Source organism: Tachypleus tridentatus, chromosome 1 (genome assembly GCF_004210375.1).
Source record: "Tachypleus tridentatus isolate NWPU-2018 chromosome 1, ASM421037v1, whole genome shotgun sequence".
Taxonomy (NCBI): Eukaryota; Metazoa; Arthropoda; class Merostomata; order Xiphosura; family Limulidae; genus Tachypleus; species Tachypleus tridentatus.
The window spans coordinates 160,720,319-160,834,796 of NC_134825.1; the positions used below are offsets into that span (position 1 = coordinate 160,720,319).

General features: G+C 35.5%; 1 protein-coding gene across 5 annotated transcripts; it reads left to right on the forward strand.

Moving 5' to 3' along the window:
• The first annotated feature begins 20,920 nt into the window (after positions 1 to 20,920).
• LOC143229109 (uncharacterized) lies at positions 20,921 to 109,229 on the forward strand. Of its 5 annotated transcripts, none has more exons than XM_076460966.1 (12): positions 20,921 to 21,552; positions 27,303 to 27,391; positions 99,008 to 99,187; positions 99,595 to 99,873; positions 101,017 to 101,068; positions 102,731 to 102,985; positions 103,901 to 103,961; positions 104,923 to 105,053; positions 105,335 to 105,504; positions 106,036 to 106,249; positions 106,698 to 107,667; positions 108,517 to 109,229. In XM_076460966.1, the coding sequence occupies exons 3-12, from the start codon at positions 99,122 to 99,124 to the stop codon at positions 108,623 to 108,625; spliced, it is 2,307 nt and encodes a 768-aa protein (XP_076317081.1). In that variant the 5' UTR covers positions 20,921 to 21,552; positions 27,303 to 27,391; positions 99,008 to 99,121; the 3' UTR covers positions 108,626 to 109,229. The 5 variants fall into 5 exon arrangements, with proteins under 5 accessions (XP_076317081.1, XP_076317072.1, XP_076317109.1 ...); XM_076460975.1 differs by lacking the exons at positions 20,921 to 21,552; positions 27,303 to 27,391 and adding exons at positions 80,450 to 80,561; positions 80,992 to 81,028; XM_076460957.1 differs by lacking the exon at positions 27,303 to 27,391.
• The last annotated feature ends 5,249 nt before the right edge of the window (positions 109,230 to 114,478 follow it).

A 114,478-nucleotide genomic window follows, 5' to 3' on the forward strand; every position in this document is an offset into this window, starting at 1 on the left:
TGTTTGAAGTAAGAGTTTGTAGTGTTCTTTCACTGTTTAAATGAAATAGTGAAATACTGAAATGAGTTATTCTTGTCAGATTTCCTCTCCCCCACCCCCAGTGGCACAGCGGTATACCTGAGGAATTATAACGCTTGAAAACGGGTTTCGATACCCGTGGTGAGCAGAGCACAGGTAGCTCATTGCGTAGCCTTGCACTTAACTATAAACAAACTAACACTCCTCGCCATCGCAGTGGGTCAGCGATAAATTCACTGATTTACAACACTAAAATTCGAGGCTTGATTCTCTCTGATGCACATAACGCAGGTAGCCAACTATGTACTTTTGCGTTAGAACAAACAAATAGAAAAACAAAACCGGATAATCTGTTTTTACTGGGAGGGGCTGAACAACCATGTCTGTAGTTTAAAGTTACAAAATGTTTACCACAGCGATATTCATACGTCAAATGACCTCTAACCTAGTCCAGTGTTGAATTACTTGCTACAATGTTCCTTACGTTTAATACGAAAGTTTGTTATTTATTCTTTACGTGACTCATAATTACATCGAGGAATTACTTTGTTTTGATAAGAAATGGAGTGTTCCTGTACACTTTCAAATTGTATAAAACTAATAGTTCTTATCTCGATTCTTATCATAACGTACGGATAAAATTACTCTAAATGTCCTTCATATTATGACGTAAGATTTGGCTTTTTTTTTCTTCCTTAAATAACAATTCTAAGTATATGTTTATGGCACAAATCAATACATCACATTCATTGTGATCTTAACATCATATTTCCATAACCTCTGTCTTTGTACGGGTGTCAATTTTTCTAATCACGTGGAAAACAAAGCATATATAGTACTTTTAAATTACATACAACGTGCATATTTCCCGCTATTTGGAAAAAAAATTGCTCATTTCTTTCTGCGTAGCGTTTCGTCATTCTTTACAAAATAATGTATGAAAAAATGTAAGAAGCAAAATAGCTTGGTAGTAGTAAGTGTTGTGATCGAACACCAATTGCGTTACAACTAAAAAGCGCCTTTTACTAAGCCTTTAGAGTTTCATAAGTTAGGGTTATGAATGTGTTTGATTTAACAGTACAATGAATTCTTTTATACTCAGCTAAATGCTTGAGATTTGAAGTAATTCATACTGTAATAACAGAGGTATGGATAACAATAAAAACTGTAATAACAGAGGTATGGATAACAATAAAAGTTATGTATTCTTCCCGTATACAATCCCGTATACGAGATTCCAAATGCCTTACCTGTAGAAGCAGTCACAAGCTGGAGGGTCAGGTCCTTATAGCAACTGGCCCTCCAAAGTTGTACAAACACGACCAAACATCAATCAAATCGATTAGAGTCACTCGTTAGATTATTGATGATTTAGGATCATTTATGTTATAAAAGAACCAAGAGTTAGAATAACAGTTTATTAAAGAACATAATATTGTAGCAGATCCATAAATCACAGCGCCACACCATACAATACTTTTTTGTTTTACGAACCAACAATCATGCTACTATAATGTACTTCATGTGATAACACGAATATGTTACAATAAAAATGTTTTAAGCTTTACGCTGAAACAGTTACAATGTAGTAAAACATACACATTTACAATAACTAATTTCATATGCTTAAAGAGTTGCGTACTACGGTAACTATTTCATTCAGTAATGCATGTTACAAGCTACAACTGTCTTTTTTATATTGTGGAAGAGCAGCCGAACTACAATAATGTTGTAATGTACTTCATGTCGTAACAGTGTTACAAGCTTAAACGGTAATTTTCATGCATTTAAAAAGCGACAGTTATAATAATGTATTTTATGTAGTAACAACTGTTTGTTTGTTTTTGGAGGGCTATCTGCGCTAGCCGTCCCTAACCCTAATTTAGCAATGTAAGACTACAGGGAAAGCAGCTAGTCATCACCACCCACCGCCAACTCCTGGGCTAGGCTTTTATCAACGAATAGTGGGATTGATCGTAACATTATAACACCCCCACGGCTGAAAGGGTAAGCATGTTTCGTGTAACGGGGATTCGAACACGCGACCCTCAGATTACGAGTCGAGCCTGCTAACCACCTGACCATGATGGGCCTATGTGGTACCAAAGCCCCAAGTTACAAAATTAACGTTCGTGTGTTAAAAACAACAAAACTTCAAGTTATAATAACACAGCAAAGATGAATAAATTGGTTTACAAACTTTAATTATAAAAAAAAACAAAACGAAAATGAATTACTTATGATAATTGTGGTTGAACCATACTACAAGTTATCACGACAAATATACATGTTGTTGTTTTTTTCAGATTTCGAGTCCTCGTTACACATGCAATGCATCATGACTGATATGTTTGTAATACCTGATTTCCGTACTACAGAATATTAAAAAAAATCACAAGCTGATCGAAAAAAAACATAATGATTTTTTCTCCCTTTCCTTAACATTGCACAATGTTTAATATGCCGCACATTAATTATCTGTTTGTTTGCCTTTCACAAAAATGTGCCAGTCCATGCTATGTATGACCATATTTAATCTACACGTGTGAACACAGAGTTCTCGGTCGAGAGCACAGCAATTTTAAGTTAATTATTCTCAAACGTACGTTCGCGCTATCGAGGAACGCTGAAGTCACGTGATAAAATAATATTTTCTGCTTGGTAGGTTACACACCACGAAAGTTAGGCGCTGAATGGGTCACAGTTAGAAATCTTGTTTCCTTCTTTCACGGGTGGTAAATAATGTCTCCTCCTAAGCCTTCAGGCATACGTAAACGTCAATATGTTAGAATAGAAAATTAGAGCCACTTACTGTTGTTAAGTAGAAAGAAGTGCATTATTCTTTGAAATCCACAGTGAATGGTATAAAGATTGTAACGCGGTTCGTAATTTCATGGTTTAATACACTTGAAACGAAAAATTAAGAGCAAATGCGAGTTTATGAATTGCACATTCTTTTAAAGCAGAAATTACAAGACTAGAATACTTGAGAAAACATGGGACGTAACAAATACATTATTTAGATTTTGTATTATATGAGTCTCATTTATAGGTATGCAAGTTATGAATTGCTTGTATATTATAGCATAAAGGGACGAAACAAACATTAAAACCTGTGGTTCAGTCCTTATGACGGACACAGCACGATGATCAGCTCTGAGTTTAAAGACAAACATCTGGACTCTTTCAACACTGTGTGAACCTTCCTTATAATGATGTTTGTTGGACACTTTAGTTCCACATCATTTTCAACTGTGTCGTTAGCGATGCTGCTTAATTACACATTTTGTATTATTTACTGTCTACAAGATGTAAGTTTCCACATTACGTCATGGACTTAGCTTGATGGCTTAACCTACCTGAAAGGTCAGGAAACGATTTGAATAGTATGAAACGCCAGTTAAGTTATATTAACTTGTTAATGTAAATTTTTGATCAGAGCAAGCTATCTACTTAGACGGAAAATACAAATCGAGCCAGTATAGAGTGTTGCTAATTAAATATGTCAAGCCAGTAAAGAGTGTTGCTAATTAAATATGCTGTCCTTACGTTCTTATTTATAATGCTTAGAAATGTCTTATCTGATGTGTATCGGGCCCGGCATGGCCAAGCATGTTAAGGCATACGACTCGTAATCTGAGGGTCGCGGGTTCACATCCCCGTCGCGCCAAACATGCTCGCCCTTTCAGCCGTGGGGGCGTTATAACGTGATGATCAATCCCGCTATTCGTTTGTAAAAGATTAGCCCAAGAGTTGGCGGTTGGTAGTGGCGACTAGCTGCCTTCCCTCTGGTCTTTCACTGTTGAAATTAGGGACGGCTAGCACATATAGCCCTCGAGTAGCTTTGCGCGAAATTCAAAAACAAACAAACAGATGCGTATCCTTGCTGGTAACGATATTTTCGGCCATAAACACTTTAATATGTTACGTGGTTAGGCCAAATTAGGAGATTTATGTTAATCCTAAATTCGCATACTAATTTACCAATGCAAAAATAGTTTCTATAATAAAAGAATGCTGATAAAACATTAAAAATAAAACTAGATAATTAAACATTTAAACTGATTTTGTAAACAAAAGTAACATTAAAGATATAATATGGCTTACTTACGAAAAGCACATGCTCTGCTTGTTAATTTCAAGTGCTGTTGTGCACATAATGTTTGTTGATTATTGAGTCAGTTAGTTCAGTGCTATAAATTTTGAGTTTTTAGCGAAATCACAGAAATACTAGAAGTGTCGCATGTACAAAACTTTGGGCATGTTAATGGAATTTCGATTGTAAGACGTTATTTGTTTTCAGAATTGGGCCTATACTTGTAGAATTTATTGTAAAAGAAGTAAAACACTTTCGTTGTTCTTAAGTGGACTGACTATAGACTTTGCGGTCTTTCTTACTGCCGTACAATGCAAGAGAATCCGCCCAATAAAAGAAATCGTAACAACAAAAGTACGGCCGTTCAATCTGACCAAGAAACTGAAACCTGTTAATGAATATATAGCCTGACTGACATTGGATACTTAACGAAATGTTTATTTAGATACATAACTAAATAAACGCAATATGGCTCGTATACGAGTCAATAATAATAAGGTACGTGCTTTGTTACCAAGTTAAGAAACATATGATAGTCCTGGACTTAAAGGAAGAAGTCTAGTGGAAAAATAGATTAAAAAAAAAGTTCTAATTATAATATTTGTAGAATTTTCTGAAATAAATGTGAAATAAAAACTTTGATGTTGAGAAAAATGTGTGTGTATGTATACATATACACGAATGCACCAAGAAAAACACGTACAAGTAAAAACAAATACTTAAGAAAACAAATATTCGTCAACATATACAAAAGAGTAACAATACCAGGTAATACTTTTTATGAAGCATATGACGTGCGACGTAATGGAGTCACTTTAGTTGTATGTTTCCCACGGTGCTCACCTGTTTTTGTAACAAGGATTCATAAATTTGTTACCGTAGTTACGAGAAGTCACGCGTCAAAGAGGAATGAAAAAAACCATCACAACAACTTCTACTTAGAAAAGTGTATTATTAAGTGCATTTTCTTCATGGGAGCTTTGGAGCGTGTAAGTCCATAGGAATTAGAAGGCGCTCTAAAGTTACAACGAATTTAATATATTATGCAATGTAACACGAATTTTGTTCCTGGATAGTATGTGTTATTTCTTAGTTGCTTATGTTGTAAAAGTACAGAAAATGGCCATTATTCCCTTCAAACTTTGCTTTTGTGACCTGGATAATGAAATTAATAAATTAACCTATTTTCTATATAAAATTGGGCAAATTTGCACATTTTCATTTACATAAGGTCTGAATAAAACAGCATATGAATCAAGATTTACATGTATTTGTGCTAAAGGTATACACAAATGTTTAGAAATAAGTAGTTTTTCGAGATTTGCGACTGTAATGTAAATCGCTTTCACGTATCAGCCCCCAAATATAGTCTCCCATCATGTTTACGTTTTACGCTTCTTGGTAGCGGCGTTCAAAGTCTAGTATATCCTGATGGAAGCGCTAGCCTTGCTCCTCTGAGTATGTTCCCATGTTCTCCTTAAATTTATCAAGATGAGCGTCAAGGATATGGACTTTCAGGGACATCCTGCAGCCCATTTTGCCGTAGTTCTTTACCAGAGCCTCAACCAGTTACACATAATTGTCGGCCTTATGATTGCCCAAGAAGCCCCGAGCCACTGAAACAAATATACCTCAAACTTTTTTTCCTTCCTTCTAAGCTTCTTGGGGAATTCTGTGCACTCCAGGATCTTCTTTATTTGTGGTCCAACGAAGACATCGGCTTTGACCTTTGCCTCAGACAGCTTAGGGAAGAAGTCTAGAAGGTACTTGAAGGCTGCAGACTCCTTATCAAGAACTGTGACAAATTGTCTCATGAGACCCAGTTTTATGTGCAATGGTGGGAACAACACCTTCTGGAGGTCCACTAGTGGCTCACACTTGACATTTTACCTCCCCACAAAGAACTCGGTCCGTTGTGGCCAGTGCTTCCTGTTGTAGTGCGCTGCTGTGTCCCTGCTGTCCCAAAGGCAAAGATAACAGGGAAACTTGGTAAAGCCACCTTGGAGACTCATCAGGAATACCACCAGAAAGTTCTTGAAAATTCTCGTAAGTTCGAGAAAATTCTCTGTCAGCTACTCAGCATTTAATCTACCTGGAATGTTCTGGGAAATGGGTAAATTTGAAAATTTTATTACCCAGGTCACAAAAGCAAAGTTTGAAGAGAAAAATAGGTCTTTTTTCCATTTACTTTTAGGCATAAGCAATTAGAAAATAACACTTTCTGCCCAAGAACAAGAAAAAGTGATTTTTTTTTTACATAGTGTTATCAGCTTGTGGCTGGAGTTACTGTTGCACAGTTTTAATGTTTTTGATATTTTATCAGTGTGTTGGCTGGAGTCACTGTTGTACACTTCTAACGTCTTTGGTATTTTATCAGTGTGTTGACTGGAGTTATTGTTGTAGAGTTCTAATGTTTTTAGTATATTATTAGTGAAGTAACTAAAGTCATTTCCATATTCATCTAGAGTTAGTGGTACACCAGATTTCTGAGGCGACTGAAGCTACTTCCTTAATCATCTAGAGTTAGCGGTACACCAGAAACTAATACGGAAGGTCTTTATATTCCTTTACTTTTGCAGCTTTGCATCGTCATGTATATGACAAGTGTTCCTGGAGCGATGATGTTGCTTAATAATCTCTTATTATTATTAGCTCAACATCCCATTGTAATGATTCAAATTCTTAATCCTGTTCCAAGCAATAGCTGGTTTCTACAGTCCACTCAAAGTAAGTAAAATGTAATTACGAGTTTTTTATTAGGTACAATAAATAGGGACTTTTTCTGTTAGACATCACTCAGTGTAATTATTATTCAAACATTTCACCTATAAAAGCACACTGGGTCAGGCGTGACCTAATGGTTAGAATTTCGTATTTATCAGCTCCAGGTGTATTTTACATGAGCGATATTTAATACTTTTGTTAGATTTAAAGTCATGTTGGCGGCGGGTGCTGTTGACTGGCTGAATTTCATCTAATGAATAATAACTCAAAATTAGGGACGGTTACAGCTGAATCCTAGGGACCTCTGACCTGGTCATTTAGTACGTGAATTACATACAGCACTGATTAGATCGAAAACACATTTTTTTTATCATAGTATGCCATTCATACTAAAGAAACTAAGTTAAAGTTATTCAGTATTACTGCAGAATTTACGTTCGAGTGTTTGAAGTTATGTCTCAGCGGTTTATAAAGTATACATAATGTTTTAAAATATATTAGGGTTACCAAACTGCTTAATGAACTTCCGCGTTGTATTTCAGATATATACATTTATTATAATCATAAAATTTTCAAGCCATAAACCAAAACACATCAACATGAAATAAAATACGTTGCATATTTTTTAAAAAGGATCTTAATATACCAACAACAACACAATTTGTAATAACGGCTATTACCAATACTTATTACAAATAATAATTTATATACAAAAGTTTTACACGCGTGCAAACACAATTAAGCTTTCTAGCTGGTCTGGATCTGAATATTTTATCGACGGTTCACTATGAGCGAACGAATTTCCTGTTGATATCGGAAGAGTTCACTTAACGGCTAGCTAGCTAGCTCTCTATTCTTGACCAGTCTGACGTCGTTTACAAGCTGAATTTTCTCCAACGAAAATATCTAATGTTGTCGTAGAAATATTAATGTTCAAAGTTAATTCAATGAAGTGAAATGATTTGTAATGTTGAAAATATATGAATGTTCCTGGTCAAGTATCTGTAGTTTTCTTATCAATAAGCGTTAATCATAGTTATAACTTCCGAGGTTTATAGTATATTAACTGTAGCAAACCAATAATATAAAGCTGTCTATAGGTGCATCGGTTTACAAACGTTAAGGCGAGGTTCCAGAAATTTCAGTTGACCCAACAAAACTCTAGAGTTTTCGTAAAACATATATTATTGATCGTTACACTTGAGAATCTTCTACAAATTTAGGGAATAGGCGGGATTTCGCAATACACATTTAACAGTACAAGTTACATGCATTTCTAAATATATATTTTAACTTACACAAACAAACGTCGATATTAAAACAAATATATAATAGTAAATCCGTTACAAGAGGTAATAAAGCTACGAATGGAATATTGAATTTTAAGAAACGTACAATAATAGAACCCTAATGTTTTGTTTTGCTGTTTTCTTTCGGAATTGGCCCATCAGAAACTAACTAGTTGGATCCTAACAAACCTCTTCTTAGAATCTTAATTATTATACACGTAGAGTTTACTAAGACTAAACATACAATTACAAGTAAAAATAATAAGTTACATGTATGATATCTGACTTGATATTCCAGACTGCGGTACATCCAACTGTCTGTCTGTAAATGTACAATAGTTAGATGTTACAATTTTCATTTCGTTTAGAATCTAAATATCACTAGAGCCAGAATTCTAGTAAACATTATGATTTTTTCTTTTAAAGAAAACTGCGAAATCTTCACTTAGGAACAAAATGTCTAGGCATTCACTATGATACGTTATTAAACCACTTTTCGAATCAAGACATAAAACCATTGTTGATTAATTACACTGAATAACGTAAATGGTTGTCGGTGTGGAATGTGTTAGTTTTTGTCGAGCACTAATATCGAATGGGGTCGAGCGTGACCTAGTGGTTAGTGTGCTGAGCTGTAGATCTCAATTTCCGTTGTTATCATTGAAGTACTACAAAAATAATAAAAATCGCGCTGAGACCGCAGGTTCGTGATAAGTGTGGTATTCCAATCGCACTGGTTACTCTGAAAACTGCAGGCGGTGGGTAGTATTGACTACCTGCCTTCTCTTTCTGGCCTATCAGTTCTAATCTAAAGACGGCTGGTGCAGACAGTCCTCTCGTGATCTCGCGTGAACGTTAAAAATCAATTTCACATACTCCAGCAATCATGCTCTAACGAGGTTCAGAAATAATCTAATAAAGCAGCTACAATTTCATGAACTGCATAAAGATTGTACCCCAGATATTACCTCACCATAAAACCAGTAGTCCTTGGAATGTACTGTAATAACCAAGGTGTTGGCTCCTGCATTCATATACGTCAACACCTACTTTTCACATTAACAACGTGGTAGGCTGTGTGTGGGGGAATAACGAGAGATAATTTAAGTGTCTAAGAAACTTAAAGGGTTTTATATTTGTATATAATGGCTAAGTTTTAATATAAGAGAATAATCTATTTAAGGCAATAATCATTATAAATCTGATCTGAAAATATTCATTCGGGTACTAATCCTTTCAGATTTGCGTAACCAATAACTGAAAGATATTCAAAGGCCACGTCTTCTAAAGCGTAAATGACTAGTTGTGTTTTTAGGGTCAAATTGACCGTCGTAGTTATGGTATCAAATACGATTTTAAAATCTGCTAGAACAGACGCAGTAACTGGACAAGAAGTGGACAAACGTTAACTGTGGTGAAGTGCAGAAATTATATTGGATCAACTGAGTAAGGTTTAGTTTAACTGAGTACCAACTTATGCTGCTATAAAACGAGTAAAAATATCAACTTATTTCCTCATCATATGCATGAACGACACTTTCAGGTGTTTGAACACTTTTTAAATTATGAAATCGAAAATGAATTTAGCTTAGGAAAAATGCATATTTAATTAGATACTGGCAGCACTGCTAGATAGATGTCTGTTTTGGTATAAGAACACCTAGTGGTTTTACAGCATTTTACTTACCGTTTCAAAGCTCGTTTTCATGTCTCTCAGATATTCGCCGTTCCTAATTTCAAAGTTGAATAAAACTCATGAATTTCACTAGTTTTAGGCCTAGTGTTACAAGATACTAACTATTGTTATAACTATTGTTTCCAGAACAGACTCTGAAAATTACAACAAATTGTATATGTTGATTACAGATTATTGTGGCATGAATGGAAAGTGTTACTGGAACTGCTGGCTCTCAGGTTATGGTTATACCCATTATAGCTTTAAACATTATTTTAAGTACGCAGTCTTCTGTTGAACAATTTAATTTACGTTTTCATATTATGAATTCTGTTTATTCTGTGTAACATTAGTGTTTTATATTTATTGTTGATAATCAAGCCATGACCTGAGTGGATAAACTATCTTTCTCTCAGCTAATAATCTGAATGCTTCAGTTTTTGTCTTTCCTTACAGAAACAACACATGGAATGATATAAGCCCTAAGTGTGGTAATATTACTTATTCCAAATGAGCATAACATTAAACGTACACATATTGTGTATCATCCTGACTAAAAGTCTACTATACTTGTCATGACACAGTAGTATTAGGCCTATCAAGTTTTTCAACACAATATATTTTTTTTATTTAGTCTCTTGAATAATTTCAAGAACGAAAACAATGAATAAAAACAGTATTCCAAACATACTATAATTGTCATACCCTTTGCTAACGGTGCGTTTCTCTCAATCCAGAGCTATTCAGGCCGGCTGGAATACAATAAACACTGGTTATTTATACAAGTCGTTTGATATTACAGCAATTGTTATCGTGTGTACGCCTTCTACAAGCTGGCAAAGAATGTTGACAATTATTCTTAAGACAATAGTGTTAGGCCTAATAAATTTTTAAACTCTACGTTCTTTATCTAGTCTTTTATGGATTTTCAATACCTGTAAGAGTTTATAACAAAAGTTTGTTAATTTGATATTGAAATAAATGTATTATTCAGGGGATCCTCTTAACAGTTTCCAAATAACTATGTTGGAACTTTGTCACAGAAACACAATATTATGAGAGCGATATATAGTAGACCCCACTATTGAAAGATTACTTGATGGCTTTGAAAATGGTTCCCTTTATTGTTAATACTATCAAAGCGGCTTTTTAAAACATAAATGGTAAAACAAAAATACCAGTAGAAATCTATTTTCTGAAAAGAATAAACCACCGAAAAAAAAAAAAAAGCAATTATTGAAACACACATTCAAACACTTGATTCCAGTTATTCAATAACACATAAAGAAAGCTAAAACATACATTCAAATACTTGATTCCAGTTATTCAATAACACATAAAGAAAGCTGAAACACACATTCAAATACTTGATTCCAGTTATTCAATAACACATAAAGAAAGCTGAAATACACATTCAAATACTTGATTCCAGTTATTCAATAACACATATAGAAAGCTAAAACACACATTTAAATACTTGATTCCAGTTATTGAATAACACATAAAGAAAGCTGAAACACACATTCAAATACTTGATTCCAGTTATTCAATAACACATATAGAAAGCTAAAACACACATTTAAATACTTGATTCCAGTTATTCAATAACACATAAAGAAAGCTGAAACACACATTCAAATACTTGATTCCAGTTATTCAATAACACATATAGAAAGCTAAAACACACATTTAAATACTTGATTCCAGTTATTGAATAACACATAAAGAAAGCTGAAACACACATTTAAATACTTGATTCCAGTTATTGAATAACACATAAAGAAAGCTGAAACACACATTTAAATACTTGATTCCAGTTATTGAATAACACATAAAGAAAGCTGAAACACACATTCAAATACTTGATTCCAGTTATACAATAACACATATAGAAAGCTAAAACACACAGACTCAGTGGCATTCGGCCTGGCATGGCCAAGCGCGTTAAGGCGTGCGACTCGTAATCTGAGGGTCGCGGGTTCGCATCCGCGTCGCGCCAAACATGCTCGCCCTCCCAGCCATGGGGGCGTTATAAGGTGACGGTCAATCCCACTATTCGTTGGTGAAAGAGTAGCCCAAGAGTTGGTGGTGGGTAATGATGACTAACTGCCTTCCCTCTAGTCTTACACTGCTAAATTAGGGACGACTAGCACAGATAGCCCTCGAGTAGTTTTGCGTGAAATTCAAAACAAACAAACAGTGGCTTGATTCCCGTTAGCCATTCAATCGCATATATAGGACATCCACTCGCTGACTTAGCGGCAAGTCCTGGAACTTATAACCCACAAAATCGGGTTTCGGTACCCACAGTGGGCAGACCACAGACAACCCATTGTGTAGCTGTTTGTAAAACATACATTACTCTTAAGTTTATTCAAGAATAATATTTCTGTTTAAAAAAAACCTTCCCAATAAAAGAAAAAATCAGTTGGACTCCGAAACATTACATTCTGTTACATTCAGAATTTCAATGATAAAGAAACTGAATGGGTCATATATATATAAACCAAGTTAACTTATTAGATGAGTGAACACGTATATGAGATTTAGTCGTTTAAGTTATAAAATATCATACTTTACCTAAAGGAAATTGTAGGTGAATCAGAAGTGTATCAACCCATAAATAAGGAAAATTCATTCAGTTTGTTTGTTGTTTTTGGATTTCGCGCAAAGCTACATGAGGGCTATCTGCGCTAGCTGTCCCTAATTTAGCAATGTAAAACTAGAGGGTTTGATTTATTTTGTTTTTGAATTTCGCGCAGAGCTACGCGAGGGCTATCAGCGCTAGCCGTCCCTAATTTTGCAGTGTAAGAATTGAGGGAAGATATCTAGTTATCACCGCCCACCGCCAACTCTTTTACCGACGAATAGTAGGATTGACCGTCACATTATAACGCCTCCACGACTGAAAGGGCGAGAATTTTTGTGTGACAGAAATTCGAACCTGCGAACCTCAGATGATGACTCGAGTGCCTTAACTTCCTGGCCATGCCGGGCCAAGACTAGAGGGAAGGCAGTTAGTCATTACCGCCCTCTGCCAACTCTTGGGCTATTTTTTATAACAAAGAAGAGTGGTATTGACTGTCACATTATAACTTCACCACGGCTGACATAGAGAGCATATTTGGTGTGACGGAGATTGGAACCAACGAATTCACCGAGAATATTCTAAATTACTCAGTTGTATAACACATCAACAGTCAGTGGTCTTTAGTGAACATTCTGTCTCAGTTGTATAACACATCAGCAGTCAGTGGTCTTTAGTGAACATTCTGTCTCAGTTGTATAACACATCAGCAGTCAGTGGTCTTTAGTGAACATTCTGTCTCAGTTGTATAACACATCAGCAGTCAGTGGTCTTTAGTGAACATTCTGTCTCAGTTGTATAACACATCAGCAGTCAGTGGTCTTTAGTGAACATTCTGTCTCAGTTGTATAACACATCAGCAGTCAGTGGTCTTTAGTGAACATTCTGTCTCAGTTGTATAACACATCAGTAGTCAGTGGTCTTTAGTGAACATTCTGTCTGTCATGACGGCATCACTTTTCACTCAAGCTTTGGTTTTCTTCGCATAATTTGAGGAGGGGGGGTAACAGTTGACTCTTGTTGTTGTTGTTGAGTGCTACGTTGTTGGCATAGTATCCGCAAGTTAGAAGTTATGTGGCTAAAACGATATCACCAAAAGAGAAGTCTGAAACATATTTGTAAACCTTGAGATAAATATGACTTTCCCGAATGAAAGTTGTTTTAAACGAATCGATAAGAAATGAAAATATAGATATTGCAGATGGCGCTTATAACGCCGTTGTACAAAATAACGATGCGGTAGACGTTTATTCTAACTCTCCACGGCCCGGCATGGCCAGGTGGTTAAGGCACTCGACTCGTAATACGAGGGTCGCGGGTTCGAATCCCCGCCGCACCAAACATGCTCTTCCTTTCAGTCGTAGGGGCGTTATAATGTGACGGTCAGTCCCACTATTCAATAGTAAAAGAGCAACTCAAGAGTTGGCGGTGAGTGATGATGACTAGCTGCCTTCCCTCTAGTCTTACACTGCTAAATTAGGGACGGCTAGCGCAGATAGCCCTCGAGTAGTTTTGCGCGAAATTAAAAACAAACACTCTAACTCTTTGTTAAGGGGCTTTCCAAGCTCAGGTAATCTATAAAGCTTATAATACTAACATGTAGAATTCAATTCCCATGGTAGACACGGTTAGTAGGGTTTATTGTGCAGCTTTGCTCTAAAACAAACAAGAAATCTTGTTTCTGATAGGTCTTAAACTTGTGAAATGTTCAACAGGTTGAATACAAAATTTTGATGATGATGCAGAAGCTAATGTTTCAATGGTCATGAGTTCAAATAGCTACATGTTATGCACTGGGAAACGAGTAGAACAAAAGTGACACACGCGAAGCAGATTTTGTTCACGGAACAGGAGTTATAAATTTAAATGTATATACCAGGATTTGCTATTTTTGTAAAATGAGTTTCAAAAAAAATAAAATAAAAGAGAGATGAAATAAATAATTATTTATTTAAAATAATAAAACCACTGGAAACGTATAAACTAGAAAGGCTTACAAGGACATTTTTAAGAACAGATTTGGACACAGTAGTAAAAGACATCTGCTAGCAACAATGTTTTTATCAAGAGAAGAAATGTTTGTTTGTTTTTGAATTTCGCGCAAAGCTACACGAGGGCTGTCTGCGCCAGCTGTCTCTAATTTAGCAGTGTAAGACTAGAGGGAAGGCAGTGTTATAACCACCTATCGCAAATTTTAGGCTAATCCTTTTTCAACGAATAGTGGGATTGACCGTAACATTATAACGCCTCCAAAGCTGAAAGGCAGGGCATGTTTGGTGTGACGGGGATTCGAAACCGTAACCCTCAGTTTGCAAATCGAGTGCCTTATCCACCTGGCGAACTGACATTAAAGATCGACCATCTTCATAAGTATGATTAAACAAATATAATTTTCCTAAGTAATTACAAATAGAGATGAAAATGAATTACTTCATGAGTTGGTTACTCTCGCTGTTGACGACATTTTCGGTCGTAAACTCAACAATACCTTATGAGGCTCAGTCAACTTGGAAGATTTAGTTTAGTTCTAAATAGAAGTTATAAGTTAACAATGCAAATAAATCTTTATAATGAAAATTAATAATGAACTATGAATTAAAATAAAATGAATGTAATTAAATTTGATATAGTGACTTGTATAACCAGCATTATAAATAATGAGAGAAATAATAAATAACTTATCATAACTTATTTAAGGATCTTGCAAATACCAGTTTTTGTCTTTAACCATTGTCGTTAATGTCTATTTCTTCAGAAACTTGTTCTATGTCTAACACCGCACTTTACAAGACAAACTCAGAACGACACGCCTACTATATAATGTTCTAACTGTATCAGTTAATAATTTTAGTAATAGACGTATTTATGATTTACTATTTGAAAAGAAAAACCTTATTTTATATCAACTTTACAAATCAGTATTGAATTGTTCTTTATTAGCTAAATTATTATGCAACAGTAAAAACAGTGCCGGAAATATGATATATTAGTTTAAAAATAAACCATTGTTAAAAAGTTTCTCTTGTTGGGCGAGTTTCTTTCAGATATGCGTGGTAAAAAGAATGCACAATTCAGTCCACTTAATTATAATATAGGGTTTTATTTCTTCTAATACAAAAACACGTTATACAATTTGTACAAGTTTCACGTAATTACAAATGAGCCTAATTTTATAAATACATGAAGTTTGAATAGAAATTCCGCATACTTACGATGCTTTTAACGGCTAGTAAATAATTCATTGGAAACAAACTCAGCGTTCATGAAACTTAAGTAAAGAATGAGCCGAATAATAAACTCGTTAACGCAGTTATCAGTCAACTACTGTAACAAATTAATTAACCACTCAACATTAATGAGGTTTTTCAAGTCCCGTTTTATTTAACATATTGTAACCTAAATTAATTTAAATGTGCGAACAATGTTATGGTATTGTTAAATGTGCGAACAATGTTATGATATTGTTAAATGTGCAAACAATGTTATGGTATTGTTAAATGTGCGAACAATGTTATGGTATTGTTAAATATGCGAACAATGTTATGGTATTGTTAAATGTGCGAACAATGTTATGGTATTGTTAAATATGCGAACAATGTTATGGCATTTTTAAATGTGCGAACAATGTTATAGTATTTTCCTTAATATATTATTCGGTGTTACACAGCGGATCAATTGTTTAATGATTATATTACGGATTTATTTAGTTTCCAATAGTAAAATTGAAAACTGGATATGTAACTGGTTTAGAACTTATAATTTTATCACCTTACAAAATGACTCCTTGGATAACTTAGATGAGATCTAATAACTTCTGATTAAGGTACGTTATATAATCTCGTTTCACGTCGTTCAAATTTGTTTTGAAGCCTATCAGAAAATTGTCGTTGTTATGACACTCGTTTATCATGCGACGTCCCCCGCTGGAATAGCGGTACGTCTACGGATTTACAATTCTAAAATCTGGGGTTCGATTCTCCTCGGTGGACTCAGCAGATAGCGCGATGTGGCTTTGCTATAAGAAACAAACACAAACTCATCATGTGACGTAATTAAATAACGTAAACATTTAAATTAAGACAGTCACAGTCTAACACAGTATAACACTTCTTTCATCGATTGATTCGAGTTATCGGTGTTTCCTTTTCTTAAAATAAAACAAATCTATTTTTATAGATGGTTCTCAATTCTACTATGAAAACAAAAACAAAATAACGTTTTAAAGAAAGTATCGCCTTAGCGAGAAACGAACTAATCATCAGAGCACGATTCGTGTCTTATGTTGATTACATTTAGAAAATTATAGCACCTGTCAGAAACGAAATAAAAACTAAACAACTTTGACTTGTCCAACTCCGTATTAATACAGTACATTTTTGCCTTATATAACCAAAGTTGGCCATTGTTCAATATTTTAGATCACATATATGGTTTTGTTTGCTAAAGACACTACTAGCAAGTAAAGTGGTTATTTTATTATGTTAAACATGCAATTATTGTTTTAATGATTCACAGTTATCCTATAAAACCACTACTGAAATATGAATGTGTGATATTGAAATCGTGAGTAAATATTTCAAACATTGATAACGGTGAGGAAACACAACTTGTTATCTTTAAACAGTGTGTTTCTATGGATAAACAGCGTTTATATTACAGCCAACGTCTGTGTTTTATAAGAGGATCGATTCGTTTACTGTGAATTATTTATTAGTCGAGTTTAATTAGTAGCTGGACGAAACTAGCGTAACCTTTTAAATATACGCCTCACTCAAGCAGTAGCGTTTTGATCAACGGTAAAAGTAGTTCATCCTTTAAAAACCAGGAGGCGTTAGCCAATATGAACATGGTGTCTAACAGCTTAAGTATTCTTGAGATTAAATTACAACAAAGCATTGGAAATAACTTACGCACATAAAATCAAATTAATATGAGCTGTATAGCCAACATGTCGGGGTATATGGATACGTTGTGTAATTTAATAGTTCGAAACCAAACCAATAAGAATCGGGCGTAGCTAATTGGCTAGTCAGCCCTGACTGTGAATCAGAGGGTTTCTGGTTTGAACACGTCACTACTAAAACGCGCTCCACACTTTGGGGCCACGGGCATACTGTAAGAGTAAAGGTCAAATTCCATTACTGGTCAAAGTAACTGAAGAGTTGGTAGCTACTGCTGTGGCTTATTCTAGTTTATCTATTAATTCAAATTTAGACACCCATTTGCGCAGGTAGACCATGCATACACGCATTTGAAAATTCTGAAACAAGCAAACAATTAGAAACAAACCAGGTGAAAGCATTGGTGACGCATACAGTTGTTCAGCTCGCAAAACATCAGCAAATGAGATCTAAGAGGCGGCGAGACGACTTATGTGATGTGGAAGCCGTTTTTGTCAAAGGTGTTTTATGTCGTCTCATAAATTTTGAGTTTATAACTCATGAATAATTTTCATACATTATTCAACGTTTCAAAAGATGTTCTTGTGTGTGTGTGTGTTTTTTATATGAATGAAAAATATAATTAATCTTTAATTCATATATATTTAACATGTACTGATTACAGTTTTGGCAGGATCAAATAGACTCTGTTATGACACAACTCTAAAACAATTACAGTTATAGGTGACATTTTACTATAGTCTTGTACTTTGTATTCATCAGTTATTTAGAAAGAAGACAAATATTCAAGGCCCAGCATGACCAGGTGATAAGGGCACTCGATTCGTAATCTAAGGGTCACGAGATCGAATCCCTGTTACACCAAAACATGCTCGCCGTCTCAGCCGTGGTGGTGTTATAATGTGACGGTCAATCCCACTATTCATTGGTAAAAGAGTAGCCCAAGAGTTGTCGGTGGGTGGTGATGACTAGCTGCCTTCCCTCTAGTCTTACACTTCTAAATTAGGGACGGCTAGCGCAGATAGCCCTCGAGTAGATTTGCTCGAAATTCAAAACAAACCAAACAATTATTCAAGGGAAGATAAGTCAATCAAAATATATTTCCATTAAAGTATTGAAATATACATTTGACAATACGATCGAGTTCTGTATCAAGATTTGTTTGTTTTTTTTGTTAAGCATGAAAATACACAATGGGCTATGTGTGCGGTGCCCACTACGGGTATCGAAACACGATTTTGTTGTGTTATAATCTTTTAGAGCTTCGATTAAAATGACGACCTAAGCATTAAGCCCTGACTTTCAAGGAACATTATATGATCTAATGACATACCTTTATCTTTTTTGTTTTGAATGTTTAATGGTTAGATTATTTAACATACATACAATATTAATGTTTTTTGGAAATATTCGGTTGGAATTTGAAGTAATGTTAATTTAATAACTTTAAAAATTATATTTTACTGTTAAATGAATATTTGTTGCTCTAAGTTTAATGTTTTCCTAGATAATTAAATTATAGACAGATGGCACTGGAAGTCTTATCCACAACCCAAATAAATGCAACAAAGTAGCTAATGCAGTTTATTGAGTGAACAATTGTGTTATTTGAATACAATATTTCAGTGGTTCAGAAGGTGAGTCTCTGTGCAATCGCACGTGTGTGACTTGAAAAGTAACAGACAAATGTATCAAACCACATATTATCGAAAAATTCTCAAAATTACGATAATTTAAAGGTATCTTATGATAATAAAATAGCAACAACAAAAAAAAACACTTTATGCGTGTGCTGACCAGATAGGAGTGTGTTGTGTGTGGACAATGACATTTCACCGTGTCATGTTTTTATTTTTTATGTACCATGTAATTATAAACTACGTGCTAGAAGCGTTTCTCAAATCGTAATTAAGTCACGTTTTGTGTTTCATACAATCAAAAAAATGTGAATACGAAGAAACTTGGGGAAATCGAAGTCAGCAGGCTGTTCTAGAGTATTGATAGGTTATACAGTCAACTAGCATGGCACGTGAACGGTGTCTCAAAAAAATAAAAATAAGCCTTAGAATGTCGTTAAAATTATGGCACGTGAACAAAATCTTAAAAGGGAAATGCCACTTGCAACCATGAGGGTGAAATTCTACTGTAAAGGTGAAACGTCGCTCGTACACTGTGAGGTACACGCCCATTAAAGTGAAAGGGGTGATTATTAGAAAGAAGGTGAACTACAGAAGTGGTAAGTGAACGTGCAAATACATAGAGCATAAGGTAGCACTTTCAGGTCAAAATGTAATGGTGTCAATTTCCATGAAACTTATTTGAATTTGATCCTAAATGTGGTAACGATATTAACACCTGACCTTCTTCAGTGTTATGATGTAGAAGCTATTCGATCAGTAACGAGATTGACATTTGACCTTCATCTTCAAGGTGATGATGTAGAAGTTATCACGATCAGTAACGAGGTTGACCTTCATCTTCAAGGTGATGATGTAGAAGCTATCTCGATCAGTAACGAAATTGACACTTGACCTTGACCTTGAAGGTGATGATGCAGAAGCTGTGGCGTTCAGTAAAAATGTTGACATTTGACCTCGCACCGTGAGCAAACGTGTCTGAAACTTATTTTCTTCAACAAAGATGAAAAACGTTGTTGCTGTTTGACACATCTCATAATGGAATATTTATTTTACCCTTACATCTACGATGGAAATTCTTCTATTAACATCAATTTCTATAAAACTAAAAATTATAATTTTTCTGGATTCTCTCCTTTTAGTCTACTACTTCTAAATTAAAGATGGCCAATAAAGACAGCCCTCAAGTATCCACGTGAGAAATTCAATAACAACATCAACCCTCTCGATAAGGGGAGTTACGATGGGCTTTAAAAATGTTTTGGAATCTGCACGTTACATCTGGTTTCATATTCTGTAGTATTTACATAAAGAACCTGCTTGTTGGTTGGTTGTGGAGCTCAGAGGGGAGGCTAGGGCACATTTTGGGGTAGCTTCAGCCCCAGCAAGCCCCCCTCTAACTCTATACGTTTTGTGCTACTTTTGATTGCTGCTGATTGCATACTTAGAATTGTTGTTAGTCTGTACTCACGTTTATCCACAGAGAGTTTGTGTCTATGTCTTGGATAATAAATAGTAAGAAATATCTATAGTCCTTCCACGAGCATCTCTGTCTTCTTATTACTTACTTGAATTAGCCGAGACAAACACATAGAAATAATGATCTTCGGAAAACGTACTGCGCTTTGCAGGTTTTGTTGAAACACTCGACAGTATCGTTAATTTAAAACAAAAAAAAGATTCATTGTCTCTTACCAGGGATGGCTGATATCCACTGGCTACAAGAAACGATAAACACTGATTCTTGTTTTGAGTTGTTTGATCACTAGTCACCTTCTTTTAGACGAGTACGAACAAAACAATCCTTCTTATTTTTCTTAGTGGTCTATTTTATTGTTGGGTCGTTGTTTTGTTGGGTTTTTTTTTCCAACAATTTGTGTAATCTCAAAAATTGGCCAATTACAGCCTACCGGAACGGCGAACATTCTATTCTCACAAAAACAGCCAAGCCTCGCCCCCAGTTCCTTTCTTAGCTCACATCCTCGAACACTACATGCTTGTGCTTTGAGACCCACGTGAAGCATAGGCTCGAGTTTGCCTAGGTTACTTACAACAGTCGCGCGACGCTAGGCTGTCGGTTCTCTAATCGTCTACTCTAACGTCTACAGCTCTGGTACATTCCATCGGTTAGAAGCGTTTCTTTTCATTGATTTCGAAGCGCTTTAAGAAGAGCCAATTTGTTTGTGGCGAAACATAAATACGAGAATATTTTGGCGAGACTGATCGTATAAAATATAAAGCAGATTAGAAATTTCCCTAAATATTCTGACGGTAGCCTTAAATTCAGAACTGTTTGAATAAGTTAGCTTTACGTCGACTACTGCGGAGAACGTTACTGTTACATCTGTCAAATAATGAACTGTTGAAAAACGTTTATGTAAAAATCGGTGGTTTCTCATTGAAGTAAAACTGTGAACTAAATTCCCATGAAAATAACGTTTTAAAATTCTGGACTCTCTGGACTTAAAGCAGTACTCGAACGAGATTTCTTGGTCCTACTTGCTTTAACTGTGCAAGGGCTGTTATCTTACCTGCCATTAGAGAATCACGAATACCAGAAGCATGGTGGCACGCTCCAAACTTAATGTCAGTGTATTGTAAAAAAAACACGACAAGAAGAAGTCGGTAAGTCATGTTTTGTTTTAGCTAAATAAAATACAAGTATCGTATTTGTATGTTCCTCGTGTCTTTCATTAGTTTCTTCTGCGAAAAACCAAAATTGAATTCCTTAACTTATTTTAAAATGTAGTTTTTATCTTTTACAAAAAAATTCCAATCTCAGATTGGCTTTACAATAACATAACTAAAATGATATTACACATTAAATGTTAACAAGGTTTTTGATGTAAAGAACAGACAAACTTTCAGGCTAAACTACCCACGTTATTACATAAGTCTTAATTAACCCATAAGTTTACCAGCTCTTTAAAATATGGAGTTTTATTAACACTCAGACATTTCAGTTTTTTAAAATATGAAGTGTGTTATTGACTCTCAGGCCTTACACATCTCTAAAATACAAGATTAAAACAGATTAAAACACCTTTTTACTTTAATACATTCGTGTTAATGTTTGTAAGATTAATAAGAGGCTATTGTATGCAAAGGTTTTAATATTTCTGTGTTTTATACAAAGTTAAAAAAAATGATGTATCAAACCTTCATTGTTCTGAAGCTACGGAGTGACTGAGTGGTATCAACTTATTGCTGGTAAGTAGTTAGTTACTCTGTTTGGTTTAACTTTAGTTGAAACCTGAATTCAGTGCTTGCAGATAAAAAAATCAAAGAGAAATGTGCAGTTCATTGGAATTCAAAGCATCTACATCCGTTCCTGGCGTTATACTGTCTCTTTGGGTTCTACACTCTGCCAGGTTGTTTTTTTTTTACTTCATGTTTCTTTTTAAAGGTTGAAAAGTTTGTTTGTTTGTTTTGGAATTTCGCACAAAGCTACTCGAGGGCTATCTGTGCTAGCCGTCCCTAATTTAGCAGTGTAAGACTAGAGGGAAGGCAGCTAGTCATCACCACCCACCGCCAACTCTTGGGCTACTCTTTTACCAACGAATAGTGGGATTGACCGTCACATTATACACCCCCACGGCTGGGAGGGCGAGCATGTTTAGCGCGACGCGGGCGCGAACCCGCAACCCTCGGATTACGAGTCGCACGCCTACAACAACATAGAGGACATTACTTCACATTGTCACTTGTTTACCCGAGCTTCTAATCCTAGCTTTATACACTTTGTCTGAACATGTTTTAAAAGCAGACTGAGTTATTTCAAATTTATAAGTATTTATTAAGCCACGCAAACTAAAGTAACAGTTTCTAGCTCAAGTTTTTCAAAAGAATCATACGGTTAAATGGCTGTCATTGATATCCACCTATTAAACACATTTTTGGTAAATTTTATATAATTCTTCTAACTAAAGATTATTTAGCGTCACGTGATATTAACATAAGGAACTGACGTAACTAATCATGCTTGACACGTCTGTATCGAGTACGTGCGGGTGATGACAAGAAACTGTTGATCTAGATTCGATGGCGTTACTATAAATGAAGTTATTAACAGTATTTTAGAGAGGAAAAATTAACACAATATATTTTAAAGTATCTGAATGGTTCCGTAAAGTGTAGTAGGTCTGTTCCGAATGATAGGGTTGCAATCCTAAAGCTAATGTTGGTTACTATCGAGTGTCTCTTTCTTAGTTTTTGATGTGTATTGATAAAAAGTCATGATAACTAATAATAAACAGTTTTAGTGTGAAAAAAACGAGGCTAAAAAAAGGATTGAGCGTACAACATAAAGGAATGACAGCTAGCTACTGTCTTTCCACACCTAAGTAAGATGTTCCGATTAGACTGCTATTTACAGTGAGCTGTTTTCTCATAATTTTATTTATTAATTATTTATAATCCAGTTTATGAAATACACGTGTTTTCATGAGTGCTCATTATTAACAGAGAAACTCGGTTTCCAGTTTTAGAAAATCCAATCCAGAAAGCTAATAAATTATAACACTTTCCAGAAAAAAAAAAAAAGTCCCCTGTGATCAGGTTTAGCATCTGGTGGAAATGAAATGAAACGTTTACGAACAATGATACAATAAGTGAAACTGTAACACGTGAATACGGTTGGAATAGCACATTTAGCATTTACCGCACATACTCACACTCTTGTGATAAATACCGGCTGATTTTTTGGAGATTCGTTTATTGAAAGCTATCTATTAGTTCGTAGTGTAAGACTCACTACTCTAGGATAACTGGGTCCGGCATGGCCGGGTGGTTAAGGCACTCGACTCATAATCTGAGGGTCACGTGTTCGAATCCACGTCACACCAAACATGCTCGACCTTTCAGCCGTGGGGGCATTATAATGTGACGGTCAATCGTACTATTCGTTGGTAAAACAGTAGTCCAAGATTTGGCAGTGGGTGGTGATGACTAGTGGCCATCCCTCTAGTCTTACACTGCTAAATTACGGACTGCCTGCGCAGATAGTGCTCGTGTAGCTTTGCGCGAAATTCAAAACAAGACAATCTGGGGTAACTGTTTTACTTATTCTATTAAAATAACACGGTCATTAAAGTGTAACAAGGTTGTAACTTGAGATGCCATAACAGGTGTTTTATGTGGAACAACTGTCTCACTACTGAAGAGTTATCCAATAAATTATCCATTGTAAGAACAGATGTCACAAGGCCTCTCAACATTAAGCACCAACAATAACATGTTTCGTTAATAGAATAAACTGATTAGTAAATGTAGGAATTACTTAGTTATACTACCTATATAATATTTGCAGTAGGAAACTATTAATAACGTTATTCAATCAGAATAAAATCTGTAAGTGTGACCACAATCATCCCTGTTGCTGCAATGGGTCTAATCTGTCAATCCACGTTTATAACGTAATCCAATCAGAATAAAATCTATAAGTGTGACACTCATTCCTATTGTAAATTCACTTGCCAACAAGGCTACGCTTAAAGCGTGGGAACTCTAGCCACCTGACATCCTACACAACCCAGACTACGTTTTGTTCGGTAGGCGTCCAGTTTGTAATTCTTCCCACGTCTGGAAGACATCCTAAACCAGTCGTGTGACTCACGACCATCGTGTCATGAATTCAGTTTTGTTTTTAATCTTTTTCATTGCCACAGAAAATTTTAAAGGTTATTAGAACTTGGCGGCCTTGGGGGATCCAAGTGGTTGTGGGAAGGTACATTTATATCGCAGTCTAACATATACTTCGTAATAAATATGAACAGACGACCAATGAACAATTATGACTAATTTCTAAAATTAACAAAGTTTTTTTTTTTCTTATAAGAACTAGGAAATCTCTCTTTGTTTACATAAATCGCCGACGTTTGTTTCCATAGAGTAATGCTTTGCTTGTTTGTATAAAAAACAACAACAACAATGCATGATTGTTTCACATGAACCATTATATATTTTATATATAAATTAGAAATATATGTTTGTTTGTTTTTATATAAAATCAAAAACCGTGTTTTTTATAAAACAATACACCTCTGCTAGGTTGACATGAACCGGAAACTCTTCATTTTGTTTTAAATAAAATCACAATCTCATGCCTATCTCACATGAGGTAGAAATCCGTCTTATTATTATTTTCTTTTATAGAACAGTAAGCTCCTGCTAGGTTGGCATGAACCGGAAACTCTTCGTTTTGTTTTAAATAAAATCACAAACTCATGCCTATCTCACATGAGGTAGAAATCCGTCTTATTATTATTTTCTTTTATAGAACAGTAAGCTCCTGCTAGGTTGGCATGAACCGGAAACTCTTCGTTTTGTTTTAAATAAAATCACAAACTCATGCCTATGTCACATGAGGTAGAAATCCGTCTTATTATTATTTTATTTTACAGAACAGTAAGCTCCTTCTAGGTTGACATAAACTGGAAACTCTTCGTTTTGTTTTAAATAAAATCACAAACTCATGCCTATCTCACATGAGGTAGAAATCCGTCTTATTATTATTTTCTTTTATAGAACAGTAAGCTCCTGCTAGGTTGGCATGAACCGGAAACTCTTCGTTTTGTTTTAAATAAAATCACAAACTCATGCCTATCTCAAATGAGGTAGAAATCTGTCTTATTATTATTTTCTTTTATAGAACAGTAAGCTCCTGCTAGGTTGGCACGAACCGGAAACATCGTGTTTGTACTAACAAAAAACAACAACAAATTATTTGCTTCAGATGAACAAGAAAATTCGTGTTTGTTTTATGCAAACGAGTGCGTTCGTACTTCATTCATATAAACCAACATTTTGCTACTTATCTTTTTTTGTTATTAACCATTAACATTTGCTTGTTTTATATGTTTATCTACTTGTATTACGTCAGCCAGAAAGTACTCTGTTTTTTGATGTAAACTGCCGAATATTTGATTTCAAAAAAGAACTCGTAAATTTATTTTTGATATCAAGGTCTTCCGTCCAACAGAAAAAGTGTAAAATATTTTTAGTCATTAAAGAACAGAGTAATGACATGTATTATAATAACTGTGACGTATCTATTACGTATTACTCTTCTAGAGATTATGCGTTATGTACCATTAAGCCAAAAATTCATTATTTGATTTTACTCCTTTTTGAAACCAGCAAACACGTTGTTGTTGTTTTCGCGTAAAACTTAAGATATTTTTTTCCTTTTTTAACATATATTAACAAATATTCCCAGTGGTTGTTTCTTATGAACGAAAACACTTAGGTTAATTTCATGGTTCTCAATCTATGATCTGGAACAAAACCACAAGTGATTCATTGCTTCCCTTCAGATAATCGATGGAAAGGATATGTAATTAGGGAAAAGAAGCAAGAATTTAGAGCATAGATGTCACTGTGAACATTGAATCACGTGATCTGCAAAAATAAAAAAAAGTTTGAGAACAATTGCCTTAAAAGTAGTTTGTGATGTGAACCTGATATATAATTATTTTGATGGGCATGGGTGTCCACAGAAATATTTTCGGGAGAGAGGGGGCAAATTGTTGTTGTTGTTGCTTTGAAATAAGCACAAAGCTTCACAATGGGCTATCTGTGCTCTGCCCACCACGGCTATCGAAACCCGGTTTTTAGCATTATAAGTCCGCAGACATACCGCTGAGCCACTGGGGCGCGAGAGGGAGCAAAACGTGTATGTACGGGATTAGCTTTTACTGTGTAAGTTAACAGAATAAAATAATATGTTATGTGTTCTTAAACACAAACACAAATTTACAGTTACAATAAAAATTACCAAAGCACGATGTCAAGTTTACGTCATAATACGTGCAGTTTTTTGTGAAATGTCAAATGTCCCTTCTTACCTCATCCTGCGGATACCCATGTTGAAGGGCGTTATTCACTGCTTTCTGCTCTAAGACGGATAGCTCAGTTCAAGAAACTATTAGATGAACTGCGTAGATTTTTAGAATAAATCAAACTTACAGATACATTAAAGAAAATACGTAGTTGTACCTTACAATTATGATACTTGATATACGGTGTATGTCATCACAGTGTACTTTTGTAAAAACAAACAAGCTGTGACGTATACCAAAAGTTATACTGCATACAAAATAAACTTTGAAGAATGTAAAATTGAAACTTAGTTGAGATATAAATGTATATTTCCACACTTAAAGCGAGTCTGAACTTGCTGTGGAAAATTTTTAAACAATGATGTAAATTATAACACAAATTCTTAGGATTTTCCTACAAATCAAATCATAAATAATATTCTTGTACATAGAATCAGGATCTCAAATTATTTATTCTCCACCTTGCTTAGCGTGATCTAAAAACATGTACTTCAAGGTTCCTTTTCAGCTCATCTTCCGTTTCATGTCTATATTTAGCGCACTTCTCGTACTTTATGGAGTGGAGAATCAAGCGCCAAGCTCAGCCTCTCCCAGTCTTTCTGGAGCTGTTGAAACCAGTGACGTAGGTAAGTTCGTCACCATCTTCAGAACAACTGTCTGGACCCAGAAACAGAAAAAGCAGCTTAAAGGTTCATGAGTCTTTAGCGAGAAAGTGATTCACGTAGGTATAAATAGCATGTTCTTCATAGCCAGGAAAAGGAACGTGCAGAGTTGTTGAGGTTCTAGTTTTGTTTTTGTATGTTTTTTTTTCAAGGTGAGTCTTGAATACAGGTGGGAAAACTAAAGGTGTTAACCTTTTAGTACAGTGCAGCACATAAATATGCTATAATTATATCTAAAATATGGCTAAGCAACTAAATGTTTCATTTTACCTCCTCAGAGAACGTTGACATGAGAAAACGATAAACGTATCATATCTTACCTTTAATTTTCTACATAACACAAATAACAACAAATTCATTTATTCTGTTTTATTTTATACACATTTTGTGATGTATTTTAATATCATAATTAGCACCAAACATCATTTGAAAATATTTGACCTTTAACCTGCATTATTTTCCTTATCACTTTTCAAAAAATCCTGGAATTGCATTATTCATAACCCAAAAATAGGCTTAAGAATGTAATAAGCACACATATTTTATAGGTTAAAAACAGGTTTAAGGACGTAATTAACATGTATATTTTGTAACCCTAACATTAGCCTTTAGAATACAATGGACTTCTATATATTAGTAGTCTGTCCCCTTTCCATACGCTCGATGAAATGACAGAAATAGTGGTATTCAGCAGAACAAGTCCCAAGTTAGAGGCGCTTTAATGTTTTGTATGCACTCATTGCATCGAAAACCGAAGAATTTTGCTTACGTTGAATTGTATTTCGTCTCCAAATAACAAACCCAATGCAGTTTTCCTTATTGATTAATCACACGAAATGACAATAACACGGTTGTAAAAGGCCCACTAGGCAACCATATTGCATGTATTCTTTCACGCAAGGGATTGGGTTGACTACATATATATTTATTCATCACTTTTGTTTGTTTGTTTTAGGAATTACTGTTGAATTGTTTCAATGAACGTGTACTGTTATTTCATAATCCCAAAGTTAACCTTATGAACGCTGCAGTCTTGCATGTTTTAGAACCGTGACACTAACGTTAAGAAACCAGTTAACTTATATCTTTCACAACTCTTGCTAGCATTAGCTTGGAGAAAGTATTATGTTTTACTAATCTACTAATATAATATTTTTCTACGAACCCTTTCAATCAGTAGTTATTAGATTTTAAAACGTAGCTTTTCACGTATTACGTATATTATACATGAGGCAACATGAAATCGTTCTACAGGATCAGTTGATGTCGCCATGAAGGGATCCACTTCATAGAGCTATGACATAACTCATTTTATTTATGACTCTTCCTGTAGTATTGAACCCCCACTGGAGAATAAACCCTCCAGAGATTAACATAAGAATTTTTCACTTCGATTAGTTTATTCCATTGAAAATTAATACTGTAAAATTCAGAGTTTTGTTGAAATAACCTAGTTTAACTATGGCACGCACTGCACAGCTTTAGTTGAGCATGTTGTATCTAAGACTAAATAACTCCCCTGATAATGAACACTATCAGAGCAAACTATGTGCTTAGAGCAAAATTAAAAATTAATCTGGCAATCAGTATAGCTATTCCCCCACTGGTACAGCTATAAATCTACGGACTTACAACGCTAAAATCAGGAGTTCGATTCCCCTCGGTGGATTCAACAGATAGCCCGATGTGGCTTTGCTACAATAAAACACAAACAAACATACAGTATAGCTAATTAAATATATGCGTATCCATTTATAAAGAGTAAAATACATTGTTTCATCAGATAAATGTCCTAGTTTAATGGTTTGTAACTTAATCCACTTTGACTTTATGGTGTTAACCACTAAAGTTGATAAAGTATAATTTAAGTAATCATAAAGTATAAAGATTAATAGAATAAGAGTTATCAAAAGTTATTGAAACAAAACCTACGCCACTTTGTTAGACGTGAATATGTTTGCACTAATTTTATGTAAAACTAATATTTTATATGTGTGTTAAAGATTTTTTTATCACCAAAGGTGAAAAAGAAAAGAGAATCTATGAATTAAAGGCCTAACACTTTTTTTGATTGGCCATACCCTCTGCTGTAGACTACTGTTCTGCTTATTGACTCAAAACCTGATAGATGCTAAAGCTTTTCGCATTCCTGTGCAGTTATAAAGCTAGAACACATTTCCTAAACCACCAAACGAAACTTTAATGAATTATTTTTATTTTTTTATGACAGTCAAACTCTCCCCACCACTCACTACGTCACAAATGACAAAGGCAGACAATAGTAGTTTACTTATATGTTGTTTTATAGTGGATTTATCTTAAATATCTGAGCTTTTAGCGCGGAGTTACACGATCTTCAGTGTGTCCGTAGAGGATATCGAACTATATTTTTAGTATTATAAGCCCTCAAGGTTCTCGCTGAGCTACCGGGTGTACGGGAGGATATAAGTAAAACAATTAGAAAGCGTTTCTGACGGTTCACCTGTTTGTATAAACCCACATTATTTTATTGAAGAAAGGTTAAATTACGAAACGCGAGATTGTGTTATAGAAGACTTTTTGTTTTTTTAAATTTCGCGCAAAGCTACTCAAGGGCTGTCTACGCTAGCCATCCCTAATTTAGCAGTGTAATACAAGAGGGAAGGCAGCTAGTCATCACCACCCACCGACAACTCCTGAGCTATTCTTTTACCAACGAATTATTTATCGTCACATTATAACGTCCCTACGGCTGAAAGGGCAAGCATATTTGGCGCGACGGGGATGCGAACCCGCGCCCCTCAGAGTACAAGTCGCACGCTTTAATACGCTTGGCTATGCCGGGCCGGTTATAAAAGCCGTAGATAACCCTTTAAGTGTATAGCTTGATATGATACACCAATTATTGCAGGTGAATTTTTAGCTTTTATTTAAAAATCAAGATGGCAACAACTTGCAAGCTAATGAGGACAATAAGCTTGTAGTGACATTGTCAACAACAAAACGTGAGAATCAAACACGTAAATTGAGCTTTCGTTTAACTGAGAACTGATTCCAAAAATGTTTCCGCATGACGAGAACTAAATCATCATGAACAGTGAGACTAAACTATCGTCCAGTTCCTCTTCATGCCATGAAGTGTTCCATTAAAGCTGTTTTGTTATCTACATTATGTCCATTGTGGGCTCGTAATCTGAGGGTCGCGGATTCGAATCCCCGTCATACCAAACATGCATGCCCTTTCAGCCGTGGAAGAGTTATAATGTGACGGTCAATCCCACTATTCGGTGGGTGGTACTGACAAGCTGCCTTTCCTCTAGTCTTACACTGCTAAATTAGGGACGGCTAGTAGAAATAGCCCTTGTGTAGCTTTGCTCGAAATTCAAAACAAACAAACAAATTGGTCATTGCGGGAAATCGAACCCTAAATCTTTAATGTTGCAAGTTCGCAAGCTTACCGCTTACTCATTGCTGCAATTGTAATTCTTTTACGTTTTCACCAGTCCCCACTCATATCCCTCATCCCAGTAATTCAATTCTTAGAGAAAGAATTTCTTGGTAGTGGTGAATCCAATGTACTAAAGGAAAGTACCGTATATTAGTTAATTCTCGAGTTCTTCTTTGTTTAAGAATAATCCACACAGGTAATTACGTTAATCCTGTAACCCGCTGGTACAGCGGGAAATCTACAGATTTACAACGCTAAAATCAGGGGTGCGATTCCCGTCGGTGGACTCAGCAGATTGTCCAATGTGGCTTTGCTTTAAGAAAACACACATGTTAGTCCTACAAGCATTTTACGAGAAAGATGTTAAACTTGGACAAGAAACAGCAGTTTAAATTCCATGTAGTGGCGTTTTTATCTAAAGTATATTTTTATGAACGAGACCCAAATTTCTGGAACATATTTTATTTCTTACTGTAAACAATGAATTAATCATTATTCTTGCCTATTTCTCAGCAAAATGGTCATAATACGTTCTCAGAGAGGAGGCAGAGACAATATTAAACTTAGAACTGTTTTTATCATTGTTTCTTACTCACTGTAGTGTGAATAGAAAGATGTTTATCTTTAATATCGCATATATATGTTACACATGAGTTTTTTGTGTATCTTAAGCACGCATAGCAAGGCCTAAGAATTTAGTAATTGCAGTAAACCTTCACCCAACCACCAAGTATAATTGCTTAAGTTTGTGAATTGCATATACCTATAACGAAAAATATATATATTAATTTGAATTTATAACATGTTAAAAATGATTATGTGAAATCCAGTATTAAAAATAAGGTCAGTTCATCCTCTCTCTTCAGTTACTTTTTTACGCAATTCGGGCATCTGATGATCCGCCACGTAATCTGAAATATAGATAATCAGTTCTTCAGCTTACGCATGTAAATGAAGGTTTGGTAAAGGTGCTTTTATCCTTACATTGCATGTCACTTTGCTACACTAACGAGTCTGGTCGCACAAGCAGAAAAATTAGTATGGCAAAAATGTTACATACTTAAAGTCAATGTTCATAAGATCCCGAGTTTCCAATGTCTTAAATGAGATCCTAATAGTTTTCCAAGGTTTATCCTGTACTTGCTGTGGTGAATGTTAAAATAACCCCGTTCATTTATTCATTTTTTCTTTGAGAAATTTTTCGACCAACTTAGCATGAGAAGAGTTGAAATTTTCATCCGTTAGGCTGAATAACAAGATCAACTACATCAATTCATGATGACAAATTTGGATTGGATCTTGTTCCAAATTTTCTTTAAGATAGCCTACCCCCTTTTATATAGCTACAAGGTGATGCACGACGCATCTGTAAAAATAATTTTGTGCCACATATCGTTGGATCACTGGGCGGGCTATTGGCTCCTACTACGTTCCACCTCAATGAGCGCCTGGCATGCGACTCGGTGTTTTGAAGTCTGTTGCGACTGCGAACATATGAATCAATCTCGGAACGGGTAATCTGCTATTGCTTGCGCGATCGATGGTCGCCCTTATCCAGGTGTGCGAGTAACGGTACCATTTGTTTGGAAGAGGTTCCACATTCTGTTAATGATATTTGTAGCTAGCTTGCAACAACCTCTATAATTAAGTGGTTTTATTTGAAGGTTTTCTCCACATGAAACATCCAAATGTGTTCTCTGAGACAGAGCCTAGAAAAGTTACAGTTAATATTTCATGAGACCACCAAATATAACATAGGCTGATTGATAAATCATTGACATTTCAACGTTATCAACTGATAGTCAAGTGCTAACTTTCATAAAAGCAAACTCAACCGTGTGGGGGCGACTGTCATTATATTATAACACTAATGTTTGCCTTGTTGTAATCATTGCATTAAATTTTTCAATTATCACCTTATTGCTTTGCCATATAGACAAATAAGTTGCCGAAAGGAATAAACATTCAAAATATTATTTCTCTTGAAGATGCTTGGTTTGTAAGTAATAATTCGTATTGACAAGTTGAAAGACAACTTCTTACCTTAAATACCAGTTCACGCCCAGAGCAGATAGTCTACAAGAACTACCGCAGGTAATTGGAGCTCAAGGGCTATCTGCGTTAGCGTCAGTAGTTTTGAGATGATAAACTAGAGGGGTTACGCATTTATATCTTTCTTTATATGCATATATATATTTTTTTTTAATTGGGACGTGCTTGGTCTAGAGATTAGCATGTCTGTACTGTATTAGAATTTGAGGGCTCCTGGTTCAGTTGCTATTACCACAAAAAGACTCTCCGCACGTCTAGGGGTGCTATAAAAGTGACGATCAAATCACCTATTATGGTCAGAGAATTATAGTTCATGAGTCAGAGGCGGGCGCTGTTTCCTTTAAATTATCATTTGAAAATTAGAGACGGATGTGCGCAGATAGCTCTTGTGTGATGAAAAAAAACCTAAACAACAATATGGTCCAAAATGATGTCTCTTCGTTTACATCCACTTGTTTATCCACATCTCCATTTTTATTTCTATTTCAACATCTTTACCTAACTGAAGTTATCCTTTATCTGTCTGTATTATTACATTAATTCATTAAAATATATGAAACAAAAACTTGAAGCCTTTGTTTGAAATATCTGTTCGAAAAATCTAGCATGGGCTGGAGGTTAGGACACGCAACTCGCAGTCTGCCAGACGCGGGATCGGAACCTAACACCCAGCTAACAGTATCGCTTTTTGTTGGTAAAGCGTAGTCGAAGGGTTTGCGGTGAGTGCTGCCATACGGTTTCTTTCTCTCTGATTGAGCAGTTCAAAATTAGGGACAGATGCACGTATCTTAATTAGCTATGCCATAAACACACAGGCCTATTTAGAGAAACAAAACTTGTAAATAAATGCGTATTGAAAATCAGCAAGTCCAAAGCATTTCTTTACAAAGGTTATTTTGTTAAAAAAAACAAACAGAAAACACCTAGCACCTCTGTACTTATACCTGTAAACAAAGGCAAAATCTAAGAGTTCATAAGACATTCCAATGAACACGTAACTTTCTAAACTCAGTCGTACAGCCACGAGCTAAAGCATACGATTTGCGATTCATGAGATGCGGTTCAGTGCTCTGAATGCTGATACGTGTTAGCCTGATTAATCGTCGCATTGTTCAGAGTTGGCCTTTGCATTAGTTCGGCTTCATAGTGTTTTGTGGAAAACTTCGATCTCGTACCTCCACATGCTCTTTGAGACATAGGTTTTCTTGAGGCCCTTACTCCTTTAGAGTTGAATGTTACGCCCTTTCATCTCGTTAAACAAATGCTAGGATTTGTTTGTTTAGAGATTTTACGAATATTTCTTTCGGTGTTACGTATATTTCGACGAGCACACTACAAAGAAAGCAAACCCACGTGATATTTTGCTTGAGGTTCCTGTTGTGTGTTTGTGAAGGTGGGGCAGGCTTGATTTTTTAATCATCTTCTGTGCACACGTGTTTGTGCAAAGTTAAACCATTATGGTTTTAAAACAAACAACAAAAACTTAAAACAGTTCCTTGAGCCGATTATTTATAAATAATCTCGTTATAAGACCAATATTTATAGATTAATATTTATTACGTATAAACGTATCAATATTTGCAGAATGTGTATATTTACTTTGATGGTTTCGAAACCCAATGTTTCTGAGGAAAGTGCAGATTACTTCGATATGAGCACACATAGACAAATCTATTTACAGCTTGTTGAATGAAGTATCTTACTCAGATGAGATCAAATAAATCTTCGTATTTATTAGTACATATTACTTCGACCCGGCATGACGAAGTGGTTGGGGCGATCGACTCGCAATTTGAGGGTCGTTAGGTTCGAATCCCCATTTCATCAAACATATCCACCCTTTCAGCCGTGGAGGCTTTGTAAAGTGATGTTCAATCTCACTATTCGTTGGTAAAAGTGTAGCCCAAGAGCTGGCAGTGAGTGGTAGTGATTAGCTTTCTTTCCTCTTGTTTTTCACTGTTAAATTAGGGAAGGCTAGCGCAGATAGTCGCCATGTAGCTTTGCGTGAAATTCAAAACAATTTTATTAATTACTATCTATGAGTTATCTTGAGACCTACCCTTCAACTATTGATCTGTTTCGAATAAACTTCTTTCCCATTTTACGATAAAGTACTTTCTTACTTTTCAATGAAAACATCTTGTCTAATCAAAAATATTCACTGTGTTTGATTACTCTTTTGTCTTTATAAACAGTTTGCCCCTGAAGAAGAAAGTCCCACTTTCAAGTTATATGGTATCGTATATTTGTTTTAAATTGTTTCTGAAACTTATATGTTCTTCTATCATCATGAATTATACAGGTAAATAGGACATATTGTGGAAGTGACCACTGTACTAATAGCAGACAACTATTTTTACTTTTTTGTTTGTTTGTACGTACGTTTACCTCACGATCTGTATAACTAAACTTGCTAAAAAGCTAATTCCTTTTCGTCTGAACCCCCCCCCCCCCACAGACACACACACACACAGTAGCACGGTTTTCGATATCCGTGGTGGTCCGAACAGAGATAGTTTATTGTATAGCTTTGCGCTTCAACTACAAACAAATGAATCCTTTTTTTTGTGCAACAGCGCCATCTATTGTTTTTCTGTTTCAGCTTTTTCCAGCTAACAAATTTCCCTTTTGCCACTTTCCTCTCAATTATTGCCTCTTTTGTCAATATTCTTGACATATAGCTTCCACTTCCTGTAGTTGACAACTGGTAACTTGTAGCTTAAGAAGTGCGACTCACAGCTAAATTACCTCACAATGGAACATCGGACTTTAAATCTTGCTGCATCAAGGACGTAGAAACCATGAGGCACCAGTTTCACCAACAAGATCTGCAGTCACTTGCCTCAAGTGCGCCTTCGCAAGTCTCATCAGCGAAATCTACAGCCAGTTGACCTAAGCTCAGAACTTTCTTGTTCATAGTGCGGGCGAATGTTTTGTGCAAGATTTGGGCTTATTAGCCATTTATGGGTGTACCAAAAACCCTGAGATGTAAAATGGCAGTCATCTTTACGTGTAATGGACGAGTGTGTACAGCTACTCACAATTCCAATGTCTTACAAGCACTTTAGAGGAAGCTACTTTGTGTTTACTGTCTTAGTTGTCTCTTGCTCCCTGATCAAACAGGGAGCCGATTACTCCCGCCGTGCTGCTCTGAGGTCCTGTAGTCGTTTCTTTCAGTTTTACAATGACCTACTCTATTACTTACTATGCGGCAAAAATATGTTATTCTCTTGCTATGTAGTTGATATCTTCTCTTGGCATGTAACTAGTTGCTTACTATTTTGATATTTTATGTTTTGTAAGTTAGTATAAGGTTCATTACGTTTCTTTTTTAGTATTTTGTATATTGTAATTTACTTACGGTTCTGCCTTACACTGAAGTCCTTTCTGTTCCATTTAGTTTGACACTTTTCTGTTTCGAAAGCTGTCATTCTTTCCCTAGTGTGCAGTGCTACAAAATAGACTAATTGCACTCAGTCTCTCATGAGGACTAGTACACCAGATTTCAGTGTTGTAAATTTGGTAACTTACCGCTTATCCATTTGAGGAGGTTGCGAAAGCTACGTCGAGAAACTTTGAAGTTAAAAGAAACGACTTTACTGCTAAGTCCAACAAGTCAATCACTTGCAGTCAAATATTATAAATGAAGTGGTTGTGAGCAGCTGAAATCTCAAACCAAAATGTATTACGTATGCTTAAAAGATTCGAATCCTATTTTACGACAACGACAACAACAGAAGTCTGTGAAATATGTAGAGGCGTCTAGTGAAAGACGTACCGAGCTCCAAGTCTACCACGTACCGAGCTCCAAGTCTACCACGAACATCAAAACACGGTTCTATTTCTTTTAGGTGAAGTCGATTCTGCCACTATTTTTACACTGTCATCGTTCGAGATGAAGGCCAAAAAGAGAAGAGGGCATCTTTCGTGTTGACGTAATATATGAACAATTCCTTCAGTTCCTGAAACCCTTTGATGTATCGAACCTTCAGAATTTTGTAGCAACGAAAGGTTAACAGCAGTCAGTATTAAATAAAAATAAATGCCTTGAAGTATGGGTCTGCCTTTGCAGGCTGTATAAGGCGTGTTTCAGAAAAGTCTAAACTAATTTTGTTTGTTCAAAGTGGCCCCTAGTGGCACAGCGGTATGGTTGCTGACTCATGCCGCTAGAAAACGGGTTTCGATACCCGTGGTGGGCAGAGCACCGATAGCCTTCTGTGTAGCTTTGTGCTTAATTACAAAAGAATCAATTCGTTCAAAGTTTACAAAGCCAGTTCCAACTTAAAGGGAAGTGACTTGCCATATTTTAAGTGTCTATGTGTGTATACGGCTAGGCACAAACTAGGAATAACGTACGTAATGTTAGATTATAGAATAAGTGAGATTTACCCCATATTAGATAAATAGCTAGACATAGAGTGGGAGTGACTGACAGCATATGATAAGTGACTGGGCATAAAGTAAAAGTAAGTGACGTTTTATATTAACTATAAAGTAGGAGTGAGTGACAGCATATGTATTAGGAAAATGGATAGGCACAGAGCGGGAGTGATTTACGTCACAATAGGCAAACGGCTAGACACAAGCAGAGTGGAGTGACTTATATCATATTATAAATAATATAAATGGTACATCTGTAAGTTGTATTTACTGCACAGTGTTGAAATTTTATCCCGTTGGACAAGGGATCTTCCAAGGCAATAATGCAAACAATCCATTCATGATGTTGGAAAACCGCGTAGGTTCAAGAATTCTTGATAGAAATAAAAGAAACTCTACAATCAGAGGGCTTTCGAAAGGCGGACCTTTCTTCTTCAGTGGCAAACTGGGAACCTTCATGCAAAAATCCGTCATGCTCATATTGTTTCGAAGATTATGAGAATGAACTGATTACAATCACCGAATCTCGATTTGATTGATCACAAAATCAAAATCAAAATGAATCATACCCTCCAACATATGAGCTACAATTGAACAAAACTCTTTCTGTCATCTTGGAGGTTCCAGATGAAAAGTGATACAGTGGAGGTCGTGATAATGTAACAAGCCAATGTTTTTTCTTTTGTGGTAATGCCCGTTATGATAAAAGAAACCAATTATTACACATTGGAAAAACATTAATGAAAACACTACATGTGTTGCTCATAAACTCAAATATACGATTCTACTTCTTACGCTCTTTGTGAATGGTTGGGTGTTAAAAACGGCTAGTACATCTGAAATCATGAGACCTATTAGTTCCTGGTACGAAAATATCGGAGTATGTAAATGTTTTACCTTACAGTTTGTATTGATTATACATTGCTTATCTGTTATACGCCCTTTAATTTTGTAATATCTTTTAATATATGTGTCTCAAGTCGAACTTTGTGTTGGAAAATGTCTAGAGGTGATCACGTGGTTAGTACTACGATAACTAAAACTGATCACGTGGTTAGTACCACGATAACTAAAACTGATCACGTGGTTAGTACCACGATAACTAAAACTGATCACGTGGTTAGTACTACGATAACTAAAACTGATCACGTGGTTAGTACTACGATAACTAAAACTGATCACGTGGTTAGTGCTACGATAACTAAAACTGATCACGTGGTTAGTGCTACGATAACTAAAACTGATCACGTGGTTAGTGCTACGATAACTAAAACTGATCACGTGGTTAGTACTACGATAACTAAAACTGAACACGTGGTTAGTACTACGATAACTAAAACTGATCACGTGGTTAGTACTACGATAACTAAAACTGATCACGTGGTTAGTACTACGATAACTAAAACTGATCACGTGGTTAGTGCTACGATAACTAAAACTGATCACGTGGTTAGTGCTACGATAACTAAAACTGATCACGTGGTTAGTGCTACGATAACTAAAACTGATCACGTGTATATCTCGGAGCTCATACTGAACACAATCCCGGCCAGGTGGGTTTGACTCCTAATCTGAGGGTCGCGGATTCGAATCCCCGTCGCACCAAAATATGCTCGCCATTTCAGCCGTGGGGGCATTATAATGTTACGGTCAATCCCACTATTCTTTGATAAAAGAGTAGCCTAAAAGTTGGCGGTGGGTGGTGATGAATAGCTGTCTTTCCTCTAGTCTTACACTGGTAAATTAGGGACGGCTAGCGCAGATAACCCTCGTGTAGCTTTACGCAAAATTAAAAAACAAAACAAAAAAAACACTTAAGGCAGAAATGTCAAGATGTGTCTCTTTCTATTCGTGGCCTCAGACAAGGAAAAGTCGGACATCTTCCGTTATGGAAATAATACTAAAAATAACCGTAGAAAAAAACAACAACAACAAAAACTCGACGATACCGGATCTAAAAATTCCATGGTCTGCAGGTCTATTCGGCAGCGCTCGTTAGCATGTTTACATTAACACATCTCCTTCCATTTTATCTCATGTGACCTACATGATGACGTTAACTGTCTACCTCCTAGACTCGAGCGCACGCCCTGCGGCAACTTGTCGCTGTCATTTATTAAGGCATCTGCGCACAAGAATATATTGAACATACTTAGCATAACTGCACTGTGTGCGTTACAACACCAAGATTGCGCTACTAATTTTAGTTATGTCGTTGTTTTTTTGTTTGTCTGTCCTCTGACTGACAGTATAAACTCAACTTTCCCATTAATAAGTTAAGTATGAATCGTATTACAAACATCTACACCGATACACTTTTAAACTACGTGTGTTAATTAATGCTTTAATCAAGAGTTTGCGTTTTCCCTTCTTCTTTCAAATGCAGGAAGTTTTAATTCACAAAGTTATATTGAATTGTGATATTGCAAAAACAAACTGTAACATCCTCCTAATTAAAGCTGTGGTATTATAACACCTGACTATGGCTGGAGAATTCACTGATCGAAACGTTTTGAAAGTAATAATACACATAATAAGGACTATAATAATAGTTCTAATAATTATACCATTAGTAACACCAACACCTCCTTTGAATCGCTGTGCCAAAACCTGTGATACAAAGTTAGGTTGAAAAAAACAGTCGCAATTGCTTTGATAAACCACGGATTTAATAAAATATATCATGAGCCGCCATGAAAACCACGAATTTGATTTTTATCTTAGAACTTCAGAAACTTCTTATTATTCTAAGAACGCTCGTGAACACACTAAATTAAAATCGGTTTACAAAACGAACTAGAAACATAACATGCGTACTACCAATTGGATGGTATTACACAAGTAAGTGTTCTTTTGGAATCACAAGTTACGAATTATTTCAGTCAACCTAGGCCAACATAACACAGAAATTTAATGTGTAATATATGTAAAGCTAGACAAGATTGACTGTGCAACTGAACCTACTCGAAGGTGATTTGAAAATATCATAAAAGGCCCGGCATGGCCAGGTGGTTAAGGCGCTCGACTCGTAACCTGAGGGTCGCGGATTTCGATTCCCCGTCTCACCAAACATGCTCACCATTTCAGTCGTGAGGGCGTTATAATGTGGCAGTCAATCCCACTATTCGATGGTAAAAGAGTAGCCCAAGAGTTGGCGGTGGGTGGTGATGACTAGTTGCCATCCCTCTAGTCTTACACTGCAAAATTAGGGACGGCTAGCACAGATAACCCTTGTGTAGCTTTGCGCGAAATTCCAAAACAAACAACAACAACAGAAAACACAAAAAATAAGCCGGACAAACAGACGAAGAGAAGTTTTATATAAAAAAAATCGAAATTTATCAATCAACAATGGTGTTGGTTTTAGATTGAAATCCCTCTTCTTGTGTGACATTCTTAAAATCACCTGTCCTTAAGCTTTGTCATTATCAGAGTAGAAAGATGAACCAAGGTAAAACAGTGAGTTATGGTGCAGTAATTAGTGAGTTTCAGTTAGATCACTGCCGAATTACTGTATTTTTAAATAATAATTCTCTTTCTGGTGTTTACACTTTTAGCAGTCAGCGAACGATGGTAAAAAATATTTTCATAGAATAAACATTACATATTAACCAAGTGAGAAGAGAGGAAATGAGTGGATCACAGATGATGTGGGCAAATATATGATATTACGTTGACAAAGAGCGGGAAAGTGTCAAATTGCGTTTATTTTTAAATGTTTTAAGTTTGAAAGGGACTGCAAGTCTATTTAAGATAACTGTTTGTGTTTAAGACGTGTTGAACACAAAAGAAAACAGATACTGTCATCAGATTGAAGAATGTTGGTTAGGGTTGATAAGATAGTAGCGTATTCTCATGAGAATCCATGAAAAGATCCTTATCTCGAAGAGAGAGTTGTGAACAGAAAGAATGTTATTGTAGCAATCCACTTAGCGAACGTAAAATTATATGCGTCAGCGTAACCGACCGCGGTGGATGCGAGAGACTTTATTATTTCAGAATAAAAGAAACGAAGTATAAGGTGCGTGTAATTTCCAAGGTCATTTTCGTCAAATCGTGAACACTGACTCGAGAATAATGAAGATTTATATACTACTCTGTGTCTGGCCTTATTTGGCGAACATCGTGCCGTACTTATGACATTACCGATTTTGGTGTATGGAAAATGTGGCAAAAGTTCGTTCTAGGCGGTGGCTGTGAACAAATGTAAATTTATTTTTAAAGTCAAGCCCTTGTTACCTAAATACAACCTATAACTGAGACGCTGGAAATTGAAGTGATTGCTAGCTAATTTCAACCAATTTCCTCGTTGGAAGATATTTCTTGTTTCAACCTAATTGTAGTTCCCAATTATTAGTAATAACTAAACTCAATATACATGTCAGTCACATAACGTTATTAATTACTTGGCCTTGTTGATACGAACTAGTTAAGTTTCAACTTCGTAAAGTTAAAAAGAAGCTTTGTTTTTGCACAAAGCTACTCGAGGGCTGTCTGCGCTAGCCGTCCCTAATTTAGCAGTGTAAGACTAGAGGGAAGGCAGCTAGTCATCACCACCCACCGCCAACTTTTGGGCTACTCTTTTACCAACGAATAGTGGGATTGACCTCTCATTATAATGCCCCTACGCCTGAAAGGACGACCATGTTTGGTGCGATGGGGATTCGAACCCGCGACTCTCGTTTTACGAGTCGGGTGCCTTAACTCACCTGACCATGCCGGGCCTGAAAGAAGAATAAAAACACTTCAAACTATGTATTTACCTTTTAATATGTTTAGGCACTGTTAACCTTTCACATTCGATGTGGACATTTATCCAAACCAAACTGGTTTTTTGTGTTCCTGGTTAGGTATATAGATATTGATTAATTGATAAATATATATGTATATACATTTCTACACGAAGTTGTTTTTTTAATATACTTCAATGTTTTAATTAACTTTTCAAAAAAAAATTGCCGTTTTTGTTGTATTTTTGTAAATAATCTTAACAGACGTCCCTTGATTTCTAATTACAGCGATATAATTTTATGTATTAAAGTCTGGAAATGTATAATTAACTGAAAACTGTCATGTACGTCCAGTGACGAAGGGATGGGTAGTCAAAATATCTCAGTCCTGTAGGGTTGATTAGAGTTAAGCCTTTTTTAAACATTTCAATGCACCCAATAAAGCTGTCTACCAGCGGAAGGCTTAGATGATACTATATCATAGTTATTTCTTTGTAGTCAGTGAAACCCTTTGAAGAATAACTGAAATATAATCTCAGTAACTTGTATTTGTTTTTTCCACCTTGTTCTACTCGTGTGGGTGGTTGGGTGGATTTGGCGTTTTATGGGGCAAACAACTAGGCTATGTGCACCCTAATCGAGTGTTTTTGTAAAGATAATTTTCCAGTAATTTTTCGTTGGGTTTGAACTCTTCGATTTGTTTATATTAAATATCTGTTCCATCAGTTGCCCAGAGTTATTTCGCTCGATCGTATGGTTATATGTGTTCCTAAAAACCTAAAATACTAAAAAAATTTACGTTTATTTAAACCATTGAAAAATATCCATATTTTTCGACTTGAAATGTTAAATGATTGAAGACATTACCATCAGCTCTATATGAATTATGTTTTGTTTTTCTTTTTGAACAAAATGCTGGTGTATTTATTGGGTGATTTATCGAATTGGTTTTCAAAGTGATCTCTTGACAGTTCAGAAGAAGAAAATCCACTATATTTTCGGAATCACTAAACAAATTTGTTCCATTCCTCACGTATCTGAGCTTTCAAACATTATCCATAATTTTATTATTCATCATAATTTTGCACAATCGCAGCAGTCCTGTCACCTGGTACGTTCTCGAGTGGCCCTCTATCTTTGAGACGTCACGTTTCATTATTTACACATTACAATCTCTGCTACATGACAAAATCACGAACCAAATACTTTGTTCATTTGGAAGGAGTGAATGATGATGAACATATTATCATAAAAGGTTTTTTTTCCTTCTTCTAAACACAAATACTGTAAAAAAACAAAACAAACTAATAACCTAAAGTCGTTACTTGGAAATCCACTGTTTTTTGTCAGAATCCTTTAGGGTTGAGTCTTTAATACTTGACTGCTTTGTTGTTTTTTTACACGTGCAATTAAAATATTGGCTGCAAATTAGTGCGTAAATTTTAAAAAACATTTTCCTTATATAAATAAGTTGGAAATAATATACAAGAAATATTGGAGAGAACATGAGAGTTTTTTGTTTTTTTTTATCATACTCGTATATAAGCGGGTGTTAATAAAATCACCTCTTAGAACACATGGCACGAGACCACGGAACATATTACATAGAACTGAGCGAGGAAGTTACCATGAACAAACAACTACAACATACGTAGGAGTTGTTGAATGAGCTGTGTAAGGAAATAATTTATTTTTTAAACTTCTCACGTTTCACACGAACTACTTACTCGTGAGAAAGAGTGGAAACAAACAACAAGATCGAACAAATCTGGTGACTGAGACTTGAGAGTCGTGTGACTAACCACTGAAGCGGTTGTTTGTTACCCCCGGCAGCTACTTTCTCTGTCTGGCACACTAAAGCCATTCATGGTCCAGGAAAAAAAAAAAAAAAGGAAACAGCACTATAACAGCTACCTGTGTTTTAATTGTTATTAGTTTACAGATTGGTAAAAGTAATTATTTTTGTTATATTGGTTCGTGTTTCTCAACTGGAAGGAATGTTAAAGTGAACATTTACAACTACTGTAATTTTAAAACAACTAATATTCGAGAACCGTCGATAACACAACCTGTTTAATATACTCAGTGCTAAGTGAAAAAGAAATTGCAGTGACTTCCTGTTACTTTTGTAGGTTTAAAAACTTCGGTTTCAAGCTTACGGTTCCAATGATTAATATAAACAATTTTTTTTATATATCCTTTTTACATACAAACAACCATCTATCGTCGTTATTCAGCCTCTTACAACTTCTATAAATTCTAACTGTGCAAATACGGGGGATTGATGCGATGTTTATAGTGTAGAGGGCGCTTACGTCGACGTTAGGTCATCCTGTATCTTATGGTTTATGAACAGTATGTGTTTCAAGAATCACACTTGAAGTACTTCACTGGCATGTTGCCGCATAGTATCAACAGCGCCTCGTTTTATCTAAAAACAAAACCATAGATGGTTCCGCGGGGCACAAACTGCACGTGCAGGCTTGGCGCTTTCAAAACGCACGTGCTGGTTGTTAAATATGCCTATTGGTTTCTGCAATAATTTTTTTTTTTCTGTTGGTGGAATACAAACAATTGACATTACGAATAACCAAACGCAAAAAACAACAACAAAAACGAACAAACTATTATTTGTTTATTTTTTTTGTTCCTATACGACCGCCTCAGTGAGGTTATTCCAATTTATTTATTATCGTGTTGACTAACGCCTCAATCCTCCTGCTAACATAATATTACGGTATAATGAATAATAAGATATTAGAGCAATTAATATAATAAAATCTACGTTAGCAGGTTCGGAGTCGCTAATGTGGTAATGGGATGAAAAGTCGTTTTAAATGTTAAACTGACACTAAAGTGAATAGCCGGGCAGTGAAGAGAGTAAAACCCCAGTTCTAGCCAACAATGTGAAAGATAATCTGGTGACGGGGAGATTAAAATCCCAGTGTCAATATTAACATCATGGATAATAATCAGGTTGTGGAACGAATCTGATAATGGAGAGAGACAATCGCATTAACAGTGTAGTGAATAAATAATCATTTCATTTGGCTAATAATGTAGTGGATTATTAGATTAAAGAGACACACATGTACGTTAACAGTGTACAATGTAGTGAATAGTCGAGTAATAGAGAAACTAAATTATCAAACGCAACACTAACGGTATAGTGAATAACTTGGCAGTCGAAAAATAGTGTCAGACATAACATGTAACATTGCAGTGGAGAGAGGCTAAAAGGTACAGTCAAACCTTCTCAAAATAACGTGAATATCCGGGTAGTGGATAATGAATTACTGAAGAAACTAAGGTTTTAATCAAAGATAACTTTAGCAGTAAACGAGATAATGAGAAAAGAGAAGGGTAGTCAAGTGTCTCGTGAGTGGGGAACACGTGGAGGTGGCGATTGTTTTTTATTGTTAAGCACAAAGCTGCACGGTGTGCATCAAAGACTGATTTTTAGCGTTATAAGACCTGAGACTTACCACTTAGTCATCAGAGGTGCTTATTTCGTGACATTTTAGCATACAGATAGTGCAACGTGTATTTTCATTCTTTTTTTTTTTTTATTTTAACGTTAAGCCTACTTGGACAGGATGTTTAATTTGGCAAGCGTTAAGAGACGGAAAGTTTCCAAGAAAAAATAAATATTTTAGTTTTTAGTAGTTTGTGTGTTCGGGTCTCTTCGTTACCGAAACTGAGAGTTTAATGTGCTATTTAAAACTTTTATTGTTGTTGTTTTTTCAGCAAACAATCTGATAATCAAAATATCCTTCTTCATGACTACTGGTGAATTTATTGAGCAAATTTTTATTAAATTCCTCATTTAGTTGTTGTGTTTGTACGATCGCTCCTCTCATGTTTTTTTCTTTCTTGGGATGGTTTAGTTTATTTTGGGGTGCCGAGCAAAGTAAATTATAGGTTTTAAAACTGAAACAGAGTCGAATTTCAGAATTCTTAATGTTTGCATATTTTATCTTTTTTAGGTATCTGTTGTTCTTTTAAAATTTACGTCAGTCCCACGTCTGTTTGATGTTTTTCTTCTCATGACAACAAAAGTTCTCACACACCCCTCCCCATACATTTAACAGAAATACTGCTATATTCACCTGCTGAAATACTTGACTGTTTATGAAAATAACAGCAATAATAAACTTATTTTTAGTAAACTGAACGTGAACTGGTAGTTAACATGCCAAACTATAGATCTAAGGTTCCATTGTTCGCGACTCTTCACCCACACCCAAAGAAATGCACTCTGCTGTTTGAGGCCATGGGTGGGTTGTAAGAATAATGGTCAAATTATACTAATTGGTATAAGAAGAGGTGGCGGTGAATGGTGTTGATTAACTGCCTCCCCTCTAGTTTATCACTTCCAAATTAGGGGCGAATAACATAGATGGCTTTCCTATAGCTTTGCGTTAAATTCACCAAACAAACTAATATTTGAAATTCCATGTAGTTTTATTATACTTTCACATGAAATTCTTCTGAAAGACTGTAATGTTTCCTTCTACAAAATGTCAGTACCAAATGTATTCCGTGTGGATGGAAATAATACGTTGTTTTAAGTATCGATTAGAAACCGAGGCCAGTTGATAATGAATAAAAAAAAAGACTCGAACCTAAAACAATAATTAAATTATATATATATAAGGATTTTTCATGTAACTAAAAGGCATGTGTTTTAAGCTTGAATGAATAACATCACGAAATATTATTGAAAACAGAGTCAAACAATACTCGTATCTAGTGCCTGTATCAATAAACGTTAAGCCTTACACACGAGTAATGCAGTTGTGTGATTAAAAAGGGAGTCCAGAGATAGTATGGCTCTAAATCACGTAGATATAGAAGAAATATGTATATCCTGACACCATTATTTATCAAAATAACTGTAGACAGAAGCGTAAATGAAAACGGAATATGTAACTTGTTATTTCTTGGCGGGAATTGCTTCAGACACTGTTTGTTTGATGATTCTTTAAAAAGAAAACCTACTTGTGTCAGAATTGTAATAATTTATGAAATATTTTAGTATTTAAAACCTATTATTGAGGTGGCAGGAAGCTCAATGGTACGTCTGATGACTTATGAGGCCAAAATCCGGGTTTTGATTCCCGTGATAGAAATAGCAGGCATCGTATAGCTTTTTGATTATATGCAAAGAAACAAACACCTGGCAGGTTTCAGACTTGCAGATTTATATTTAAAAAATTAATATACAGCTTTGGTAGAAGGAGTGAAATCACTACATCAAACAATTTTAAGAACATTGTTTTGCTTACGTAGAGAGTTTATACACGAAACTGTAAATATTTGTTTTTAACAGTGACGTCGTGATTGTGTTACAAAATTCACGTTTCCTAACAGCCTGTATAGAGGGCAAAACACCGCTCAAAGACCGGCGTTTTGAGGTATAAAAAACACCAGAGTTTGTTCTAAAATATAATTATAGTGTTTGGATGCGGCTGTCACGTTACTTTGAAGAGTTAAATTATATCATTACCCCAATAGACGCCTAATGTAATGACGCCGAAAATCGATTTTTCTCTCAATTAAGCTGAAAGTACCGCTGATGGTAACGAAAACCCCAGACGCTCGTATTTGCCAAACATTAATATAATTTGCTTAAGGAGTTTTAAATATTTATGAGATGAATTTGAATTGTGTTGAAGCCGTATTTTGTTTTACCTATAACGAGTCGCAGGTTGAGTTGAAAAGTGTATTAGTATTCTGCTTTTAAACATGGCAACAGTCACGTGATTAAAATCTACTCTACTATATACATTTCTCGAAAAAGAACACACAGATGAATACATAGAAACATGTACATATAGCAAAAAAAAATATATATGATAGAGAGATATTTCGCTATAACCTAGCAAAGACGAACGACTAGACAGATAGGAAGAGAGCGGAATGCCCTTACAGACAGACAGATATAAGTAATAGACAACAATACAGAAATCGGGCTATCTGCTGTGCTGACTCCCCCCCCCCCGAGGATAATCAAACCACTTATTTTAGCGTTGTAAATCCGTAGACTTACCTCTGTACTAGCGGGGGGCACAGAAATGTGATGAAATACAGACTTACAAGTAAGTGAAAGGTTCTGAGACGATGGTGCTAACTTCATGGTAGTTATGTGTAGCATGTTGGTAGTTATGTGCTAATTTGTTGGTAGTTATGTGCAACTCAAGTAACTAGCTACTTATTTAACAGAGCCAAGGGGCTAATAATCTTTGTGGGTTCTACATCCCATGTAATTTTTACATAAAATTATCAGTAAGCCCCCTTAAGACCATGTATCCTGGGGCTGAGCTCCCTCTAGCTCCAACCTAAATATGCCATTGATGCCTCCCAGCGGCAGAGCGGTATGTCTGCGAACTTACAACGCTAAAAACCGAGTTTCGATACTCGTGGTTGGCAGAGCACAGATACCCCATTGTGTAGCTTTGTGATTAATTCAAAATAACAACGTCACTGTTTCTCGTCTTCATTCTCGCGAGTGCATGAAATCTCACTTACGTCAAACATAAGTGCACTTATTGCGGATATAAAATTACATTACAGTAATGAAATCTGAGGTTCTTACAGAACATACGTATAAGAGTGTAGTAGAGTGATATGTGAAACACAAAAAGAACATAGTTCAAAGTAGTTATTTTTAGTTTTGCTGTATGATGCTGGTATTACTAATAGAATAATTATTCAGACTATTATTCTCGTCCTTTTTATGTGTATTATTGTTTTCACAACGTTTCGAACAGTGAATTCTCCAGCCATAGTCAGGCATTACATCAATTATTTTTGAATATTTCACAAACCGGAAATTTTTTGTGCAATTACCTATTAATATTACGATATATAATTATGTATATATATATTAATGTCGCCCTCCAGTGGCTCAGCGATATGTCTGCGGACTTGCAACGCTAAAAACCGCGTTTCGATACCCGTGGTGGGCAGATTACAGATAGTCCATTGTGTAACTACAACAAAAAAAACAACATATTAATGTTACACTAACAAACAGAAATTATATGCACGAATATTATTCTTGTTTATATTCTTAAAAAAATAAAATAAAACTGTAAGCGAACAATAGCAGGGACCTCTAACGGATGTCATAATGTTCCACAAAACTCACTAGTTCCAATTATGAACAATGTAAATGTTTTAGTAGTTTGTGATTGTTCAGTGATTATCCACATGGTGGTGGTGGATGTCTGTAGCTTATCTAATGCTGGTATTTCTAGCGGGCTTTTCTCATGATTGCCAAAGAATTCTTGTCTCTGAAAAAAAAAAAAAAAAAAAAAATCCTAACGCATGTGTCACGCATGCGCTCTCTCTGGTCGACTGGAACGACGGTATAAATTTATAAATGGTTTCCTCTTGACTGAAGTCCAGACAGTCCGTACTTCTAGTCATCTGGCGCCAGAGTTCCGGATAACCAGCTCCAGGTGACTGTAGGGTTGGAAGAAACACGAGAATTTGTGTGGCTAAACAGTAAGCTAAAACTGCTGATGTCTTGCCAGTTGCAAGATTCTAATCGTTATCTGTAATCTCTCTCGTTTTGGCGGAATTTGTTTAATGATTCCTTTGAAAAATTTCTTTTTTCAATGATTGTTTTTGTTTTCTTTTGCTGTACTTTCCATGAACATTCCCTGACCTTTCTTAATGTATTTCTATGACGTATTAATTCTCAATTCATGTGTATGTTCATTTGTAGTGTCTCTGTAGTTTCATTTCTCGCGTATTCAATTGTTTTAGTCATGTCTGCACACCAAGTTAACCTTTTCCTAAAGAGATTTTCTCTACTGTAGTTTATCAGATATTATAGTTTATTCAGAAGGCGTGTCAGAGGTGTTATATTAAAATGGTGTCTTGATTATTTCTTTTTTAACGCGTTTTTCGTGTCTTACTTTCTTAATATACTGCTGGCCAAAATCTTAAGGCCAATGAACATAAAGAAAAAATATGCATTTTGCATTGTTACATTCAACCACTTATTTGAATAGAGCTTCGATAGATGAAAATAAGAAAAGGGAAAATAAAAAAAACCTTTTAGCATTTAATAGGGAAAATGTGAACACTATGAAATTAGCCTAAATACTAGCTGGTTAAAAATTTAAGACCATACCAAAAAGAAGTCCTAAACAGTACAGAAAATGCCCAACAAGAGGTCTCAGTAGTGAGTTGCACAGCCGTCATTGCGAATAACTTCAAACATTCGCTTTGGCATGGTCGATATTAGCGTTTGCAGAAGACTGGCTGGGATGCTATTCCAAGTGGTGAAGATGGCTTCACGAAGATCATGCACTGTTTGGAATTGACGTCCATTTCTATAGACTTCCCTTGCCATCCACCCCCAGACATTTTCAATGGGGTTCAGTTCGAGCGAACACGCTGGATGGTCCAAAAGAATCATGTTATTCGACATGAAAAAGTCCTTTGTCCTGCGGGCATTGTGGATTGCAGCGTTGTCCTGCTGCAAGATCCAGTCATTTCCACACATACGAAGGCCTTCAGTTAATAAGGATGCTCTCTCCAACATGCCAATGTAGCCAGCTGCTGTTATACGCCCCTGTATAACCTGAAGCTCCATTGTTCCATGGAAAGAGAAAGCACCCCAGATCATGATGGAACCTCCTCCACCGGGTCGTGCAGAAAATGTATCTGGTGGAATATCTTTATCATGCCAGTGACGTTGGAAGCCATCTGGACCATCCAGGTTAAATTTTTTCTCATCAGAGAACAAAACCTTCGTCCACTTTTCTACGTCCCATGTTTGGTGCTTCTCACCAAAGTTTAACAGAGCTGTTTCGTGGTGTGAAAGGAGGCGTAGCCTTTGAAGACGTTTACGGCTTTTAAAGCCTTTCTCTCGTAGATACCGTCTTATTATTCTTGAGCTGCATTCTGCATCTGTAAGGGCCTTAATATGGTTTGACGATTGGCTGATGTGAAATTTTCTTGGGCCGACCACTTGAAATTGTCGTTCCATGTCCCTCAGGGTCTTTTAAGAAATTTACAACAGCAGTTTTACTTCGCCCAATCTCACCAGTGATGGACCGTTGAGAGAAACCTTGCTTTTGCAGCTCGACAATTCTGCCACGTTCAAACTCTGTCAACTTTTTAGCCTTTGCCATATTTTTGCCCAATGTAACACAGGAGATTTCAGTGGGAGATGTTGACAACGCTAATGCATGAACACAAATGATTAAATTTTGTTATGTGTTTACCGATTAACACTTCGTTTCAGTATAGTCTTAAACTTTTTACCAGCTAGTATTTTGGCTACTTTCACAGTGTTCACATTTTCACTATTAAATGTTGAAAAGGTTTTTATTTTTATTTTACCTTTTCTTATTTTCATCTTTGAAGCTCTACTCAAATAAGTGGTTGAGTCCAACAATGCAAAATGCATATTTTTTCTTTATGTTCATTGGCCTTAAGATTTTGGACAGCAGTGTATATGCATTATATGGAGACTGTTATTTCAAAGGTTACTGTATGAATTTTCTATATACATTCTTTAGATGAACTATACTGAGTAATGGTAAATGGCTGAAACACAGAATCAGATAAAGCAGTATAAATATATCTTCCCTCTAAATAGTATCGTAATCATTTTAAAATAAAACTTTTTTTTTTTAAAAAAAGCAAATATGCGTTTTACAAATTTCAAAAACATATTATTTATTATTTACGTTAAATAATAACTTCGTGAAAGATCCATTGAAAACTACTTGGAACAACAATGAGTTTAATTAAAAAATAAAGGTAATATTTATTTATTTTTGTCCGAGGGCTCATGAAGCAAAAATTCTGGCTAGGTAACGCATGCGTACTGTGCATCTTTGTGCTTAACAATACATTAACAAATTTCCTCTAAAAACCTTTTTTTAAATTACTAAGCCTAACTCGCTCACATAGACAAGTGAATGAGAGTATAATTTCTGTGAAACAAAAATTTCTACGTTTTATAAAAACAAAGTACGGTTATTTATAACAACGTAGTTTCGAATCCAGATTTCACGTAAATGTCTAAAAATCTGAAATTTTCTTATACCTGCAAGACGTCTACACAGATACCTGAAAACGTTGCTTAACCTTCAGCTAAAAGTCATTGCGCCCTCTAGTAGCACAGCGACAAATCTGCGGACTTTTAACGCTAGAGATTGTTTTTCGATACCTGTGGAGGGCACGGTACAGATATGCAACTGTGTAACTTTTTGATTAACTACAAACAAGCAAAGACTTCCTTGCACCCTTCTTGAAGTCTCAATTTCAATGAAACGAAACATAAGTAAAAATTATGGCATGTTATTTACCATTCTTAATAATTATAAAGACATAAATATCAATACGAACACACGAACCTGAAATAAACAAGTGTGGCCTGAACTGTTGATAAATATAAATATTTCTTCCTGTTGTGCATACGGTAGTTACATCTTCGAAGGCTAACATAAAGAAGTTCTTCATCAGTGAGTGTGACGTCACAAACTAACCTCTATGGATTATGTAATATGTATACCACACGAACTTGTTCGTTTGTTTGTTTTGAAATTCGCGCAAAGCTACTCAAGGGCTATCTGCGCTAGCCGTCCCTAATTTAGCAGTGTAAGACTAGAGGTAAGGCAGTTAGTCATCACCACCCACCGCCAACTCTTGGGCTACTCTTTTACCAACGAATAGTGGGATTGACGTCACTTTATAACGCCACCGCGGCTGAAGGGCGAGCGTATTTGGTGCGACAGGAATTCGAACCCGTGACCCTCAAATTACGAGTCGAATGCCTTAACACGCTTGGCCATGCTGGACCACCACAGGAACTTCATGAAACATTCGTTCTCTGCGTTCCCGAAACAAACAACAACAATCAAAAAACAAAAACATGTGCTAATTAATAAAAATATTAACTGCAAGCTTCTCGGCCTCTTATCGTGCATGTTTTACATGTTTCTATCATGTTACGGACAACTAACTCTAGAATAATGGCAATGTTCGCGTGGGGCGCGAAAAGAGAACAAAAACCAATCAGATAAGTGCATCGTATGTAAACTCCTAAAGGAATGAAATGGTTGTATGTCACCTGTGCCGGACAAGCCTTTCTGAGATCTCTCTGTCATCATCTGTAAATCTTTATCCGTCTGACACCGACAACGAGCCTCTAGCGGATTAATTGTCATCGTGGAAGTCTAGTATTTATTTATCACATGAATTATGACAGATATTTTAATAGAAAATTATATTTGTAATAGTATATGGTATACAGGCGGAGAGGACTAGAAATACCCGGTTTATTAGGTTAAGATAGTACACCTTTTACGAGGTCAGCGCACTATTTTAAATGCACCATTTTTTTATTTGTTATACTAGTTTTGAACTTGTTCCCCAGAAGAGGAGATATGCATAAGAGTGATAGTGCGATTAAATGAAACTTAAGAATGCCAAATGGATCCGGCATGGCCAGGTGGTTTGGGCGTTCGAATCCTAATTTGAGGGTTGCGGGCTTGAATACTCATCATTCCAAATATGCTCGCCCTTTTAGCCGTGGGAGCGTTATTTATGCGAAGATTAATTCAATTCTTTGTGGATAAAATAGTAGCTCAGGAGTTGGCGGTGAGTGATGACGACTAGCTGCCTTCCCTCTAGTTTTACACTGCTAAATTACGGACGGCTAGCAAAGATAGCTCTTGCGTAGCTTTTCACGTAATTTAAAACGAACATAGAATCATAAAATTACAAATTACAAAATATTACTCTGAATAATTTAGAAATTTTTGTGCGCATGGTGCTTTCAGAGACTTGCTGGATATATATTATACAAGAAGGTGTTATGACTTGGTTACTGGAACATCATAAAATTCTGTTTCATTGCAAGTCTTTCTTGATTCTCTGAAATTTTATTAAAATTCACAAAACACTAAATGTCGATTTCTACCTAATGACACGGAAATGGATTAAACAGTTTAAAATTCTTCCTTGAAGTCCCCTGGTGGCTTAGTGGTGAACTTAAAGTATTATGGCGCCAAAATGTTGGGTTTCAATATCGGCGATAAGAAGAGCACAGATAGCTTTTTGTATAGTTTTCGTGTAGTTTGTATTGTTTTTCGCTTAACAACAACTAAATAAACAAAAATACTTTCTTGAATTTTTATACTGAGAAAAACATGTTTTTGGTCTTTCGGTTATTCATTATTGAACAAATAAAAGAGTAGCCCATTAGAGTGAGATTTATCGACCGAGCTAGCACAGTAACTGTCGAACAAACAAATCATTATTAAACAAATTAGAAGAGTGAGATTTATCGGCCGAGCTCGTAACTGTCGAACTTACCTACAAAAACACAGCTGCAGTTTTTATCATTGATGCAGCTGTAGTTTGTGTGCATTTTAACCGTTCATTTCATTATTTACTCTAATATTGTTTACCTCCGAACTTGTTCTCTAGCGTGTGTTCTTGCACTTTATATCTTGAAAATATACTGGAAAGTGTCTTTTATTGATTCGTGGTAACAGCATACGCATGCGCTTTACGGTTTCTTGTTAAGAGTGATGGAGCCTGCTTCTTCAGTTTAAATAACGAATATTATTAGCAACACCCAGGAGTCACAGTTTTCAGAAGCTCACCGTCGAATGGATCGTAATGTGGCCGCTCAATGAGGTGTAATTTAAAGGTGATAACCAAGAACTGTCTCACCCCACTTAACTAATACTATTTGCACATCTCTCAAGAAGATCCTTTCTGTTTCCTTACTCTATTAACAGCCGGAAGTAATGCTGATACACGTGGACCTCTTGCTAACACTAAAGAAAGATGAACGGAAGTTATCGCAAATGGAGCAAAAATATGTATAACAAAACAGAACAGTCTGAGGTTTTTCTGTAGGAAGAAAATAAAATGTGTAGCGAATGGAGAGATGTTGACCCAAGTTAGGGGAACGGGCTGAGGAGCTTATAAAATCGCATTGTTCTAATTCATTACACGACACATTACTTATACAACAGTTTTTTTTTATCAAATGTTATTTCATTTACTTATAAACAGTCAAACGTAAATATTTTAAAAGACTTTTAAAAAGTCAACAGAATTGGTATCGAAGCGAATTGTTGCGTCACAGTCAAGCACTGCCTTCTGTAAATCACTCTACATGTACATATGACCTTATTGAGAAAGATAGATTTTACATTGGAGCTTTCGAATAAAGCTACAACTAGTTAAAGCTGCTATAGAAACCTTCTCGTGTCGTTAGCTGTGTTGAAGAGTTTGGCAATTATTAAGAGATCAAGCTCTCAGTGCATGCTCTCATAACCTTCCACTGCGACACCTGTCGTCATATAATACTGTTTCTTCCTTGGTGATTATAATTATAGATTCTATTTGCCGTCAGACTATCTGAGATACCAAAGTTAAAAAATATATAGACAATCGTGCTGTTCAACGAAACATCACATTTGGCACGCTCCAAATATTAGACTGTGTCAGAGGTTGCACAACTTTAATACAAAATTAAAAAGGTTAGTTTGTAGAGAAGCAGAGTTTGGACGTTAAATAAATGTGTTAACATGATGGTAAAAAATGTAGTTGTATACTTCACTCTGTCAAAGGTTACAATATGAATATTGTCACAGAACGCCATGTTCATCAGAGATATTCAACAAATAAAATATTTATTATTCTATACTAATAATTATTTTTTATTCATTTTCCACGTTTATATCTTGAAAAACTCCAATTTCTGTAAACAAAATACTCAGAGATATTCTTGTCTCATTCTTTTATAAAGATGACATTTCGCAGCGTGAGGTGCAGGGCACTTCTGCCTCATGGCGTATTTATTTATTTACTTGAACAATTTATATGTGTTTTATTGGAGACAACCAGGATCCAAGTTTTTAAATAAAAAACAACCAATGAAAATCATTTTAAGTAAAGTTTAGAACTACAAAGACTACAGAAAGCCTCATCAGGTCGCAATAATCAAGGTCTAGTACAAAAGTAACGATTCTTTTCTAGTCAGTGTTTTTAGGCCGTAAATAATTAAAGGTGAGTTTCGTTAATAGAAGAGACCTAATTAAAAATGTGACAATTTATCTTTATTTGGAGGATATTTCGGAGTTTTAAAAACTCAAACAGTAGTTAAGTTCAGTCTGCGCAACAATATTACCAAAGTGTTTACATCTGTGAAAAATCAACCATTCTAATTCACGTTTGAATAAATTCAGACGCCTAAAGTAAGTGTTTTATTGTTCTTTATTTTTGTAGCAGAGTTAAAATATCTCTCGTCTCATCCTCAATCTTCATAGCGAGTCATTTTGACCCTATCACATAATGCATAACATTATGTTCTATAATGATAACATTCACTGGCGAGAGCTAGTGCTTCAGTTGTATGATAAAATATAAAAGAAACGTCCGATATTATCGAAAGGATGTCTCATAAAAAAAAAAACATGACCGACTTAGGCTAAACACATAACATCATAAAACACGAGATACATGTGTTATCATTTTAACTTTTTTATTCTTTTATGGTGAACAATTCAACTCCCCAAGTCAATACAGTTTTTTAATACTTAACATTTGCTTCTTTGTTTTAATCAGTTTCATTATACTGATTTTCATATAGATGGATTTCCGTTATGAATATGGTCGGTGATAAAAAAAATCGTAATTTAAAAATTACATCGTAAAGCTGGAGGCTCTTGCTTGGTTAATCCGGCACTGTCCAGCACATTTATTTACCATACATATTCATTATTGGCCAGAGGATATCACAAATTAGTTACGTTTCTTACTGTACCCCGGTGGGTCAGCGATAAGTTTTCGAATTTACGACGCTGAAATTAGGGGCTCGATTCTCCTTGATATACATGGCAGATAGCCCACTGTTGTTTTGCTATAATAAAACACATATGCTCCTTACCTTAAACTTGGCTTCTAATCTTATCACGTGCACTTAGTTGTATATTAAAAATAAGCTTGATATTGTAATGTTTAAATTATTTGTTTCTGACAATGTTTAGGACATATAACACTATGTAACAAAATGTTTACTTTTTCTTCTTCCTGGACAGAAAGTGTTATTTCCTAATTGCTTATGCCTAAAGTAAGTGGAAAAGATCAATTTTTTTTCAAAATTTGCTTTTGTGATCTGGGTAATAAACTTTTCAAATTTACCCATTTTCCAAAACATTTTAGGTAGGTTCAGTGCTAAGTAGCCGATAAAGAATTTTCTCGAACTTACAAGACTTTTCAAGAACTTTCTGGAATGTTGTAGAACTTACAAGAATTTTCAAGAACCTTTTAGAATTTTCTGGAACTTTCCATAGTAATATATATACAGGGGCTCACCACTTCAGTTTAGTTTTAGCTGCCTAAGTGAACACATAGACCTATCTGATTTTATCAAAGATGGCATCAAGAAGCTGCAAACATTCTCCAGACGCATTTTGCTATGTATGTGGCCAATCTATCAAGACAAGAGCGAAAAAGTACTCTGTGACAGCATCTACTAAAATGTGTGAAGGCTACAAGGCATATTTCGGCATGCCTGTCGGGGATCGAGACAAATCCTGGGAGCACTGAAAAAAAAACTCTAGAAGGTAAGAAAGACAATTTTTGCTTCCTTGAATAATATTCTATATTATACAAATTTTAGACCTTTTAAAATTTAAATATCTTTTATTTTTTATTTCCAATAGTATAGAAAAAAGTTCACATATACAATATTTTGCATGAGCCTCTTACACATTAGTTGTGAATGAAATAAATTTATTCTTCATAATAACAATTTTATTTTGCTCTTTTGCAGGATGGTACGGAGTGGAAAAGAGAGCCATGAAGTTCGCTATTCCAAGAATTAGGTGTGAACCCATTGACCACTCAAGCAATTGCTACTTCTGCATGGTGGACCCTTCCAAACATCGAGCTGGCAAGAATGCATCTGCTATCATGTATCCAGACCTTCCTTCATCCATCGCTCCAGTGCAACACTGCCCTGAGCTCCCTGTACCCATTTCGCCAGAGAGAAAGCAGCCATCCTCAGAAGAGAGCAGCAAATCAGAAGAGGAGGTAGACGTTGAAGATCCAGATTATAATTTGAGAGGTGCAGCTGGTGAGAGAAACCCATACTGCCCAAGCCAAAGAGACCACAATGACTTGATTAGGGATCTTGGTCTAACAAAGTCGAATGCCGAGCTTTTGACATCTTGGCTCAAGAAGTGGTATCTGATAGATGGAGGTGTGCGAGTCGCAAGTTAGAGGAAGCGTCACCGACATTTTTCAAGCTTCTTCACTCGTCAAGCTTGGCTCTGCTTCTGCCACAATGTATCCGGTCTGTACGGGAAATTGGAATTGCCTGTAACCAGAACGAGTGGTGCCTCTTCACTGATAGCTCATCCAGAAACCTCAAAGCTGTGCTGCTCCATAACGGGAATATCCGTCTCTTCCCCTGGCTCATTCGGTGCACCTCAAAGAGAAATACAGCAGCGACAAGACCTTGCTAGAAGCTTTGAAGTATGATGAGTATGGCTGGGAGGTTACTGGAGACTTCAAAATGGTGGCATTCCTGATTAATCTCCAAGGAGGCTTTACCAAGATTCCTTGTTATCTTTGCCTTTGGGACAGCAGGGACACTGCAGCGCACTAAACAGGAAGCACTGGTTACAACGGACTGAGATCTCTGTGGGGAGGTACAATGTTAAGTGTGAGCCACTAGTGGACCTCCAGAAGGTGTTGTTCCCACCATTGCACATAAGATTGGGTCTTATAAAACAATTTGTCACAGTTCTTGATAAGGAGTCTACAGTCTTCAAGTACCTTCGAAACTTTTCCCTGAGCTGTCTGAGGCAAAGGTCAAAACTGGTGTCTTCGTTGGACCACAAATAAAGAAGATCCTGGAGTGCACAGAATTTCCCAAGAAGCTCAGTAGGAAGGGAAAAAAAAAGCTTTGGGCAGCTTTGTTGCAGTGGTTCAGGGCTACTTGGGCAATCACAAGGCCGAAAATTATGTGGAACTGGTTGAGGCTCTGGTGAAGAACTACGGCAAAATGGGCTGCAGGATGTCCGTGAAAGTTCATATCCTTGACGCTCATCTTGATAAATTTAAGGAGAACATGGGAGCATACTCAGAGGAACAAGGCGAGTGCTTCCACCAAGATATACTGGACTTTAAACGCCGCTACCAAAGAGTGTATAACGAAAATATGATGGGAGACTATATTTGGGGGCTGATACGTGAAAGTGATTTACATTACAGTCGCAAATCTCGAAAAACTACTCACTTTTAAACATTTTTGTATACCTTTAGCACAAATACACATCAATCTTGATTCATATGCTGTTTTATTCAGACCTTATGTAAAGGAAAATGTGCAAGTTTTCCCGTTTTTTACGTAAAAAATAGGTTAATTTCTAAATTTCATTATCCATGGTCACAAAGTCAAAGTTTGAAGGGAATAGTGGTCATTTTCTGTACTTTTACAACATATGAAATAATACATACTATCCAGGAACAAAATTTGTGTTACACAGTGAATTTTTTATTATACTTTTGCATATTTTTTACTTATATGTTGGTGGCTTCAATGACAGACATCATCATTCTAACGACCTGTTTGACGTCACCATTATTAATATTAAACTTAGAAGATTAGTGTAAAAAATGAAGAAATTATAAAGTTAGAAACTGTTGGTGAATGAATTATAAAATATGAATTGTAAGTTATGAGTGAAACAGATGAATAGGTCGTGCATTTGGAGAGTTAATCATAATTAAACCGTGACGCCTTTTTAACGTTAAAATGTTGTTATTTGTACAAGCTGTGTTTAGCAACGAATGTGAAATCGTTTTCCTAGGTAAATATTTGAATACGTGACAGATTGAGACTGAAGGTATATCTAATTGAAATTTGAATTATTTTGAGATAACTGGATAATTCAATTCTTGAAAAACAATCTTCAAACTGTTGGGTTGCGTTGTTGCTATAATTTAGTTATTTGTACAGTTTTTAACAACTGTTAATTCTGTTTCTGTAGAGATCGTTTGAATGGTTTGAAAGTTCCACGTCAATAATAATACATGCTACCCTCTGAGACAGCAATAAATCTTCGGATTTACGATGCTGAGATCAGCGCTCTATTCTCATTGGTGGAGGCAGTAAATAACTCAATGTGGCTTTGCTATAACAAATACACACACTAATACACCGAAACACGTAATATATACCAATAGTATAATGTTAAGTTTTCTTACTATTTATTCATTTCTAATTACCATTTGTACTTCGAAATGCAAAATATTCAAATGTAATACAACCAATTAGTTCTGTATACCAAGAACTAATAATGTTTTCTAATATTATTTGTGTTCCTTGAAACCAAAATAAAAGTTATCCTAAATAAATATGTTAATTATTATGTACTTTTAATTATCGATGAGAAAAAGGTATAACAGACATTATTTTTATTTTAGTACTCGAGGATCAGATGCGAGAAATAAAACATTTTAAAGCTTTTATGTAATGTCTTCTAACATTTAAATATATTTTTCTATGTGTTATTTAGGTTTAATTTTACAAATTCAACGATATTTTCTCAACTGGTATTTATTAAGTGTACCAAATTATCAGGTCATCCATTAAGTAATGTCTGATTTTAGGTTCAGAAAAAGATAAAAATTGCACGTTTCTGGTTGTGACCCGTGCTTTCCAATATTGCAAGCCAATCTTTGGTTTAAACTTGCAAAGTCATTTGTAAGGAACGAACCTTTCCAGTCAATATGTTTCATTATTTGCCAGTTTCATTCAGTCATTCAATCTGAGATTGTTTGTTTATATGTTAAATTTCGCGCAGGCTATCTCTAATTCAGAGACTGGAGAGAAGGAAGTTAGTCAACAACAACCACCGCCAACTCTGGGGCTACTCTTTATCAGCGAATAGTGGGACAGACCGTCACATTATAATACCTCCAGGGCTAAATTTTGTTTTGTTTTTATCAGTTGATGAAATAATTTTTACGTCTCCCAGTGACTCAGCGGTGATCCTGGGGCCATATTTTATCACTCTAAGTATTGGGGTTCGATCATCGCGGTAAACGCGGAAGAGATAGCCCACTGTATATCTTCATCATCATCATCTTCTTCTTTTATAAATAACGTTATTTTGTTCCATGTTTGCGAACTATGATGTATACCCCTAACATCAACATTTTTTAAACATTTAGCCTTGAAATAACAGACGTTTAAGTTTCGTTTTTATCACTTGATAATCTAACTTTGGAATAATAGTAATATTTTTATTGGGTATATTTAAATATTAGTTCTTTAAACTAAACGCTCTTACATATTAATTTAGGCTTTACTGTGGTCGTAACGAGCAACAAAAAAGCCTGATTACAGGGACTAGCATCTAGTGTTCCTGGTATATTTTTTAATATACTTGTATTAACGATTTTATGAATTATATATGACACAACGTTCTGTAAAAGTAAATGAGGTTAAAAGCTTTGTAGCTTTGTTTCGATTTATTAAGGTATTTTTTTAATTTTTAAGCAATTTATCTACTTATTACTATATCTGTTACTCATATTACACGTTTACAAATGTTTAAATATCTAACCTATATAAAAAGAGTGTGTGTAACGTCACGTCAAGCACGATTTCAGGAGTCATAACAGGTAAAATCCATTTATACGGATACGATTACTGTCTGCCACTTAAGATTTAAGTGAAAGGGGTGTGTGCCACGTAACCTTATACGTGTACTGAGTGTTAATATAATAAGACCAAACTAAATACGTAATGTGGGATCACCTAACTTAGAGCCACATGCATGAATGTTATCATGAAAGCAAAAATATCGATTCAGTTTTAAACTTAAATCGTTTCTGAATTAAACTATTTTATTTTATATCACCAACGTTTTTAATGAAACAAAGAAACCTCTTTAATCAATATGAAATTCTAAATTAAGAAATCAACAAATATTCTTCCAGTTTTGTTATCGATACGTTTCAATTTAAACTTTTAGTACATATACTGTTGTTGCTAAGTTACATTACATAAAAGCCATTGTTGGGCAGTTGGGTTACCAAAACGCGTTGGCTTTTCTAAATAATAACAGTTGTTAACGCAACTGATCTTTGCCAATAATTATTCTATACACACACCACAAGCTCATTCTATAAACAATCTCAATTTTGATTGGCTCACGAAGGAACTTACTGGCGTTTGATTACCTCGACTGCACTTTTCTGCCTCTTTGTTGGTTAAGCTTGATTTCGCAAAATATATTTATTTCAATTGGCTATTAAACAAGAAGTTAGGATATACTATGGGATGGGAGGCGGATGTACTTGACCCATCGTTTTTACGTACTATACACAGGTAAAACATAAAATCATCTTATATTTTGTTTTCTTTTCACAAACAAGGCTTAATAACAATATAAATATGTCTGTACAGACAAAAAGATGAGTTTTTACTAGTATAAATTTCACGTTGCAAGTTTTTACGGTGTTTCTATTCAAAGTGAATATAAAACTTTGCTTTACTTAAAACATTTAATTGGTATTTGTTACGCATTATAATTTACCTCTGACGAGCCTCCAATTTATTATGTTACATATTACGATTTCAAATAACCTGAAACTGAATTAAATTTAACTTTGAATTTAGAAGTTAGTTAAGTTTAGAGATGTATTAAATTTATAATATTTGCCAGCAATATTGATACGCACAGTTCTCTTTCTTAACACAAATATATTTTAATATAAAAGCAGTAATACAATTTATAGTAATAGGTACTACAAATAGTTGCTACAAATAATCATTTACTTAGAAAAGGTTTACAAATAATATTAAGTCATCTTTCCGGTCAGGAACTTCCTTAATATTTTATCAAGGGTTCACGATGAATGAATTAATTCCGAGTAAACGTAGATACAATCCATTTAAACAAGGAGCTAGCTAACTCTCCTGTGATCACACGTGAGTTTTTCACTGCTGAAGTTATATAATGTCTTCGTAAAAATACTAACGTCCGATGTTAATCAGCTGAAGTTAAATGATTTGTAATGTTCGAAATCTTTAAACGTTCCTCGTCAAATATTTATAGTTTTTCGATTAATAAGCGTTAATCACAGCTATAGCTTTCAAGGTTTACAGTGTATTAACTGTTGTAAACCAACAATATAAAATTGTCTCTTAGCGCGTCGGTTTATAAACGTTGAGGAGAGGTTCTAGAATTTTTAGTTGGCAACAATACGCTAATAATTTCGTGAAGTATATGTTGTTGATTCTTACACTCGAGAATATTTTACAAATTTAGACGAGAATTTCACAATATACATTTAACAGTATAAATTACATACGTTTCTTAATACATATTTAACTAAATCAAAGATCTATGTTAAAATCCGTTACATATATATAGATATATATAGTAAAGCCACATTACATATCTATATAGACCGAGGGGAATATACCCTGATTTTAGAAGTTGTAAGTTTGTTTTAGACATACCGCTGTACTAGCGGGGAGCCTTATTATATAGAAAATTATATACTGGATTAAAGAAGAATAGAGTTTGTTTTAAAAATCACGAGTCACGTTTACGTGGCTAAGGCACTCGACTCGTAATCCGAGGGTTGCGGGTTCGAATCTCCGTCGCACCAAACATGCTCGCCCTTTCAGCCGTGGGGGCGTTATAATGTGACAGTCAATCCCACTATTCGTTGGTAAAAGAATAGTCAAAGAGTTAGCAGTGGATGGTGATGACTAGCTGCCTTCCTCCTAGTCTTACATTGCTAAATTAGGGACGGCTAACGCAGATAGCCCTCGTATAGCTTTGCGCGAAACTCAAAACAAACCAAACCAGGTTTACGGACAGGTTATAAGTACATGTCAATTTCATGACGTAGCATTAAAAAAATAATGGTACCTGACTGGAAAGATAAACAGACGGTTAGAGCACATTATCAATAGAAAAATGAGTTAAGATGATGACGTGCACTCCCGGCTGTAAGAAACAGAGTGGTTATCGAACGTTTCTAGCGGTTACTAGCAAATTTCACAAGTACCTTTCCTAAAAGAAATGATTTTTGCTAGTAACAATCAGGAATAGGAGCAGCCAGGATATTCCAGATACGCATGTTATATTAAAAATATCTTCAATATGGAAGCCAGCAATTCACGTGAAAACCACAATCGATATAAAGTCGCGGTTGAACAGAATGTTTCAGAACTGCATGTTGACATTATTTAGCATTGCGTAGATAGTGTAATGTCATTGAAAACTGATAGTTTTGTGATAGGACATATCACACATACATTTAGATTATAAACATATATTCCGTTCGGGGATTTAGAATTTCTAAAATGGTAATTACCTTTTTACTCAATGTTATTGGAAAACAAAGGAACATAAATCAACTTAGGGTACCAGGACCATCCAAAGGGAAATATGCAACAAACAGCACACAGTTTTGTGGCAAGCAAAGTGTGGCGCCGTATGAGAATCCACGAACATGAAGGTTCAGTAGTCATTTGCATGCACCAGGCAACAGAATACAACATAATCAAGAAAAATATATGTGTGGGCACGAAGTAAACAGGGTATGGGTTCACCAAAAGCAGGCATCTTAGGCGTTGAGCCCAGCAAGTTGAAGTATGAAGTATCCGTTTTATGTATGCGACGTTTGAACGGAGGTAAGCCTAAATGTTGGATATCTGAAGGATCAGACTTTTGAAACGACGCTGAGAAGCCATTGTCCTTGTAAATTAGAGAGATCTGAAAAGCAAGCAGGGTAGACTAGTGTTCTTTGAACATGAAAACCTTATGAACGGAACCTTTGTCTACAGAACTACACTTCAGAACTGTTGTCAAGATGATGGGTCGTTAAATAGAGCATTGCTGTATGGACTGTAACAACGTGGTCAGGCTCATGTATCATTTCAATATAACGTAATCAACCCTCTGTAAAATGTAGGTAATTTTGTATTATCAACCCACTGCTTTCATCCCATATTAATCTCCGTGTTGAATATTTAACTACAGTTAACATTGTAGAGAACTGTAAAAATTATAATCTTTCGTTGATTTTAAAACTTAAGTTAATATTTTGTGTTATCGGAGAGAGTGGCTTTGTGTCTTACATGTGAATGTATTTTCTAAAAGTGACAGCTTATCATGTAGGTGGCAGCACTGTCAATGTAGGGATGGCTCAGATTGTTGATCGAAATGGTATAATAAATATGTCATCAGAACTATACAATACTATACAGTGTTTCCTTTTATAACAATATCTATGTAATGACTGAGCCCCAAGATCTGTGAATGTATGTATCACAGTAAAACATTTTTATTTCGTGTTCTTCTTTCTTATTACATGCTAATTTAAAAACTAAAACAATGGCGTCAACAGTTTAACCGAGGTGAGAGAGTTTGAAACAGAGTATCCGCTTTTATAAATATTAGTAATTAATAGTCATTTCATAAAATCATAATTCTAGTGTAATCGATGTTATCATTACCCCTTGAAGTTAGCTAACTTACAGTCATTTGGTGTTCTTTCAAACAGCTTAATATCAGGGTTTTGTTTGTTTTCAATTTCAAGCAAAGTTACACGAGGGCTGTCTGCACTTGTCGTCCCTAATTTATCAGTTTAATACTAGAGGGAAGACAGCTATTGATCACCACCAGCCTCCAACTCTTGGGCTACTCTTTTACCATCAAAGAGTGGGATCGACCGTCACATTATAACGCCCTCACGACTGAAAGGGCGAGCATGTTTGATGTGCGGGGATCCGAACCTGCGACCCTCGGATTGCAAGTCGAGTGTCTTAACTACCTGGCCATGGCGGGCCTAATACCAGGGAGAATGAACATACAGCAGTAACAATATATGTACATATATGAACATATAGCAGTATATACATATATAGCAATTCAATCACAATTGAATTTAAATAATCCTATTTATGTCTGTTAACATCTTACTACATTGTTTGTCTGTGTTATTATTTAAAAATGATGCAAATGCAATACCTTACTATCTTGTTTACATTGTTTTTGAATGATTCATATTAACCATCTGTACTTTTCGTAATGATGAGAAACCTACTTGAAGTAAAAATGTATCCCAAGGTGGGTATTAATTTTTTTATTGAAATAAAGTAGAGAGGTCGAAACATTTTTCTCTGCTTTATTTTGATAAAGGTTTAATACCTATACAAACTGTCTTGTGACACATCTGTATATTTACTTCATTTTTTTTTTTAAGAGTCTTTCTTTGCTTGTCTGTAACGGTCTGATACTGGACTAATATTAGAGAGAGTGGTGTTACTTCTACGTTACTAGACTGTAACTTATTGGAGAACGTAGTGTTATTTCTACGTTACTGTACTCTAACTTATTAGAGAGAGTAGTGTTTGTTATCTCTACGTTATTGCACTGTAACTCATAGGAGAGCAATGTTATGTTATGAATACAGTTTAATGTTATACACTGAGTATCGCTTACCAGAAGGAGAACAAAGTTGTATCATCTTTAGAAAATTACATAATATATATAAATATATATATGTACATTAAGTGAATGAATAAAAGCTGATTTATATCTACAAAATACAGGAGAAGCGGTTTTGCTTAAGTGGCGTTAAAATTCTATCTAAAATAGAGGTTGCATGATAAAAATATTGAAATATTCCCTTTTCGTTATCATAATTTTAAAATTTTGCAGTTTTTTTTAATATTATATTTTACTACTTTCTCAGTTGCTTCGAGAACATAAGCCCGACCCTGGCCAGGTGGGTTAAGACGTTCAACTCGTAATCTGAGGGTCACGGGTTCTAATCTCCGTCACACCAAACATACTCGTCCTTTCAGCCATGGGGGCGTTATAATGTGACGGCCAATCGCACTATTCGTTGGTAAAAAAGTAGCCAAAGAGTTGACGGTGGGTGGTGATAACTAGCTGTCTTACACTGCTAAATTAGGGACGGCTAGCGCAGATAGCCCTCGTATAGCTTTGCGCGAAATTCAAAAACAAACAAACAAAGCTTCGAGTATTCAAGGTTAAAGCGATGTTTTTGTAAAGTCGTTGGTAAGCCTTTTCTTTTGAAAATCTACGATCGTATTTTAATAATGAAATTACTTAAAGACCCTATTTCGGTTGATAAACAATAGAATTTGTGGCATATGTTCTGAGTAACGAGTATTGGTCCTTCAGCTGACGTTTTACGATAGCTAATCTTTACAACCATTTCTCTTTTACCAACACTATGTGACAGTTTATAGATTGTTCTTTTATTTTTTACCAAGACTAAACTGGCAGCAGACTCATGCTGTCGAGTTGTTACCGTGATCGTCTGACACACACCGTAAACTCTTTTAAATAGGGTGTCAAGGTTCGAATATATTTCGCACACGAAATTCACGATTTCAAAATCAATAGTTCATAGGGTATATACGTGTGTATTTGTTTAAAGATAATATACAGAAAATTACAGACTGTAAATAGGGCAGATTTAAAGCTGATAAAAATGGTCAATACAAACAACATTTTGGGGTCTTGTAAAAATAAGATATTGATAGAAATCTTACTCACGTTTACTGTTTTTGTTTTTTTCTTGGTTTAAAACCCACTTCCATTGTTTCAATATCTTAACTATCCATCTTGTGATTTCGTTATTATTTCTATTTAGGATTAGATTTTTTTTTTTTAATTATAATAGCTTATATCAGTGTGATTTGTACAACTAGAATATCATTTAGCTATTTTATAACCATATGTGTTCCACGGTCTTTACGTTTTCTTTCTGTCATGTAAGTCTAATAATCAAATTTCTTATTAACATCACTGTGAAACAGGAAAACCATTTAAATTCTTGTTTGTTTATCTGTTGTTTTTTTAAATTTTGTTCGTGGTTAAAAACCAATAGGTATGTCCTTAACAGAAGCTAGATAAAATACTCTTGGTTCTTCATATTATCCCTAGGTGTCGCTAAACACACTGGACGAAAGAAATGTATTTGGTTTGTTTGTTTGTTTTGAATTTCGCGCAAAGCTACTCGAGGGCTATCTGCGCTAGCCGTCCCTAATTTAGCATTGTAAGACTAGAGGGAAGGCAGCTAGTCATCACCACCCACCGCCAACTCTTGGGGTACTCTTTTACCAACGAATAGTGGGATTGACCGTGACATTATAACGCTCCCTCGGCTGAAAGGGCGAGCATGTTTGGTGCGATCGGGATTCGAACCCGCGACCCTCGGATTACGAGTCGAACGCCTTAACACACTTGGCCATGCCGAGCCAAATCTATTTGGAACGGCATCTTTGGTTTACAACAAACGTGCAAAATGAAAAAAAAAAAAACAAAATCAGTGGCTTATAACCACCTGGTTCCTTAGTAAAATAATCTATTAGATATATATATATATATATTTAAAAATACAAAATTGATTAAATAAATATTATAGGCCACTATTTAATAATAGTTAATCTCAGTAAGTTATCAATTGGTAAAAATACCCTATAGGCTCTCCTAACTTTCCAACTGAGTACAAAGTTTCGAATTACTTTTATCAAAATTTCATTGTGTAATTTTTTAAATCAGGTTATATAGAAGACTTATTAGTACGCGTAACATTCTATTGTTACAATTGGATACAACGTTTCAGGCAAATAATAACGTTATAACGAGAGAGTGCCGTTGTATAACCGTTGCTGTGGTTGTTTACTTTTGATGCTTTATTGTGGAAAGTTTTAAAATGTATTACGTTGTCAATGTTGTTTTAATGTGTTTTTTTACTCTTTTTTTAATAGTTAAAACAACAGTAGTTTTCCACTTGGTGGCGTAGTGGTAAGCGTGAAGGCTTTAGCGCTAAAACGACTGTATTACATTGTTTATATCAATGAGAAGTTAAATTTTAATAAAATGCACTCTTTGTTTTGAATTAAGCACAAAGCTACACAATGGGCTATCTGTGCTCTGCCCACCACGGGTATCGAAACCCGGTTTTTAGCCTGGAAAGTACGCAGACATACCGCTGAGCCACTGGGTGTCTAGCACTACTGGATTTTTTGAGCAACTGAGTTTTGTTCGAACACATTTATATATGTGTGTGTGTGTGTGTGTTATTTTATTTAACTCTTAGTATTAATAATATTTTTAAATATATATATATATATATTTAAATATTGTCAAGTTTATTTTACTTCCCAATAACCTTATAAATTAACCGTCATTTCTAAAAGCATTCACTCAAAAGTTTAATATATCAGACATGTGGTATCACTGCGCATGAAGGTATGACTCGAGTCGATAATTGAACTGGTATTTTAAACATCTTCTCAATATGTCATCAGAACTTTTCAGTATTACAGAGTGTTTATTTTTATAACAATGTCTATGTAATGACTGAGTCACAAGTTCGGGGAGTGTCTATAAATATCATGGCAAAAAATTTCAATTTCTTGTTATTTTTTTCTTCTAAACAAAAGAACAGCATCAACCAGTTTAACTGAGATGGAATAGCTTCGATCGGAGTATCCACTTTAATAAGTATTATTAATAACAGTTAGTAAATAAACAAAGAAAATCATAATTCTAATGCAGACGATCTTATAATTACTCCTTCTAGTTGGCCTCCTTATGGAGATTTAGTGTACCTTTCAAAAGTTTAAGTACAGGGCGAAATTGGAATTACCAGCCAACAACAGATACATAATAAATATCACAGTTGGAGCTTCACTGTATTTAGAGTTTTATTATAAATACAACCTTCCTGTGTCTATTGAAAGACTGCATTAAAAAACAAGAAGCACGCAAGTAAAGAAAACCTGTTCAAAAAACGTAGTAAATGTAGGGATGACTGATACGAATCATTCAAAAACAATGCAAACAAGATAGTACAGATGGCACATGCATCACCACTACATAATAATACAGGTAAGAATTAACATATAGTTATATATCTAACTATTCAGTTACATATTAGTTTAACTTATGCTATTCTCTGTATGTTTTTAATTGTTGTACACTGCGTGCCTCTGGTATTGTGTAAGAATGAAGCAAAGCACATGCCTCGTATTGTGTAAGAATGAAGCAAATCACGTGCCTCGTATTGTGTAAGAATGAAGCAAATCACATCCCTCGTATTGTGTAAGAATGAAGCAAATCACGTGCCTCGTATTGTGTAAGAATGAAGCAAATCACGTGCCTCGTATTGTGTAAGAATGAAGCAAATCATGTGCCTCGTATTGTGTAAGAATGAAGTAAACCACATCTCTCGTATTGTGTAAGAATGAAGCAAATCACATGCCTCGTATTGTGTAAGAATGAAGCAAACCACATGCCTCGTATTGTGGAAGAATGAAGCAAATCACATGCCTCGTATTGTGTAAGAATGAAGCAAACCACATGCCTCGTATTGTGTAAGAATGAAGCAAATCACATGCCTCGTATTGTGCAAGAATGAAGAAAATCACGTGCCCCGTATTGTGTAAGAATGAAGCAAATCACGTGCCTCGTGTCCTGTTTACATTGTTACTTCCTTTCTTTCTTTTTTTCTCTAGTTGTTTGATTGTTTGGAATTAAGCTACACAATGGGTTATCTGTGCTCTGCCCACCACGGGTGTCGAAACCCGATTTCTAGCAGCGTGAGTTCGCAAACATACCGCTGTGTCACTGGTGGCTTCTCTTATTGTAACAATAACAAAGTGTTAAGATCTCTTTATGGTATACGCAACAACAAAAAAAGTAACCAGCAGATCTGCGTTGTTATTTTCAAATACATCGGTATTTGTTTAAAGTATATAATAGGTAAGCTATTAAAGGCTGCTAACATCAGATGAAAATGATTTTGAAGATAATATGGGAAATAACCATCCTGAGTTTTAGTGGACAGTTATTTATTATATACTAAACGCTTCTGTGGTTTAGGGAACAGTACTACGCAAATACACATCTCAATTATCTTCTCGGCTTTCCGCTCAAGCCAGATCCTTCTGGAAAACCATAAGAGCTGGTTGTCATTTGCTTCGTTCTGCGTCCATAATCTAACAATAAACAATTTACTGCACGGTCTGTTCCATAGAGACAAAACCGGTCACTAAACTTCTCATTAAGTTCAATGTAAACAATATACATACATTAAAAGGTTAGTTTTTTTAAATGGTTAAGTTGCATTAACTTTATCCAGGTAATAACTGAAGAACACCAAAGTTTTATTTGGAATCTCAAGGACCAGTGCAGATAGGAGTCGGAAGAAAGGACTTCTTTCTAACTTTCCACGTCAATCTGGCAGATAATTCCTTTGTGACGTTTGTGTAAAACGTTATAAGTAACCTTTGTGTATCATTTTGGTAAATTAGCTTACTGGTCCAGGTTCTATAAAGAATTTCATTTTGTTAGTGATATATGTATATAGCCTATTTCATAACCTATGAAGACTGTCTATTGTAACCAATCTAGGTGTGAATCATAATATATGAAGACTGGCTATTGTAACTAATCTAGGTGTGAAGTCTATTTCATAACCTATGAAGACTGTCTATTGTAACCAATCTAGGTGTGAATCCTACTTCATAATATATGAAGACTGGCTATTGTAACTAATCTAAGTGTGAAGTCTATTTCATAACCTATGAAGACTGTCTATTGTAACCAATCTAGGTGTGAATCCTACTTCATAATATATGAAGACTGGCTATTGTAACTAATCTAGGTGTGAAGTCTATTTCATAACCTATGAATAGTGGTTACTGTAACTAATATAGGTATGTAGCCAACCTACAACCTGTGAAGTCTGGCTACACTATCTCTGTACCTACGAATATCGACTTTCTGTAGCACAATGCAACTGTAGCATTTTAGTCCATAAAGCTTAACTTATCACTCTTGAGATTTTACGAAACAACGACCTGGTCTAAATATGAATTTGCTAGAGTAACAAATACAAGAGTTTGTAGTTTTTGTGCAAAACTTTTAAAAACATCAATTACTAAATGAGATGGTGTCAGGGTCTTAGTGACTTTAAATTATTAGATGTAAAAATATCCTGTCATCTGTTACCTTCGTTTTGTAACTTTAACCCTTTTTATTCTTAGGGAAAAAAAAGGAAACTTGGCTATTCAAAGGCCGTGCTGACCAGCTGGGCACCAGGTGGTCAAACAGTATAGTGTAGGTTCTCCCATATTGGAAGGACGTGGCTTAAGAGAAATAACTAAAAAATGTTTAGATATAACGAATTTGTGTTCTGAAATTTAGTTAATACCTATAGGTCATTCGCATCCTTGCTGAAAATCTATTTATTAAACCCTTAGAAACGGAATTGTAATCAAAATTATATGCTTTTAATTTAATGAACTTACTGTTTGTTTGAAATACATCTGTAATCGAATTGTTAGATTACAGTTGCGTCTATTTGTTTACATAGAAGAGGGGGGGGGTAGTTTTGTACATTATAACAAATGTCTTTAAACCTAAGATAAGGACGCCGTCTGCTGTCTTCATGTGCAGCTGTTGTTAAGGCGCCGCACGAAGTAATCTGTTCCGCGAGACGCTCATAGCAACCCAAACTTCCGGAAACCGCGATGACTGACATGTGTAGAATAAGTTCTGTCCCTTAAGAACGAATATGCACCTATATAGTCCTGTGTGTTAATTATACAGGTTGTGTCTTTTTTTTTTCTTCTTCTCTTCTTTTAAATTTTTACTTTTATTCTTTGAGAAAGTCTAACGGTTCTCGCAGGAAACCTGTTTATATCCAGTGTGTTGCATTGCTTTGCGCCGGTACAATTGGCTATTTCCTGTTTTAAGACAGACATTGTTGTAATAACGCAAGACGAATTTACGGCTCTAAAGAAGCATTATTGAAAAGAAAAATCGTATCTACGTAAAAATGTTAAAATTTTGATTTAACGCGTTTACAACATGATCAAACATTAGATTAAAACGATGAATCAGTTACATCAAACCAATCTTGTTAAATACTACGTATGGACATAAATTTATATTATGCTATTTCTTATTTTTGTGCATGTATATGCTTGCTTGTTTTTGAATTTCGCGCAAAGATACACGAGGGCTATCTGTCCCTAGTTTAGTAGTGTAAGACTAGAAGGAAGGCAGTTAGTCATCACCACCCACCGCTAACTCTTGGACTACTCTTTTACCAACGAATAGTGGGATTAACCGTCACATTATAACGTCCCCACGGCTGAAAGGGCGAGTATATTTGGTGTGACGGGGATTTGAACCCGCGACTCTCAAGTTACGAATCGAACGACTTAACTCACCTGGCCATGCCGGGCCGCATTTATAAGCTTAAAACTAGTGTTACGTTGGATTTAAAATACTGATTGAGAGATAACCGTCCTTATGAAAGTATACCGTAAAACATTTCGTAATTAATAATAACTTCTGATCAAAGCAAATTACTTACTTAGATCAAAACTAAATATTAATCCAGTAATGAATACAGATAATATAATTCAATTATTTTAAATTATAGTGTTTAGAATACAGTGTTTCAGACATCTGGAACCCTCGTTGTCGGCGATGTTTGACGGTAACAGCCAGAGAAATTAAATTGCACATTTTGCAATATTAACTCCATAAAGATTAACAAGATAATCACACCATTGACGCTTTAATTTTACCTTTTTCATTTTAGAAACTGTCAAACGTTTCAAAATATATCCCTATGTTATGTAAAGAAGATAAAGATGTGTAGTCTAGATAGTTACCCACGTCGCAGTAGGTGATACATCTGTTTATACTAACGTCTTGTCACCCCTTACTTTTAATATTTTATTGTTTTTTTTATTGTGGTAGGGAGACAAACACAAAGTGATGTATGTATAGTTCATAATGAATGACCATTACAAGTTTAAGTGTGTTGGTCATTCACGTACTCGAGCTGTTACATAACGCCCTCACGAAAACTGATAAACCGATTACATATTGAGTTGAAACAAACAACCTTCCAAAACCTAAAAACACTCTAACACTTATGTTAAGACATGTTTGTCTTGCAAATAACACCCACGTATCAACTGATATGTTAATATAGATGAAAGTAAGGGGGTATAAGATAAGCACCTTATTGTATGTACAGTGGTGAGCTAGGCCTTCCGGTTAAGCCTAACTTATCGTTTCCTAACTCTCATCGTGGGGTTTATATTACAAAAAATACACTTTAAGCAAATGTTAGTGTTTTTGTGTATTTTTTAGGCACTTCAGTGTGTTCTTAATTCAAGAGCGTCCATGTGTCCTTCAGTTTAATTTTCCCTTTACATAATTAGCAAGCGTAGCGCATGACCACTCGTAATCCATTTGGTTGAGAATTAACACCGAATGATCGAGTAAGCTGTTAGTTCTAACGTTAACTTTCTTTTTACGTTACTTACACTTTATACTGTTCCGTATTTCTCTTTTTGTTGTTGTTGTTTCACATGGCTCCTCAAAATGTATAAAACTGCATTTATTTTTAACTGTAGTTAAAGAGCTTTCTTTCAGATAAGTTTAAACAGCAATCTATCAAGTACAGTTACATACGGCTAACACGGGATCCAATGCTACTGTAAGTTTTATTACGACTTAAATGATTAACACTTACAAGATATTCGACAAAGAGAGACAGAGAATTGCATCAATTTCTTATTGTAGTTTGTTGTTGTTTTTCTATCTTGTAGAAATCAAAAGATTTGGATAGAAAATAAGTAAATAACGTTTTTATATATTTTAAATTTTATATCCTTTCGTGCCCTTAATCTTATTAGGCTAAAATATTATTATATTTCCTTACGCTTTTCTTGTCTGTGGATTATAAATTAAGCAAAATGTCAGGGTAGAATAGCGTTTCGACTCAGTGTATAATTAAACACATGGATAGACTGAAAAGCTCTGAATACCAAAACAGTTTGTAAACAAATACATGAAATGTTTGGTAACCGAAGATGCTGTGTGTCTTTAGAAAATAAGTTTGCTGAACTTTATCTCAGCAATAGTCACAACTAATTGCTTAATATTGTCTTTTATTTCGTTTTATAGACAAGTGTAAGAACTTTTAAGGGTCTTTAGTCTACGTATATAATTTTTTGGCTATTTATTTTTCTGGAGAACTAGAAAACGCTTAACCTATCTTGCACGGTGCAGATGGCACGGTGCCCGACAGCACTACAGTTTTGAATTAAGCTAACAAAAGTCCCCCCCCCCCTCCTTTCGTTGGTGTTATACAACCAGCTACTGTCGACCGGAAACACTTAGGTGTGGTTAGGCTGTAGCTAGGCCTAGCAACGACACTGTTGCCGGGTTCTTTAAGAATAAGCTACTTAGAAAGACAGATGCGGAACGACTATTTAACCCCCTAGGCACGATAGACAGATCAAGACCACTAGCTTCCCTCACTTAATGCAGCGTTACTTGGTTATAAACGACCTGAATCAGTTACGCTGTCATAATCTGTAATAGTTCTGAACTAATTCCATTGAGTACCATATGTTTAAGAAAGTTCGTCAGTTTTAATATTTAACTCTTTAAACATATCATTTTTTATACTAGTGGAAAACGTGGGTAAGTACCTCAATTGAATATAATTTCGTTTGTAATTGAATTAAGTGCATAAATAGGCACACATAGCCATCAGTTATATTTGTATGCTGTGTTACATTCATGCATGTTTTCCTGGTTGAAAATAAGGACAACTGAAGACTTACGTACAAATCTCAGTTCTAAAACTGAATAAACAAACTTAACTGATAAGTTTGGTTTGTTTTGGATTTAGCAGTGTCAGACAAGTGGGAAGGCAACTTGTCGTCAGCATCTACTCCAACTCTCGGGATACTCTTTTACCAACGAATAGTGGGATTGACCGTGACTATATAACGCCCCAAGGCTGAAAGGGCGAGCATGTTTGGTGTGACAGGGATTCGAACCCGCTACCCTCAAATTACGAGTCCAGAGCCTTAACTACCTGGTTATGCCGAGCCGATGCGGGAGCTAGAATGTTGTAGAACCACTGTTCTAGAATCACTTTACCAACACGATGAAACTTCGGTTAACTAAAACTGTTTTAAAAAAAATATTTTGCACAAATAAAATGTAGCAAATGTACAAAGGAAGAAATTATATTGCTGCAGCCGAGAGCTGAAACTCTAAGTATCGCACGTTATATATAGATAATGTATGGTATTTTGTTAATGATATGCTAAAAAATGATGACTCATATGATAATAAACTTATTTAAAGAGGGTCTGTGAACGTTCAATATAAATGTTTCCTAGAGTCTGTTAGTTAGCAGGCTTATTATAATTTTAAGCCGCAACGTATACAGCTATGGAATTCCCTGCTTATTATTGAATATATTACGTTGTTGGTTTCGTGTTTTATTCACCGCAAGTTGATAGGTTCTCCTCCTACAAAGAAAAGGGGTGAATTATTAAAAAGGTGTTTTATTCTGATTATCCCAAATTTCAACCTCTTACATTTTGCGCCTTAAATAAGGAGAACTTTAAAAGATCGTGTAAGATATCGATGTTATGGAATCAGGAGAAAAGGAAGAATCAATCATTTCAGAAATGTAGTCAACTTTAATTTGTGTAATCAAAGTGACGAAACACGTTTGTTGTTGTTGTAATTATTGTCGTCAAACTCTCTTATAATAACGTATTAACTTTTACTTTTTCGTAACGTGAGAGATGATTGTGTGAAAGGTAACCTGGTAAATATGTTGAATTATATGTTTAAGATAACTGCCATTAATTGTTTTAATAGTCCATGCACGAACGGCGGACAAACAATAAACTATAACACGAAATACATAATTTAGAAACTTTATATACGTAATTTTCGTTGATCTGAACGCCCCCAAAGGCACAGCGGTATGTCTGCGAACTTACACCGCCAGAAACTGGGTTTCGATATCTGTAGTGGGCAGAGCACAGATAGTCTATTGTGTAGCTTTGTGCTTAATTACAAACAAACAAACTTGATGTGAATAAATTGATATATGTGTGTATGTGTCTGTGTATATAATTTCTTGTAAACAAAAACAGGCCCAAACAAAAATACAAAACGTTGCACTAATGGAAAATGATTCTCAGGGTACAAGCTATAATGTGAGATATGAAACGTACCCTAGGTTTTGGAGGTGACTGAGAAGTAGGACCCACATTGCGATGGGGATACGATACAGCGGATGTCAGTCTCCCGTGAAGAATAATTAAATAATAAAATATTCAAAGTAATAGAGATAGAAATTAGGAGAGCGAGATATCTTTTGCTATTGCATTTTATAACATTAGCAACAACATAATTACTATAATCAACTCGCTAGGCTAAATTATAGTTTACACAACATGTCTATTAATTAAGACAATGATACTTAACTGCACAAAAATTGAATAACGTAATGGGAAAATGCGATTTTGTCAGAACAAATCACATTCATTAATTAAGCAGCAGAATGTCTATATCATGCGGTTTTAGCACCCTCTACACTATATGATTTAGAACATTCATATACTCGGTACGTTTTGTACTTTGGGCGTATCTTACGTTTAAATGATCTCTGAAACAGACATATTTTCAAACACTACAACAATGTTAAACTAATTCTCGAGTGTAGGATTGTATGACCATTTCAATCACAGAATATTTATATTTCACAAATTTTCTCTGAAGCTTGGATTAGTATCTTTTTGAAGTGATGTCTATTACTTTAGTGTTTTTCTATTTTGTATGTGTCCTAATGGTTAGCTTGTCTAACTGTGACTAAGATTTACGTTGCTTCAAAATCTCGCTTTGGGCTTTGGATTTGTTTGTTTTTGAATTTCGCGAGAAGTATCTGCGCCAGTCGTCCCTAATTTAGCATAGTAAAACTAGAGAGAAGGCAGTTAGTAATCAACGTCCACCGCCAACTCTTGGGCTACTCTTTTGCCAACGAATAGTGGAATCGACCGTCACATTATAACGCCTCAAGGCTAAAAGGGCGTGCATGTTTGGTGCGAAGGGGATTCGACCCCACGACCCTCAGATTGCGGGTCGATCGCCTTAGCTACCTGATCATGATGAGTTCTGCAGTTTGGGAGGCATAGGTGTTTTATAAGGATGACGGTTAAACATTTCCTTTGTAATTAGTGGTGAGTGCTGTTAATCAGTTGCTCTAGTCTGCAAGTCAAAAATAAGGGACAGCTAGCGCAGAATATAACGTAAATATAATTTCATGCATAAATCTTCAATTTTTAGAGCGATTGCAAAATGGGACTTTTAAAAACAAATTTACAACTGGCGACAACAACATGATGTTCGTGTTCTTGGCTACAGTCAAATATATTGGATGTTAAGGAATTGCTTTATTTTAGAGAGAAGATATTTAACTTGAAATTGTGGAGTCACAGTCTCCTAAATTGTACTCACAGAGATTTGTCATCCACCGTTATCTTGGAGAATTCACAATTTACTGGTTGACAACGTTAGTTGGTTAAGGCACTCAAACCAAACATGGTCGCCCTTTCAGCCGATGGTCGTTATAAAGCGAGGACCAGTCTCAATATTCGTTGATAAAAGAGTAGCCCAGGAGTTGGCGGTGGGTGATGATGACTAGCTGCTTTCCCTCTAGTCTTACACTGCTAAATTATGGGCGGCTAACGCAGATAACCCTCGTGTAGCTTTGTGCGAAATTCAAAACAAACCAAACCAAACAACGTTAGTCACATATAGTGCCGTAAACGATGAAAAGAGATAGTTGAACAACCTCCCTAGTCCTTCAATATGCGTTTGTTACATGTGCCGTCACTTAAATGCGAAACGTTCATTCATTAAAACAATTTTATTTACTTTAAGTCCAATGTTGTTGTTTTTTTATATACAGCTGGTTCAGTCAGATATCTAAAGCTTTAATGAGTTTAAATAACAAATTACCCAAATTCGCTGTTCAGACCTAAACAAATAAAATTACACCCAATTTTCACTCTCCTCTTCCCCTAACACCTACCGGAAAGGAGGTCTCGCTACAGCATTGCGCATACTTCTGATGTTCATTGGGAGTAAATATCTCAGCTCGCGAGACTGTCACGCGACCATCAAAAGCCTTAATGATGTTACATCAAGCACGTGTGGTGCGTTTCCTAAATTCTTAATGTAATAAGAATATTGCCTAATTCAGTACGAAGTCAAAGTTTTGATTAAAACGTACGCATGTCTTTAACAGTTGATGTGCCCTTGCCACGTTTTGTGAGGAGGGAGGCGCACTGCGATAAATACACATTTCTCACTATCTGGAAAGATGAAGTTAACCATCTAGAAATAAACAGTGGACAATAAATAATATATTTGTTAGGATTAGCTACAGCTGTGTAATTTGAACGTTTTTTAATTTCTGACATATAACTACAAGTTGTCCTTTAATAAAAAACAAACAAACCAATCCCACTATTCTTCGGTAAAAGAGTAGCCCAAGAGTTGGTGATGACCAGCTGCCTTCCCTCTACTGCTTACATTGCTAAATTAGGGACGGCTAACGCAGATAACCCTCTGTGTAGCTTTGCGCAAAATTAAAAACAAACCAAATCCTTTAATCTTACAATGCTAAATTAAGTACGGCTAGCGCAGACAGCCCTCGTGTAACTCTGAGCGAAATTCAAACACCAAAAGAAACCAGCGAAAATGTTTTTCTGAGAATAAATGATATAAATAACCGGTAAATATTTACTCTGCTAATCATAATTTTAGTATTAGGCGAAGGGGCATAAAAGCAGTAATAATAATATCACTGAACAGGTAAAGTTTTGTCTAAAGTGGACTATTTCCACTTGTTACTATTGTGGCACGACATTTCAGTTTCTGTATTACGGACTTCGATCTAAAGAAGGTCTCGGTGTACAAACCGAATCGTTGTCACATTCTAGAAACAGGCAGTATTAGTCTATTGAAGTCAGGACTTCACCGTGTATGCGCTCCAAGTTTCATTGAAATAACAACGTGTTTGATTTTTTAAAAACATTAACTTTATTAAATTAAATGATCTCACCAATAAAAACGTCCCTCACTGGTACAGCGGTAAGTCTACGAATTTACAACAATAAAAGCAATGGTTCGATTCCCCTCGATGGACTAGGCGGATAGCTCGATGTTACTTTGCTCTAAGCCAAACACACGCAATGAAAAGCTTGTTAACATTATGGAAATAATTAATCGACGACTTTATGATTTTGTAATAACTTATGATGCGATTTTTGAAATAAGTACTGTGTATTTAAGCAGTACAGTGTTCAATCTGATTAAGAATAATAGATGTTTAAATGGAATAGCTCTTTAAAAATAAACTATATTTAATATATTTAGGTAATTTATCAATCACCCCTTCTCGACCATAGTCGTGAGCTTTCTTTTACGTTAAACCTGAAATAGCTCGTGATTATACGTAGGCAAAATTACTTGAGGGATTTAACAGTGTAACTTGATTACTGTATGAAAAGGTCTAAGAGTGAAAACTATGTGACAAATTTGCAACCATGGATGATAGACGGGTAAGTTTAGAGGTTATAATTTCAACGGCAAAATTTTAGTTGACATAATATTTTTACAGACTTCGAATCTAAGGGTATGTACAATAAGAGATGATTAACTAGTGGTATTTTATTAACTATGTACGTTAAACTTAGTTAAATGAAGCGCAGCTTGAAGTTTAAACATTTTCACTATAAAAGTCGTTTCACTGAATTACCTTATGTTAGGCTTAGCAGTAGAAAGCTAAGCCGGTGTCCACTTCTGATAACTACTATAATTGTATTATTACATTTGTAGGTAATACTACTTTATTAATAACAATAATAGTTTCTGTTTAAGATGGAAGCAAAAAAATTACTAATTTTTTACTGAAATCTTAAAACAAGTAAATGAAATCGAATGTTAGTTAAAAAGGCCATCTCTGTTGAAAATCTTTTTTTTTTTTTTTAGATTTCATCAAGGGATCAGATATGAAATGTGTAAAATAGTAAGTAATAACAACTACCAATCGAACACCCAGCAGTAAGATCTGTGTTCGCCGTGGTGAACGTTGCACAACAAATTATACAAATCTTTTAACGTTACAACTAACGCTGAAATCAATGTGTGACTGTTTGGTGTGATTTACGAAGTTTAACTTGTAAAAACTGGGGAATAGGTGATAGACAAGAAATCTTTAAAAGATAATTTTAGGCATGCAGAATTACCTATTATAGGCCTTTGTGCTGTCGATTACTTGTCGTTATTGTCTTTAATTGCTCATCATTTAAGTACACGAATAATTGTTTTTATTGGTACTAAAATATTTAAGGCTTAACAGGTTTTAACCCTGAGACGCAACTCTTAGAAAAATGTTACTCTTTTTATCTCCAGGCTTTATCAAGTTAGCCTAACGTGTATCTTAGAACTTGTAAAACAAATAGCGGTTTAAGTTTGTAGTTATTTATCATTCCTTATTTCATATTATTTATGTATTTATCGTAAATATATTTTATAAGTATAATGGAAAGATTAAAAATTCACACACACACACACACACACACACACACACCAGTGTACAGCCTAAACTTAGTTACGTTGTTACTTCGCCAAAACTTGCGCATTCTACAAACACTTGGGATTCCATTTACTGTACGCCATCTACCACCGGTTTATAATTAGTATATTTAGGTGCATTTAATTAATGTTCACATTTTAATGTTATATTCAGCAGAGCTTTAAAATTATGAATGGTTTTTGTAGGCTTCTTTGTGCATATAGTGCTTCGTGTTTCGTGTCCCAAAATCGCATTCCGCGCATTATATGAATGATGTATTATCCAATTATTCAGATAGAGTAACCCAAACGTTAGCGACGGGATGGTGTTTACTAGCTGTCTTCCTTCTAACCTGTTCATTTTCAAATTTAAATTCTTTTCAAAACTGCTTAATTTTTTGTATTGCCTTATCATAGTTTCAACTAATGCTTGAAGGTTGGATTTATCGCTGTTACAAATTTTCATTTAAAAAAAACAAACAAACATCATACGAGTCTTTCGTAACTGAAATTTAGTTACACTTCAGTGTTATCATTCGTGAGGAAATTACAAGTTATTGTACAGATATCCAACAATATGGCTTCAAACGATTGACGCTGATTGTTAAACAGAGGTATGATTTATTTTATTGCTAACACACTGTGAGGGACGTATTGCATTAGATTAAAGCTTTTAAACAGATATGAACAATGTAGTAGTAGTTTTGCACTGGTGATGTTACTACCTGTCATCGTATTAAAAAAAAATCGCTGTTATTAAATACGTGACACGTACTTAATATTCACATGAGAGTGGCGTTGTTCTGTAGCAGTTGTTACTTCTAAAATGGTACGTCGATATTGGCTGTTCGATACGTTAAAAACAAAAGTTAAGATTTAATGATGAAATTTCCCAGCTCGCATTACTGGATAATTATCATAATGTTTCTTATTTAACTCAAAACGGACTCAATTTATACGGTCCAGCGGCATAAGGAATAGCATGAAGTTATACAGATAACGTATGTGGAAAATTGTTAGCTACACTGCGCTTTACTTGGCCGGTTTTAATCGTTCAATATTTCACTTTTTACTGCAAAAATAAGTCTGACAAATGAATAGAAGTTGTGCGAACTGAGGCGTAAATGTGAAATTTTAATTAACAATAATTATTTAGTTACAACTTGACTTCATTTATATTTGAAATAATAAAAAGAGAAGTTTTTTAAATATCTTCGTATGAAAAATCTCAAAACTATTTTCCAGTTTTGACGTATCCTTTAAAATTTCTGTATGCTGTAATTGCTATCAATGTCAGTAATTTAGGCTTAATGAAGTGTTATTTCTTAAAACAATGCAATAACTGCATTTGAACTGGTTAACCAGTTAAAAATTCCCTTGAGTTTTTGTTCCTCTCCTTTAGTGAAGGAAACAAAAAAAACCAAAAAAAACACGAGGTTGTTAAAAAGGGGTGTATGAGGTATTTGATTTTTAATTTTACAGTTTTTTAAATTTCATTTTATCGCAAAACCACCCAACAATGCTATTAATTAGCAGCAATCACTTTTATGACTACTTTTTACATAGTTAAATTTAACATCCATTTTTAAAACTCTACCTGTACGTGTATCTTTATATGAAACTCTCCGAGCCTGTAAGAAAGGGTACGGGAAGAAGGGATTTGTGGGGGGTGGGAGTTATGGGCATCTGCTTGCAGTGTTTAGAAGTGTTATAAAGGAGTCTTGACGTACTTTTCGATTTTTGTTCCTCTGTTTTGGGGCGAATCCTTTGTAAACATTGTAGCAAGGCCTCTGGTTAAAGCCGTTTTATTTTTTTTTTACTTTAATAGATAAATGCATGTTGATGCTGGCATCTTTTTACATGTTCTAACTTAACAGCAGCCGAATGATTCGTGGTTCCTTTATGTACAGGGGTTAAATATTTTTTGTGGTATTTCATCACCCCCACTAAAACTTCGTTCCAGGCTTGATCTTGATGCCTGTTTTAAATTTAATACAGCTTTTTGTTGGGGGTGATGTGGTAGCCAATAATTCATGTGACTATAGGCAACAAAGTTTGTATATATATAAACGTACACCGTAAAGGAAACGGTAAACTTGGGTATATTGTTAGAACACTGGCTGTTATTGATAAACGTAAGGTTCAAAAACATTGGAAAACAAGAAGACGGCTTTTATTTTCACATTGCCACGTGCTGGCTTGTATAGTTTTCAAGTAACTTATCACTTGCAAGATTTATTTCATTTACGAATGTTTGTTTTTGCGAAAGTTAGGCTCAATCAAAGATACAGTCGTAGCACTTAGCTTAGGGAGAACAAAGTTGGAGTTTTAATACATACTTTAGTAAATATTGGGTCAAGGAAACTCGGCCATTCTTGTATGTTTATATGTTACTCTACTTTTAAGTCATTACATGCTTCGTCTGTTTGTTTGTTTCATTTGAAAACGATCATCTGAAAATTAGGCCCAAGGTCTGGCGAAGCAAACGACTCCTTTGAAAAATGTACGTGAATGTATTAGATTTATCCTAGCGGAACATTACATTCTCACCCTGTCAGAAAGCTTAGAAAAATTTCTTTATAGCACGTGACTTAATATTTTTGAAGGTGACTCGTCGCTAGTTGAGCGAAAAATGTAGCATATATGCAATACATCTCGATGTAGCGTCAGTTTTATCAATGAAAGAACAGAGTACGTGTACTTTGTTTTCCTTTCGTGTGGAATCTATTCTTCTATAAATGTAGACTTTTCTTGGTACGAAGTCAAAATGCTTTATTAAACCCGTTCAATAAATTATGTAACTGAAACTGTTTTTTGAATATACACTCTTAATCCCTTTACGTACAAGTGAACTGAAAAAAAAACGAAACAAATATCGTTCTGAGACTTTATCGAAACCATGGTGTTGTATATTACATTAGATTTTTTGGCTGGCTAAATATTAGACTGGCTGCCTACGTTATGATGCCTGCAACAGTATATAAGGGGTCAATCATAATGTTTTCCGTTTTTCACAAGCGTACGTAAAATGTTTTGTTTTTCACCACTCTTCTCATCTGAAAGTGTACACGTAAAATGGTAATTTTGTAAGGATATTACGGGTATTAGTGTAAATAGGGCACTGTCAAACAGGAAATGTTTAGGTTCTCTGTTTTCGGACTACTAGTCGGTACTTTTTGAAGCTACTTATTGATGTTGAGTAATATCCTTTCTGTTGTGTATTTGTGAACGACACCTAATTAGTTACACTTTAATAGGTGCATCGCAGCATTGGTAATTGATTACAAGCATGAGATTACTCTAAATGGATATCACTTTGCGGAGTAACGTGGTATAAAGCCCAGGTATAAAAACCCTATTGGTGATTCCTTCGTATCAAGAGTCAAGACACATCCAATTGAAACCTTGCTAATTTCAAAGGTTCGTGAAAACGTCATGACAATAAATCCGCGAATCAGCTTCCAAAGTTTTAACTACTACATCTAAGTTTGTAGAGAAGTCTTTAATGTGACGGATGAGAATGAACTTTCACAAACAATTTTTCAACATGGAAATATTTATCTATTAATGAGAATTACTTTATTTTTTATAGTATCTTTAACAACTTTTCACCATTATCTTCATTATTAACTGGTGTTATTTCCTTTTTACACCTTCTGCCAATTTTTGAATGATATATGTAATAAATATTTGTAAGTCTTTGTAGAAAAAAAATGTAAACCGTATTTTTATATCCAAATAATCTTTTTTGTAAGGCTTAGTGTTTTGCGTTTTATGTTTAGTGGATTATGCCTCGGAGCGAAAGAATCTGTCGTTCGTGGTATATACGGGTGGTAGAGGGAACTTGTTAATTTTTCACGATAGTTACCATGGAATTATGGTAGTTACACTGTGCTGCTTCATTTTAACTTCAATTTTATTAAGTTAATGTTCGATTGTCACCAGTTGCTCCGTTTTCATTTCGAGAAGGGCAGTGACTACTTTTGGTGCCCAGCTGTTTCTTGGAGCAGATGTCTCACTCGGCTAGGATTCACCACCTGGTATCGTGGCTGCAGGTCAAGAAAGCATGGAAATCTGTCCCTCGTGCAAAGGCAGGATACCCCGATATAAATAGTTAATGTGTATCTTTTATGTATATGGATGTGTATCACATTTGTAGCTTTTCTATAGAGCCTACATAAATAAATTACGAAGTGGAGTAACTAGTTTTTAACATTACTTTATAACCAGTTTTACTTCTTAAGTAATCTGACTGGAGAGAAGTTTTTTACAAAACAGTTTTATACAACTGTTTTATATGAATCAACATAAAGTACACATTTGTTACGATATCACGTCATTAGTTTGGTTTATTGATATCGCATCCCGCTCATAACGTGAGTTTAAATAACAGATTTGTTCTGATTTCTCAGTAGTTCTGCCCGAGTGTCTGAAAGCTTCTTAATTACCTGAACCTCAGAAGTGTTGATACTATCATTTCTACTTCTTTATCAGGGTCAAAATTATTTCTTTAAAATCGAAGATCAACTGGTTTAGGCATTCAGCTACTAGTGTTGCGGTCGAGGGTTCCAATCACCGCCCGGAATCATCATAATGTTACGGTCAATCCCACTGTTTATTGGAAAAGAGTAGCCCAAGAGTTGATGGTGGGGTAGATGGCGTTAACTAATTGTCTTTCTCCTTGTCTGTTGTTACTAAATTAGGGAAGGCTAACGCAAATAGGCCTCGTGTAGCTTTTGCGAAAAATTCGAAAGAAACCAACTTGCATAACATGTACCTTACTGTTTTCTGTTATTTGATGATGACGAACCTGACGAAGATATACTAAAACAGAATACCTAAACTCTAGAGTAACACGCTCACTGTTAAAGCTAAGCCTCGTTATTTGGACTGTTTTTTTTTTCATTCATTTACTTTTCAAAACATCAGAAGCAAGAAACTTCGTTAAGTTTCAAAATGTCAAAACCAAAATTTTCGGCAAGTTCCTCATAGTTTAAAGATACAACAGTTGTTCATAGTAATTTAGCAGGTAACGTAAGTTGTGTTGAATGTTATTTAGTATATAAAAGATCGTATGGGTCCTATGTATATGTGACTGCAGCAGTGACAGGTTGTAGAATTTATATTAATCTAGTAGTGTTAGGATATCGTTATAAGAGTAAGATAAATGTCGACTTTTGCACGATAAATAAGAAGGTTAGGACTACCTGTATACGTGTCTAAACACTTCTTTCTGTTCTCAATATATGGATTTTTTTTTTTTAACCAAATGTCACATGGTCCAGTACAATTTTTGGCTCTGTTGGTTTTCACAAAAATATCGTTAAAAATAGTTAGGTTTACCAAACTGTGACTATTGTTACTTTACGAATATTTACTTATTTGTAAAAAAAATCCCCATTTTATATTATTTCGGAGTATTTGTTGAAGTTTCTATGCGGGTTCGGTTTGGGCTTGACTTGTACTTGGTAGATGGTTGGGGGTTAAGATTTGTACCTTGATTGGGGAGCGTCAGTTTTGATGCTGTGTGTCCTATCTTTGCATCTGGCGTTTCGTGGCAGCTGTCTGTGTCTCACGTGCTTTTTCTAGTACCACACATCTAGGCTACAATATTCGGTTGTTGAGCGAATAATAGTGGCACGCGCTTACTGTCACGAGCCACGCGTCGGTTTTAACACGCGTTTTGTGGATTGTTGTTTTTTGATGGGGTTTTTTTTTGTTTTAGTTCTGTCTAGTGTGAAACATGTTTTGCTGTTTTCTGCATCAGCTTTTCGGATGTGGATGACTTCTGTTCACATCGAGTGTCGTCAAGTGGTTTATTAATAAAAACTCGGCAGTGTTGATACTACAATCATTTCAAACCTTTTTATTATCACTGTTGGCAGGTGTCTGAACCCTGCTGTTGCTGAAATAAACTTATGTAAAATATAATTTTCTTAAACTGATGTTTGTCTTTATTCTGGGAAGATTACTGGTACACACACACCAAAGATTTATTTATTTATTTATTCTGGTAGGCTGATAACGACATATGTGCATGTGTGGACGATGTTTATTTCTGGTATGATATTTATTTTTTATTTATAATGACTGGTAATCTCTAGAATTCTATGTTGGTTCCTGTTTAATTTCCAAGTGTACTACCGTTTGTTTTGTTTTTTGGAAGCCGGTTCCCTGTTCTATTATTTTTTTATTTGTTACCAGTTCTAAAATTGCATAAAGAGGTACCGTTAACTTACAGAAAACGTGATGTTAGGTCCTGGAGGGAGTACTCGATCTTCTCTGAGAATTTTGCTCCTTCTTTCCCACCATGGTGTACGTTTTATGTTAAGCCTCTTGTATTAATAGAAACGATCAGTTACGTTTATCCTTTTTATCTAAAACGTCATGCAGTTGTTAATCAAACCATCGTAGCAGAAGTAGGTTGTTAATGTTGACGTTATTATTTTATCATATTTGTGGAAATGTTAGCCCTTGTTTCTTGGGTTTTTACAAGGTGTCTAAGATAGAAGTTTTGAAGCGGAGTTAAAGTGAAATCTCGTGGTGTGAAGACAAAATGTAACTTACAGTGTTGGGTTTGGGTACCTCGGTATTTTAGCGGTAAGTACGAGTACTTTAAGCGTTAAAACCCGGGTTTTGATAGACGTGGTGGGCATAGCACAGAAAACCTGTTGTGTAGCTTTGCACGTAAGAACAAAGTTTTAATGGTTATCAGCGACTTGTTAACTCAAAGCGGCTAGTTTCTGCCTATTTTCAGCGATGGTATAAACGCATCTATTACCTATACACTTCCTGACAGACGAGGTTCCGTTGTACTGTTATTGTTTTTTTGTTCTTGTGTTTTCTACCGAAAGTAACAACTCTTTGTCTCGTACAGTTTGTCTAGTAAACCTTGTATAAACTAAGTTTTTAGGTGTTAAAAACGCATACTTTTTCACTTCCAGTAAGTTGAAACATTACATATTATACAGAAGTGTTATATTATCAGTGGGTCTGTGTGGAACAGATGGTCTTTCCACTTGTACATTTTGCAGAGAATGAGCCAGTGCGCGAGGCAGATGCAGCACGAACCCAACAAAGCAGAGTACCTTCGAGTCGGTATTGTTGTACGTGGTGGCTAAGGGAACAAGCAGCACGTGGTGCGAGGGTCTCACCCTAATAACTAACAAATCTTTGATTAGAAAAGCTTTTTTTAATAGTCGCAATTTTGTGCTGCTAACAGCAGAAAGAGCAAAACTTTCCGACTGCTTTAGGTTGAGTATACGAAGAAGTGGCCTTAGCGAAAGAAAACAAAAAACATTGGTTAAAAAAAGTTATATAATGTTATTCGTTTTTTGACACTGCGAAAGGAGTCTTGCCAATTCGTCTGTCGGTTATTTTAAACCAGTATCTGGTTGGATTCGTTAAAATGTTTAACATTGTATTTGCTGACGCTTACTAAATAAACATTTGACTTTCTCGTCTTTCGAAACCTGTATAGGCTAAAAACTTTGATTTATTACAATAAAAGCTTTCAGCTGGTGTAATTTTAACAGATGACTGGTTAACGTACAGATAGAGAACAATCTTTATTTAACCTCTAACTAAAAAGTCGAGTTATAACGACTCTGTTACTTTGGGTCGCATAGACTGGGTTTTAAACAAGCAGTTTATCTACTCCGACTAAACCACCTTTAGCCTCGTCCAGTATTGGAAGTTGTGGTCTTTATTTCGGTATAATGCTCGCATCTGAGTTGTCTAAACCTTTAAAACTGGCCATTGAAGAAAAATGTTTCTTTAGCAATTTCTCGATTTTGTTGTGTATTTTTTATTGCGTACCATTTGTTATATAATTGGAAAACGAACTTCAAAAGCGTATCGAATTTACTAGTCGTTGGTTTGTTGGGTGGTTTACTAATATTCACTGGTACGTAGCGATAACGTAATGCTTTTCAAACTTTCTGTTAGTGTGTGAACAAAATGTGTTGTTTTGACGACCCGACTAAAACTTCAGTTGGTGAATTTAATTTAACAAATTGTAAGATGTATTTACGAGGAATAATATATACAACTTGTAACTTTTACAGAAAAATAACGCAGTATCATTGTCAAACCTTGTAAAAACTGCAACACTTTTGTGAATAGTGTTTTTTTTCTACAGTCTTCCCTACGATTGTTTTTGTTTATTTGTTGTTGTTTTTTTAAATTTCGTGTAAAGCTACACGAGGGCTATCTGTGCTAGCCGTCCCTAATTTAGCAGTGTAAGACTAGAGGGAAGGCAACTAGTTATCACCACCCACCGCCAACTCTTGGGCTACTCTTTTACCAACGAATAGTGGGATTGAACGTCACATTATAACGCCCCCACGGCTGAAAGGGCGAGCATGTTTTATGTGACAGGTATTGGAACCCGCGATCCTCAGATTACGAGTTTAATACCTTAACCCACCTGGCCGTGCCGGCCTTCTTCCCTGCGAACAGTACGTCAAAACTTAATGGTGACTAAACCTACATCTTAGCTGTGTCGGTCTAGTCCTTTAACGTATGTGAACATAACGTAATTCTCACGTTTCGTTGTGCGAGCTTCTGCAGTCGAGACCGTGTAATTATGAAAATATTTATGCAGATGTAAGTGTGAAATATTATATTACTACTAGTGATGTGAAACGTGCTAGTTACAACAATATTTAACATTAAAACTACCTCTAACTGCATTAAAGTTATAATTAGGTTTAATGCAAACAAAAGTGACGACGTGAGTTAAAATTGTGCTATAATATTACGAAAACCTCTATCCTGGTGTTCAAACTCGGCACCACGAGATTTTAATGTTAATAAAATGTATTATTATAAACCCTTACCTCGCATGTAAAATATTCGGATCTCACTATTTTCTGTTTGGGAATATTAAGTTTTTTAGCGTGAGGACTGTTACAAAAATTTATTTTTAATACACTTTGTTACTCCGTAGTATATTTCTGGCGAAAGCTTTTAATACAGCGACATCTAGACATACAGTTCGGAGACTACAATTATTTCAACTACAATGGTTTTAAATTTGTTTACTTCTACGCTATCTGACGTACAAGGTGCTATAGAAGGGGTCAAGGTGACAAATTAGAAGGTTTGGCAACTTAAATAGAACAATTATTCCATGACATAAGTATATTAAAGTTTCAAATTCTGTTAAACGACATGTAATATTTACTATTAACTGTCGTGCTGGAAGTATTCCGTCTGAGTCGCGTTTTGTCTTGTTTCTTGTTGTGGAAACAATGTATGTTTCTAACAGAGCCTAATAGGCTAACTTACGCTGTTGGTATGTAAACAATGTCAGGTACTGTCTTCATTAACGAAATGCGTTATCATGGGAAAATACGTGGAAAATATCTGCACCTTGTGTGATTGTTATTAGAAATTTTCGTAGTATTGGTTTGTAATTGTTTTCCAACTTTAGGCTTCTAAAGCGTATCTTTCAAATATACCTTTGGTGTATAGGATACGTTAGTTAGTGTGTATGTGTTGATGTATCTTAATGAAACTCGACAAGAAACTGTTACATGAGCGTTACTTTAGTTTCGTATGTCCATGTAACTACAGATTGATGTGCAGATAGACATAAATTTAGTTGTGTGTTTTCCAGTTTTTACTGACTATTTTGAAGATTAAGGAAAGCAACTCGTGTCTGTTCATCAATCGCGAATTTACATAACTTCCGTCCAACTAGTTGTGAATGTGACGGTACATGTAGCTTGGTTAACTTCAACAGTTGAACGAAAATTTACGCGTATTCTTCTCATTTTAATGATCTAGCAAAAAGGCCATAAACTGAAAGTTACAACTGGAAAAAGTACAGCTACAGGTAATTGACTTTCCATACACAACTAAGGAAGGAAATTGATTTCCATAGACAACTAAGGAAGGAAATTGAACAAGATATCCCACGTGACGACTTGTCGTGTAGAAGATTTATAAAGACAGCAGGTTGAATATTGTGTAACATGCGATTCAGAATTTTTTACACTAACTTCATTGTCGTCAAATAGAACATAAAACTAAAGAAAAAATGTTTGTTTGTTTTTTCAAATTAAAATTTGCATATCGTTTCAAAATGTTTTAGTCGGTGGAAAAATAAGAATCTGTGAAAATAAACTAAATTTATATCGATAACCAAAATGTGTCTGAAACAAGAAACTGATAATTGGTAAACTTGAATTGCTTTCATAAGATTAAAAAAAACAAAACACTCGGAATATTGCTTTCTGTGGAAGCCATGAGAAGCTGAAATGTGTTGGATATTTGGGCCACATTGATCTTATCAAAAGGTTCTGGTTGCTGTCCGACTTGACCCAGACTGCTGTTAGAATGTCGAGTAATTACGCTGTTATGCTAGGCTGTACGCTACTTGTATTCGACACACAATAGATCATTCGGTTTTTCAAAACAACTGGGCCATTTGAGACGGAAGATGGTAAGGTTGGTATTTCATCAGTTTTTTTTCTTGCTAGAAGATACAGATAGTACTGGTGCAATCGTACTGGGCAAACTTGAAGAAATGTTAACAGTACTGTAAGCTTTACAAACCTAAGAATATATCAGTAGGGCCAGTGTGAAAGGTAAGAGTGGTGGACTTTAAAAACTGAACTAAATCTAAGCAGGGACATCCGGGTTATTCGTACCTGTATGTTGACTGAATCTTATTGGGTAAGTGGATCCTGAAGGGTTATTTTATCTGTCTACTTGGGTGTGGCTCATGTCCTATTATTTCAATGTTTTGTTATATGTTTATCTCTTACGTGACTGGTTGTTACAAATAATCCAATACTATAGTCTAATATGTCTGTTGTGTCCCTTTTGTTGTGTATTTGTTTTTCCAACATATTTTAGTGTATTTTGATGTGGGACGTTGTAAATACTGTTTTTGGAGTACGTTAAGCCTTTTAATGTTTTGAATACTGTATGTACTAATTTATTGTTGTGAACAATTCTTGTTACGAAGTCAGTTTATTGTTAACGGTTTATTGTATAATGAGGAACATAAAGAAACAAACGGCTGAATTGTAATTTTTTTTATTTTTCATATTTCGCGTAAAATGTTTTTTTTATTGAGAGACTTTAACCTAGTAAAAAGTAGTTAGTCCTTTACAGACTAACTAACATGCAAATCGCAAACTAGGGCGCACCAATTCCAGTCTTGTACGTATAAACCGAGAAGATAGTCCCTAAATTCAAAATTAGTACAAGTTTAACACTCCTACGAAAAGTGGGGCCTAATAGGCCCCAGAGCAACTTGAAAGGTTATTAATATTAGGCTAATAATTTTGTATTTAAATGAAATTGTCATTTAAATCCATTAATGAATGGATTAACGAGATCCCCACTGTCCCGATCTACTATCTAGCGAAACCACAGCCAGGGGAACGGGCTTGGAGAAATCAGGACTAGAAACGTCTTTTCGTAGAAGTGTTAAGTTTGTCTAGAACGTAAAATAAATACAGAGGCTTGCACTCGTTTCTAACAACAAAATGGGGAGTCAGTTGTACAGATGCGGAGTTTGGGGATATGATCTGTTGCTTCGAGAAATTCACTGAAATAACCCAAAATATTGTCCCGATGTTGTTCAAACATCTTCCAAAAGTAAAATCATTTTTGTTGAGAACTAATCCATTTTTACCTACATGTGCACTATTAAGAGGTATCGGCATGGTCATAACATCTAGGGCAAATTGGACACTTGGTAGAAACACTAAACTTTTTCTTGATCATGAGAAACCCACTTGAACTAAAAATGTATCTCAAAACGGCGAATACGTGGTAATACCCATACCAGCCGTTCTGAAATACAACAATAAGTTTTCTTCTTTGGTTGGAGCTTGACCACTCATATGCATGCCAATCAATGACCGATCTGAGGCAGTGAATTTGGTTCCAACGAGAACAAAGTCTTGTTTCTACGAGTCCTTTTCTTTCGCGTTTTTCTTGATCATATTTGAACAATCATGGCCAGTTTCTCTAATCACTTAAACAAGAAATTGAATAAACTTGACTGTTTGCATTAAGTGTTTAATCTTGGAAGTTACCGGTGTTAGTTCTTTTACGAGATAAGTTTATGAACAGAACAATGGTTGTTTCACATTTTGTTTTTCGCTATTAGTAATAACAAAGCTTGCATTAGTTAGATCACTTAGTTTCGTTTTTTCTTTCTTTCATGATTTAACTTAAGATTTATTTTTCTTTCATTTGTGTAAACTTAAAAAAAAAAAAAAGGATGACGGAACTATGATTCTTCTCGTGGGTTTACTTTCGGGGTGATTACCTTGGACTGTAGAGTCGACAAAAACATTAATCGTGTTGTTGGACACAGGCACTAGCAGATTTAAGGTCGTTTGGGCCCAAGAGCGAATAATTTTTGTGAACCCTGTATCTCACGTAATTTTACATGGAATAAAATTATCAGTGTGCTCCCGTTAAGACCCTAGACTCTGGGGCTAAGCTCCCTCTAGCCCTTACCTAAATACGCCACTGGACATAGGCTCTAATCGTGAACAAGGTGGCCTCACTTTCTCAGAGCCAATACTTGAACAAGTCTACCACTAACACCGTCTGGGAAAATGGTCTCTCGTTTTGTTACACACTTTCTGTACATTCTGATCATCATTCTACATATTATGTACGGAGTAAGCAGTGTGTACTTCCAATTTTTTTTGCTACTTAAGATATTCTTATTTACTGTTGGCATTATTTGTGGTTAAGTCTGCACAAAGGCCTTATGACTGGTTACATTTCGTGGAACTGTACGTTATTTGGTTTGATAACCAAAGATTTGCGTCATAAGTCTTCATTACAAGTCGTATAAATGCCCACTTTTTTCGGGTCTGATTGATATAATTGTAAAATGTAGATAAGATGGAAATTATTCCTTATCTTTTATTAACAAATCGGTGCATATTAATATCGTGGGTGGAGATAATTTTACCCCTTTCCAGCGCCTCACCTGTAAGTCTGAAGTTTGCAACGCTAAGAAATCGATACCCAAGGTGGGCAAAGCACGGGTAGCTCATTGCCCAGCTTTGTGTTTAAAAAGAAAAAAAATCCCCACCCACCCATATATATCCATATTTTCTTTCATAACAAGGTATTAGTCAGTCATTATATAATAAAATTAAGAGAAACCAGAGTTTTTACGTATCTTAAAACTAAGTTTCAGTTCCATTGAGTATCTGTCATCCTTCTGTTAAACTATCGTATGTTTTTAGAAGACTTGTACAGAAGGACCATTGTTAATTAAACATAAGACATGCGAACTACAGTTGTGATTTTTGTTGTTGTAAGATACGGTAAACGAAAGAATCGAAACGACAGCTTAAGATAAAATCTCAGTATATAGAAACTGTCGCAATGACCATTTGGCTCGTTATTACATTGGATGTAGTGTACGCAAGTAGCTGTGACGCACATATGTCGTTTCCGGTATAAAGCTTCCTTTAATTGGATTTTTTTTTTTTTTTTTTAAACAGAGGAAGGTGCGACGCTTGCCGTCTATCAAGACAGAACAATTTAAACAAGGTCAGCAACAGGAAACATACCTTGACTGTTGTTATGTCATACCTTTTACACGTGTCAGTTAGTCTCTGTAAATGCCATTAAATCAGAACTATGTAATGTACTCTGATCTTTCTATTTCTTGGATTTCTGTGGACCAAGTTATCGTTCAAGACACCCATTTGTAGTGAACACTGTTTTTGAACTTTTACAAGTAGACTAAATATAGTCTGTATTTTCAGAACATTGCTATATTAGTTAAACATACATAGTTATGGTTGATATTCAAGGCTTACTGATCGAACGTCTTTAAAGCATATAACATTTGTTAAATCCTGTATTTTAAAGTGCCCCTATTTTTGTGTGAAAGGACTTGTAAGAAGGACTAGTTTTGATCAGTCTTTTTTTTTAAGTTTCAGAAACAAAACCGTTAAAATCCGGGTTTCGATACCCATGGCTGGCACAGCACAGATATCCCTCTGTGTAGCTTTGTGCTTAATTCTAAATAAACAAACAAATCACCTTTTTAAATTAATATAAAATGCTCCTTATCTGTAGTTATCATTGTTTTAGTGTAAAACTACAAAATTAATTATCTGCACTTTGTCAAGCGTGGTGAATCTAGCCAAGGATGTTTGCGTTCGTAAAATCGCCGCTAAACTACATAGAACAGCTATTTCTAAACGAAATACTAAATTATTTTTTCCATTAATTATATTGCACTTTCTTTGTAAGTCCGTATATTTACAGGGTCCGTACAAACGTATGGGTTACACAAGTATGTACAATGATACAATCAATAAACCTCGTTAATAGTGCTAGTATTCTATATATATTTTAGATAGAAAATAAGTAATTTATTGAGCTGTTGTTTTTTATCGGTTCTGTACACCGAGAGTTAAAATGGGCAGAAATATAAATTTATTCAATATGGTGCAATATGTGGAATTGGCGGTGTTGAATGGTGTGAAAACAACTCGGTGGTATGAGTCTTTTAATCTCATGTCTGTTTCTCTTCGTAACATTACAATTTAGCGTTTGTAATAGATTAACTTGTCACGTGTACTACCAAATTTTGTAAATAATGTATAGTTAGAATAATGCACGATTTTTAACTGAGAACCTTCCAAGTAGACGTTATCAGAGGATTTAGATATATTAAAGAAATGATGATTTTTATAAAATGACATTACGGTGATACCGATCATTTAAATCACTTGATTTGCTATCAGTTTTATTCTGGGATAGTAAAATAAAGCGAGTCTAGTAGTTGTAGAACATACAAAACTGAAGTATTTTTTTTTTTTTTTTTTTATGAAGACTTGTCTTGTTTTGTTTTTTCTCTCACTCCATTCATTCAATATACACCCTTGGCTCTAAAGTGATTAACGTTAATTTTTAATTGTGGTGACTATCAAGTCCGTAGTGCAGCACGCTGACCACTTAGTTGTGTCATCATTCTTTTTTTTAAGTAACGTTGTATAATTGAATCCAAATCGGATTCGGTGTATTTCAAGTGTATTTAGCAAGCACTACAAACTGTGTTTTTATATTTCCTCTGTAGAAAACCTCTGACCTTTGTGATAATTAATTCAGTTCGGCAGGGTGTGAAGACTAAACGGATATCCACACATACAAGCGTGTTAAAATACGCCACAACCTTATTGCTTTACAAAAATTCAACTTTATTTCCAGTCGTGAACACTAGAAATGTCGTCTGTAGATTATTTACTTGCCCGGCAGATGTCGCTACTGAGTCACCAGAGCATGTCACCTATCAACGTATATTTATAGATACATAAGCAAAAAAATCTTCATTACAAATACAAAACACTTAAATACGGCTACGTTTAATCTTCTTTTGTTGCTATCCTAGAGCCACGCGCTACTTGTTACAATCAATTAGTGCGCTTCTCTGATTGGTCGAGATGGCTGACTGCACGCGACCGACACGCGTCCCTGGAACCTCGAGAGTAGGCTCAGATCTGAGGAAATTGTTCGACGACAAGCTTCATATACGGTTCTTTAGATATCTTATTGCATAAGTCCCTTGAGACGCTTACATTAATCCCTAGTGCAGCTGCGCACGCTCGCAAAAGGTGAAAGATGCTAGTATTCCGTGTTTGTCAGAAAAGCCATTACCAGCTTGTATAGGGAACAGAATATCCACTGGTAGTTCTTACTATTTTAAAATTGTGTAATAGTTAAAAGCGACAAAAATGGTCGGATGTATTGATTAGCCATATTGGGTGAGTTTCTGGTTGTATATTATTTATCTGAAAATTTATACAGTATATGAAAACCTTGCATTTTACAGAATGTCAAACACTCGTTCAAATTAATGTTTTACACTAAAAATGTAGAAATGTTTTATGTTTGTCATGAATACATGTTTAATATTGTTCTTCGGTAAGTGTCTTAAAAACCTCTTACATTGAGCGATTAAAAAAATTGTTACAAAAAGTTAAAGTTTGAAGAGAAACGTGTATAAAAAAACATGTAATTCTGTGAACCAGAGAAAGTCGCCATCTTCTGACGGAAGACCTTAGTTTGGTAATTAACTTTAGCTGTAATGTTAACGGCAGGTGTGACTCGTTCTCACAAGCAGATGTCGGAGGAACGGGACCACTCACTCTGCCTACACTTCACAGTACAGTATGTTTTAGAATAACTTCTATTTGGGTAGATTATATTTGAGCAATTATTTGAGATTACTTAAATATCATGTATGCTTCCCAGTTCACTGATTTGTCAACACGTTTCGACTTAATCATACCTTTTTTTTTTCTTATCTGTTAAAATTATAGTTAATTAAATGTTTATCGTGTTAAATCCTTGCCAGCTTTCCCGAGAATGATTAAATTTGTAAAGTTACGGATAGTACGAGTTGCAGAAGAATATTTATGGATAAACTATGGCGACATCTTTTGGATAGTTTGTTGCAGGTTGTTTGAAACATTAACATCTTAAAATTCAATATAAATTTATAGGAATATGTTACACTTCTGAGAGCCATCTTATTTTGTATAAACTTGTTTTATCGAGGTTTAATAAGTACGCTATTTTTATTATTGGACTCGTTCAAGGTTACGTGCGTTAAATCGCTAATTTGTTTCTGAAACTTCAAAAAGCTTTATCATATTCGGTTATTTCTCAAAACTATGATTCACCTCACGCCATCTATTGATCAACATTTAAGTTACTTTAATTTGTTTGAATTCAAATTTTACAATTTCCAAAACTAAATTATCCAGGTTTCTGTGGCTGTTTAAGCGCCGAAACGATGAGCTTGTCTAACTTAAAGATTCTAAAGTTTGCTTCTGTCTTACTCAAGTTAATTAGTTTGCTATTAGTTGTTTATTTGAACTAGATGCGACAATATTACAATATTGCTTGTTTAAATCTTTCAACGTTCTTAGTTTCTAGTTTACTTAAGAAGACGAAAAGAGAAAGTTCCACGTCAAAATTTCCTCTGTGGATGATACCACTCAAGCGTTGAAAGGTTCTCGACTAGTGGGGACTATTTCAATAGGGCCTTATTATGCTAGCTAGTAATACGTGCAGCTGGCCCTATATATAAAACCCTCGTGCCACGCGCCTTGCTGCCAGAATCACTCGGTTGCTCTGTGCTCGCTAGTCTATGTCTCGCGTGTGATGTGTCTCCTTGTACGCTCTAGGTAAAAGTCTACTTGGATATACCTACTATATACCTGTGTGAGAACAAGCATCTATATTAAATAATATAATTGCGCAGCATAGGTTTAGCTTCCTACAGAACCTATGGATTTTGATCCGATACTATAGCTGTTTTTACAAGATTTTTTAATCTTCCATAGTGTGAATACCTTGTGTTAAATTTACATATCAGCGCTACGTACCTGAACAGCGGATTGTGCCTGTTATATTTCAGAGTGCTGTCAATTACAATTTGGGGAGGAGTCTGAGCTGGTCGAAAGCGAGGCTGACTTCGGTTTAGCACAGTAGCGTCTTACGACAGTGTGGAAGAAGTCTGTGGATTTGCGCGATGGGGCGGCGAATCAAACCGTCTCTAGTTCATTCCGCCTTGCTCGTACTTACTGCGGTATCACTGGTAAGTTCCTATCTAAAGTAAAACTAAAAGTTATGACTTATAGTTAAACATCGTTTATTTGTAGTTGTGAAACTTTACGAAACATTTGCAGCATCACTTTCGTGATACCAGTATGACTCTAAAACAATTGTAAGCAACGAATTTTGTTTGTGTGTGTGAATGTACGTTAGTACGTATATTTAAAAGCATTAGACGCCAGTTTTGGTTTAGAAATCTTTTTCACATTGCAAAATCTCATAAAAATCCAGAACACGTTCTGTGTTTTGGTATCATGGGAACTTTAATTGAGTTGTTGCATTTTGTTTTTTTTAATTGCGTGAGTTTTAGGGTCTTGATCCTGTTTACATCTTTTGAAATTAGTGTTAGCGAAAACCATGGCTTGACTCGAAGTTTCTGTTTATTTTCAGACTCGCAGTTCTGGAGTTTTTGAACTTCGACTTGTTTCCTTTACTAACGACTACGGGCGAGATTTCGAGGGAAACTGTTGTAGTGGGTATCGTACTGCCCACGGGTCGTGCAGTAGTGTTTGTCGGACATCTTTTCGCATATGTTTGAAACATTATCAAACGACAATTGACCCAAACCCGCCGTGCACGTTCGGAGAAATCATAACGCCTGTGATGGCTAATAATTCAGTTTACCACTTGGATAAAAAAGTTCGGTTTTCATTCGATTTCTCGTGGCCGGTAAGTTTTGTTTTGTTGTTGTTGTCGTATTCTAGCTTTGACCATAAGTTTTGTTTTTATGTAATTAATATCCCGATAGCAACTACCTACATAGACTAAAACTAAAGATTAACCTAGTAACGAGTGTATGCATAATTAAATATTTTTACTTATAAATATTATTGTTAGAATATATTATAATTTTGGTTCGTAATTAAACGGAAATTGATAAAGTTGTCATATTAGTTTTCTTTGCCAACTTAAGCTTTGAGGTTAATTACGTAATATTGTGTAAATTCGGAAATTACTTATTTAAAATAAACAATTTTCAATAAAACAAAATATAGTTAGCTATCAACCATTATTAAATATTTCAACGTTTTCATACTTTGTGTATACTATTTTTAACAACATATTATTATAGTGTGTCGTCATTTTTGTGAAGGTATAAAATTTTTAATGAGTACTTAAGTTTAAATAATTCTTGGTTTAAATAGTATAAACGTTGCAGAGGTTTAATGCAAACATAGTTAAACCGGTGTATTTTATAAAGAAAACAACACCCAAATGTAAGAATTTTACTTTTGAAAATTGTTAAAATATTTGTTAGGTGGCGCTATCTTTTAATCCATTAAACTAAACGGATCGAAATACAAGTCGGAGAGTTAATGAAGTTAACTACGACAGATCATTACCGTTTCTTGATCAGTAATCTCGAGGTAAAACTATCCCTTGTCTCAGCTTATTTACCTAAAGCCATCTATGAAGTTAGCCTAGACTTGTTTCTTTTGCTGTTCCTACAATTTGAATCGGTAGAGCAGATACTGTCCACGGTTGGAAGACCCGGTCACCAACCTCTCTCTGTGTGTACGCTTAGTGAGAGCTGAACAACTTAATTTTAATTGGTTAGAAACAATGTAATAGAATAGCCACATGCTGAGAATGGGTAGCCGACTTCAGTGAAATACGTGTCTTAATTTGCCAACATTGTTCTGCCTTAAAATAGAAAATGGTTATAATAAATGAATACTTCAGTGTATGTAAATTTTAATATGTAGAGTCGAAATACGACGACCTTTTTAACTAATAATGGAAAATATGTAAACAGGATTTATTGTAAATGAACTACTGTGAAAATGCAGACGAACACTGTTTTCTTTTCAGGGAACGTTTTCACTGATTGTGGAAGCTTGGCATATAAGCCCCGTCGAAGGGGGTAAGTTTTATCACTGACTTGTGTATTATTAGATGTACTGGTATGTTGTAACTATTTATTGTTATTCAGTTTCCCTATTTGTGCAACAAGTTTCATTTTATTGTGAAAGTTTAACACTTTTAATTACATAAGTTATGATTTCTATTGGTATTAGGTTGTAGTGTTTGCATTTCATGGAATATCTTTTTAAGTCCTGGAAAACCACTAGCTACTTTAGGAACAGCATTATCAAATTTAATCGTGTTTGTTAGTACGATTTTTAATATTCGCTTCGCACGAATATTTTAATATTTCAGTTGTGTAGGAAACGACTCCGAACCTGTTTAGGGTAACATTAATAAAGGCATCGTTTTGTTTCTAACCCTGTGAGGGTTCTCCGCAACAAGTTTTTTTTTATTTATTTGACGGATATTTTAATATCTGTTGCACTTCATACCGATCTGGGTGATGACTGGCTTAGTTCTAGGTTCAACAGATCATAAGTCGTATGTGAAATCGAAACTGTTAAAATCAAACGTTTCTATTTTCGCCCGAAAGTAAACTTTAGTTGCTCCGAACTGCAATACGTCATAAATCTAAAGCATCAAAATATTAATACTATTATTTGATCGGCTTTTCCTTCTTCACCACATGTGTCTTTCACAGGTTATTCTGCAGCACTATTTTAACTATTTCTATAGTTCGGTGTGTCTTGTTTTTCACGTGCTAATCTCCGACGCTGTTCTTCCAAAAGATGGGGTCACTGAACTAGGTGATCTGTTTCTACACAAGTTGGATCTAGTAAAACATTAAGATAAATTCGTATCAAAACCTGATACAGGTGTTAATGGTCAACTATAGTTTCGCCACCAAAACGTCTTAGGAATGTTACGTTTGTCTGTAGAGATGACTTGTTTTTCTGACGCTGCTTTTCATTTCGTGGTCAATGGGGAGAGCCAACACCAGAAAGTAAAATTTCTCATTTCCTTGGGTTTCCTGAAAGGCCAGAGACGTTGACGGAAGCGGTCAGCTGGCCATCTGGTGCAGTTTGTGCTCTGCATCTTTCTCCCTTCCCGCTGGTTTTCAAGGCCGTAATCTACCGACCGTGGGAAACTTATTTCTTAGACCCGACTGTCATTTGTTGTGCAGTAAGTCTGGCGTCAAGGCGCCATCTATCGGCATCACGGTCGAATATATGTCACGTAAGGAAATGAGTTTGCAGTAGCGGTGTTCACTGACACTTTTTAATTACAATCCTGTGTGTATCTTAATTTAATAACAAAACAAATTATTTAACTGATCATGTGATAGATAAGAGCGACAATAATTAGTGCGAACGTCGAGATATTTGTATGAACGCGAATGCAAAGTAAAAAATTTAACTACTAGAATATACGTAAGCTGTCTTGTAGTTCGTTTTTAGTGTTATTTGTGGAAAATTTATTACGTTTTTGAAGTTTTATGTATAACTAACTATTTCGTACCTTGTTACGGTAATATTTGAACAGTTTAACGTGGCTGAATACTTGTATTTGAACTACCCGTTTCACGACTGCACGGGCAGGACAACTGGTGACAAAATTATTTATAAATACGCATCAAATGCTAACGGTATTCCTGCATTTAATGTATTTGAATTTAAATTACGTTGTATGCTTTTTAGTAATTGTATCGATTTTCCAGGAGGTAGGTCGCTTATCACACGCCTTGCCACCCAGCGTTACCTGGAAGTCAACCCCCAGTGGACAGAAGATGCTCACAGAAGAAATCACACCACGATGCTGTATACTTACCGAGTTCTTTGTGATGATACTTACTATGGTGAGACTTGCACCAAGCTCTGCCGACCGAGGAACGATAAGTTTGGCCACTACACGTGCAGTTCGACGGGTGAGAAAGTGTGTTTATCGGGGTGGACAGGAGAGTACTGTTCCGAAGGTGAGCAATAATCACGTAACGCTTGATCTCTAGAGAAAGGGGAGTTATTTTATCTTTGATTCGCGTGTTTGTGTTGTTCACGCACCACGTCTCGCGCTCATCAAGTAGCGCAGCATTGTATGTCTTTGGAAATTACGGTTAATGTGAAAAATTGTTTAACTCCATTTTTCTTCTTTTTTTTTTTCTTCTTTTTATCCTGTGTTGTGAAAAGTAAAACGAGCCATCCGTGGGTTACAGGTAATGTAGGTCACCTCCGCAAGGGGGCGGGACCATTGCCCGACATCTGCTCGCCTCTGGGGCCAGCTGTCGCTAAAGTGCGCGCCACCCTTAATTCAGTGACGTCTTTTAACAATGACGCGTTCTCAAGTCAAGACCGATTCTTGTCGCTGCTGCGCAACTCCAAAACTCCCAGGAAGTTATTGTCTGTTGTATGAAAAGTTAAATAACCGGCGCATAAAAAGATTTGTGTATGGAAGCATCGAATTATTTACTATTTCAAAGACTTTTTATGATCGCGATAAAATATTCATATTTCCTTGTTTCAATTTAAACCTCTATTCATAATAAATATTGCTTAATGTATAATAATGTAAACATAAACCGAGAAAAATTGTAAAAAATATAACGGAGTGATAAGTCGAACGCTCTTCTAGGTTACTTGTATGAAAAAATAATAGGTTATGAATAAAAAATTCCTTTTAAAATGTGTTTTTCGCCCCTTTTTAAAAAAAATCAAATATTTGATTTTAAATATGAAATTTTATAAGTGGGTAGCTTTCTCACTGCAAGACAAAGATACTTTTACTCAGTGTTATAAGGTTGCTTTAGTAAGACAGAGAAAAGCTTATATCTAATATATAATTCATTGTTTGTTTTTCTTATTAGAACTAAACACACCGTTTCTTTCTTTTTTAGCCGTCTGTTTTCCAGGCTGTCACAGCCAACACGGTTACTGCAACCAGCCTAACGAGTGCATGTAAGTTCAGTTCTCTTTCATGCTTTGATTCGTTTACTCCGTGGGAAATCACGCACTCTTACGTATAAAATGTGTTTAATGGCTGGGGTTGGACGTATAACAGGCTGTCTTGATGTGTTATAAAAATCTTAAGGCACGTAGTTGGCGGTCTGAGATCTTTAAAAGATGGTTGTCTTAATTTTCTACACCTTCTGAACTGTGAGAACATGCAACAAAACAAATGAACGTAGATGGCGTTGGCATCAAAAAGGTGCGAATTACGATTAGGGAAATATTTTGTGAATAATGACCTCTTGCCAGTCGGATAAATGTATACGTGGAAAAAAAAAAAAAAGATAATCTGTCTGATACAAAGTGCAAAACCGATAATATTAAATAAACTCTTGTATCTATCAGTTATAAAACTAATCTACTTCCGCAGGGTCCCCGAAAGTGTTCTGTTTCAAGATAAAATTAAACATGCTGTTTCAGCCTAAGAGCGCGCAATTTTTCTAATGATTTATGGCACGAGGAAACTTTACCGACGTCCCGAAAGTACAAATTGTAACGTTTAAGCGTTCCTTGTGCGACGTAATTTTAGTGTTGACTGACAGACAATACACTACTGTATTGTAATCTGAGTGGTTAAAATAGGTGGCTCCTTACAGGCGGCTTTCGTTACCTTAGTTCTAAAATAAGAATCCGCACTAAATAGACGTGATGTTTTTTGTTAGTTCAACAAATCTTCATAATGAGCACCTACTACTTACCACACACACTTAACTTTGAAGTATAGAAAGTCAGTTTTTATGACTAGAAACATTTCAAATACAGTCACTCTGATTTTTTAACAAATATTCTTCTACTTAGTGGTTCCTGTTTTTGTTTTATGGTAATTTACTAATTTCTAGTATAAAAATTTTTACTATGATTTTGTTAACTTTTATTGAACAATGATTTCAAGTTTCAATCTCTTATCTAGTTGCCGTGAAGGCTGGCAAGGTTCTACGTGTCACGAGTGTATTCGGTATCCTGGTTGTGTTCACGGCACGTGTTCTAAACCTTGGCAGTGTAATTGTGAGGAAGGATGGGGGGGCCTGTTTTGTAACCAAGGTAAGTTGAACCTTCCCTGTTGAACCTTTTCATAACTGTTTTGGGAAATCCAAATAGAACCTTTATTTTAAAAAAGGAAAAATCGAAACTTGCACGGATGCGTTCAGACTAATATCGGAGGACGCTCAGACTAGTGTAAAAGGTGGATAAAGTAACATTTTGTTTAGAACCGTTTCACTTCGTTCACGTGCGTTATGTTGTTAAAACCACTGAATCAAAACTTAGTTATAAACCTGGATTTGACTCTAGTGATCTAACGTCTGTTTCCTTTTTTCTTACAGATCTCAATTACTGCACCAACCACAAACCCTGTAAGAACGGTGGAACATGTACAAATACTGGGCACGGATCCTACACCTGCACATGTCCAGAGGGTTTCACGGGCTTGGATTGTGACGCTCATATCGGTGACTGTTCCCACAAGCCTTGTTTTAATGGCGGAACGTGCACTGTACGTTATTGATAGTTACTCTTTGGACATAAATGATTTATGTTGTGGTTGCAGTTTTATATCTTTTTTTCGTTATTCATTATTATAGTTCGTTTATCTCCAGCTTCAAATGTTAATTTCAAAATCACAAGATTTTCAAAACTACTATATAATAACCCTTGTCGTCGTTGTTTTATTTGCATTTCGATTAAAATTTTGTTCTTGAGTGGCGACTTTTTTGCCCATTAACAAATATCGCATTTGGTAAGGTTTCGCTTTAAAATGTAACTTATTTCGTAAACATAAGATTCGTAAAAAAAACCAGCTTTTTATAGATTTTTATTTATAAATAAAAAATAGTTTGCGAACTATGTGCTAAATATTATTCAGTTAGTTATTGTATTAAAGAGAATTTTGATACCTGCTTGTTGAGTGTCGTGTAATTAAGTCCATGGTAATTCTCCCTTCCATATAACTTACCATGGACGAACCTCAGTCTGTACGATATTAAGGGACGTGGCAAATATAAGTCGTTGATTTTTCACCCTTTAGGGTACAGGGAAGAACTATACCTGCCACTGCCCCCTGGGTTACTACGGGCGACACTGTGAGACCTCCGCCAGCATGTGTACTGAGAACCCGTGTCTGAACGGAGGTTCTTGTGTGGACCAACCTGGTGGATACCAGTGCTTGTGCCCACACGAATTTTCAGGGTTAAAGTGTGAAATTCAGAAGAAAAAATGTGAACCAAACCCTTGTCAAAATGGTAAGCTGTAAACAATAGTTAAACAATATTCTAAATGTTGTATACACGTGAGTAAAACGTGTTTCTTAAAAAATAAACTGAAATATTCCTATTTAACCCTAAATTCTCTATGGGAATATGAATGTTTTGTGATCTATAAGAAGGTTTATTAAAAACAACAAAAACCGTAATTAATATTATATTGGTAGTTATACCGGTTGTGGTATATTTGTGTTTTGTTCTAGTATAAAGGATTTTTTTTTGGTGGGGGATTTTCAAGTCATTTTACGAACTACTTTCTTGTATTTAACAACTAGTGACATCTCGTGCGCTAGATTGGCATGTATTAAATATAAATAACAGCTTTGGTTAAGTCTAGGTGTGTACTCGCAATGAGGTCCAACTTTATTCACAGTCGTTCACAAGTGAATATATAAAAAATGTTCATCTCAGTTCTTGTCTTTTTCAGGTGGAAGTTGTGTGGACAGACTCGACAGTTACACGTGTATTTGTGGAACGGGATTCATGGGGGACAACTGTGAACTGGACATTAACGACTGTGCCGAGAATCCGTGTTTGAACGGAGGGACATGTGTGGATGACGTAAATTCCTTTCATTGCTCGTGTGTGCCCGGGTTCATTGGTTCGTTGTGTCAGATGAATGTGGACGACTGTCTTACCAAACCTTGCGCAAACGGTGGAACGTGTCACGACTTGGTCAACGATTTCCAGTGCCAGTGTCACCCGGGATTCACGTCCAAGGACTGTTCCGTGGAAGTGAACGAGTGCAGCTCGAGTCCTTGTCAGAATGGAGGCTCTTGTATGGATCAGCGCAACGTATTTGTGTGTGTTTGTCCAAGGGGTTTCAGTGGGCAGTTGTGCGAGCACGTCGTGGGCAACACTGAACTAAACGTTGGAGAGCAGAGTGTGGACACTCCACCAAAGACGGCCGTAGCTGGAGTCTCTCATCACGTTTCGGACAAAGACGGGCTCTCGGACCAGCACGTGGCGTTAATCGGCACGTTGACTGCCATGGTTCCGATACTAGTAATCGTTGCTGTGGTGATTCTTTTACTTACCCGGAGAAAGAAACGGCGGGAAAGGGAAAGACAAGATGAAATAATGAGGAAACAAAACGAAATTAACTCTGTGCACAATTTAAACAGAAAGTGCTTAGACAATCAAATAATTAACACTTTCGAGCGACCAAGCTCAAAGTCCTTAAATATAAGCACCGAGGTGCATGACCCTGCTGTGTTTGCCAAAGAGCATTCATTATCGCAGACAAAGTCTACGAAACTACTTAATACAGACTGCCCCGGCAGCCGAGCCAGCAAAACGCTGGACAGAGACTTAGAAAAAGGTGTAATTAAATCAAATGCACCGTTAGATAGGAAACGGTCTGAACACCAGGCGTCGCTTCCATCAGTCAGTCAAAGGTAATTGTTTTGCATATTAACAGTGATTCTGTTACACGAATGTGAAGTAACTCACGTAAGCGTGACGTAATTCATTGAATGTCAATTTCGTGATAGTACAGAATAATTTAAATAATACTTTTAACACAAATCTGTAATATTTTGATAAATGAAACATAAAGTGAATATATTAATTGTACATAACTTAAACGTTTTGCTAAACATTTAATTTAAATACGTACATAGGTATTAAAGTTCTATCTGCAGTAGATGGATATCGTATAAAGTAAAAACCACACACGAACTCGTTTGTGAAATTTAATATTTTTAAATACGGGATTGGCGATAATGCACCTATGGTTGTGACAATTCACATTTTGCTGGTTTTATCTTAAGCCTGGCATGACCACGTAGTTAAGGCGCTCGACTCGTAATCTGAAGGTTGCGAGTTCGAATCCCCATCGCACCAAGTACTCGCTCTTTCAGCAGGAGAGGCGTTATAATGTGCTAATCAGTCATACTATTCGTTGGTAAGAGTTGGCTGTGGGGAATGATATTTTAATTACCATCCCTCTAGTATTACACTGCCTAATCGGGGATATATAGCGCAGATAGCCCTCGCGTAGCTTTGCGCAAAATTAAGAAACAAGTAAACAATTTGGTTTATTCATTTACACACGTGTCGAATGTGTTTGGTTTTTTTAAACACTAGTAATGAATGGGCTGTTTGACTTACAAGGGTGGTTGTGTTTTTGTATTTTACGTACGGCAGTTTTCTGATAAAAATTTGTTTTAATAACGTTTGTTAGCATTCTTTAAAATCTTAACATATTCTGACACCATCTTAATATTTCATTCTTTTCTCCACAGTGAGGCGTCGTCGTCGTCGAGAACGTGCCCTCACAGTAGTATATATGTTATAGAAGATCATTATGTGCCCGAAGACAACAGTGGCGGGATGTTAGCAACAGAAGTGTAGTTTTTCAACTTACACCCGTCCACCCCTTCTGTCCAAAGATAGACTGTTCGCGTCAGCCTATTTATTTGTATTTGTTCATGTTTTACGGTGTCTGAGAAAGTGCCTTGCATGTTTCATAGCTTGTACAAAGTCAAATTTTATATATGAACTGAGTGAGATAATATAGTTAAGTCGCCACTTTGTATTGTTTTATTTATTTTTCTTACAGTTTTATATTTTTAAAGCTCCAGAGATGAGCCTATTCGGTTAAAATGACGTTTTCTAACACAGTAAACGATGTAGTGTGTTCTAGAGGTAAATGGACGGGCAGAGATTGCCTAGTGAAAAATATATTTAAATCGAGTTGTCTTGTTTTACCTTTTGTAAAATGTGATTTTTTTTTTGTTTCGTTTCTCTTAAGTACTGCTCTTGTCAAATGTACTTAAAATGAAATTCAATTGTGAGACAGACTTAACGAAATCAATAATTAGTTATTGCATTGATAGCTAGAGTTATTAAAGAATGAACATCTGCCAATTTTGTATATATGCATGGATATTTACAGGGCATATTTGTACAGAAGCTTGTTCTAAAGCCCTATGGTAAATAAAACTCCTAAATATTCTATTTTTGCACCCAGATTTTCTGTGTCTTTCGCCTGTCAATTTCAAACTTTGTTTACAGTTAGGAAGTGTCAGAAACATTCGAATGTAATGAAACGCCTCCAGTCCTGCCACTTGTTTTTTTATATTTCACGGTAGGTTGGAGGGACACCAAATAACATGATATTTAAAACATACTAAATTCCAACCCAGGTAGAGCAGTCGCTCAGGTTTTCTACTCCGTATCAGTCACATGCATGATAAGAACTGCTAAAATACAAATCGGGAACAAAACAAACCTTGTGTGGATGCCCGTTTCTGGTAATAATATAACAAACGCTTCCAGTTACAAAAGTATTAACTTCGTATCGAAAATTTTCGGTAGCCAGTTGTTCATTTATACCAGTTAGGTAACTCGGTGTATTATAAATTCTAAAAAGTGAAACATTCTGAGATTATTTTCACTGTAATAAGGTAATTCAAATCCGTTGCATAATTTATAGGCTAACCTTCTGTAGCTGTCCCTTTACTGTAATAAGGTACGTAAAACCTTGTATACTGGTTTCTTTACAGCAGTAACATGGTAACGTTTAAGGTAGTAAAATAGCGTAAAATGTAACCTGTCTGTGGAAAATGTAATTGACCGTTTACAGCAATAAGGTAACATTTAATACCTGCTACACGAGTTATCCCGGGAACTTGATGTACATCTACAAAATGAGTCATATTGGAAAGTTTCGGTTAGTTTTTGATAAGACAAAACATGTTTGGCACAATATTTTTCGAGGTTTAGGTCAGTGGATCAGACCTGAGACTTTGAGTGCCAACATGGAGAAGTTAACTTGTAAAGTGAAACTATGTAGCAATCAAACGTTGTTGAAATGTTCTAATGTAGTTGTAGACGTGGTAGTTTGAGTGTGCTAAACCGTCAGTTTTGCTTGTTTTGAATTTCGCATAAAGCTACACGAGGGCTTTCTGCGTTAGCTGTCCATAATTTAGCAGTGTAAGACTAGATGGAAGGCAGTTAGTCATCACCACTCACCGCCAACTCTTGGGCTACGCTTTTATCAACGAAAAGTGGGATTGACCGTATAATTATAACGCCCCCACGGCTGAAAGGGCGAGCATGTTTGATGTGACGGGGACTCGACTCGCGACCCTCGGATTACAGTGAAATAATCGAAAGCTCTGGAGTTTTTGTTTGCAAACCATTACAACTTCTGTATGTGATCTTGTGTGCTGACTTATCGATGGAAAGTTGTTCGAAGATATCCCAACTGATTTGACGTACCAGCTCAATGGGATATTTCTCTATTAGTTAGTGCATTGACATAAAACTGGTACAATAGTATGATTGTCTTCCAAAAGGAATCATTCGAGTGAATATTGTGTGAAACTGACGACGCACTAAAGATAAAGATGCAGTGTTGAAGCACATGTTACAAGATGACTTCCCTAGCGATTCTTACATTAAAAATCCCATTTCTGTGAATACAAGAGACTATAGTATCGTTGTGGACATAATAATGGTGAAAACCAAATGTTTCATCATGTCATATTTTCATTAATATTTGTTTTGTTTTAGAAGTTATACTAAGATTCATTTTTCAATTAAGCCTAAATCAGCGGTTTTCAGAATAAGTATCCCTCGCTGTTAACCACCATAGGGTTATTCAAATGGTGGTGAGCTGAGGTCTGTGACAGGTGTTAAAACACACTAGAATACATCTCAAGTATACAAGATGTATATCTGTCGCACCCCCCCCCCCTTGTACAGTGGTAATTCTACGGATTTACGAGCTAAAATCAGGGGCTTGATTCCTCTCGGTGGGCTCGGAAGATAGCCCGATGTGGCTTTGCTGTAAGAAAAATACACACACACACGGCAGTAGGTTTACGGCAGTAAAGTAGTACTTCAAATGCTCTAGAATGCATAGAACAGAGTAGTAATAACAAAGTTAAATTCTTAATTAGTAAAGTCTGCCGGAAATACGTCACCATTTGGGAATGAGAATGGAGGTGACGTAAGGCTGAAGTATTACTCAATCAGATTCTTTATTTTCTCATGCTGAATGCTTGTTTCGTTTTGGGCCTGATCTTTGAGTGATCTTTCATATTAAATTCAACACAGTGTTATACGCTTTGAACTTTAAGACATCTAATGGAAATTACTGATGGCGGAAGAAAGTTTGTTTTTAAGGTCATCAATTAAAATTAATATAAAGTCTATCTAAAGGAAAATATTTTTAAAGCCCTAAATTTTTGCGCCTTAAAATATTTCCGTTGGTAAAATATTGTTCTTACGATAACGTAACACCGATCAATTATGGATTTCTCTCTTTACTTTCTTGTTATATAGTATTTGCTCTTCCCTCCCCCAGTAGCAGTACGGTATGATTGCAGACTTGTATCGCGAGAAACCGCGTTTCGATACTCGTGATGGGCAGAGCACAGATAGCCCTTTTGTAGTCTTGTACTTAATTAGCTATAAATCTGTAATAAAACGTGAACTTGTAAGTAGTGCTCGGTAACAATATAATCACTGAATTTAATTTGTTCTTCACTACCAAGTCTGTTGTATTTTCATGCTTTTAGCAGTGGCATAAAGGTGTGTAGAATGGCTGGGTTCATTGTTGTTTTTTCAAGTACAGACGTCTAGCTCATATCTCCATCTATTGACTAATTCGAGATCTAATTACAGTCGCGGCTACTGAAGGTTTCATCTTGTTTTCTTCGGTTATAGCTACCATATTGTACCAATAACGTATCCCACGCTGAAAAAAAGTATAGATTATAACCTTTCCCAGATAATGTCGTACAGTCATTGTGATATTATTTGCAAACATTTGTTACGGACAGATGACGCATAGACTTCCATGTTGTTTCAAAGCTCTTTTAAATACGAAGGTCTTTTTACGATTGTCTCCTTGGAAAGTGTAAACTTCAGCTTGGGAGTCGGTCCACCCCCTTATTTAATAACTTGCATTAGACTATAGTTTACTTAAAGATTTCGTGAATGTGCCTGATCCTGGCAAGTCGACTCGTTCACGGAAGGCTAGCTGTGCGTCTCTTTTGTTCCCTCCCCCAATTTTTTTTTCTTCTAATTGATGAACGTGTTGAAGATGCTGCACAAACGGTCTTAGGTAAGCATGCTCACGTTCGAAGCGCATGCGTGAGTGTGTGGAACCAGTTGCTTACTGCTATTTTGTGAAAGGTTGCTTCCGGTGATTTCGGTAATGGCACCGTGAGCCTTGAGGTACTTGACCGTTCAAGGCTTCAGTAAAAAAAAAAAAAAGAAGCAGAAAACACCAGATAATTTTATACAATGTGCCCAATAAAATTGGCCCTATTTTGTCTTTAATTGCATACAAGCTTAAATGTATATTTCTGCCTTCGCATAAAATTCAAATTATGCCCAATGAGATGGCGACTGCATATTTAAAGAGCCAGATGGTTTTGATGTATTATATCTTTCCATTTTATTTATTGTGTGTTTTTTTATAGATTTATGATAATTTGAATCAACACGAATAGAAATACCAAGTATTTTATGCCGTAATAGTTACAACACGTATAGTAAATTCATAAATCCACAGATCGTGTTTTTAATTAATTATGCATGCATAACAGGATAGCTGTTGTGCATTGATCAAAAGATACACAATGATAACTACATGCTGTCCCTTGATCAAATTATATGCAATGTATATGATTTCTCTTAATCAAGTGATATACGAAATAACTACGTGATGTGCGTTGATGAAGAAATACCCAATGTAACTACGTGATGTACGTTGATCAAGAGATAAAATAGAAAAAAAACATTCTCGATAAGCGGATTTTTGCATCATCTAGTAACTCTCAAGTACATCATATTACCGTCAGAAACTGTTGTTATACTAGTTGAAGAGGAAACATCTTGTTGGTTCACTCACCTGATGAAAAGTGTTCCTCACAACATGCTTCACTTAAATCCTTATTGAGAAAAATGGGAGTTGTTTTTTTTTTCAGTTTCTTACGACTCATAACAAACAACTGTACTCTACTCTTGATTTGAAAAAATTAAAGTGTTATTAACGTGTGTGAAACAATGGTCTCCCATCGGTGGCCGTCTTAAGGCGCATTACGTTAAAATCAGGGTTTCGATACCTGGATGGGCACAACACAGTCAACAGTGTAACTCTGTGCACAAAAATAATGAAAGATGAAGAGATTCGGTACCACAAAAAACAACCAATGACTGTGGTACCTTCGCTGTATGTGCCTGAAGGAATTTTGAAAAAGAAAAATAAGTGTAATTTTGGCCAATCTTCGGTCGTGTAGTGTGTTCGAATGTATTGTGATTTCCTCTCGATTGCTACTGATTAGCCAACGAAATCGCCAGCCAGAGGCGGTGGGTGCCTCGGTCATTCGGTCTCTACACCAAGCAGGGTTGATATAGTTCATTTGGATGGGTATTGCTACAGTGAAGATATCTGTATTAATTAAATACAACACACATCTGATTTGCACAAAGACTGTGGATGAAGATACGTTAACCCAGTATTTTCTAATCACGAGGACTAAGACACTTTTGTAGCATTATTTAAAAAAAACGTTTATTGTTCTTAACAGTCTCTTGTTTCAGAAATTGTCCTTCTAATGATAATTACAAAAACAGTCTTTTAAGAATTAATAATAACTGAAACAGACATTATTCGCTGCACGTGCATAACATAACACATGTAAATTTCTAGCTACAGGATCTGACGTTACGTCCTTCTGTTATCACTATGACGACATTCGCTTTTGTATTGTCAGATAATATACCCAAATATAATTTCTCTACACAACTTATGTTTTATTCGTTTTCGCTACAGTACTCCTCTTTTTAATTTGTTTTTCTTTGGGGGGAAATATAGGTTAAAGGGAACTTAATATAAATTTTGTATATTATACAGTATTAAGACAAGTAAACGAATTGAAAATTAGCAGATTTTGAGATCTTACATCACATCAAACAAGTAAAAGAGCTGAAAATAACAAATCTACTAAATTATTTTGTTAACTGGTGATTTCTCTGTTCAAAATCGAGACATCTTAGCGGTAAAGTTGAGAGCTTATAAATCACATAAATCGGGTTTAAAAACTCGCGTTGGGGGCAGCGAATATAGTTAGTTCATTGTTTAACTTTGCACTTATATACAAACAAACAAGCTCTCCTATGGCACCAAATATTAATCTTGAATAACAAAATAAGGCACGCTATGATCAACTTGTCCGTCCCCTTCAG

Excerpts from the sequence above, each read along its gene's own strand:
- LOC143229109 (XM_076460966.1), top strand. The coding sequence starts at position 99,122 with ATGGGGCGGCGAATCAAACCGTCTCTAGTTCATTCCGCCTTGCTCGTA. Across the intron at positions 99,874-101,016 it reads CATTCGATTTCTCGTGGCCG|GGAACGTTTTCACTGATTGT; the intron begins GTAAGTTTTGTT and ends TTTTCTTTTCAG. Across the intron at positions 106,250-106,697 it reads ACCAAACCCTTGTCAAAATG|GTGGAAGTTGTGTGGACAGA; the intron begins GTAAGCTGTAAA and ends TGTCTTTTTCAG.